The 141,927-nt window shown below is 47.3% G+C and overlaps 5 protein-coding genes across 9 annotated transcripts in view; 1 reads left to right on the forward strand and 4 right to left on the reverse strand.

Annotated features, from left to right (window-relative positions):
• Positions 1–1,142: 1,142 nt before the first annotated feature.
• Positions 1,143–28,680, reverse strand: Kcnj4 (potassium inwardly rectifying channel subfamily J member 4). 3 transcript variants are annotated; one of them, XM_052748351.1, is made up of 2 exons: positions 28,085–28,680; positions 1,143–3,250 (listed from the first exon to the last, which is right to left on the reverse strand). In XM_052748351.1, the coding sequence occupies exon 2, from the start codon at positions 3,209–3,211 to the stop codon at positions 1,877–1,879; it is 1,335 nt and encodes a 444-aa protein (XP_052604311.1). In that variant the 5' UTR covers positions 3,212–3,250; positions 28,085–28,680; the 3' UTR covers positions 1,143–1,876. The 3 variants fall into 3 exon arrangements, with proteins under 3 accessions (XP_052604311.1, XP_052604310.1, XP_052604312.1); XM_052748350.1 differs by lacking the exon at positions 28,085–28,680 and adding an exon at positions 22,580–22,692; XM_052748352.1 differs by lacking the exon at positions 28,085–28,680 and adding an exon at positions 21,756–21,856.
• Positions 28,681–33,363: 4,683 nt separating this feature from the next.
• On the forward strand, positions 33,364–43,975 carry Kdelr3 (KDEL endoplasmic reticulum protein retention receptor 3). Its single transcript, XM_052748355.1, has 5 exons — positions 33,364–33,576; positions 37,673–37,773; positions 41,501–41,659; positions 42,484–42,736; positions 43,391–43,975. The coding sequence occupies exons 1-5, from the start codon at positions 33,486–33,488 to the stop codon at positions 43,429–43,431; spliced, it is 645 nt and encodes a 214-aa protein (XP_052604315.1). The 5' UTR covers positions 33,364–33,485; the 3' UTR covers positions 43,432–43,975.
• Ddx17 (DEAD-box helicase 17) lies at positions 43,972–66,666 on the reverse strand. 2 transcript variants are annotated; one of them, XM_052748354.1, is made up of 13 exons: positions 66,273–66,666; positions 62,602–62,752; positions 60,500–60,599; positions 59,010–59,143; positions 58,384–58,449; positions 56,061–56,202; positions 55,560–55,720; positions 55,297–55,469; positions 54,044–54,154; positions 53,385–53,446; positions 52,531–52,590; positions 48,177–48,413; positions 43,972–47,019 (listed from the first exon to the last, which is right to left on the reverse strand). In XM_052748354.1, the coding sequence occupies exons 1-13, from the start codon at positions 66,320–66,322 to the stop codon at positions 46,505–46,507; spliced, it is 1,962 nt and encodes a 653-aa protein (XP_052604314.1). In that variant the 5' UTR covers positions 66,323–66,666; the 3' UTR covers positions 43,972–46,504. The 2 variants fall into 2 exon arrangements, with proteins under 2 accessions (XP_052604314.1, XP_052604313.1); XM_052748353.1 differs by having other exon boundaries at positions 48,171–48,413.
• Positions 66,667–80,347: 13,681 nt separating this feature from the next.
• On the reverse strand, positions 80,348–122,459 carry Dmc1 (DNA meiotic recombinase 1). 2 transcript variants are annotated; one of them, XM_052747475.1, is made up of 13 exons: positions 122,372–122,459; positions 121,710–121,754; positions 120,020–120,166; positions 117,627–117,709; positions 110,889–110,941; positions 109,370–109,411; positions 107,139–107,211; positions 102,741–102,832; positions 101,998–102,071; positions 101,762–101,876; positions 100,935–100,995; positions 85,754–85,870; positions 80,348–80,593 (listed from the first exon to the last, which is right to left on the reverse strand). In XM_052747475.1, the coding sequence occupies exons 1-13, from the start codon at positions 122,420–122,422 to the stop codon at positions 80,524–80,526; spliced, it is 1,023 nt and encodes a 340-aa protein (XP_052603435.1). In that variant the 5' UTR covers positions 122,423–122,459; the 3' UTR covers positions 80,348–80,523. The 2 variants fall into 2 exon arrangements, with proteins under 2 accessions (XP_052603435.1, XP_052603434.1); XM_052747474.1 differs by lacking the exons at positions 102,741–102,832; positions 107,139–107,211.
• A 12,694-nt stretch (positions 122,460–135,153) lies between these two features.
• Fam227a (family with sequence similarity 227 member A) overlaps positions 135,154–141,927 on the reverse strand; it is a 59,444-nt gene continuing 52,670 nt past the window's right edge. Inside the window, exon 18 of the mRNA XM_052748361.1 lies at positions 135,154–138,159. Coding sequence (XP_052604321.1) covers positions 138,087–138,159 — 73 coding nt within the window. The 3' untranslated portion in view covers positions 135,154–138,086. The remainder of the gene's footprint in view (positions 138,160–141,927) is intronic.

The raw sequence follows: 141,927 nt of genomic DNA on the forward strand, positions 1-141,927 counted from the left end.
CCTGTAAACACCACCAAGGAGCCTGATGGAATGAATGCATGTGAGGAGGAAGGGCCTCAAGCCCCAGCTCAGCACCAGACCATCAGCCAACATGCGGCCAAGGCTACCTTAGTTCCTTTCCAGAGTGGACATCCCAGCACAGCTGACTGGGAGCGCAGCTTCCCACAGACCTTGAGGAACAGATGGTCGCCTGAGCGAGGGTGACTCTTCACACAACACAAGCTATGGAGCCCAGAGAGAAGGGAAGGGATTGTCAGAGGTCCCCCAGCAAGGCAGACACCACATCCGGACTAGGAGCAGGCTTTCAGTAGGTTTCTGGAGCGCCCCTCCCACTACAGTGCCCTGCAGGCTCCCTCAGCAGTGTGTAGAGACATGAATGTGTGTACTTATGCATGTGTGCAAATCCCGTGGGCACTTCCTACTTCCCCTGAGTTACGAAGATTTGATTCAGACCTAGCTTCAGTGATGCTCACGCAGGGTCCTTCCATTGCCCGCCAGGTGGCAGAGGTCCCTGTGAGGGTCGGTATCTCAGAAAGGGTACATACCCCTGAGACGGCTCATTCAGTAAAGTCCGAGCATGAGGACCTGAGTTCAATCCCCAGCACCTATGTTTTAAAAAAAAAAGCTGCCACTAGGAAAAGACAGGTAGGTCCTGTGGCTCTCTGGTCAGCTAGCTTACCCTAACCATGAACTCCAGACTAGTAAGAGACCATGTCTCAAAACATAAGGTGGACAGGGCTGGAGAGATGGCTCAGCGGTTAAGGGCACTTGTTGCTTTTGCAGAGGACCCAGGTTTGATTCCCAGCACCTACAGTGGCTCACAACCATCTGTAACTCCAGTCCCAGAGGATCCGATGCTCTCTTCTGGCCTCCACACGCCTCAGGCACTCACATGGTGCAGAGACATACATGCAGAAAAAAAAAAAAAAAAGCCCATGCCTACGAAATGGAAATAAATCATTAAAAAGGATGGATGGCTCCTGAGGACAAAAGATGAGGTTGTCCTTTGGCTTCCACATGGGCACACACATGTGCACACACACACACACACACACACACACACACACACTAATTATTAGAAAGGGGGCCACATACAGATACTCACATGCTTTCTCTCTCTCCCCTCTCTACCAGCCTACGTCTAGTGGACCATATGCTTTATTAAAAATAGTTACAAATGCCATCATTAATCTGAGGACTGGAGGGACTGCAAGGAGGGAGGGTATTCATCCCACCTCTGGGGTCCCCTCTGAAACCAAACCCAACACCATACAGAGCTGGCTTCAAGGGTCTCAAGGGACCAGCCAGCTGGGTAGGGCTGGGGCTGGGCCGGGTAGGTAGGGGTGCACAGAGAGGAACGGTGACTTCTCTGTCCCCCAGGTAGAAATGGGCAGAGGTGGACTTGTGTCTCCATCTCTTCCATTGATAGATATTTACAAAAGAGAGTCAAGAGCACAGACCACAGTCATGCAAAAGAAACACACCCCTTCCCCTCCCCAGACCCACCCTGCCCACCCAGAACCCCCGTGATGCCCACCCGCCCCCAGCAGTCCAGCCGCCTTCCCCAAGGTCCTGAGAGCGGAAGGAGTAGATCCTTGAAGGGTCAGTGGGGAAAGGGTGGAAGGTCCGGGGACCCAGAGCCACCTGTGGGGAGGTGCCAGGGGGCAGGGCTCAGGCCAGCAGGGCTGAGTACCTGGGTCCTTCCCAGTCCTGGGCTCTGCAGTCAACAGGAAAGGATCTCCCAGTCTCTGAAGCCCCACCTTCCTCCAACTCCACGGAGCCAGGTTCAACTCTGTCCTGAGAGCAGGAGGCTGGTCCTGGCACCCCACCCCTGGCAGAGGCCCTTGCAGGAATAGAGGAGGGCAGGGTCTGGAGGTCAGATGGCAGACTCCCTGCGGTAGGAAATATTGTCCAGCGGGAGGGTGGCTTGCATGCGCTCCAGATCCAGATGGCTACCAAACTCAAGCATCCGAATGATGCCTGCCTCCTCTTTGGAACCCGCCTCCAGGCCCAAGCCTGCAGCCACGGCTGCTGCAGCAGCCGCTTCCTCTTCCATTTCCTCTTCCTCCTGGCTCATGAGGGCCAGCTCATTTTCATAGCAGAAGGCACTGGGAGGGGGCGGCGGGGCGGGCAGCACCGTAATCTTGCTCTCCTGCAGCTCACGGGCCGAGCAGCAGGGCGTGCCAGCCACCTCATAGGTCTTGTGGAACCGTGAGTAGTCCACCTTGTAGTGGCTCTTCTCCTCAAAGACCACGGGCTCGAACCGGTGACCCCACAGGATCTCACTGGCCAGGTAGGAGCTGCGGGCCTGCGTGGTCATAGCCGTGGCCTCCACCATGCCCTCCAGGATGACCACAATCTCGAAGTCTTCCGACTCCAACTCCTCCTTGCCCATGCCGTACAGCGGACTGTCCTCATCAATTTCATGCACGATGATGATGGGCGACACCAAGAAGATGCGGTCCAGGCCTATGTCATAGCCCACGTTGAGGTCCCGCTGGTCCAGAGGCAGGTACTCGCCCTCTTGGGTCATGTAGGGCTTGATGAGCTGAGCGCGGACGTGGGCCTCCACGATGTGGCTCTTGCGTAGGTTGCCCACGCGCCACATCAGGCAGAGCTTGCCGTCGCGCACCGAGATGACCGCATGGTGGCTGAAGAGCAGCGTCTGTGCCCTCTTCTTGGGCCGTGCCATCTTGGCCATGATAGTGCCGATCATGAAGGAGTCGATGACACAGCCCACGATGGACTGGACCACCACCGCGATGACGGCCAGCGGGCACTCCTCCGTCACACACCGGAACCCGTAGCCGATGGTCGTCTGGGTCTCCACCGAGAACAGGAAGGCTCCCAAAAAGCCGTTCACATGCATGATGCAGGGTTTGGGGGCCGTCGGGGCTGCCCCGCCATTGCCCCCCGGGCCTCCTGCAGCAGGCACCGAGGGGCTGGCCTCCAGGTCACCGTGGAAGAAGGCAATGCACCAGAAGAGGAGGCCGAAGAAGAGCCAGGAGACGAGGAAGGCCGCGGAAAAGATCATGAGCATGTAGCGCCAGCGCGTGTCCACACAGGTGGTGAAGATGTCCGCCATGTAACGCTGGGACTTGTTGCTCAGGTTGGCGAAGTAGACGTTGCACTGGCCGTTCTTCTTGACAAAGCGGTTGCGGCGTTTCCGCCGGGGCACATGGGCCTGCCCGTTGCGGCTGTGTCCGTGCATGACCTGAGGCCGGCGTGGTCACCTGGGGAGATGCAGGGCCTGTGGAGAACAAGGGACAGGTGAGGTGCTGGCGAGCGAGGGGCTACGGAAGAGACTACCAGACTCTCAGGACCAGAGAAGTCTACACGGGGCCTCAAGACTTTCTTTGAGGATCAGGGGGGTGTGGCAGAGGGTCATTATGGAAAACTAAGTCAAGTTTGTGTCCCTGAGGCTGATCCAACCCCCTGTGGACCAGGGTTTCCCCAAGGAAGAATAGGATCCAGGTCCTAATCCCAGCTGCTCAATGTGGCCCTTCCAGCTTGCCACTGCTCTGGAAGCTTCTACATCTGTGTCTTTTCTTTTTTCTGGTTTTGAAGCAGGGTCTTGACCATGTTGCCTTGGCTTACCTGGAACTCATTATGTAGACCGGGCTGGCCTCAAGCTCAGAGATCTGCCTGCCTCTGCCTCCCAAATGTGGAACCAAACTGGTGTACCACTACACTCACCTTCCACTTATTATTATTATTACCATCATCATCATTATTATTCGTGGGAGGGGGGAACACTTGCCTTGGTGTGTGTCAAAGACAGAGGACAACTTTCAGGAGTCAGCTCCCTTTTTTCCGCCGTGGGTTCCATGGCTCAAACTCAGTCTGTCAGGCTTGTACAGCAAGCTAGGCCATCTTGCCAAGCTCTTTTTATTTTTGGTGGTGCCAGGGTTGGAACCCAGGGCCTTGGGCACATCGAGCAAGCACTCAACCACTAAGCCACACTCCTGTCCTGATGTTCATCTTGACTCTGTGTCCTGCATGCCTGGAGTTTGATACCCATTTGCCTCCCAGCATAGAGCCTCTGCATCGGCCACCTAGAGTTACTGGTTTATTCTAATTCATTACATTTCAGCTCTTCATCTACATTGGTTTTGCAAATGCTCAGAGCTCCCTGTGGCTAACAATTACCATGGGGTGAGTGTCCCCAGACAGTGCCATTGATCCCCAGATTCCTGTCCTATCCCCAGACTTGCTGGGAGCAGAACAGGGGCTGACAGAGTATCCAGTGTGCTGACCAAGACAGAAGAAGGGAGAGCCTGGCACTTCTGTCCCTGTATGGGTACATGCAGCGGGCTGAAAGAGGAAGAGTGGCCTTCTGGGAAGACAGTGGATCCAGGTCAGGAGGCATCACCTTCCAGGAGCTCCGGGATGAAGATTGGGTAGAGATGAGGCAATTACCGCTCTTTCCTCCTACCCACCTCCGACCACTCCGTGTCCTTCCTCCAAGCCTCAGTGTTCTCATCTGCAAACTGAGGACTGAAAGCCCTACCTTACGAGACCCTGGAAGACAAAGCCACCACCCTGCTGCTCCCCACTTGCTGGGCGCCTGTGAGAGGCAGGCGGGCCTGACCGTGGTTGCCAGCTGTTCCAGCAGAGGCTTGTCACGCCCACGTGGTGTGCCCACCAGCTGGACCCACACAGAGGGCACACTCTTTTCTGTGCTCCCTGCCACTGAGGTCTGAGCACAGGTGCTGCTGGTACAGTCTCGGACCCGAGGCCGGCAGGGCCAGGACCCAGCCTGGGTTCCCGATAACATCTTGGCCTAGAATTATATAAGTCTGGAAGCTTCTATTTTCTGTTCTATTCTTCCTGGTCTAATTGTGCATCTGTGGCAATGTTTACACACTTCCCTGGTTCAGGACAACTTGGTTGCCGCAGCAACCGGTGCGCGCCAATGCTATAATTTAGATATCAACAGCCCTTTCCCCTGCCTCTTTCTCCAGAGTCTCCCTCCCCCAGCTACCCTATCCAACCCTGCTTCTCTCCCCCACCCCACCCCAAGGGGCTTCCTCGGTCAAAGTCCCAGACCTGCCATGTGATTTGGTTGGACCTTAGCTTCCTGACCTGGAACATGAGACTTCTGGGGTAGGAGCTGGAATTCAAGACTGGCCCTTCAAAGCATTCAGTAGCCGGGGTTCCCTTGCCACTGAACGGCCCCCAACTCCTTCATCTGCACCAAAGACACAGTTAGGGAACACAGGGAGCCATGACCATTGTTTTATAGCTGAGGCCAAGGAGGCCCAGACATGGAAAGGAGCCACTGAGGGTCTCAGAATGATGCAGGCGGGACTGCCCTGACCAGGTTGTTCACACCCTCCCTGATATTTGGAAAGACAGACCTTCGGCTCTTTGTCCCTTCTCTCTGGAGGACTGAAGCCAGGAAAAAACGGGTACTAACCCCACCATGACAGGCTCTGAAGCATAACCTGAACCTCTGCAAGAGAGGCAGAGGATAAGAAGTTCCATTTTGATGAATGAATGCCATTAGGTGTCCAAGGAGGGCCTGCCTCCCACGGTACCAAAGACAGGACCCTCTGACTCTGCTGGTAGGACCTGAAGCATAGCCTGAACCTCTGCAAGAGAGGCGGAGGATAAGAAGTGCCATTTTAGCCAGGCGGTGGTGGTGCACGCCTTTAATCCCAGCACTCGGGAGGCAGAGGCAGGTGGATCTCTGTGAGTTTGAGGCCAGCCTGGGCTACCAAGTGAGTTCCAGGAAAGGCGCAAAGCTACACAGAGAAACCTTATCTCGAAAAACCAAAAAAAAAAAAAAAAAAAAAAAAAAAAAATGGTGCCATTTTGATGAATGAATGCCACTAGGTGTCCAAGGAGGGCCTGCCTCCCACGGTACTGAGGACAGGACCCTCTGACTCTGCTGGTAGGACCAGCCCACTTATGCTTTGGAGATGGTTCACTGTGGGGTCCCTTCTCACAAGGGGGTCTGGGGTGAGTAGTTCAGGGAGTTCCCTCCCTTAGCACTGCCAGGGGCTCTGATTAAGGGTGAAGATGAGGGAAGATGCTCATCCCAGTGCTCAGGAAAGCTGGCTCCCCAGATATGTCCCCTTGGGTACAGCAAGGAGTAGCTGTGTGAGGTCAGTCCAGCCTCCTGCTCCAACAGGCAGCTGCTGTGGCCGCCACGGGCCCATTCAGTAGAGATGTGAAGCTCACCTGACCGTGTGTGGGCTGAGTGCACATCTCTCCAGTGAACAGTGTCAGCTGGGCATTTGTCCATGGGACGGCTACATGGGCATGGCCAAGATCTTTCTCTGACCACATGGGGTTTCTGGGGGAAAGAGAGAGGCTGGAGGGAAAGCTCAAAAGAGAAGGGACACAGATGACAGGAGGGGACACAGAGCACGGGTCAGCATCTTCCTCCTTTGAGTAGAATTTACTTTTAAAAAAGGAGAGCCCTGCTTGTCCAAGCAGAGGATTACCCCAGCCTGTACTCTCCTGGAAGGCCGGGGACCAGTCTCCGTCCTGTCCATCACGTGGACTAAAGGATGCTGGCTGTATGAATGAAGGAGGCTGGACCCTTCTGCAACACCTTGTGGAGGGACCCCAGGCAAATCCTTCCCTTTCTCTGCTTTGTATCATTCCCCAAGCCTGGGGCCACCAGTCCTCCAGCTTGTCTTGGGCTTTTTGAGGTCATGGAACTTGAAGAAAACAGTAGAAGCAGGGGAAGGGTTTCCCACAGCCCCCAAGAGCAGGCTGCCAGTCCAGCAACCTGAGCATGGGAGACAGAGTTTCTGCCCTTACTCCGATTGAATCCTGCGGTTGTGTCTAGTGGCAAAGGTTCCTTTAGGAACCCCAGGGGCTGGAAGGACAACCATTCCTAGCCATTCACCCACACACACATCCTGACTACCCGTGACAGAAAGAGTGACCAGGTGCTGTGGGGTTACCTCCCTGGCAACCTCCCTTTGGCCCTGCAAGCCCCAATAGCAGATGGGCAGAGGACAGTGGAAGTCATGCTTGGGGACAGCCATCTTGCCAGGGCTTTTTAGCCTATCATGAATCTTCTAGGTCACTGCTGTCGGTGAGACAACATGGGAGGTGACAGGCTTCACTGGAGGTCTCACACCTCAGTCTCAGGGCCCTGTCTCTGAAGCGTTTGAGAGACAGAACGCTCTGGAAGTGCAGACTCCACATCAGGCGTGGCCTGCCTGTCTCACCGGGGTAAGGCTGTGTCTTTGTTCAGCTAACATATATTTATTAAGCAGCTACTGAAACACAAGGGGGTTCTGGCTGCTGTTCCCCATCTGGGGAACCGTAGGCTGCGGAGCTGGGGAGATGAGCCTGGGGGTTGCACAGCAGGAGCGACAAGGTAGGACTCCCACTTCAATCTGGCACCTCTGGGTCCCCAGCTCACCTTTGGCCCTGCTCACCCTGGCCCCTGGCTTCTTCTGGCCTCTTTTATCTGTTGTGATGCTCCGCTCAGCCTGCTTCCTCTGGGATCAAGGCCTTTGGTTCTCAAGTCCCCTCCCCCTCCCTCACCGCCCTGCCTCACTAACCTTCAGGCTGCCCCACCTCCTCTGTGCCCTTTCACCCTTGCTGTCTCCTCCCCATTTAGCTTCAGATCAACTATGAAAATGACTTGTTGGCTGCATCCTCGTGCTGGAGATGGCAAGACCTGGGCTCGAAGACGTCCGCTCTCCTCTCCCTACCTGCACACGGTCATAGTACCGACTTCAGCAGGCCAGCGTTAGGATGATTTTGAGAACCACTCCACTGGGGACACACCTGATGGTGGGAAGGGCCCTCAGGGTGCTGCAGGCAAGACTCCAAGGGTGGCAGGTGAGTGGTGACAAAGAGCAGTGCCTCGGGGACACCGAACAAGAGCTGGGCGAGAACTTCTGTCTTGACTGTACCACAGAGGTGTTCTGGCCAGGCTCACCCACTGCTGCCTGTAAAGTGGGGACCCTTCACAGCTCCCTGGCAAGAGGGGCACATGCAGGCTGTATAAGACAATGAAGAGAAGGAACTCCTTGCTGTTAGTCCCCTGAGCCTCAGGCAGGCAGTGGGAGTGAGGTCCTGCCTCCAGAAAAAAATGGGGAATTCACATCAGCAACTCCTATCCCAACCCTTGAGATTTCTGGGTTTTTTGTTGTTGTTTGTTTGTTTTTCGAGACAGGGTTTCTCTGTGCAGTTTTGGTGCCTGTCCTGGATCTCACTCTGTACACAGGCTGGCCTCGAACTCACAGAGATCCACCTGGCTCTGCCTCCCGAGTGCTGGGATTAAAGGCATGCGCCACCACCGCCCGGCCCCTTGAGATTTCAAGACCGACCTGTACTCCAGCTCTGAGGCTCCCAGGCTAAGTGGGGAGGCCTTTCCAGTCCAACACATGGGCCTCTGCAGCGGGAGAGGGACTCAGGCTCCAGGCAGCTGAGTGCATGCCTCAGGAAGGCATGGAAGAACAAAACTTCAGTCTCAGCAGTCTGGAGGCAGAGGCAGGTAGATCTCTAGGAGTTTAAAGCCAGCCTGGATTATATATCGAGTTCCAAGCCAGCCAGGGGTATACAGGGAGACTCTGTCTCAAAAGAAAAAAATGTGGGGTGGGGGGCCGAAAGGCATGACCCTGTGCAGGCTCCTACCCTGTACCTCTGACCCTGGATGATCTGATTCCTTCATCTCCATCTTTCCCTCCCAACAATAACACCCCAAAATCTTTATTCTATGTGGACACACTGCACGGGAGGCAGAAGACAACCCTGAATGTCATCCTCAGAAATACCGTCCACCTTCTCTGTACAGGGTCCCTTATTGGGCCTGCGGCTCAACAGATAGGCTGGGCAAGCTGTCCAGTGAGCCCCGAGAATCCTGTCTCTACTTCCCCAGCACCGAGGTTACGCACATGTGCCACCACGTCCAGCGAATGTGAGAAATCACGAATACCCACTACACCCAGCACGTTACGTGAGTTCTGGGGATCAAACGCAAGGTCTCACACTTGCCAGGCAAGCACCTAACTGACTGAATTTTCTCCAGTCCCTCCAGATCACCTTCTAGGTGACTTCAGGCCAGATACTTCCTGGTGCTTCACCTCTCTGTTCTCCGCATGCCTCATCGGCAGGTAAAGCTTATTATGGATCTCACTGCCTAGGATTGCCAAGAGAATAACCAGGATTGCACTCAGCCCATACCCGCACAGGGTAAGTGACACCTGTGAGTGTGTGTCACTCGGAGACGGAACACCCCTGCTCAGGGATCCAAGGAGGAATCTCAGATAGAGAATCCAGGACCCACCCACAACATCTCACACGGCCTGTCATCCACTGCCCTGAGAGCAAGTGGGTGAGAGCAGGGGCCCCAGAATCAAACCACACAGTCTGGACTCTGCCAGGTAAGCTCCAGAAGGATCACTCACAGCTCAGCCTCAGCATCTCCACCGACAGAAGGAGCACAGCAACACATCTGTAGGTGCAGGGTGGCCTTGATGTCACCAAAACGCATAGCACACAGTGCAAAGCCATGCTGCCTTCCTCCAGACCCTGGAATCCCTCTGCACACCACCCCCCCCCCCCAGCCAGCACTATCATGTTGCAGGATCTGCACTGAGCATTTAGCAGGCGTTCACTCTGAGCAGGAGTCATTCTGAGTGCTTTTTGCCGATCGATTCCTCTCAGCCTCATGGTGACCTCAGAAAAGGCCCCGTCATCCTTCCTGATTTAGAAGTCGAAAAACCAAGACACAGAAGGTTTTCAAGCAGCCTGGAGTCTGAGGCCAACCTGGGCTACATAGAGATAGACATTCCAGCTTGGACTCAAGCATCCCTAAAGTGTCCCCGGTCACACCCACCTGTGAGGTCTAGGATCCTGACAATATGCTTTAGGCTGGCCTCCAGGTATGGTGCGGGGGTGGGGGGTGGGGGGGTAGGGTGAGGAGAGCAGAGAAGCAAGAAATGTGGAACTGGAGAGAAGGAAGGGGCCTGGGAACACTCTGGATAAAGCCCAGAGGGTTTGGTAGTGGGTAGCCAGGTAACGGAGTAGGTGACCGTGGGCCCTGCAGATGGAGCTGTCCATCGGTCTTCAGCTGCTGGGCTCCAGAACTCCTGGATGACCACGTAGAGCATGTGGCCAGGTGTGAATGGACAGAGGCGAGAGAGGGTCTAGGACTCACCCACAGCCTCACAGCAGGGAGCTCAGGCCGGGTGACTCCCGGACCCACTCAGTCCACTGAGCTCATCTCCCCAAGGCTGGAAAGAGAGAAGAGGCTGGACGGTGACCTTGAAGAGCCCACATTGACCTTGTCCCTGTCACCCACCTGGGTAGGTTTGAAGGCTCTTGTTTATTACCCACCCATACCACCACTGCCTTGTCCCTGGATCTCAGCAAAAAGACCCCATAGTTGGGGTGGGGGAGGGGAGGCCCAGGGATCCCTAGAGCTTTGAAGAGTGGATGTTGCTGTCCCCTCTCAGGGCACAGGCTGCCCCAGCAGGCACCACCTACAGAAGAGGCACCAGCCTAACACATGACTGCAATCTCAGCACGTGGGAGGTAAATGCAGAAGGATCAAGAGTTCAATGTCATCCTGGGCTCTATAGTGAATTCCGGGCCAGGCTGGGCTATGTGAAACTCCACCCCAAAACAGTGAAAATAACAACTGGGAGTGGTGGTGTATGTCTTCAATGCCAGCACTTGGGAGGCAGAGGCAGGCAGATCTCTAGGAGTTCAAGGCCAGCCTGGTCTACATAAAGCATTCCAGGCTAGCCAAGGCTACACAGTGAGACCCTGTCTGAGAGAGAGAGAGAGAGAGAGAGAGAGAGAGAGAGAGAGAGAGAGAGAGAGAGAGAGAGAGAGAGAGAGAGAGAGAGAGAAACAAGAAATGATACAAGAGGCGGGGTGGGATTCAGAGCTAGGCTGGTGCCCCTCCCCACCTCCTCCTTCCCTCTGGGTGGTTCTGCCCAGCCAGAGGGCACTGGGGCACTGATGACAGAACCTTCTCACAGCTGGGGACCATCACACAGTCACACACACACACTCGAGAGTGAGGCAGGCGGCCTTCCTTGTTGAAGTGCACTTGGAAGCATCCAGCTGCCCATCCATGAGAGAGGCACCACGCAGCAGTCATGCCACGGAAGCCAAGGAGACAGCCCCTTTTGGGAGCCTTGTGGGTCTGTAAGATGTATTTTTAAGTGGGGGGGGGGGGAGGCAGCAGCAATGATCGGTGAGTAGAGCCGCTGCCTCGTGTGAAAAGGGAGAGGAGTTTATAGCTACACATATTTGCTTCTCTCCTCTGTTTGGATGGAGACCCAGGAAACTGGTGGCACTGGCTGCTTCTCGGGATGGGAAGCAGGTGGCTGGGGATGGAGGAGGGTGGGGGAATACTCACTGTTTTTTTTTTTTTTCATTTGTCTTTTAATTTTAGAAGCATACGGGTGTATCACCTATGGAAAATACCCGTGAGTTTTAAAATTAGCATTGGACGTATGTGTGTTGGTCAGAGGGGTCCACGGCACCCATAAGGTCCTCAACAAATAGTATGACCCCGGACAGCCCTAAGAGCACATCCCCCAGGGGCTGTGGGGTCTTGGGGGACACACCTTAATTTCCCTAAGTCTCCTTTACAAAATGGGGGGAAGAATAACACCCACTGTGCAGGCATGCTGCAGAGATAACCAGCGCAAGGGGTGTGGACTGTGACGTGCAGAGGGCAGAGACTGTAAACTGTAAGATGCAGCCGTCCTGTGGTATCCGTGAGTGTGTGCCTGTGCGTGGGCACGCACTCTCCTAAGTCCTGCGAGGGCCTGTGGCCCGGGGAGGCCGGAGGCTGACTTCAGGGCTCTTCAGCCACCCTCTACTTTCTTTCTTGACAGTCTCTCACTGAACCCGGAGCTCGACATTTTGACTGTACTGGCTGGCCAGCAGGTCCCAAGATCTGCGTGTTTCTGCCCCCCCCGCCCCCCTCCATACACACAGTGCTGGGGTTACAAGCACACGCCACACTCCGCATTTTACACAGGGTCTGGGGATCTGAACTCAGGGCTTCCTGTTTTCATTGCAAGCGCTTTACCTCAACAAGCCATCTCCCCAGCCCATAAAAGCCCTTCTTACAGGGCGCGACATGTGCCTCCCATTCTCCCCTCTGCCGCCGAGGGCTCCTCTGAGGGAGCCAGTGATTAGTCCCCCATCTTGCTCCTGAATCCTTTAGGCCTGAGAGCCCCTCTCAGGCTGCCCTGCCTCCTCCCACTTCTATAAGCCACATACCCTGGGGGCACAGGTTCAGCCACCAATCACCGCCAGCAGCCAGCAGCCTCCCTCCATCACTGACCCCCCTCCTCAGCTCCTCTGCAGTCCCCCCCCCCCCCCCGCCCGTGATCTCATCTAGTCCTGAGCCTTAAAATACCAGCAGCCACATCTCCCTCAGAGCAGACTCGCTCTGAGTGTCTGCTAGATGGCTAAGAGGTGCCCATTGCCTCCCGCCTTCTACTCAGTCTGTGAGCCCTCCCAGGCTGGTTCAGGCCTAAGCCCTGGCCCTCCCTCACCCCCAGAACCTAAGGGCAGGGGGAGAACATGTTCAGGGAACACTCCGGTCAGGCACCAGCCATGCTCTGGTCCTCATTCCAAGCTGTGGTGGTCCTGTTCTTATCTCACAGAGAGCTGAGGGGCAGGCCCATGGGACTGGATGCTGGATGCTCTGTTCCATGTCCTGCCTAGCCACAGCCTCCTCCTGGCCTCCCCGGCTATAGTTTTGGGGTACCCCACATTCCCCAGGCCGAACTCTGGGCCCACAAAAGGTTCTGCTCTCACACAGATCTTGCCCCCTTAATTCTTTATCCCAACCCTCGCCACACAGCCACACGGCCTTTCTCCCCATCCTTCCAACATGTCAAGTTGCCCTGCCTGGGGGCCTTCACACTGGTCTCTGCCCTTCTCAGTGACATTCTGTGGCTCTTTATCTCCCAGCCCCCTCCCATGGGAGTTTTGATTTAGAGACGTTAGGCTCCAACGTGTCCTGTGCTTTCCCGATGTCCTCCTCTTCCTCACGGCCCTTATGGACCCTATGTCACTAGTCCACCATGCTGGGCATCCTTGACCATGCACCGGGTCCTGGAGCCTGGCATGCAGTAAACCTTCACACACAACCGACAAGGGGCAAGGACATGAGGTCTGTGCAGTTTGTCATAATTCCCGCGAAGGGCCCGAGCAGGGCGATGTCACAGAATGTGACAGGCTATTTTTGATGCTGTAATGAGGGAGCAGAGGTGGCCCCGAGCACAGACCAGGAGGGACCTTCTGTGCCGCTGCACCACAGGACACGGCACAGTAGCCGTAAGCAGAGGAGACAGGGGACAGGACAGCTCGAGTCTCAAGTGTCTGCTCCACCTCTACAGAGCCCAGTCCTGGATGTCCTGGGGAGAAGCGGGGTAACGGGTATCCTGGGTGAAGCTTGGGGAACGATGGCTTGGGAGGTGGAGCAGGGCTTAGGGGAGAGGGCACAGCAGACAGACAGGCCTCAGAGGGTGAGGGACCGTGGTCACATCCAACACTGTTTGGCAACAGCCAAGGAACTGTGGCTAAAAGAACATCTACCTGTTGGCTGAGTGCTGAGTGCTCACTCATAGATTCTCACCACCTCCCACCAGCTCCAGCCAGCCCATTCATTCATTCACTCATTCATTCATTCACTCGCCATCTAACGGTATCCTGAGCTGGCTCAGCACCTGCCTTTCTGCCTGGCATGTCTGTAGTTATGCTCTGGAGGGTGCACTGTGAGTAGTGATATTTCGAGTATCCACTACGTGCTGTGGGAGAAGCAATGAGTTCTGAGCTGGCCGCGGTGGCACATGTCTTGAGTCCTAGCCCTCAGGAGGCAGAGGCAGGGCAGATCCCTGCGATTTCAGGACAGCCAGAGCTATATAGTGAAACCATGTTTTTTTTTTTTTAAAAAAAAAAAAAAAAAAAAAAAAGCCCATGAGCTCTGAGGGCCTACTTAGCTCAGATCTTGTGAAGTATCTTGTTCTAGGACAGGACTCAAAGAATCTGCATAGTCAGGAGCTAAAGAAAGGGTCCCTGAGCCCCTGAGCCGGGCCTGGTGGCACACACTTTTAATCTCAGCACTCAGGAGGCAGGCAGATCTTTGTGAGTTGAGGCCAGCCTGGTCTACAGGTTCCAGGATAGCCAAGGCTACACAGAGAGACCCTGTCTCAAAAAACCTGGGAAAAAAAAAAAGAAAGAAAAAAAGAAAGGGTCCCTGGAAAGATATACGAGTTCTAGAATGCAGGGGCAGCTGGGCAAGACAGAGCTTGGAATATGGCTCAGGCAGGGCTAAAGCCCTGGTGACAGGGGACTGGGGACCCAGGCTGGGTGGGCGGCCATGCACAGGAGAGGAAGATGCTCCAAGGCAGAGCAGTAGCTTCCTAGAGGTCTTGGCACTTGGTCCCCAGGAGCCGAAGGGCCTGGGAGAAAAGGAAGCCATGTATCCATAAAGCTTCGGGATCTCTACCCAGAGGACTGACTTTTCAGCTCCAAACAAGACCCAGAGTAAAGCAACATGCTGGGTATACTGTATTATTAATAAGCACACAAGTGCATGCTTGTACACGCACGCACACATACACACACACACACACACACACACACACACACACACACACACACACACCCCAGTGGTACCCTAAAAAGCTACCCACCCTCACACATGCCTTGTGTTTTAGTGTTCTACAGGCCAGGCCCGGCCTGTGACTTGGTTATTAATCTCACTCTGCCGGCCCAGAACTCACCACCTAGCCCATGCTGGCCCTAACCCTGCAGCAATCCTTCCGCCTCACCCCATCAAAAGGGCTGGGGTGACAAGCTTGAACCACCACCACACCCAGGTCTTCCCTTCTGTGACGTTCAAAAGCCCTGCTCTGAAAGGTGATGAGCCAGCACCTCTCAGAGCCAAGTCTGGTGGTCTGGGCCTGTCGTCACAGCTGCTGGAGAGGCCAAGGCAGAAAGAAGACAAATTCAAGGTCAGCCCACTGCAGAGTTCAAGGTCAGTCTAGACAACTTAGTGATGCCCTGTCTCAAAACAGGAAGGAAAAGGAAAGGGGGGGGGGGAGTGGGGAGGGGGGCTAGGGAGGCAGACAGCATGCTTGAGGCCTCGGGTTCAATCCCTAGACTACCCAAGCAAGCAAGCAGGAACATTACAGGGGATGCCGTGCGCCTCAGGAAGGCCAAGTGAAAATCTGAGACAACGGCTGTTTGTGGTTCCCATCCTTCAGGTCCCGCAAGATGTTCCCTTGGGTTCTGAGTCCCTTCAACGGCTCTGTTCTGGGGACTCTCTGTGTTGTCTCTCAGCAGGTACCACTCAGCGGTTGTTCATAAACCTCCCGGGACAGGCAGCCCGCTTGACTGTGAGGAGTGATGCTCAGCTGGCTGAACGGTTCATCTAAGGACTTGGGGACCCAGGGCAGCCCTGAGACGGGACCCTGGTCTGTCTGCCCTGGCTCTACCGTCTACTCTCCTGTTCAGTCACTGACTGGTGTCTGGGGGATGGCCCTGGTGCCCATCTAGGACTTCTCCAAGGTCAGGTGGCTTTGGAATCTGCAGCTGCATGGCTTGGCGCCCACTCAGTGTCTCATCCCCACTGCAGCAGGTTTGGGGACAGGAAGAGAGAGCTGGGGTGCAAGGGCCAGGGCTCAGCAGGCATGAAGGGACAGACACCAAGTGACTGGAGACAAGGTTCCTGAAAGCCATGGCTTCTGTCTGTGCCTCGCTGACCCCCATCCTGTCTGCACCCAGACCAATGACATCTCCACACAGGCAGAGTTACACTGTGGAGTGGGAAGAGGCCAGGTGAGGAAGCCTGGTGCCGACGCTGATACCTCCTTCAGACGGCATGACCCCCAGCCCCACAGGACACCTGGTCCCTCTTCCCTCCCCTCCCATCCCTGTTCCAGCAACAGAGAAGGCCACAGGAAAAGCTAAGCACACCTCACTGACCCATGTCCCCTCCAGTGGCCCTGGCTTCTCAGAGCTCAGAGGGCCTCCCAGAGTGACAGTGGTCTAGTGAAGGTCACCAAAGGTTGTAAGTGGCTGAGCCTTCCTCCTACCACGTCTTCCCTTGTCCAACATCCATGGACTTGCCCAGGAGAGGAGCATGGAGAGATACGGGTACCTGACGGAATGGGGAAGGGTGTCAGGGACCCTGGAGGCCCTCAGGAGCAGAGCAGAACCGGCCTCACCTCCGCCACTTTCACTAGGCAAATGCTTGTCGGTTGCAAGCGAAGCTGTGTGGTCTCTGGGCCCTTTGTCTCGGGTGAGTTGCTCTAGGCAGGGAAGGTATAGGAGACAGGCCTAGCGCTGAGGTGAAATTTCTCTTCAGCCCCGTCCCATCCTTTCAACCGGCATCCCCACAGCCTCGCTCATCTCTGCCCAGCTGGGGGCCCCCCAGACCCCCAGGCATCTCCAGCCCATGCTCTCAGGGGTAGGTCGCCATGACGACACCACCTCTCACAGCGTGGCTCTTAGTGGGGTGGGAAATACAGAAGTTCACTTTTCCTGGTAGCCTGTAAGGGCCTGACAGTGTCTCCCAGGGGCACCTCCCCTCACCTCACCCTTTCTGCTGAGGCCATGGGCTGGCTAAGGAGTGGCCGGAGTGGTCAGATACCAACAGAGAAGAGACAAGGAACTGGTGGGGAGAGGCACAATGAGGAGGAGCAGGGCCAGGTTGGAGGCAGGAGACCAACTAAGGGAAGGACTGGGGCTGGCACATATGCTGATTCCAAGGACATACTTGTGGGGCCTGGGACAAATCCTATTACCATGCTTCCATTTTCTCGCCTGAAAACGGGGTGCTGTGCTCATGGGACATTGGGGAGCACTGTGGGACGGCATAGAAAGTCCAGCACCTTCTGCTCACCCCCTCAAGACAACCTATAAGGGCTGGAGATGTAGCTCCGTGGGTAGAGCGACTGTCGAGCGCACACGAAACAGCCCCGAACACTGTCTGAGCCAGGCACGGGGGCTCACACCTGTAATCTGAGCACTCAGGAAGTGGAGGCAGGGGATCCGAAGTCTGAGGTCTCTCTGCCACATACAATCTCTGTGTCACCAAACAACAGAACCATCCTTCCAGGCAGGGCTCTGGTGTGCACCTGCTGCACGCAGGTGGGAGGCGGCTGTGAGGAGGCTGTGGGGAGGGACCTGCAGGGGCAGCAACCTAACCCCACAGCCCACCCCCCCATTTCCCCGGCTTGTGTATCCTGAAACAGAACCGCGGGCCTCAGAATCAGCCAAAACTCACATATCCCGTCCCACAGGTTTTCCAGCAGCCAGGCTCTCTAAGGCAGCCTCGATTTCCCCTTCTGCGAATGAGAAGTAACCATGCCCTGTGTCTCACAGGTTCACCCAGGAACCAGAGGGCAGTCTGTGGGGACAGATCTTGCATTGGCCTTGGGGAGTAGGAGGTCAGGATGCAGAGCCGGCCTGAGTGTGAGCCCCCCTGCCCCCATGCCTCACCCCACCCACCCACCACCCCTGAGCGGAGCAAGCGCGCGCGGGCACGCAGCCTGCAGGAGCGCGTGCCCGCGCCCGCGCCCGAGCGCGTGTGTGACTCAGGCTCTATTCATAGCCGGGCTCTGCCAGCTGCGGGTGTCACAGGCAGAGGGGCCTCGGCCCATGTTATTATTACAATTACCATGTGAATTAAAAGTTTGAGCAGCGATCAGCCCACGTCGCCAGGGAAGAGGGAGCAGGAGAAAAATAAAGATGAAAAAGAGAAGAAGGGCTGAGCCCCGAGAGCCCCCCCCACGCACCCCAAGGAAGACTGAGTCCGCCTGAGGAGGCTTAAAGGTTATGCCAGCCCCCAGGGTTCCTGCCTGCCCCTTCCAGGGCCCAGGGTCCCCGAGTGGAGGGAGGAGCCTTTAGAGATGACACAGCCTAGTGGCAGCTACTGGGCGGGGGTGGGGGTGGGGCATAGAGATTTTTTTTTTATTCTTCCCAGAACTTTGTCACCTCATTGGTCGGGCCAAGCTCAGAGAGGGCGATTGACTGACCTAAGGTCACACAGAGAACCACAAGCAGGTTACTGACTCCATCCAGACAGGTCTCTGACTCCGCATCCTCAAACCTCATCAGGCCATGGTGCTGATGCAGGAGATCTAGGGGCAAGGCAGGAGGACTAGAAACAGGACCTGCCATGCATGCCTGCTCTCTCTGCTCCGTGGAATGAAAGAACCTGACTCTTCTCCCGGAAGTACTAGCCCGGAGCCACCAACATCTCAGGATTCTGAATCTACATCCACACATCATGTCACCATCCACCCAAGGAGTCCCAGGCTAGAGAACAGGATGCCTAGCTGAACGCTGACACTCTGGTCAACCTTGGGCCAGCTCAGTCTTCCCATCTATGAAATGAGCTCTCCCCAGTGGTTCATGACTGCGTCTGTCTCTAGAATGGAGCCCCCAGAGGATCCCTGAGGGGGTGTTGGGCTGTGGGGGCGACTAGACCATCTCCTGCCAAACCCCAGCCCAGGGGAGGAATATTTTCCACTCTTTCTGGGGAAGCCCCAGTGACGGCCCCCGGGGAACCAGATCCATCTAAACTCAAACCCAGTCCCTCCATACTTCCTCGCTGTGTGACCTTAGGCAGGTAGCACAGCCCCTCTGGGCTGCCGCTTCTCCATCTGTAATACAGGGACAGTACATCATTAATGGAGGGGATTAGGTAAGAATTTGCTGAAGCTCCTAGCCTCATACCTGGTCAGGCAGTATATCCCCCAGTTAGACAGCAGAGCGATATACATGGCCTCCTGGCCATCTTTGGGAATATCATACATACGAGGATCCCCGAGGTGGGGATGTCATTCATAGTCACGCATGAGGTGAAAGTCACCGGGCAGGAAGCCTCTGCCTGATTAGGAGCAGGGTGCTCACTCTCTTGCCAAACCTCGGGTACCCCCATCTTTCTCAGCCTCCAGAGGATAACAGGCCGTTTGGCTGACTCGGGACAACCCGGCTAGCTCAGTCCTTGTCACTAAACCCATCTTCCCATCTATAAAAATGAGTTCCTCCCCAGAGAATCCCTGAGGGGGTGTTATGTTGTTGGAGGCGACTAGATAAATTATCTCCTGCCTAAAACTCAGCCAGGGAGAGGAATATTCTAGAAAGCAATATTCTAGAATGCACCATAACCTTTTAGTTTATCCCTACGTCCAGCTAGTCCCTCACAGGGACAACCTAAGGTTCGTTTTCAAAGGAGTTAGTTCTAAAGGAATCCCTTAAGTAGACCAAGTAGGGCATAGGAGCAAAGTCCTTGATGGTGGAGATGGGTAGGGAAGTAGGAGAGGGAGAGGAGGGGCCAAAGCCAGAGCTAGGCCCCCCCGGGGGGGTGGGGGGGCGGGGGGGGTGGGGGGCAGGCAGGGGGGGGGGTGCTCCTGATCTGCCTGGCTCTTGTCTGCCTGCTTCCGAGAGTGGGCTGAGAATCAGGAGCCGGAGCCCCTAGGCTATTCCTAGGCCATCAGTGTGGCCCTGGGACCTCAGTTTTCACTTCTGTGTAAAATGACAGCATCAGACCAATGATATAAGCACCAAGTCTCAGCATGCATGAAACCATCTTCCCATGCCACCTGGCCCCATGGTGGTTAGGTTGGCCTGCTCCCCACTTCTGGCCATCATGTGGAAGGCCACAGGACTCCTACACATCTGTGGCTTTGGAGCCAGGGGGCTGCTTTCTTTCCTGTACCACAACTCATGTCCAGGGTCCAGGTGGGGTCACTTTGAACATTCCGCCATTCCCATTTCACAGGTGAGGAGACGGAGGCACAAGGAGCGGAGCTGCTGTTCAAGGTCACAGGATCCCTCCTGGGGCCCTGGGAATGCCCAAGTGGCAGAGGGCACCTCCTCCCAGGGGAATCGCCAATACTACAAGTGGCCAACATTCGCTATACAGACGCGGACTCTGTACCGAGGAATCTGTCCAAGGTCACACAGCCAGGCCATGGCACACCAGGTCCTGAGAACTCTCAGGCCTCACCTAGCCAGAGGGACAACAGGGCCTGACTTCCTGCCCGAGCCACGGGACCTCCCCAAGACTGGAGTCCTGGTCCCACCTCTAGGCTCTGCATGCCCCCCCCCACAACCCCTCCCCACCGCCTCAGATCCCCCTACACCTAAGTTTAGGGTAAGAAGAGCAAACGAAGAGACAGGGCAAGAAAGTTGGAGTCTGGCTGCTGCCCTTCCCCTCCCAGCCTGGACCGCTCCTTGGTCCTCCCCTCCCTCCTCCAGTGCAGGGGGATCAGGCGCTGATGTAATGCTTTCGTCCTCGTGCCAATCTCAGAAGAGAGACGACAGATTGCGTGAGCCAAATTTGGCATCCTAGGGGGAGAGGCATGAAAAGTGGAGATGTGGAGGAGAAGAGGAGCCTGGGGAGGTACCACAGAAGCCCCCCTGCCCAGCAGACCCCCCCGGGGGCCTCCTCTTCCTCTGCTTACACCCCCTTTCTTCCCTAGCCTGCCCTGGCACGCGTCCCGTCCCCCCCCCCCCGCAGGCCAGCCAGCCTAACCCACCAGGGACCCTCCAAGTCTGGGTGCTGCCAGCCCACCCTCCCCCACCCCGACACACTGCTCCAGCTCCATTCCCACCGCTAGTTTCCTGGTTACCATGTTGCTGGTTGTCATGTCGCTTACATGTCCTCGTGACTCAGTGGTCCCCGCAGAGGGGGCCCCCACCTCCTCACACCCCCCTTAGCACTCGCCCCCGCCTCCCCCAGATCCACATTAAGAACCAGCCCGCCCTGTGTAAGCCCACACAGTTCCTCCTCCCCCTCCCTCTCATCCTAAGCCCCGAATCTTCCCACAGCATCCTAGAGTGACTTTGTCCTCTGATCCACAAATGCTTGAGAACCTGCATGCCTTGGCTTTCTTTGCAAGCTCTTCTCAGGGCCCTGACACTGTGTGCAAGCCACTGACATCTCAACCAAGTCAGTGCTACACTCCCATTTTCCGCTTGTACAAACTGAGATCAGAGAAGAAAAGCCAACTGCCCAAGGTCACCCCAGCAGAAGCCCACGGACATTTCTGTCTGGCCAGTCACCTCTATGCTTTTTCCCCTCCCCAGGGAATTGTTTCCTCAAAGGTGACACAGGGATCATTAGGCACATCTCCCAAGTCCCCCCTCTAATGCCTAGACACCTCCATTATTATCAGTCTGTATTTCGAGCCATATTCTTGCCCCTCGGTAGCGACTCATTTCCCCTCAAAGTAAATCGAGTCCTTACTCCCATCTGCCCAGTCCTTTCTCCAGCCCACCAGGACTCTGCTCACAGAGCTCAGGGCCCTCCATTGGAGGTCAGTGGGGCAGGTCTGGTGTCCCCATTCCACAGATGTGTTGGCAGAGGCTCGGGGAGCATCACTTGCCCAGGATGCTGGTTTCTCAGCTAGCTGGGCTCATTTCTGAAGCCTGGACCAAGTGCTGTATGAGGCATGATGCCCAGCACGGAAAACTCCAGAAAGAGACCCTTCTTCCAAGGGGGGAATAGAGCTGGATGTTCTAGATTCAGCCCTCCACTCTCCAGCCCCACGGCCAAGCAGCTGTTACCCTTACCACACTGCATGCAATCGCTTGCTCCCCCCCACCCCCATTTGCTCCTCATCAGAAGCTAAGTCAAGCCTATGCAGGGCTCTTGGGTCCCCACAAGTCCTGGAAGATGCAGGACTGGATGGGGGTGGGGGATGGAGTGGATATCGCATCCCTGGGTCCAGCCCCTCTCTGTCCAAGGCCAGACACTCCCTCTTATCCCCACCTCCTCAACCTACCACTTGGCGCTCTCCTGCTCTGGAGGCCCTGTCTGTCAGTGAAGCCCAGCCATCCTGCTTCCTGATGCCTAGAGGGCACTGCTGTCTGCTTCTCTGGGCTACCTCTCTCTGCCCCGAAGTCTGGGTTCCCCTGCATAGTTTGTGTGTGTGTGTGGAGGGGTGGTAATAGGCTGACCCTGGTTAAGGAACATTCTGCAGGTGGTGGGGGAAGTTCTCTCCTCTTGGAGCTCAAGGCTCACTCTTTGCTGTGTTTTCCCTCTGCAGAAGGGGGGGGGGGGGGAAGCATTTCTTCCTCTCTCTACAGCCTCAGTTTCCACCACTATAAACCCTGAAATGCTTCATCTACTGAACCCCTCTCACCTACCCTACGGTTATCTGGCACATGGCAGGTACTCAACACAGCTGAAGGGGGATTTTTGTCATACTCAGAACCATTCACAGAGACTGCAGGTGGGAGGTGGGAAGTAGAGACACCCCCTTCCCATCTTGCTGCAAGTCACCTGCCTTGAAGCTCCTGGCATGGAGGTGGGCGGGGGCAGAGAAGGGCCATCGCCAGGGCAGGAGGTCAAAAATCTCTTCCATCCATCCCCTTTCTTTTGCCAGCCGCAACCCATAGGCGACGCTCAAATGGCCAAATGGACAGAGCACGCCAACTCGGGGAAGTCACAGGACTACACAGGGACCTTTCAGGACCGGGGTCAGAGAGATGAGCGCAGGGTGGGTATGGCCAGAGCGGCAGGACAAACAGACACTCCCTCGGCTAGACAGACATTGCGACGGACTCACGGACTGACAGCGCTCGCGATGGGCGAGCCGGAGCTTACCCCGGGGCGCAAGGTCCGAGGAGGGTCTGGGCGGCGAGTGGCCGCTACATCCCCCGGCGGAGTCCGGCGGGCGGCGTCCGGGGGCGCGGGGCTCGGGGCGCGGGCGCCGCCTGCCCGCGATGTCGCCGCTGACCCGGGCGGCCGCCGTGGGTCTCGGGGTCTCCGCGCCGTCCCGCGCCTCTTCCTGCGCAACTTTCAGCGTTGTCCCGCGCCAAGAGCTGGGCGCTGCCCCGGCGGCAGCATCGTGGAGCCCGGGCTCAGGTTGTGGGGTCCCTGGGCCCAGGGCGCCCCACCGCCCGCTGTTACCCACAGCCCCGCGACACTCCCGCTGTTCGGCTCTGGGGTCGCCGGGCTCTGCGGCCACCTCGCGCCTGCTGCACGGTCCCCGCCGCGGCGTCTCGCTCCCGCTTCTCCTCCTCCCGCGGGGTTCTGGACCTCGTCGCTGCGCCCCGGCCCCTGCCCCGGCCCCGGCTCGCCCCGCGCCGCTTCCTCAGCCGGCTGTGTCCTTCTCTGTCGCCGTCCCTCCCACTCCCGCCGCCGCCCCCTCCGTCTGGGACCCGGTCCCCGCCGCGTCCCCGGCTCGCCCGGGAGCCCCAGCTCCCGCCGCCCGCGGCGCGCCGAGAACTCCCAACTCGCAGCACGCGCCCCGCTTCGGAGACTTTCGCCCCTCCTCACACGTGACCCGCGCCCCGCTGCGGAGGCCGCGCGCCCCGGCTTCCAGCCCCAGGCGGACCCCGCCCTGGCCCTCCGGGTGCGCCCAGCCCACGCGGGCAGGCCACTCGCTCCCGGGACCCGCGACTCGGGCAGGGGTCTTGCGGGGGCTGCGCCGTCCCGTTCTCGCCCGGATCCTGCCCGGGTTTTCCTCCTCGCTCTGCCGCGCTCCTCCCGGAATCCGTTCCGAGGATCCGCTCCCGGGTTTGCGAGGCCCCCGGGGGCAGGTGGGGAGGGTTCTCCGAGCCCAGGCGAGGGTAGGTGGGAACCGGTCCAGTTGGGGTCCAGTTGGCCCTGACCCCTCTCCTGGGAGGTCTGTATTTCCTCCCGAAGCGCTAGCAACTAAGGGCCCTAAGCACCCCCACTTGAGGAGATCGAGGTCGCTCTTGGAGGGATCCTAATAGTCACTTAGTAAGGCTCCGGTTCGCAGAGACTGAGGACCCACAGAGGCCCCTAAGTTCGCGAAAGGTCATCCAGTGGGGTGGAAGTCAAACAAACCCTCGTTCCTGTTTTCTTCTTCATCTTACTGAGTTGTCTTTTCTTTTTTTTTTTTTTAATGTGAATGTGTTTGTGTGCCTGTGTGTGTGTGTGCACCACGTGTGTGCAGGTGCCCTTGTGAGTGTATGTGCGCCACGCGAGTGCAAATGCCTGTGCATGTGTGTATGTGCACCACACGAGTGCAGGTGCCTGTGTGAGTGTGTGTGTGTGTGTGCACCATGTGTGTGCCGGTGCCTGTGTGTGTGTGTGTGTGTGTGTGAGTGTATGTGCACCATGTGAGTGCAGGTGCCTCTGTGTGTGTGTGTGTGTGTGTGTGTGAGTGTATGTGCACCATGTGAGTGCAGGTGCCTCTGTGTGTGTGTGTGTGTGTGTGTGTGTGTGTGTGTGTGTGTGTGTGTGTAGGCAGGGGCCCGTGTGACTGTATGCGCACCACATGTGTGTGTGCAGGTGCCTGTGACTGTCAGGAGAGATTGTCCGCTCCCCTGGAACTAGAATTACAGGCAGTTGTGGGCTGGCATTTGGGTGCTGGGAACCCAACTTGGGTGCTCGGCTAGAGGAGCAAACCTGTGTGGAGCCATCTCTCCAGCCCTTATCAAGCCCAGGTCTGGGTCCCACACTCTGGAAGCACCTCCCAGTCTCTGGGGAGCCAGTCACCCACTTTCCTGAGCATTTACCACCTTGATGTGGCCCTCTGAGGAAGCACGAGAGGAAAGTGCTTCTCTGTGGCCGCAGGAGTCTAGAACCCTTGCAGGCAGATAACCATTTGAACCTGCTGGAGTCTGGTCCTGGAGGACTAGGTCCAGATTAGAGAGGAAGACCTGAAGGGGGGGGGGACACGCTTGTGGAGAACTGCCTGAGTCTCCAATCTCTTTGTCCTCCTACACCAAGCAGACACCCCAGGACAAGACACAGGCCACACAACCGTCTTTCCGTGGGCTCTCCCTGTCTCAACTCCCCAGTATGGTACGCTGTCGGCTCCCGCACACCACATATTCACACATGTCCTCCGATTCCCACGGATTCCAGAACGTACCAGATGCCTTCACACCTCTCTCTGCCTGCATGCTGTGTCCCCCCCTGCCTGAAATGCCCCTGGTCTTCTCTGCCTTCAGAGCCTTTCTGCTGTTCTCCAAGCCCAGCCTCAGCACCGCTCCCCAAGACACAAGTAAGCCAGGACCCATTCATTCAATCAGCCAGCACTGGGGACCCACCGATTACCAGCCCCTGGGGTAGGCACAAGCAGGGTTCTAATTGAATAAGCTTGGAAATCAGACCAACCTGGCTTTGAAAGCACTTAGAAACCATAATGACCTTGAGTGAGATTCTGTTTAACCTGTCCACAAACTGTGAGCGCTAACAGGCCCTGTGCGCAGGCTGTTGAAGGTGGGTGGGTGCCGGCAGCAGGTGCCCATGCTGTCCCCTGGGTGCCATCCTCAGCACGGTGGACCTTCACTGTGCACAGTGTCTGTTCTATTTGCCATTCTCTCTCCTTACCCTGCTGTGCCCTCGGGCAGATAGCCAGGACTAATGTTCTCTGGCATGTGTGTGTGTTTATGCATAGACGCCCGCCTTCCAGCAAAATAAGTGTTCACTTAGCAGCTGACAGATGTCTGGGATCTACTGCACCCCTGTGTGGACTGAAAGTGGCAGGATGCGGGGACAACTGGTAACCTGCAGCCTCCTCCCCTGGTGGCTGGCTGCCCCGGGGAGGGCTGAGCGCAGGAGAAAGAGAGAGCAGAAAGGAGAGGTAGACAGAATCAGGGATCTCTAGACCCCACCACAGCTTCTCTTGCGGGCTATGTGTCCCTCACCAGGTCACTAGGCAACGAAAGTCTGAGGGAGGGACTGGGGTCCCCTGGATGGGTTTGGACTGCACTATGGGGCAACTGCTGAGTCCCTGGAAAGCTGCAGGGCTAGGCCTGGGGAGTAAGAGATAGGGCAGCTCCAAGCCAGGAGGGGTCCAGGGACCCCAGGAGACACAGTCCTCTTTTCACCATCAAGTAAACACCCAAGTGCCCCTGGGCAGGTAGTCTCTTTGCTCTGGGTCTCCCTGTATTAAGTGGGAAGAATAAGACAATTCCCCACTGTAAGCAGTTGTTCTGAGAATGGATGAATGCTTCAGGAAGACCTAGCCACAGGCCATGTCATGGTCCAGGAGTTTACGCCTCATTTGATATAATATGCCAATATGTGTGTATATGCATATGTGTGTAAGTGTGTGTAAGGGGTCTTGGAGAAAGAAAGGAAAAATGGTTTGGGTGTTAGGACCTGTGTGTCCCTTGATAAGTTGTTTATCTTTTCTGGACCAACTTCAGAGGCCTCATCTGTAATGGGACAGTCTTCTGTAGCCCTGAAAGGCAATGGACTTGTCTTCATCCAATACAGAAGCATGATAGGGTAGCCTTGACGGGGTGGGCGGGATGGGGCAGTCCGAGACTCCACAGACTCATCCCATCAGCCCAGCACTGTTCCAGGTCCTTATAAGCACTGCCTCAATCTCTACACGAACTCTATACTTCAGGTACCGTTCCAGTGGGGAGACTGAGGCCCAGCATTGTGTTGAACGCATAGCTTCAGCACCAGGGACACCTGTCTGGAAGAACAAGTGTTATGCCGAAGTGTGTCCGTCTGTTCATTGTGCCACAGCCCCCATTTGACCCCCACAACTCTGTGAAGCAGAGGTTTGGACTCTCGATTCCGGGTGCAGAGACAGACTGAGGTACAGAGAGGAAGTGGCTTGCCTTGGCTCAGTGGGAATTAACAAATGCAGATGCCAGGCCTGGACCTGGATTTGGCACCTGCCTAGGTCCTAAGGAAGGATCATTCCAGGTTGGCAGAGGGCTCACTAACCCACCCACTCTGGGAGCCTGCTCAGGCCTCCTAGGTCCCACAGTGGCCTCAAGAGCCTGTGCATAGAGCTGGGAAGGGTGAAGGGTGGAGGGGGAGGGGCTGACAGGTGGGGACAGTTGGGGTTTGGGGTGCACTCAGAAATATCAGTATTACTGATTCCAGAGGTGGTTTTTTGTTTTGTTTTTGGCTTAGAAAGTTTCTGAGAATCCAGCCACCCTATTCCACAGATGAGGCAAACTGAGGCCACCAGCTGTTTAGATGAGACATCAGATCAAGACAGAGTTGGCCTGCCTCAAAGCTCCACAGTCCTGTCAGCTCCAAGAGAAGAGGTCCGGAGTGAGGAAAGGGCTGTTGGGGGGCCAGCATGCCAGCATGCCAGTCCTTGGGATGGAAGACTGGAGGGGTCTCTCCCACCCTCAATCCCCATCCTCACCCACCGCCCAGCACTCAGTCACCAGGGTGGAATATTTTAGCACCTATAGAAAAACCGCCACAGACGGCAGTGGCAGCTGTTGCTAAGGAGATGCTCCCAAAATAGCCCCCCTCCGCCAACCTTTCCTGCTGCTGCTCCTGCTGTGGGGAGGGGAGGAGGCCAGGCAGTGAGGGGTGTCACATGAGCCCTGGCCCCAGGCTCACCCATCCAACCTAGCCTCTGTGTGGCAACTGTGGCCACAGACCTGAGCAGCCACAGGTCTGTGGAGGGAGCAGGAGGTGGCCGTTGCCTGCCCAGTGGCCCCACCACAGTCCTTAGCTGGGGAAGAAGGTCACCAGGTGAGCAGAGAAGGGAGGGAGAAGCCTCTACTCCCAAGACCCTCAGCACACCCCCACACCACTCCCATACACACAACACCTAAGATCCCAGCAGCTACACACATTCACTCGAGCACACCATGAGCACAGCCCACACAAGCCTATCTAGATAGGCATCCGCACCAGAAAGACACACGTAGATGCCCGGTAAACACATATGCCAGGAATGAACAACACATACCACATGACACTCCACACAGCCATAAATACACACATTCACATATACAGACTCACACACATCCATCCAAAGTGCACATACACGAAGGCCTGCCATGCCAGATACACAGACACACACCCATGTATATATCCCCCCAACACACACGTGCACACGGGCATGCACGCGTGTGTGCACACACAGGACACACAGGCTCACAGATACATCCATCCAAACATGTGCCCAGCACGTGGCTCTCAAAGGGTATTAGGGTACCAAATGGGCTCTGTCCAGGGGGCAGGTCCTGGGCTTCAGACAACCTCAATGAGTAAGAGCTTGATCTGTTCAGTCACAGTGGAGGGGGACAGGTGGGTGAGTAGGTGGAAGGCCATACCTCCAGGAACCCCTCTACATCTGGGACACACAGTGTCTTAGGTCTAAGGAGAACTGCCCTGAGGAAAAAAAGGTAAGGGTGGACTCACCTGCAGGCTTGAAACCTCTAGGCATGGAAGGTTCTGAGACCCAACTTCAGGGTGCAGCTGGCTGTCACAGAGACTGCCCTTGGGGCTGGAGTGACAGACGGGACCAGAACAGACACGGAGATGGCCCTTGGTATGTGCAAGGCACTTTGCAGTTCGACACCTTCTTTTAAACTTGGTGACTATTTCACACACTTGGTGAGAGCTTCTCTGAGACATTGGTGGCAATGTCCCATCTCCTAGACCTGGAGAGGAGTGGGGACTTCAAGACCACACAGCAGGTTACTAACTGGGCTGGTCTCCAACCGAGGAGATGCTCGTGGTTCTGCACAGTTCTCGGTCGGGATGCGGGCCACCAAGAGTAGGTCCCGGCTTTGCCCACTTCACCCAGTGACACTGGGGTGCAGCCCAGCCCTCGGTCTCCCCACCTGGAAAGCAGGGAAGGAATCCCCAGGCGGCAGCTGGTGACCACACTGAGGCCGGGGTGAGTGGGAGTGGCGTTTGCCGGATGCCCTCGGGGACGCCAGCGCAAGGACGAAAGGCTGCGTCGCTCCCCTCCTCTCTTGGCCAGCCGCGATCTCTCTCCAGCCTCGCTCCGTGGCTCGGCTCCAGAAATCCAGGCTCCGGGTCTTGGCTCGCGCCTCGTCACTCGGGAGACGCGGGGAGCGGCTTTGCGGTTGCCGTGGGAACCCCGCCCGGGCCAGGCCCAGCTCACGACTCGCCGCACCAGGCTGGAGCAGCCGGGCCGACCACGGCGTTTGGGGGTCTCAGAAAACCACACCCGTCCCTAGAGTAACGCTCCCAGCGTAGCGCACACACCTCAGAAGCACAGCTCCGTGAAGTGCGTAAACCCATGTCACCCCCGCACGGTCAATTCCGAGCACTTCCAGCGGCAAAAATCTAACGCGCCAGGAAGGCGCTGTGTAGCGGGAATTGCCCTCTGAAGCGGCACGGGTTCCGTGTTTCCTCTCAGGTCCGCTTTTCGGGCCCTCTTTGGGCCTCAGTTTCCTGCAAAGGGGGATCGAGGAACTGGCGCGTGATCTTTACCTGTTCTATGCAAGGCGCTTTAGACACTTTGCTAACTTTGTTTGGCCCTGTGACCATCCCCCAAGTCAGTTTAAAACAAAACAAAACAGACAAACAAAAAACCAAAAAAAACCCCACACAGGTTATGGATGTGAGAGAGTCAATAGTTTAAAATGGGTAGCTCCCCGGCTGATGAAGCCCAAGACTCATCTGATGAAGCCTAGGCTCATCTGCCTAGCCTGAAGTTCATCTGTTTCAAGCTCCGTTTGCTGACATCCTTTTAAGTGCGGGGCAGACAGGACGCATTGAAACAGTGGGCCACAGCCTATCTTCTTGTCCTTAGACAAGGTCTCTACTTCCTGGAGCCCTCTCTCCAGGTTTTGTTCTTGAGGCAAATTCCAACTCAAAGCTCACTTGCCCTGACACTTTCCTTAATTACAACCCTGCTCAAAACTTCCTCTAAGGAGGCTTCTTACTCCATCCCCTGGGTCTTGCCCTGTTTGTGAAGAGTCCCTTCCTCCACGCTGGGCACCCAAAGAAATCCTGCAGGCTGCATTGACTTTTTTTTTTCAGTCCTCAGGGTGCCGGGCACACAGCTGGTCTTCAATAAATACACTTGGCACTAAAAGTGGAAGGGAGGTTTCACAACCTTGGCTGTCTGATCTGTAAAATGCCACCAGCTCTGAACCTGCCAGGGAGTGAACTTTTGGGACACTCGAGGCCAGGTTTCAGGGAGAGAACCCTGGCTGGCTGTTTGAGGCCATGCCCCAGGGGCCTGGGAAAGCTTAGTGATGAAGTAAGCCCATAGAATAGTCTCCCTGCTTTCTGGGACTCTGCTGGGGAGTCAGCCCACACTCGGCAGGGCATTCCACACAATGGTGAAATCTAACAAGCAATGCAGTCAGTAGGGGGGATAAAGAAAACATTATTGTGGGACTATGCCTGTGGATCATTTTTTCTATAGTTGAGTGATCCTCATTCTCTCTCCCACAACTTGACTTTGAACACACAAGGTTCTTTGGTAATGAGAAGGAACACTCTTCACCCTTTGAGCTGAGGGAAATTTCCCTCTTGGCTTCACCTCAGCAAGCATATTTTGGGGAGGGGGGTGGAAATTGAGGCATGGAGGGTAAGGCACTCTTTCCCACTCACCAGGGACGGTGCCAGGGACTGATGGGGAACGATGATGGTGCAGGAGGCTGGAGGCAGGGGATAGGCTGGGGAGTCCTGGGGGAAAGGATGCTGATGCAGGCTGCGGGCACAAACAACTCGGACCACCCATTTCCCCATCTGTGAAAGGCAGACTTAGCATTCATTTTGCAGGAGCCTCAGGAAGACGACCCATTTAACAGACAGGCGAGCTGAGGCCCAGAGAAGAGGCATGCAAAGGCTCACGGCCGCAGTGGCAGGCCCAGGACAAGGCCTGCAGCTTCCCAACCTTTCCCATTTGGCACCACAGTGGCCACTTCTCAGGCCTGCTGGCCTTGGCCAGTCTCCCCTGCCAAGGTCTCCAGGGAGGAATTACAGGAAGCTGAAGACACAGCCCCATCCCAGCCCCCAGGCCCCACAGACAGCTGGGTTGCTTCCCAAGAGGACAGATGTGTTGCACACGCTTCTCTCTGGCTTGAGCAGGACGTGGGCGCTGGAAGGAGGTGCCAGCAGGTTGGGTAGCCTCACCTGAGGGATTTAAATAGCCACCGCCTTCTCTGGGCATCGACTTAGGGAAGGCATCTAGGCAGGGTTGGGTGAAAGCAGGGGACAGAGAGGGCTGAGGACCATTTATCTTCCCAGAGGGCCACGGCCACGCCATGCATCTCACTTCACTGACCTCAGGCCCCATTGCCTGCCCCACAGGCTCAAAGGCTGAACAGGGAGAAGCTGCCCAGCACACCTGATGGGGCCTAGCACCCAATGGGTATGCAACCCTCCCACAGATACGCAAGCCTGTGGCTTTCATTGTGGGAAAGCTTCCTATCAGGTGGGAGTCCTTGCTACACAGGGTCCCACCCCCTCACTCTCTGCTCTGGACTGGGAACCCCCCCCACACCCCATCCTATCTACTAGCAGGACAGTGCAGTCAGATTGGGGCTGGGCCTCGGGCTAACACGGTGTGTGTGTGTGTGTGTGTGTGTGTGTGTGTGTGTGTGTTAATCAGAAACGATTTCACAGCCAGGCAGTGGTGGCACACACCTTTAGTTCCAGCACTCAAGAGGCAGAGGCAGGTGGATCTCTGAGTTTGAGGCCAGCCTGGTCTACAGAGTGAGTTCCAGGATAGACATGACTACACAGAGAAACCCTGTCTTGAAAAAAGAAAAGCAAACAAACCAAGAAAAAAGAAAGAATGATTTCACCTCTCTGGACCCAGGATTCTGGGTATAGTGTGAGAATGGCAATGCCTAGCTGGACACATTGTTCAGATGCTGTTCTCCAGCTTTGTTTTGCACATGTCTCATCTTGCGGTCTTTCTCAGCTAGTGTGTGTGTGTGTGTGTGTGTGTGTGTGTGTGTGTGTCGTATTAGAAGACTCTCAAACCAGAAGAGCTGCCTGGAAGAGGTTTGGACCGAGGCCCCTGGAAAGGACAGTCTCCAACCTGTGGAGCTGCCTGCAGGCTGTGCAGTGTGCTTGAGGTTCCCAGCTTTGTGAGCTGTCACCCATGCTGGGGTGAGCCTTGGTGATGCAGCTGTCTCTGAGTCATTTCTGCTCCTGTAACTAACCCCAATAAAACTCACCGGTTCACCAACTGGACTTTGGTGATATCCATATTTTGGTCTGTGATAGGCTCCCTATCTGGGGTGAGTAGAGGAGTGTGTTTCATCTCCCCAGGAAAAGTTTTGTCACACAACAGTGTGTGTGTGTGTGTGTGTGTGTGTGTGTGTGTGTGTGTGTGACATTTAGCCCAGTCATTATACGATCTTAACTCCTGATCTTGCCTTCATCTTCCAAATGCAGGGATTATAGGTACACACCACCAACACCCAGTTCTGTTTTGTTTTGTTTTATTTACATTGTGAACACACACCATAGCACGTGGGTTCTGGGGACTGAGCTCAGGTTGTCAAGCTGGTCATCACGTGACTTTACTGGCTGATCCATCCCACCAGGGATTGAACCTAGGTTTTTGTGTGTTCTAGGCAAGCACCCTACCAACTGAGCCACAAGCCTGGCCCTACTGTGGTGTGTGTGTGTGTGTGTGTGTGTGTGTGTGTGTGTGTGTGTGTGTGTGTGTGTGTTTTCTTACCTGCAGATTCACAGGAAGCCATTCCAGGGTCCTACATGCTGCACTGCCTCAGACCACAGTCCATGATACTCCCTGGGGGCACATGCCAAGCCTCCCAGGACTGTTTTGTGCTGGGAGTGGTGGTGAAGGGCACTGGGGAGGGGGGAGATGGAAAGAGCTGGTGAATGTGGTAGTGGCAGATCTTCATCCTGCCAAAGCCTCTCTTGCAAGCAGTGGGAGCTGGAAGAGGAGAGATGAAGCGCTCCAGTGAACGGGAGGGGTGCTGGGATCAAGGAGAGGGCAGTAGGACCCTTGATTCCATGTCTACAGGTTCAGAGACCTGTGCCCTGCTCAAGAACCCACACAGTGGGAGGCCTCAAGCCCACTGAAGGTTCTTCCCACTCTACCCTGCCCGCCTCTCTGCCATTTGGAGTTTTTCCTGGTCAGCAAAATGTTTTCCAGCGTCTTCTCACATGAAGAAGAGGGGAACAGAAATGAAGGCGTGGGATCCAGCCACACACTTAGCTTCGTTCACGCTCTCAGCAGCAGCTCCGTTGTAAGGAGGTCAATACTAAGGCCCAGAGAGGGGAGTCCGGGTCAGCCTGTCTCCACACCCAAAGCCATCGACAAGGTTAGCCCAGAGCTATCCAGATCAACAGGTGAGAGGCTCAGGGCTAGTTGCAGCCCGGCTTCCCAGGAGTTCCAACCCAGGAGGTTGACAGCCGCAGAGAGAGCCTGCTTCCACCTCCCAGGCCCCAGCAGAGCTTTGGCCGTGGGACTCAGCTTTTAGCCAAGTGCCAGGCTGTGACGGTGCTTTCTGGGGATCAGGGGGACCCCTGGGTGCGTATGCACGCCCGGAGAGGGGCGTAGGCCAGCAGCGGCCGTGCGACCTGCCCCGCCCGTCGGCGTGGGGACGTGGGAAGCGCCGCTTCCTGGCTCCTCGCCCGCGCCCGCCCGGCCGCCCCGCCACGTCACCGCGCGGCCAAGGGTGCGCGCGGCGGGAGTGCGCGCGGCGGGAGCGCGCGCGCGGGGGCGCGGCAGCGGCCTGGGGCACCGCGCGGCGCGGGGACGGGGACGTGGCAGCGGCGGCGCTCGCTCGGCGCTCCAGAAAGTTCCCTGGAAGTTCCGCGCGACGCGGCGCGGGAAGCGGCGGGCGGGACCATGAATGTGTTCCGAATCCTCGGGGACCTGAGCCACCTCCTGGCCATGTTCTTGCTCCTGGGGAAGATCTGGAGGTCCAAGAGCTGCGCCGGTGAGCGGCGCCCGGGCGGGGCGGGACGGGACCAGGGTGGGGACTCGGGCTCAGAGGGAACCGCGCGCGCTTCCAAAGACTTCAGTGAAGTTGTTCGACACCCGAGGATCCGGGAGATTCTGCCGGAGCCTGGCTTCCGCCTCCACGGATACTGCTACCGCACCTCCCTCGCCCTATCCTCCACTCCAAGCTGGCGGTGCCACTGCTACTGGGCGAGGACTTGGGGGGGGCGGCCACCCTCCCCCTCACTAGGAGGGAAGAGTGCGTATTTAGAAGACCCCCAGTCTTAGGGTCTTTCCCTCCACTCTCCCGCCTTCTACTCCCCAGGGAGAGTCTTCCTTTTCCTGCGTGCTAGTGACCCCAGCCTGGCCCAGGGGGCTGGAGCTGGCCCTGTGGGAAGATGGGAGATATTGGAGGGGCTCCGTGTGGCCAGAGGTCTGGCTGCCTTGCTGCCTTGCTATGGTTGGGAGAAGTTTCCAGGTTGGATTGATGATTGCAGTCCCCCGTGGTGCAATGGACACTGTCTTTCAGCCATCTTTTGTCCCTTGTGTCCCTGCCTGTGTTAGGCATTCAGATGGGGGCTTTGGGGTAAACTCAGACTCCACCAGGGCTGAGGAAGCAGAGAACAACTGAGGGCTACGTGGAGGAAGAGGATGGGCAGTGTGTGTGCCCAGAAACAGGATACAGAGTTGAGAACACCGGTGCAGACACATAAAAGCCGCAGAGCATAGGGCATATCCTGGGAAGGACACACAGGAGGGAGAGGAATCCAGAAGGTAGGGTGGTCCAGAGGTGCTCAGGATCCAGGACTAAGGAAGCCATGGACGATTCAGAAGATGTAGATGGAAGATGTAGAGACAGAGGACGAGGCACAGCAGGTCTCTCCTGCATCAAGAGATGGAGGTTGAGATGTCTGTCACCTGGGAGACTGGATAGGAGAGGGACTGGGCTGAGTAAGGTTGGATCCGGTGGCTCTGCAGTGAACTGGAAGTTACAGGGGCCTGGAGCCTCCTGAGAGACTGTCACTCACAGTCTGGCTCAGGGCACCTGGAGGCTGGAGGCCCAAGACGGAAGTCACCTGGACCTGTGCCCGTGCTTCAGGGAGCGTCATGGGCAGGATGGGTGGGGGCTGCTGTTTTGGTAGAGACAGGTAGAGCCGTAGAAGGGGAGGCAAAGCTGCAGGATGCTACCGGAGCCAGGAGAGGGATGGCGGCCGGTGATTTTAGCTGCTCTTGAGACCAGGGGTAAGGTCAGTTGACCTTGGCTGCAGAGACATGGGCACTGTGAAGGGGAATGGTTAGACTGACAAAGGCAAGGCAGGGAAGAAGGAAACAGAGGTACCTGGCCCTTGGCACCACCGCCATGACCACCAGCAGTGGCCAGAGGAGTGCAAAGGGTTACCTGTTGCTTCAGGGTCCCAGCAGGGAAGGTGCAGGTGAGGCGGGCACACGGGGGAGGTGGGAGTGGAATCAAGACGAGAGAGCTTTCACTGTTTGTTTTGATCATTTATTCTGGTGCCGGAGATGGAACCCGGAACCTTGTATGTGCCAAGCAAGTGCCCTGCCGTTAGGACACACCCAATCCTTATTTGTTTGTTTGTTTGTTTGGTGGTGGTGGTGGTGGGTTTTCGATACAGGGTTTTTCTGCATTAACAGCCCTGGCTGTCCTGGATCTCGCTCCATAGACCACGCTGGCCTCAAACTCACAGAGATCCTCCTGCCTCTGCCTCCCGAGTGCTGGGATTAATGATGTGCACCACCATGCCTGACTATTTATTTATTTATTTAGAGACAAAGCTCCTTGTGTCTTAAGTCCTCTGTCTCTGCATTCTGAGTGAGGGAGTTATGTGCTGCACCGCTGCACAGAGGTCTAGCCCTTGTTCTTGTCTTCTTTTGAGAACCTTTATGGCCACTAGGTGTGACATCAACCTTAGTAGACGCTGAATGAAAGCTCGAGGGAACTCTCTGGACTCTGAAACTTTCATCTAAAAGTCCCTAGTAGGCCGGGCGGCGGTGGTGCACACCTTTAATCCCAGCCCTCAGGAGGCAGAGGCAGGAGGATCTCTGTGAGTTTGAGGCCAGCCTGGTCTACAGAGCGAGTTCCAGGACAGCGCTGGTTGTGATGGCACTAGCCTGTAATCCCAGCACTCAGGAAGTGGTGGCAGAGAATTAGGAACTCAGGGCCAACTCTGTCTACACAGAGAGTTTGAGGCCAGCCTGGGCTATGTGAGATACTGTCTCAAAATACTAAAGATTGGGCAGGTGAGATGGCCTGGTGGGTTAAGGGACATGTCAAGTTTGAGCATCTGAGTTTGATCCACGTGGTGCAAGGAGGGAGCCATCCCATGAAAGCTGTCCTCTGATCTCCATACATGGCATGTGTGCACACACAAACACTACAAACATATACTAAGTAAATAAATAACCTTTGGGAGGCTTAGGTAGGAGAATTGGAAGTTCAAGGCCATTCTGAGCTATATAACAAGACTCTAACTCAAATAAAGAAAGAATAGACCAAGGAGGCCAAGAAACACCATGGGCCAGGGCTGGAAAGATGGATCAGTGGTTAGAGCACTGATTGCTCTTGCGGAGGACCTGGATTCAATTCCTAGCACCTACATCATGGCTTATAACTGTAACTCCAGTTCCAGGTACTTACAAGGGTACCAGGTACACTTGTGTTACACACACACACACACACACACACACACACACACACACACACACATACACTTTTTGTTTATATTTTGAAACATGTTATCACTATGTGGTTGTAGCTGGACTGGAACTCACAGAGATCCACCCAACTTGGCCTCCTGAGTGCTGGGATTGAAGGTGTGCATCACCACACCTAGCTAAAAGAAATAGTATTTTATTACATTTATGTATCCCTTTTCTGTGTATGTGTGAGTACCTGAGTCTGTTTGCTTGCCTTGATGGTGGGGGCCAGAGGAGGACGTCAGTTCTCTGGAGACTGGAGTTACAGGCAGGTGTGAGCCACTTTGTGGGGGCTGGGAACCAAACCCCAGTCTTCTACAAGAGCAGTAAGTGCTCTTAACTACTGAGCCGTCTCTCAAAGTAAATAAATCCTTTTTAAAAAGAAAGACAGACAGGCAGACCTTGGAGCTGGGCAGGTGGTGGTACACACCTATACCCCAGCACTGAAAAGGTAGAGGAAGGGAGAGTTGCTAAAAGCTTGAGGCCAGCCCTTTTTATTATTATTATTATTATTATTATTATTATTATTAATTAATTAATTTTGAGACATGGTTTCACTGTATAGCCCTGGCTGGCCTTGAACTCAAAAGGCCTGCCACTGCCTCCCGAGTGTTGGGATTAAAGGCTAGCACCACCATGCCCGGCAAGCCAGCCTATTCTTTATAGCAAGCTCCATGCCAGTCAGGACTGCACAGAAAGACCCTGTCTCAAAAGAGAGAAAGAAAAAAGAGACAGCGTGGAGAACAAGGCACCACTGGGTCATGCACTCAGGCGCATACAGTGAGCAATGGCCCGAGGTCTGTGCACTCAGGCTTGGTTGCTTGTGCATGCTCTATTTGGTGTTTATTGTTTACTAATTGCACTGTTGGGACGGAACCCAGGACCTTGTACATGCTTGGCAAGTCACTGAGTTGCACCCCTGATTTTTGTATTATAATGAGTAAAAATAGGCATAATTGTAAGTCGGGAAAGGGCTTTTTACATTTGTGCCTTTTGGGATACAGAGTGCTGCTGGCCCGCGTCTTCATCTGCCTGCCTGTCTCCCCGGTGAATCAGCACCTGGAGTCAGTGCCTTGTTCTCCCAGGATGGAGCTCTGGGGTTGCCACTGGAGCTCCGGGGGTGGCACACAGAACAGCCTCAACACCCCCACCCGGGGCGACTCACACTACCCCCGCATCCTCCACAGAGAAGCACCAAGGTGGCGCACGCAGGGTGACTGGGAACGTAGCGTTCAGATCTTTATTTGGTGACAGATCAACAGCTCCACGAGAGGCAGAAGAACTCCAGTGACTTGGAGCGGGGCGGGGACAGGCGTACCTGGCGCCTGTGTGGCCACCTGAAGACTGTGTTCTCAGGGTCCCTTGTTCACCCCACACAGGCATCTCTGGGAAGAGCCAGGTTCTTTTTGCTCTGGTCTTCACCACCAGGTACCTGGACCTCGTCTCCAATTTCATCTCCATCTACAACACAGTCATGAAGGTGAGAGCGTGGGGTGGGGGTGGGGGGTGGGGTGGAGGTGGGGTGGGGACTGGGGGGGTGCTGCCGTCTTGGGAAGTTTCAGGCCAGGGGTGGAGCTCTCACACCTGCCTTGCTGCCCAGGGCCTTTCAGGTACGGGCCTCTGTACGTTTGGTTCCCTCAGGGCCAAGGTGGTACCTGTACTTAGCTCAGAGGGGTGGCTATGAAATTCGTCAAGGTCACATACTTAAATGTGAAGCAGGTATCATGATGCACTCCTGAAATCTCAGCCCTGGGAGAACAGGGAAGCAGGAGGAGTGCTGCAAGTTCAAGGCCAGCCTGGTCGACATACTTGGTTCCAGGGCTACACAATGAGACAAGTGTCTCAAAAGAACACCCGACACTGCACACACACACACACACACACACACACACACACACACACACACACACACACAAATGTAAATACTAGCACTCTACCATGGACTGAACATTTCCTAAAAATTAGCCGTAACACGGAATGGTTTAACAAACAATTCAGACATTTGTTTATTGGACCCTGGACATTTGGTGAACTTGGTTTGGCTTACAGCAAGTGTGTTCTGCCTCTGCTGTCCAGGCACTTGGAGACGTGCAAGACTCATGGATCCTGCGGGGAACACCGTAAACAAATGAGAACATTGGTTGTGGAGGGGGCTGAGCAAAGTATTAACATCCGACTTTTTAAAAAGTTTTGAAGGGGTCATCTGATAGAGGATCACTGCATAGCTACCTCAGGGATCGTGGGCAGGTGCTGAGGAGTTAACCGAGGTGTTTGTGACAAGCGACAGACCTGAGATCAGTGGACGAGTACCAAACAAAACGCATAGCCAGGGCACAGGGCCCTCGAGGCAGGAACAGGCTGGCCTCTTGAGAGAAGCCGTGTGAGGCTGAGGCAGTGGGAACCCTGTGGGATGGCTGTAGGGAGAGAGGCCAGGGGGCACTGGGCAGAGTGCCAGGTGGCTTAGGTTAGCCACAGGGAGCAAAGGCTTCGATGGTGCTATGGTTTGGAGGTGTAGACTGGTTTTCTCAGTTCCACCGCCATGCCTCATCTCTGTGCTGTGGTTGGGTGCTTTTGGGGTGAAGATTCTCATCAACCTTCCTGGCTTTGAGGCAGGTACATCAGAGATAAGAACAGATTGCTAGTCAGCAAAGTGGGGTACAGCTGCTCAGATGTTAACAGCGTGAGTGACTTTAGCAAAGGCACATTCCTATTACCTAACATCTGGATGTGAGTAGTCCAGGGCAGGCTTGGCAGGTCCATGGATTCCTAGGCTCCTTGTAACTCTTTGCTCGACAGCCTTGGGGTGGCCAGGACTCGTGGGCATGTAAACTATACAGTTGTCGGCCAGAGCCCCACACTTACTTGATGCCTCTGCCGTTGCCATCTTGAAATTCCTAGTTATAAACAAAGGGCCTCACATTTTCACTTGGCAGTGGGCCTGGTAAGTTGTGTGGCTAGTCATGAGCATATCTGTTCTCCATTACAAAGTGTGTGTGTGTCTCCTAAGGCAGAAGGGTATTGGTGGCCCAGTAAGGTACCTACCAGCTAGATAAGCTTTTTGCTTGTTTGTTTGTTTAATAAGATGGGGTCATACTATGTGGGCTTGGGGGTCCTGGAACTCACAGAAACCCACCTGCCTCTGCCTCCTGCATGCTGCAATCACAGGAGTATGTCACTGTACCTGGCTTGTTTTAGTTTTTAATGGTTTACTTGTATTTTCTGTGTATGAGTGTTTGCCTGTATGTATGTGCACCACATGTATGCAATGCCCACAGAGGCCAGAAGGTGGTGTTGGATTCCCTGAAACTGGAGTTAAAGCCCATTGTGAGCTAGCTGCCATATGGGTGCTGGGAACCAAACTTGGGTTCTCTGCAAGAGCAGGAAGCACTCACCACCTCTCTCCAGCCTCCTGGTTTGTTTGTTTTTGTTTTTTAGTTTGTTTTTTTTTAGTTTTTTGAGACAGGGTTTCTCTGTGTAGCTTTGGAGCCTGTCCTGGAACTCACTCTGTAGCCCAGGCTGGCCTCGAACTTAGAGATCCCCCTGCCTCTGCCTCCCAAGTGCTGGGATTAAAGGCACGCGCCACCACCGCCCAGTTCAGCCTCCTCTTGGTTTGGAAACAGGATCTTACCACATAGTAAAGGCTGGCCTTGAACTTGAAATCATCCTGCCTCAGCTTCCCATATGCTGGGATTATGGAGAAAGCTCTTTTTGTTGTTGGTAGTGTTTTTGGTTTTGTTTGTTTGTTTGTTTGTTTTTGAGACAGGTTCTCTCTACATAGCCTTGGCTGTCCTGGAACTCACTATGTAGACTAGGCTGGCCTTGAACTCACAGAGATCTCCTCTGAGTACTGGGATGAAAGGTGTGCGCCGCCATCACCCATCTGGAGAAAGCTCTTTTTAGATAGTTTATCCAAAATCTCAAGTGGCACACACACACACACCTCTTTAAAAAAAAACCCAAACAAATAGGTATGGTGGTGCACACCTTTAACCCCAGAACTGGGGGAGGCGGGGAGAGGCAGGCCGATTTCTATGAGTTCAAGACCAGCCTGGTCTACAGAGCAAGTTCCAGGACAGCCAGGGCTACACAGAGAAACCCTGTCTCGAAACAAACAAACAAACAAGCAAAACCCCACAACAAATAAACAAAAGACCCAAAGACTTTCTGAAAATTCTCCCCCGTGATTCCTGCCTACTCTGGAAATGTAGTTTTGGTTGAGTGCATTATATCTGAAGTCCCAGTTCTACCTGCTCATGTGTGGAATGGGAGTGTCTTATCTGTATCTTACAGGGTAACTGTGAAGATTCCAAGAGATGATATGGTGCACCAAAGGGAATTAATTCTCTGTCTCAGAGAGATTCTTTGCGAGTCAAGTAGCTCATTCCTAGCAGGGGAGGGGTGGGGGCTGGAGATGTTGTCACCTGTGAAGCATTTGAATGGTGTGAATCTGGGGTCTTAACATCACCCCCCTACTTAGACTCCTCACCCGCTTAGTTCATTCCTCTGCAGACCCAGCCTTGTGTAGCAGGATGAGGTGTCTAGTCTGGAATGGAATGGAAAGGTGGTCGTCACTTCCTGCATTCCCTCCCTCGCTAATCTGTGCTGAGTAAGGAGCTGGGGGATTCAGAGGAGGGTCCTGCCCATGTGTCCTCTTGTAGGGGAGACAGACTCATATGTCTTCCCAGGGCATGTGACCCCCACACTACAGATTGTGACAGCATGTCATTCTAGTGACGTTTAAGTGATTGAGTTCCCTATGCCAGTGTAGTCTAGTGCCAGCTAAGCAGCATTAGTGCCACCTGGGAAGTTGTTAGAAATGCAAATTCCAAGGCTGTCCAGACCTGCAAAAGAGAAGATCCTGAGGATACACTAGAGAAGCCAGTGACCTCCAGCCCACAAGACTAGGGGCCCCAGGAACATATCACATGCGTGCGCACACATGTTGGGGGACAATAACATGTTGCTCCTCAGGGTTACAGATATCACAGCTTAACATGAGCATTAAGAAACGATTTCAAGCTGGGCGGTGGTGGCACACACTTTTAATCCCAGCACTCAGGAGGTAGAGGCAGGCGGATCTCTGTGAGTTCGAGGTCAGCCTGGGCTACAGAGTAAGTTCCAGGACAGGCTCCAAAGCTACACAGAGAAACCCTGTCTTGAAAAAACCACCCAACCAACAAGACTTCATGCCGCCCACGCCTCCCTAGGTGGTCTTCCTTCTCTGCGCCTATGCCACTGTGTACATGATCTATTGGAAATTCCGGAAAACGTTTGACAGCGAGAATGACACATTCCGGCTGGAGTTCCTCCTGGTCCCGGTGATTGGCCTTTCCTTTCTGGTCAACTACAGTTACGCACCAACGGAGGTGAGTCTGATCCCAAGGCAGGGGTGCCTCCCAGCACCCTCTTCAGCCTGCCTACTGCAAGCCCATTTCTTACCATTCACAGCGGTAAGGGGCACATCTGTTCAGTCATGAGGTTCCAGTTAAGCAGGTGGTGACCCTGCTTGTTTTCCAGTTAAGCAGGTGGTGACCCTGCTTGTTAGGACCCTGTGTCCCCAAGAGCAGTCCAGGCCACTATTAACTCATCAGGGTTGAGCTTCAAGAGTGTCTGGAGGTTGCCGGGCGGTGGTGGCGCACGCCTTTAATCCCAGCACTCGGGAGGCAGAGCCAGGCGGATCTCTGTGAGTTCGAGGCCAGCCTGGTCTCCAAAGCGAGTTCCAGGAAAGGCGCAAAGCTACACAGAGAAACCCTGTCTCGAAAAACCAAAAAAAAAAAAAAAAAAAGTGTCTGGAGGTCCTCTGCTGGCACTCATGGCCCCTGACATGCTGTGGCTTAAACTATGTCGTTTATAAACTGTGCTGTGGACATGTTTGCACTGTTAAAAACAAGCAGGCATTCATTCCATCCCTGAGTTTGTATTTCCATAGACAGCGATGGAAAAGCACAGCTACTCAAGTTCAGGGCTGGGGACACTATGGGGAAAGAGTGCTTGTCCAGCACGCATCTGACCCTTGGCTTCTGTCCCCAACACCAGAAAGCCACAAACAAGTTCTTAAAGGGGTGTGTCACCCCAGCCCTTCCTTGGGTTACTGTTACACTAGGAGCCCAACAACTGTTCTCTCAATGTTCACTACACACGGGTCCTCCCAAGCAATGGACCCTCCCAGCCTTCTCTGCTCTTCTGACAGGTCCTCTGGACTTTCTCCATCTATTTGGAGTCGGTGGCCATCCTGCCACAGCTCTTCATGATCAGCAAGACTGGAGAGGCTGAGACCATCACCACTCACTACCTGTTCTTCCTGGGGCTGTATCGGGCACTCTATCTAGCCAACTGGATCTGGCGGTACCAGACAGAGAATTTTTATGATCAGATCTCAGTGGTGTCTGGAGTAGTACAAACCATCTTTTACTGTGACTTCTTCTACTTGTATGTGACCAAAGGTAGGCACTGTCCTAAGTCATTACATACTCTGTGGTACTCCAGCTGGTCTGAGGCAGGGTCAAGGCTCATCCCTTCTGGAGCTTATTTGGATGGGGGAGGCACAAACCAATGGGAATCCTACTTGTGTACAGACAAGAGAACTGGAAGAGGACTTTTGACAGACCTGGTTGAGAAAATCATCTAGGATCCAAAACGGGCTTTAGAAAGTCGTAAACCTTGAAATGCAAACCAACTAAGTTCGCACGAGGTCTCACGGGTTTGTTAGTACATCACCAAGAACTCACTTCAGCCAACCCGTTAGTTGCCATGCAGGCAGAGTAGTCAGGGCAGCTAAGCACAGTGTGAAGAGATCAAGATAGTCTATGGGAATGGACCAGAGATGAACTGACGCCAACTAAGTCGACAACTATGTAGGGAAGGAGCACCAGTAACCAAAACTGGGGCAGAGGGACATGGAGGCCATGGTTAACCTGAAATAAAACTTCCAGCAACCTCCTCTTGTCAGATGACAACTTTGAAGGGACAACAGTTGTGGATTGTGCCTTTAATCTTAGCACTAGGGAGTCAGGTCAGTCAAACTCTCAAACAGGAGGGGGGGGGGGTTGATAACAATTCTTAGTATATTCTGTAACTTCACCTTCCCTTTGTTCTAGTCCTCAAAGGAAAGAAGCTAAGCCTACCAATGCCAGTTTGAAGAGATGGGCCACACTGTAAGGCACCCAGAGCAAATCATTTGGATTGTTCTCCTTGGTGACTTAAATGGCTGGTGTGAATTTGAGCAAAGCACTGGCAGACCTTCCTCTTACCATCAACAGCAGGACTACTTATATACCATCAATACCTGGTCCAACTGCCCAAGTGTGAGCCCTTACAATGGGCAAGTGAAAATAAGGAGCTCCAAGATACTTCCTCCTTGAATGTCCTTGCTCCTTTGACTACAGTGGAGGGCTCATGCCACGGAACTTGAAGACCCTGGATGTGTGTCATCACACAACCCACTTCCACACTGCATCTTAGACTCATCCCAGTTGCCAGCCTAGGTGGACACCAATGTCATCTCACTGTGTGACTCATTCCTGTGCCAAGACCCATCACCAACCCCACTTTCCCCTCCCAGTTTGAGGTGCTAACTAGGATAATTAGTCATTCAACTCCCAATATTTGTTGTTTGGAGCAAAATGTTAAGATTACCCTCAACTCTTAGTAAGGTTTGAATGTAATAAAAATTCACACCTTTATTGTCAATTGTTTTTATTTATACCTACAAAAGAAAACAAGATGGTATCAAAAGGACAATTTACACACTAAGAATAGTAGTAACAGCTCTTAGCATCCTGTGCCGTAACATCACACCTACAATTCAAGTCTCCATGACAGGAATGTGTGGAGAGATCAGCAAAAGGCATTAGCAGAGCACTGATCCCAAGCAAAAGCCACCAACCTTTTAGATGAGAAGTCTGCACAATGAATTGTTTGGGAGGGGTAGGGGAGCAGCCCACAGCTTAATACTGAAGCCCTTTCCCTACGTGAGTTAACCACCAGGGCAATAAACCCAGCTCAAGGGTTTGCCTACGCCTGTCCTGAGAACTCCAAAGGACAGACAAGGAGGCAGAAGTCATTTGCACTAAATAGGAAAACTGCTAGTTTTCTGCTGTACCCAGGCCAAAAGAGCTCATGAAATATGAAACCAGGTGTTAATTTCACCTGGAGTATGCTTCTGGTGGGGAGGAGAGGTGCTACTGCTTCATCCCCAGAGGCGTTAACAGAAGAGGCGTTTTGAAGAGCCACAGTACCACAGGATAGCCCATGGTATAATGCTTAATAAATAAATCTGAATTTGGTTGTAGAAAGAGTTCTCTGTAACGGCTGGTCAGTGTCCTTGGTTAGACACTGCTTCCTTTTAGCAGGGTGAGAGACAGACACACACTTTGGTTCCAAAGCACAGAGGAGGGTTGCCACACATCTGTGCCCACCATTCTCCCTTAGCTTAACATTCTGTGAGATAGGAAGGAAAACAAAAGGATGCCAAGCGTTCACATGCGTATAGCCAACATATGCTGACAACCTACCTGTTATGTCGCACACTGAATCCTACTTTCAGAGCCCTCAAAACCACCCCTTTTCTCTTCCTGAAGGAAACCTCAAGGGTATCGTTAAGACTGTTAGAAAGCAGCAGGGCACTCTTGAGGGTACAGCCAAGGAATGCAGTGGGGCCTCCTCCCTTTTTTTTTTTTTTTTTTTTTTTTTTTTGGTTTTTCGAGACAGGGTTTCTCTGTGTAGCTTTGCGCCTTTCCTGGATCTCGCTCTGTAGACCAGGCTGGCCTCGAACTCACAGAGATCCGCCTGGCTCTGCCTCCCAAGTGCTGGGATTAAAGGCGTGCGCCACCACCGCCCGGCCGGGGCCTCCTCCCTTTAACTGTACTGGGAATGAACAGCACAGGTAACAGTAAACAAAGCGCCCACCCACCACTGTGATCTACTATAGGCACTGGGGCCATCTACTGTCCTATCCTCTTAGGTGACACAAGAGCAGAATATTCTTTCAGATGCATCTGTTGCTCTTGGAAGTTTCAGTAAGAAAACATTGAACAAATGGACGAGGAGACAAACGCACCCACCTTCGCACTGGAGAGTAAGGTGGAGTGGGCTCTAGTCCTCCAGAGTGCCTCCTAAAGCACTACCTACCTTGGAAAAGCTGAGTGCAAAGGGACGCCGAGGATGAGTGCCTCCATCTGCTAAGAGTACCACAGAACAGGCTGTGGAGACTAACTCTTCAGCAGTCCTGCTCAGGAGAGCCTGGCTGAGGGTAGAGCAGCCCGTGAGTCATTCTTACTTTTAAAAATACCGAGTTTAAGAGGAAGATCTGCCCATTTGGATTCCATCATTTCTAAAGGTGTTCTCTACATCGTAGACTCAGCTGCTCAGGAAGTTTCTGCTAAGCACTGATGCTTACGGCTCATGATGGCTATCTGGCTAGAAAACTGACTTTCAAATGTTCCCTGTTATATGGGGGGGAAAAAAACCAGGCAGCCTCTACCCAGATGCCAGTCTACCCAGCAAAAACAATGTCTTGTACTTTTTAAACTTAAAAAAGATTGCTTGAACTCAGAAATGTAATTTCTAACTCAACACTAACCTGGTTAATATTTTAATAACTGCAGGAGAAGTCAAAACCAATTAGGAATTTTTTAACTGTCAAATGCACGTCATAAGCCATCAGCCAAAATGACTGGTTGTCTTAAATTTCAGCAGGCCTGAGTAATCTAACTTCAGTAACTTAAAACCCACCATGGACAGACAATGCGCATGGAAGTCCCTCTTGGCTTCTCCCAGGAAGGAGAACAGTCTGAAGCAGATGCCACCATCTTCTGCGGGACCATCCATCCTTCCCTACCCTCCTTCCCAATAAACAGGCTCCGACAAAAATGCCTAATACCTTTAAGATGAAAAATAGCTCAATATCCTCAACATGCATTAATTCGGGGCAAGAAATTAATCTTTCCCAGTCAGTTTTATATATATATAGTTATATATATATATATATATGTATTTTTTCCCTTACAAAATCTGTTATTACAGACTGGATCTTTTGGGTGGGCAGAAGAAACCTGGCAGTGAATTTTAACTAATCTGCATTAAAAAAAGATAAACCACAATGGTTGGAAAAAGAAAAAATAAAAATGCAAAGGGCTAGAAGGGTAAAAGAATAGACAGTATTCCTTTAGATGGAATTAATCTGCACGAGTCACTCCACCAAGCAGCTTCATTTACGAGAAGGAGGAGGGGGGGGGGGGGGGGGGAGGGGGAGGAGGGTACTGATAAGCAGTCTGCCCCATGTAGCCTATCATATTGGTGGCTCCTGGAGGCTGTGCAAACTGCTGGGACATCAGTGGCTGTGGCTGCTGCCCAGAGCGGCCTATACCACTGAACTGCTGGCTGGAGCTCTGGGAGCTCCTCCCGCTTGAGGTGGTGCCACTAGCCCCGTAGGTGCCAGCAGCATACTCCTGGGCTGTGTAGCCACTGGTGCCGTAAGCAGCTGCTGCCCCATAGGTGCCTTGAGCATAGGTGTATTGGCCTGCTTGGGCCCCAAAGGCGGAATTCGGGCTTCCATAGCCACTGCCGTTAGCATAACTGGCCCGATCGGTCTCACTGCGATCCCGGTAGCTTGTAGAATCTCTCCGGCCACCGTCCTTCACCCCCCGAAGCCTCCGGTCACACTCATCCTGATACATCAGATTGGGGTTGTTGGCTGAAGAAGTAGTCCGGTATCGAGAGCGACCTCCTGGTGGGAAGATAGAGGGATCTTTAATGCTAGTATGTGATCCAAACAAACTGAACATAAAGGGGAACAGAACTATTCAACAAGTCTAGTCTCTAAGTTAATGTTTCACTCAACTTGGTGCCTTTTAGACTCTTCTTGAGTTAACAGAAACAATCTTTTTTTTGTTTTTCCAAGACAGGGTTTCTCTGTGTAACCCCGGCTGTCCTCGAACTCAAAAGATCCGCCTGCCTCTGCCTTCTAAGTGCTGGGATTAAAGGCGTGTGCCACCAGGAACAGGCTTTATGAGAAAGGGTTTCTGTGTAGCCCTGGCTGTCCTGAAACTCACAATGTAGACCAGGCTGGCCTTGAACTTGAGATCTGCCTGCCTCTTCCACTTGAGTGGTGGGATTAAAGATGGGCACCACCACTGCCAGACCACAAAAACAATCTGGCCAGGAGAACAGAGCTGAGTGTACCTCACAACTGTACACCAGCTATATGCCTCAGCTTACTATGTTATGAAATGAAAAATTACCAAATTCTCCACATGCAAAATTGAAACCCTAATAAAATTAAGAAGTTTAAAGGTATCAAGAAGCAACAAGAGTTTAGCTTTACATGTATTTGTTAAGAGGTTCTAGGAAGCTCAATCTGTCCCTAAAAGAGTCACAGCCGGCCTTACCTCCAGGTGTCAAGAATTCTAGGCAGCTGGATATAGTGACAAACACTTGATCCTAGCAGTTGGGGGGAAAAGGGGCAGAGGCAGAAGTAGCTCCGTGAGTTTGAGGTCAGCCTGATCTACAGAGAAAGTTATAGGACAGCCAGGGCTGTTACAAAGTAACCTCTTGAGTTACCCCCCACTCCCCAAAAATTTACAGGAATGTACTACTAGTTTAATTTTGAATATGCATGTGACCCAAAATTTAAATAATGGGTCTTAGATTCTCACATACCAGGCTACAATAGTAATAGCAGCATAATGACAAAATGTGCTTCCTGACTGACAATGTCACACAAAAAAACCACTAAGTATTCTCTGACTTCCAAGCAAGAGCCTTCACAGATCAAAATGGAAAAAAAAAAAAAAAAAAAAAAAAAAAAAAACCAACAAAAAACCAGGCACAATTAGTATTAGGGGTCCTTGGTAGTACCTGGAAAATTCCAGGACTTACCCTTACCCCCTCCGCCGCCACCGCCTCTGTGGTCCACCAGCTGCATCAATTTCGGATTGATAGCCTGATTGGCCTCTTCCAACACTTTGATCAGCTCTCTAGCCTGCTTTAGGTTCCCCGGGGTAAAGAAGGTATAGGCAGTGCCCTTGTTGGTGCTCCGGGCCGTTCGGCCAATACGGTGAACATAATCCTCTGAGCTGTTTGGATAGTCGTAGTTGATCACAAACTTGACATCTTCCACATCTTCCAAGTCAATGGTGAGCCGTTGTAAGTTGATGTGGCAGAGAAAGAGAAGGTCAAGGACAATGCCAAGAGGTGGGGAGCACGAATGCAGATGACAGCAAGAGGAGAGAAGACCAAGTTAGTAACCACTCTGAGCAGGTACAAAAGAGACTCATCCCAACAGAGTAAAAGAGGATCAGTGACTCTCAGGACATAACCGGGCACTGCGCCTGGATTTGCTATAATCCCAGGGAGTCCCATTTAATCCCCAAACTCCTGCCTCTTCTGTGACTGTATAACAACAGGAGCTACACTAGACCAGAGTTCAGACGGACACACTCTAGTGCCACCCACCCCTTTCAAAACTGGGATGGAGAAGGAATCAGTAACCACCAGTAAAGTGCAGGGCCAAATCACTTCTACTCTGTTGGGAGAAGCCTGGCACAGACTACCAACAACAACCAACTTACCTTCAGACCAGTCACAGAGCAACCTGGAAAGGCACTCCAGCTACTCACTACATTCTCAGACTATATATACAGTTAGGATTTTTTCGCTCGTGTAGTTAAAAAGCAAACCAAAGCCAAAGTACACACCTCTTTTGCTTTGCTTGAACACCCACATTATCTTTCCCTTTGCAGTCACAAGAACACATTACACTAAAATTTCACTGTACTACCAAGCCCAGCTTCTCAAGTGAGGTTTTTTTCCACTCAACTCAAGGTTATTGCAAACTTAGTACTTGTATCATCAATGATCAGATTGTCTACGTGACCTGGAGATTCAATAGCCAAAGAATGTGGGGAAAACCATGAAACCTTGAGACACACATTCAATATTCTGTACACGGCTAGGAAATGGGCTGGGTAACCCCCTAAAACTTAAAATTATGTAAATGTTAGTGTAATGCTTTCAGCTAAATGTAGTTTTTTAACCTACTTAACAAACAAATTTAATAACAGAATCCTAATTTTTTGTGGAAAAAAATCTGCATTTTACAAAGAATATTCCGAAAATATCCTAGATAAAACACAGATTTCTGTGATAGAAATAATTAAAAAACATTCTCTGTTTGTTACCAGACCGATGCACACTCCCTCCTCCTTTGGGAAACCGCTGCAGCCGATCCCGTCTCTTTGTCTTTTATATTTGGCGGCCTCCTTTCGAAAACTCCGCCTTCTGACACGGGACCACTGGAGCGCGGGGAGCATGCATCAAGGGTCCGTGGCAGTGAGAAGTCCCCACACACGCTCGCTCTGTGAACTGGCTTAGATGCTTCTCTGTAGCCCCATTTGGTTGCCAAGCGCCGGAGAACCTGGGTTCAGGTAAAAATTTCAGGTCCTCCAACGCCTCCCCAAGGTAATTGGGGTGATTGTAGAAAAATTAAAAAAAAAAGTTACATCCAAAGGGTCAGACGCATCTATTGCCCAGACTGGATTAATTTCAGGGGAAAGGGGAGATGATTAAAAAACAAAAATTCAGCTGTTGTTAGGGGCATGTGAAGTAGGGGCATTATGTCTGTTTCTTATTACAATAAAGGCTCCTCAGTCTTTACTGACCCCTAAAGTCCTGAATCACACCAGAAAGACGAGAAGGCACTTATCACAGGGGGCAGCTTGAGTCTCCGGCTTGGGTCGTTGATGCCACAAAGAAAAAATATTATAGGGCAAGGATGGAAGAGTGGGGGTGGGCTGGGGTGGGGGTTAACTCCGTAAGCACATCTTCAGAGCTTGGATAATGGCCCCCGTCACTCCCACTGAGTGACCATGGGCAACAGACCATGCTGAATGACTGCGCTGGATGCACAGGAGTGTGCTTTCCAAGCAGCAAGCACTGGGCAGGCTCCAGATGCTAAAGCTGGGAGTACTTCTGGAGAGGCTCGATAAAGGGTGGACACGGTGCAAGGTCTTCATACTAGAAAGGTGTCCTGGGTACACAAAGCTCACTGAGGCCACCTGAGAGCAAGCACAGAGTCTGGTTTGTTTTCCCCAGGCCAGGCTGCCCTGAGGCTACTGGTGCACCGCCACAATATTATCTTGCTGTCTATAGAAGATGCTGTAGCAGGGTAAGAAATGCAAAGTGCCATGTTTCGGCCAATGGCTAGGAGAGCCTCGGCCGTGGCCTGAAACGCCAATCACTAACTGGGAGGGAGAATCTAAGACTAGCCAGCAGGCTCATCTAGAGCGGCTTCGGGCCAATGGAGACTGCCTCAGCCATGCACTGAGTGATCTGCAGCTGATATCAAAGCTTCTGCTAAAAAACAAAACAAAATCAATTCAATACTTTTAGTTCAACAGTCTGTAGTTTAAAACAAAAAAGAAAAAGAAAAAAAAGCGAAATAAAAAATATCCCAGTGGAAAGGGAACAGTGGTCGCCTGCAGATGACTATCATGAAACTATGGGAGGCCAAGAACTTACCTGAAGGGATCATTTAAGAGACCATCGCTCCACAGAAGTGAAAAAAGGCCTGGTGACTCAGCTGAAAATCGCACCCCTGTCTATGAGGTAGAAGCCTTCACTTTCCAGGATCTTGTAGGACCATGGTCAGAATTCTGCCATTGTGGTGGGTTTTCTCCCTCCTTTTGATTTTTACAAGGCAGCAAACAAAGGGGCCCAAAATAAGCACTGATGTTGAGTAACAAGAAACAGACTCAGGTACCTTCCCTCTCCCCTCACCGGAATGAGGGAGGGTGGGATGAAGAGTCTAAGTTATTCTAATGGCAGCCAATTGATTTTGTTAAAATATGCAAGGGGACATAGAACAAAGATTTTAATTGTCTAGGCAAGATGCACAAAGAAGCTACCAGCACATAGCAAGCCTGTTTAAAAAACCACCATCACTGAAAGCGCTTCTATAAACTGCTTTCAGGCTTCTGCCTCCTTTCCCAACAGGCCCAAGTTCTAACGGCACCGACCCAGACATGACCTCAGAGGGAAGCGAAACCCCCCCCCACGGCTGCAGGTCACTCACTACCTCTGAAGGAGTTGAAGGGATAAAAAAGCTCCATCACTGCTGCAGTCAATACTTGTTATGCATTCTATGTTCAATTGCACAGGGAAACTTGGTACTTCTCACCTTCCTCAACAGGAATTAAACACACCAATAATGGATTCCTCACGATAGACATGACCCCCACTTCTCGAAAACAAGATCTTGCTATATAACCTAGGTTGGCCTCAAACTATTGATTCTCCTGCCTAAGGCTTCCAAGTGCTGGAATTTACAGGCATATACTACCATGCCCAGCTGTGAGAATCTTTTTGTGGAGACAGTGTCTCCCAATGTAGCCCTAGCTGCTCTATAGCTCACTATGCACACCAGGCTGGCCTCCAACTAAAGAAACCACTTGCCTCTGTCTCCCAAACACTGGGATCAAAGGCATGCATTACTATACCCAGCTGAAAAAAATCTTTATGAATGTAAACATTTTGGGTCAGACTTGTTCAGTTCAAAACAATAAGCCAAAGTATCACAGGCTATTTGTATGTATCTTAAATCGTGGGTTCAAACTCCCAAAGAACATCTTCAGATTAAGTTCTTAAACAGACAACACATCAATGGCCAAATGATGGGTAAGAGGCAAGAACTGCCCATCATTTTACTCAAGTAACACCAGGCAATGCATATTCAATAGAATGACATTACAGTACAGAGTAATCAAACCCTTTTTAGTAAATATTCATGGGAAGTGGCCTCCACGTTTGCATCTATAATAGACAGACTGGCATAAGGGAAAAACTAAAGAAACCAGCTTTTGCTAAGCTAGGTTTAATTAGGCTCCTTCTATCCAGCCAGAAAACTGAACAAAACCAAAAAGAAATGAAGCTGTAAAGGAATGTCTCCTCTCCCTATAACTTGAACAGTCATGCCTAGGCCTTACTGCAGAACAAAGCCTGTTTGTCAGGAGCCAACGAGACTTTGAAAATAACAGGGAGTTGGGTTGGATGATGGCAGAAAACCCAAAATAAAAAATTAAAAACCCACAAAGGCTAAAAAAAAAAATTCCAAGGGGGAAATCACACTTATATTCTCTTTTGACTAAACTCATATACATACAACTCTAAATTTGACATGACAAAAACATTTTAAAACCAAAAGATACACAAACTATCAACAGAGACACCTATCTATACAAACCTAGCCCACGGGAGGCTACGTCTGTGGCAATGAGGATAGGAGCCTTTCCAGATCGAAACTCTGCAGAATTAGAAAGAGAAAAGGTGCCAAGTTAGGAACCTGAGGCCATAAAGAACATCCACAGAAGACATGACCTGAAGAAAAAGCATTCCCCTCACCCACCCAAGATACGTGCCTTTCATAACGTTGGCTTTGTATACCTATCTACAGCTCACAGCACACTCATTTTAATTAAGAAAAAGAAAAGTGTTTTAAGTATGTTCAAACTGTGTGTCTGTGTATGTTGAGTGTAGGTGCTCAGAGGCCAGAGGCAATCGAATCCCTTTGTAGGGAAATTACAGGTGGTTTTGAGCCACTCAACACAGGTGGCAGGATCCGTCCGCCAAGAGCAGTGTGTGCTCTTCAGGCTGGGCCATCTCTCCAGTCCTTTTCATTTGAAAAGTTTTATTTTTATTTATATTATTACAAACTTTAAAGAACTCTGGAGATGTACTCAAAATGCCCAGGGTTCGGTTAACTTTCATCTCCAAATGAAATTGAGTACAACACTTCTTTCTGCAAACAAACCTTTCTGGGAATACAATCAGGCCATGTTTGCAGTCCTGTCTACGACCACTCGTTTTTGTGTAGAAATCACTGAACCCACTGTTTGGTGTACAAAGCCCCAATAATCTATTATCTGGTTCATTATAAATGGGGAAGGGGGAGAGGCAGGATAGGTATCAAAAAAACTGTATTGTGCTAGGCCCAGCAACACCTAGGAGGCAGAGGCAGGTGGATTTCTGAGTTCAAGGCCAGCCTGATCTACATAGTGAGATCCTATCTCAAAAGAAAATGCTTAGTCTTATTCTTACCATTAAGTACCCAATCTCTTTCTGGTTGACTCTTGTCTCCATGGATACACATAGCTGGCCAACTATCAGAAGAATATTATATATTAGAAATGTTTACAAAAGTATTAGTACATAATTTTGATCAAGTTCTTTAAGCTACATAATAAAAGACTGCTCTCGTTTCACACAATTATACATCAGGCTAAAATAGCATACACACATGTACCAGCCTTAGCACAGTAGTGGTTCTCAACCTTCCTAATGCAGCGACCCTTTAATACAGTTCCTGTGGTGACCCCCATCGATAAAATTATTTTGTTGCTACTTCATTAACTGTAATTTTGGTACCGTTATGAATTATAATGTAAATATCTGATATGCGGGGCTGGAGAGATGGCGGAGCGGTTAAAAGCACTGACTGTTCTTTCCAGGGGTCCCGAGTTTGGTTCCCAGCAACCACATGGAGGCTCACAACCATCCGTAATGAGATCTGGGGCCCTCTTCGGGCCTGCAGCATACACGTAGGGAGAACACTATATACATAATAAATTTCAAACATATCTGCTATGCAGGATATCTGATGTCTGACCACTGTGAAAGGGTTACCCGGCCCCTCCAACCCTGTCATGCCCTACAGGTTGAGATCTGCTGGTATAAAGCTATCAAGGTGCTGCACTCACCCATCTCTGCGCATCCTTCGAGTGAGGTCATCACAGCGTCTCTTTGTCTCCACAAATATTATAGTCTTATTTTCCTTTTCCGCCATGATTTCCTCCATCAGTTGGATCAATCTGAAAAGAAGACCAACAACGCAGTCTCACACAGTAAAGTTCTTCCATCAACCACACAGATGCTATTAACTCCCAGAGCTTAAGAGTGTGGTGGCACATGCCTACAATCCCAGTATCCCTCAGGAGGCTGAAGCAGGATGAAGAACTCAAGGGTCAACCTCAACTACACAAGAATATTTTCTTCCAAAAAGGAAAAAAAAAAAAAAAAAAAAAAACCTAACTTTTTTGGTTTTTGTTTTGCAGGAGACATAGTTCCTCTGTATAGCTCTGTCCTGAAACTCACTCTGTAGACCAGGCTGGTCTCAAACTGCCTCCTGAGTGCTGGGATTAAAAGCACCTGCCATCACACCCAGCCTGTTGAGAAATACTTTAATAAGCACATACATCTGTATTTTTAAGAAATAATAATTCAGGGGCTGAAGATTAAGTCTTTGCTCTTATGGAAGGGACTGAATCTAGCTCTGGGCATCCACTATGAGTGACTCACAACCACTTATAATTCCAGCACCAGGGGATCTGGACTATTTTCTTGTCTTTATGAGCACAGTGCATGAACACAAACTAACTCTGGCTGTTATACTATTTCCCTGCATGCATGATGCCCTGGATTCAATCCCCAGCAACACCTAAACGAAGTGTGGAGGCATATGCCTTAAATCTAGCACACGCGGGAGGCAGGAACTAAGTCATCTTCTCTACACCTCAAGCTCCACGCCTGCCAAGGATCCATGAATAAAACTCAATTCCCACCAATTCCCTCTAGCTTCCAGCAGGTCTGATGCACTGACATTCTACCTATCTGAAAAATGACAAATGGAACCATGAGAAGCAAATCTTAAACCTGCCTTAAAATTATACAGCTGCCATTAAACAAGAGCCTGGATCCAAACCCAACAACCCAAGACCATTGCATTTAACTTCAATGCTCCAATGAATGACACCCAAAGAATGTTTCAACCTCAAAAACATCCTGGCCTTTTCAGCTATGTTATAGTATACCTTGTAATTCAGCATTGTGAAGGCTAAGGAAGGAGGGATCAGGAGTTTGAGGGCAACCTTAGGATATCTAGTACAGCCCTGCCTCAGAAATAAACCAAACTTAATATTTTATCAAAACAGGATAACGAAGTCTCCTTTCATACTTGTGATCTTTTTCACTTTCCATACAGACATCCACAATCTGCAAGATGTTGTGGTTGGCACTCAACTCCAGATTGCCCACATTGATCTGGGTGTAATCACGCAGGAAGTCCTCTGCAAGCTGCCTTACTTCCTTTGGCCAAGTTGCACTCCACATCAGTGTCTGCCGGTCAGGCTATCAGGAAATGAAGGTTTCCTTTAGATTAAGGAACTCTACACAGTCAAATAGGTATGAATAGAACAAAGAAGTGTCAGCTTTACGAACCCGGATTTGGTCAACAATTTTACGGATCTGCGGCTCGAAGCCCATATCAAGCATTCTGTCAGCCTCATCCAACACAAGGTAAGTGCATCGGCGAAGGTTTGTCTTTCCCGATTCCAGGAAATCTATCAGGCGCCCGGGAGTGGCTATGCAGATCTCAACGCCTGGAAAGCAAAATTAAATCAAAGATCTAGCCCATGAAGCAGCTTTGGATATAAAGTATCCAGACCTCAGTACACAGAAACCAGGAGGCACCAGCCCTGGTGGCTGTATTCAATGTTACAGCAGTTGCTAAACTTAAATAGTATCTGGAAAGCATGATGTAAAGAGAACTTCACAAAGAGGAGGTTAAGCTCTAGCCACAAGCTTGCCCCCAACAAAATAGCTAATAGAACTGCATCCCAAAAATTTCTACACTATTAAAAATACTGAATTTTCTCACAAGAACCCGTTTTGTTCAATTTCATTTACAGAAATTAGCAAGCATGAAAAAGTTTTTCTTACCTCTTTCCAAGTCTCGAATTTGAGGACCTTTAGGAGCACCTCCATAAATGCATGTGCTCTTCAACCTAGAACACTTTCCATAATCATCAGCCACCTGCTGCACCTGCTGAGCAAGTTCTCTCGTAGGGGCCAGCACTAGACACTGAAACCAGGGGAGGGGAAGCAAGGGAACGTGAGAAAGCCACCCCAAGTTTAACAAAAACACCCAAACAACCCTAAGAACCAACAGGAAGTCTAAATTTCCTCTTATTGTCTAATTAGCACATCTCAAGTTATTTGAGCAATGGAGCACATTGGCTTATGAGAAAATATAACTTACCATTTAGAAATGGAAATGATACCAACATCCTCTCCACTTGGGTTAATCTGATGCATTATGATTAGGTGAAGTATAAATGACCCCCTAAGGTTGTACTATGTACTTCAAATAAATACATGAATGAATGAATGAATGAATGAATGAATAAAGGGTCTTATATAGATTCTCCGGCCCTTAACTATGTAGCTGAAGATGACCTTTAAAGTTCTTTCTGATCCTGTTTCTATCTACTAGTGCTAGGATTGGAGACATGCACTATCACACCCAGTTTTGTATGACCAACATTTAACCTCACAAGTTGAACAATTGGCTTAAAAAATATCCACGTTGGCCAGGTGGTGGTGGCACACGCCTTTAATCCCAGCACTTGGGAGGCAGAGGCAGCCAGATCTCTGTGAGTTCGAGGCCAGCCTGGTCTACAGAACAAGTTCCACGACAGGCTCCAAAGCTACACAGAGAAACCCTGACACACACACACACAAAAAAAGCAAAACAAAATAACCATGTGTCAGGTGGTGGTAGCACACATCTTTAATCCCAGCACTCAGGAGACAGAGGCAGGCAGATCTCTGTGAGTGAGATTGAGGCCAGCCTGGTCCACAAAGCAAGTTCGGGGACAGCCAGAACTGTTAAAGAGAAACCCTGTTTGGGGGGGGGGGGGGGAGTGGAATCCAAACAACAAACCATAAATATCAGCAGCAAATACAGATAAAAGTTAAAAGTTGAGCTTGGAGAGATGGCTCACTGGTTAAGAACACTGGCTGCTCTCCCATAGGACCCTGGTTCAATTCCCAGCACCCACATGACAGCTCACAACTGTCTGTAATTCAAGTTCTGGAGGATCCAACACCCTAACTCACAGACATACATGCAGGCAAAACACCAATGCACATAAATTTAAAAAAAAAAATTATAGCTGGGCGGTGGTGGCGCACGCCTTTAATCCCAGCACTCGGGAGGCAGAGGCAGGTGGATCTCTGTGAGTTCGAGGCCAGCCTGGTCTACAGAGCAAGATCCAGGAAAAGGCGCAAAGCTACACAGAGAAACCCTGTCTCAAAAAACAAAAAAACAAACAAAAAAAAATATTTAAAAAGTAGGGGAGGCTGGAGACATGGCTCAGCAGTTAGGAGCACTGTCAGGTAAGATGTTTGTATGGGGGGGATGATGGTGGTGCACATCTTTAATCCCAGCACAGGAGGCTGAGGAAAGATGATCCAAGCCAGCCAAGTCTACGTAAAAAATAAAAAGGCTTGCCCCCAAGTTTGACAACCTAATCCTGAGACCCACATGGTGGGTAGAATTGACCCTAACAAGTTGACCCCTGAATTTATCCCCTACAGAAAAATAACCAAAAGTAATAAAAATGAGTAATTCAGAATTGTGTTTAAGAGCTGTTGATATAGCCCAGGGGTTGAATACTTACCTAGCATACATCGGGCCCTAAATTCAGCCCCCCAGTACTAAAAAAACAAACCCTAAAACAAAGACTTGTACTTGAATTTGTTGCAAAGACTGGTTCAAAGACTAGGTTCAGGGAGGTAAGCTCAGTGGTGGGATATATGCCTACCACACACAAAGGCACCAGTTAAATACCCAGAACCACAAACAGAAAAGAGGAAGAATGCCTCAAATTCAGTCATTTCATATTGGTGTAACTTTGGTTAAGTCATTTAATTCCAAATAAGACAGGCCAGTACCACTTCTACATATGGAGGAAAAGGTTAAGAATTAAATTAGGGAAGGAACTGGAATGATGAAGAGCAGTAGCCCCCTTTCCAGAGGACTTGGGTTCAATTCCTAACAACCACGTTGTAGGTAACAACTGTAACTCCAGTTCCAGGGGATTAAATACCCTCTTCTGGCCTCCATGGCAACACACATGCAGACACATATGCAGGCAAAATACCCATAAACATTTTTTAAAAAGAATTAAATTGGGTTTTACACACAGTGCCTAAAACTATCATTTGAAGTAGTTATTCTTAAAAATTACCAAACACTTACAATTGGGCCATCTCCTCTTTCCAAGTATGGCTGGTGGTTTATATGAACAATTGCAGGCAGCAAATACTGAGGAGGAATGAGAATGAACAATGTTATACAAACCCAAGCCATTATCTTAACGGGTTCCAATTTAAATCAGTAATAAACAAAGCCCTAGTAGAAAGTGAGGAAAAACAGAACACATTACCACACTCAAGTACAATGAAAACACATAGCTGAAATACCACACATATTTTTTAGCCTTGAGACAGTGTCTCATTATATGACTCACTATATAGACCAAACTGGCCTCCAACACAGAGGTCCACCCGCCTGCCTTGGCCTCCCTAGTGCTGGGATTAAAGGTGTGCCCCACCATTCCAGGCTTGCACATAGTATTTTTTAATTTAAGTTTAAGAACTGAGAAAATGCCAGCTGGGCATGGTGACACATAACTTTAATCCCAGTACTTGGGAGGCAGCAGATGCAGGCGGTTCTCTGGTTGGAGGCCACCCGGGTCTAAAGAGCAAAGTTCTAGAACAACAGAGATACACAGAGAAACCCAGTCTCAGGACAGGGGTGGGGGAAATCTAAGACAACTAAGATAACAAAGTAAGTTATTACAATGTTAAAGACTCGGTACCTACCGCCAATGTCTTTCCAGAGCCAGTCTGTGCAATGCCAACCATATCGCGGCCACTAAGAGCCAAAGGAAATCCCTGGCACTGAATGGGAGTTGGTTCTGTAAAATGCTGATCCATCAGCACATCCATTACATACTCTGAAAGAAAAGGAAATGCATTACTACTTTTATTAGGCAAACTAAAGGCACACATGAGGTCTTAAGAAGTAGCAGTTACTGAAGACAACACTTACTTAGATTTATCAAGAACTTTAAACCCAATCTCTCCACTTCACTACCACCTTTGAGAACTACTATCCTAACACACCTAACAGCACAGGCCCATGAGTCATTTACTGCTCCCAAAGTTTATACTATATCCTAGAAGCAATATTCTGCTGCCTTGTAAAACACAGGGGCAAAATACCAGAAGTTTTGGCATTAGAAACAATGCAGAAGCTGGGTGGTGGTGGTGCACACCTTTAATCCCAGCACTCGGGAGGCAGAGGCAGGTGAATCTCTGTTGAGTTCGAGTTCAGCCTGGTCTACAGAGTGAGTTCCAGGACAGCCAGGAAATCCTGTCTCGAAAAACCAAAAAAACCAAAGCTGAGAAAATGCTCAGCTGCTAAGAGTGCTTGCTGTTCTTATAGAGGGCTCAAGTTTGGTTTCCAATACCCATCTCAGGATCACAAATGTCTGCAATTCCAACTTTAGGAAATCTGATGTCCTCTTTTGACCTCCTAGGAATCTCACCCCACACAAATAATCTTTAAAAAAACAAAAACAGTAGCCAGGCGGTGGTGGCGCACACCTTTAATCTCAGCACTGGGGAGGCAGAGGCAGGTGGATCTCTGAGTTGGAGGCCAGCTTGGTCTATAGAGCTAGTTTCAGGACAGCCAGGGCTACACAGAGAAACCCTGTCTCAAAAAACAAAACAAAAATAGTATTATTAATACTAGTAGCCTTCATGCTTCTAAAAAAATTGAAATTCACATAAAATTAGTATTTAAAGCCAGGTGGAAGTGGTGCCCGCCTTTAATTCCAGCACTTGGGAGACAGGGCCAGTCTGATGTACATAGTGAGACTATGTCATGAAAAAGAAAATAAATTTTTTGAACTTTCTTATTTTGTGTGTGCAAGCATGATATACCAGAGTGAGTTTGTGGAGGTCAGATGAGAGCCTAGTGAAGTGGGTTTTCTCCTTTCACACTGATATGGGTTCCACAGTTGAACTTAGGTACCAACTGAGCCATCTGACACTAAATTACTATCCCCCTCCTTTCTCTGTGTAGTCCTGGCTATCCTGGAACTCACTCTGTAGACCAGGCTAATCTCAAACTCAGAGATCTGCCTGCTTCTGCCTGCCAGGTGCTAAGGATTAAAGGCATGAGCCATTATTGCCTGGCTACTATCTTTTCTTTCTGAAAGGTTTATATTCGTCTTTTTAACAAAATTCTGAGCCTTTCCAAACCTTTAAGCAACCTACCACTGAATGTAGGACTAAAGAACACTTACGTGGAAAGTTAGCATGATGGAAGGCAAAGACAGGTTTTGGACAAACATCCCCCCCTCTCACAGTAATCTCTTTCTTTCGACGGAGCTCATCAACTTCATACTACAGGGTGGAAAAGGAAGACAATAAAAGTTCTTCTCAATTTCAGTTTTACTACCACAATGGTAAATACTAACACTTTTTACATGAAGTCACGTTTCTGATGCACTTGACTAAAGAGCTCCAGTTTCCACAGGCTTTTGAACAACCTCTCAAAAGTAAGTCCTAGCCAGGCAAGGTGCTTTGTAATCCCAATGGAGCAGGTAGAAGGATCAGCCCAAGTTCAAAGCTAACCTTATTTACAAAACACTTCCAGAGTAGTCAGGGTTACTGAGTGAGACAGTCTACTACAAACAGTTAACTTCTACCTAAAGCTACAACGAGGAAGAGAATGGGTACAACTTGGGCCCAAATGCTCTTTCCATGACAGAGTTTTTCTGGACAAGCAATCATTTCTGAGTAAAATACACTATCAAGTGGTTAAAAGCACACGAATACACAATGTTAATTTATTTTAAAAACTAATTTTATGGGGCTGGAGAGATGGCTCAGAGGTTAAGAACACTGGATGCTCTTCCAGAGGTCCTGAGTTCAATTCCCAGCAACCACATGGTGGCTCACAACCTTCTGTAATGAGATGTGGTGCCCTCTTCTGGTGTGCAGACAAACATGCAGACAGAACACTGTATACATAATAAATAAATAAATAAATCTTTAAAAAAAAAAAAAAAAAAAAACTAATTTTATGAGGGTGTATCTCCATAGTAGAGTTTAAGCTTTCCATGCATATGGTGCTAGGTTTGAACCCAGCACTGCTAAAAGAAAATTAGCTCAATGGTTGAGAAGAACTTGCCTTCTTGGACAAAACTCAGGGTTTGATCAAAGAGAGAATATCATAAATCAGATGTGCCTGCCCATGCCTATAACCCTGGCATCCAGAGGTGAAGTAGCCAGATAGCAGGTTAAAGGCCAGCCCAGAATTACATAATGAGACCATGCCACAAACAGAATAGTTTTATCACATAAAAATTAAACAAAACAAATGACAAAGGCAAGCCAGGCGTGGTGGTGTACTTCTTTAAGCCCAGCACTCAGATGCAGGTGGATCTCTTGAGTCTGAGGCCAGTTTGGCTACATAGCAGGTTCCAGGTTGGCTACGGCTACAAATCAAGACCTTATCTCGAAAACTTAAAAAAGACTTAAAAAACATTAAAACGGGATAAAGAAATGGCTCAGTGGTTAAGAGCACTGGCTGCTCTTCCAGAGGTTCTGAGTTCAATTCCCAGTTACCGACATGGGACTCCTAACCATCTATAATGTGATATGATGCTCTCTTCTGGCCTGCATGAAGACATTATTCATATACCTAAATAAATAAATAAATCTTAAAACAAACAAACCAAAACAAAAAACATTAAAACAGCCGGACGGTGGTGGCGTAGCGAACACCTTTAATCCCAGCACTCTCGAGGCAGAGCCAGGTGGATCTCTGAAATTGAGGCCAGCCTGATTTCAGAGCGAGTTCCAGGACAGGCTCCAAAGCTACACAGAGAAACCCTGTCTTGAAAAACTAAAAAGGGAAAGGAAAATAAAAAATAAAACAAACTGGGTGGTGGTGACAACCACCTTTAATCCCATGGTTTAGGGAGGCAGAGGCAGGTGGATCTCTGAGCTCGGGGCCAGTCTAGTCTACAGAGTGAGTTCCAGGACAGCCAGGGCTACACAGAGAAACCCTGTCTCGAAGAAACAGCACAACACATGGCCAGGCATAGTGGGTAAAATGCCTTTAATCCCAGCACTTGGGAGGCAGAGGCAGATAGATCCGTGAAGTTAAGGCTAGCCTGGTCTATAAAAGCAAGTTCTAGCTTTTATAGGCACACAGCTAGGGCTGTCACAGAGAAATCCTGGGGGGGGGGGGGGGGGGACGATGGACGGACGACTACCCAAAACCCAAAACAAAATACCCTACAACACATTAAAAAGATATGACCTAATATAAAATAAAATATAAAACACTCGGATTAACCCATTTAAACACTCTCATTCACCCCCCACCCCCTCTTACCGGAGTCAATCTTGCTACTTCTGGATGTTCCACATAAAAATTCTTCTCAAACTTGGGGAGTTCACTCAAATCCCACTTCTTTTTACGTAAACGCTCCCCAGGATTACCAAACTTCTTCGGGGGAAGGCCACTACCACCTCTTGTTCCAAACCTAGAGACACCAGAAAATGTTGATGCATTAGTATCCATCTCATGTGACAGGAAAGCATAGGAAATGACGGCTTCCGGAAAGTCCTTTAGAAAGACCATTCATCTTATCATCTCAAGAGATTCTGGAACAAACAAAGCTTGAATTCTAATTATTCTTTTTTTTTTTTGGGGGGGGGTTCGAGACAGGGTTTCTCTGTGTAGCTTTGGAGCCTATCCTAGAACTTGCTTTGTAGACCAGGCTGGCCTTGAATTCAGAGATCTTCCTGGCTCTGCCTCCCCAGTGCTTGGATTAAAGGCATGCGCCACCAACACCCAGCTTGAATTCTAATTCTGAAACTTACTATGTAATCTGGGAGCACACTTTACTTCTCTGTACCCTAGTTTTCTATGCAGAGAAGAGCATTACCACTAGCTCTATCCATCTGGCAAAACTACTGGCTACCAACTACATACCCAGTGTGGTTTAAGTGGTACCAGAGATTCTGCATGGACTAAAACCTAAACAGGTCCCTGCCCTTGTAACGAAGAAGATACTCTTTTAACCTGCAAGAGCAAGATTGTGGACTCGAGGAAAACGTACATACTTTAAGCAAGCCCCTCAAATCTACAACATCTTCTTGGCCAACTTCCCCCCGACTTGCTGGGGCAAGTACTTCTCAGCTAATCTGCAAACTACTGGGACATCAGGAACTAGTGTTCTATTCAAAAGAACCAAAATAAAGAGTTGTAGGTGCTGGAGGGATGGCTTAGAGGTTAAGAGCACTGACTGCTCTTCCAGAGGTCCTGAGTTCTATTCCCAGCAACCACATGGTGGCTCACAACCATCTATCATGAGATCTGATGCCCTCTTCTGGTGTGCAGGTATACATACAGACAGAACACTGTACACATAATAAATATTTTTTTTTTAAAAGTTGTAATCCTTTCCTCTCTAGCCTTCATCTTTATATATTTTACTTTACATCTCCTTTTTCTTTCCCTAATAGTATTATTCTTGTTTTGAGGCAGAACCTCATTTACCTTGTAGCCGCATGGCCCCAGAAACTCACAACAATCCTCCTGCCTCAGTCTCCTGATGGTAATACCAGGCTCAAATAATACTGAATTACAAGAAGAAACCATCAGTATGTAGGTTAAGGGTTTTTTTGTTTAATAATATTCACAGCTATATATGGTACTGAACAGGTGTAATCTTAGCACTTGAAAAGGTGGTGGGTGGCAAGAAAAGAGTTCAAGGTCAATCTAGACTATGAGATCCCGTATCAAAACAAAACTCCCTTCAGATAGATTTAAAATTAAGTCTTGTTTTTTATATGTCTTTTACAACAAACAGGTAAGCCAAACAAGAATAGATATGGCCATTTGCTAAACTCAAAATGTATGAAATTAGAAGCTAATTATTACTGGAACAATCCAAATATCACCTTTATTTGCCTTAGTCTACGTCAAAGTACAGAGTTTTATTTGCTACTCAAATGGGGTATTTTTATTTTTATTTTGGTTTTTCGAGACAGGGTTTCTCTGTGTAGCTTTGCGCCTTTCCTGGAACTAACTCTGTAGCCCAGGCTGGCCTTGAACTCACAGAGATCCAGCTGCCTCTGCCTCCAGAGTGCTGGGATTAAAGGCGTACGTCACCACCGCCCGGCTTCAAATGGGGTATTTTAAAAACTCATTTCCTATTCCTTGTAAAAGACTACACAATCAGAGACAACTCAATAGTAGCTACTTTGAAGAATTTCAAGACTGGCCAGTTAGGGGAGAAGTGGGACAAACCCTACAGCCTCAAATCCCCTTCTGTTGAGCCTGGTGTGGTGGTCACACTTGCTATCCCAGAGCGTGGGACACTGAAATATGATGCATTCTAGGTCAACTGGGGCAGACTAAGCCACCCAGACAAGATTTATGGCAAGAAATTTTACTGGGATTTATTGGATATCTATCTTCAGTAGGCAGAATTGGGGTAATTTTATTAATACCACTGCTGAACCAACACAACAGAAAACTATATACAGCCAAGTACACCCATTCAGTTTTAAAAGGCCCCAGACTTTTCAGCTCAATGTCTTCTGAGGTGGCCACTCCACCCCACTTGCAAATCAGTCAACTAACAAAATTCTGAAACACTCTTCAAGAAATATAAAGCCAGGTCTTTTCAGTCTTGCAAAAATGGCCCAAACCCAATTTTGAAGAGATTCTTAGCCTAACTCGGTTTTAGTTCCATTGGTCTTGCTGTAGTCCATCACTTTGACTCTTTTTGCCTGTTTTGTTTTTGGAGACAGAGTTTCTTTGTATAGCTTTGGCTGTCCTGGAATTGCTCTGTAGACCAGGCTGGCCTTGAACTCACAGAGAGCCACCTGCTTCTGCCTCCCGAGTGCTGGGATTAAAGACACATGCCATCATGGCCCGGCTAACATTGCTTGAATCTTAAAGTAATGATCCAGGAAAAAAAAAATACATCTTCTAAAATTAAGATTACTTTACAAGGCTATTTTAATTCTTTTTTTTTTTTCTACAACTAACCCCATCTAGTACTTTGAAAACCATTCCCTTGCTTTGACACAAGATCTACAGTAGCCCAGGCTGGCCTTGCTCACCAAGCTCCTGCCTCAGCATCTAGTGCTGGACCACTGGCATGTGACACCTCAAGAGGTTCTCTTGGTTTCGATAGCTTTGTTCCTTTTAAAGACTTCTCCCCCCTACTTCGAGGTAGGGTCTCACTATGTAAACCTGGCTGTCCTGGAATTCATAATGTAGACCTGGCTGGCCTTGAACTCAGCGATCTATCTACCTGTGCACCACCACAAAAAGCCAAGACTTTATTGTATCCAAATAAAAAGCACCCCTAGTTTATCTAGATGTGAACTGTTTCCTGCATCTAGGCGTCAGGAGCAATGTTGGCATAAAGCTTTTTGGTATGGATTTCAGGGCACACATTCAAGGATTTTTCTAGCAACATAATACGAAACTTCCTGCGTTAATTAATTTTTCAAAAAAATGTAAAAACAAAATTTCCTAGCTTAGGCCTTAAAAGTTAATTCTGCAGTGTAACTGGATCTTTAAAAGGCAATAAACATAAAACGTCACCTGCCCTTCTAGTTCTCCCAACTTCGATCTTTTAAAAGCAACTCCAGCACTTCTCATTCCAACGGGTTTCTAATTAGCAAGAATATGACCGCAAGGGGAGTAAAATCTGGTTTAGAATCAGAAAAGGCCTTTTCGACGCCAGTCCCTCGGAAGGGATGGCTGGAGACCTAACGGAAAGGAAATCGTCATCTCGAGATCGCTTTTCCTAGACTTGAGCATCCGGGGTTCCTCCCGGACAGACGCTGCGGCTTGCGGGGACCAAATGGTCAGCGAGGCGAGCCAAGGGAGGCGACAAGGCTGGCCTGCCACCTCCGAGCCACCACGGCGGTCCGCAGAGGCGCCCGCCCGAGCCCGAGGCCGGCGCCCGGCCGCCATTGTACGTCGCGAGCCGCGGGCTACCCCGCCCCCCCCCCCTCCCGCCTGCTCCTTCCCCTTACCCTCCACGGTCCCGGTCCCGATCCCGGTCCCCAAAGCCGCCTCCGCGCATGGTCCCAAACGGATAAAGATCTGGGAGCGGGGCACGGATGACCGAGCTAGGAAGGGCCTGCGGCTCCGGTCTAGAGACGACCGATGGCGGCGGCGCCTCCGCTGTTGGGGCGGCGGCAGGCGCGGCGCTCTCTCGCTCCGACGCGCTGTCTCCCGTCGCAGACGCCACCGTCGCCGCCTCTCTCGTCGGAGACGGGAGCAAAACACAGAGAATCGGGGTTGTTAGGACAGCTGGGGAGGTCTGGTCACGCTCAAACCGGGCGGTGCCACGGTCTAGGCGTCTCCTTCCCTTCCCAGCGCCTGCACAAAATGGCGGCGGCCGCTGAGACGGCTCCAACTTAACGCTACGCACGGCCGAGACGCTACGTAAACAGCGTCTGGAGGAGCCCGAGGGCTCGGCGCGGTGCTACAGACATTCTAGGAAGAGCTTTACGTCAGTGACGCAGGGGGGGGGGCGCCCTTTGGCGGTCCACCTAAATAAGGCAGTGTACGCAACGGGCGTACCGTCCTCGCGCCGCCAGCTCCAGGACGTGGGCTGGGGGTGGGGCGAGCCTCCGCGGGGGCGACGCAACATGGTTTGCGTGGTCGGCCGGCCCGCTGCGGCGAGGATGCGCCGTCTTCGTAGCGCATTCTGTTTAGAGAATCGACCTTTTTTTTTTTTCCCAGCATTCCGAGCTCAAGCGGCGCTGGGAGGCTGGCCTCGTGCAGACACAATAGCCGCCCTCCATGTTGTTTGGGTCCGGCGGAGCGGGGTTGGGTCTGTAGGTACTAGAACCCGGAGGGTCTTGAGGCCCCTCTGGAGTGGCCTTGGCCCCTCTTCCCGCCGCCCCGGGTACGCCAAGCTGGCTACGCCCCACCCCTACCCGCCCGGCGCCATCTTCTTGCGTTGCTTTTTGCCGCGCTGGCGCCGCAGCCATGTTGGATGCGTCGTGCCGCTCGCTTTAGGGGGGCGGCGGCCCGGCGGGGTTCATAGACACCCCGGTGTTTCCCCTCAGTGCACGCTAACGTGCGTTTCCCGAACAGGCTGTTGTCACCGTTGCTGCTGGGCACAGTGGACGCGCTCGCACACAGGCCGCACCTTCCCGGAGCTCGTCCTGAGTTGGGGCGCCCATGGCCTTAGCCAAACCCCTAGACCGGGCGTCTCTCCGGGGCCTGCGGCTGCGGAAACGGGCTTTCGGGGACGGGGGTCTGCAGACCCAGAGCGGGGAAGGCAGGCAAGCTAGGCCGCGGGCGCCTCCCAAGCCCCAGATCACTTTGCTTGCTTGGCCGTACTTCCTGCACGGAACTGTGAAGCTGCTGCGTCCCCTGAGACCTCCAGTCTTTACTTCTGCAGATGCAGAGACAGGAGGCCGTCAGGCTGGAGGCCGCCTCGTCTCCTGAGTGTTGTTGGAAAACCAGGAAAGTAAAAGGGCTTCTTCCCTGGTCACTTGGGCCATAGACGGCCGAGGAGAGCCAGGCATCGTGCTGGCTGCCGGGACACTTGGGGAACCAGCACATTCCTTTGCTCGGAGTTTGTTCTCTAGGGAGGCTTGTCAGATGACAAATGTTTATGTTAAGACAGTCGCTAACTTGGGAAAGAAAATGGAGGAGGGCTGCGGGGGTGGAGGCCGTAGAAAAGCAGGAAAGTGCTTGCTGATCGTGACTGAAGCCCTGGATTCAGTATCTAGCACCCTCAGGGGGGAAAAAAAAATACATGCCAGGAGGGAAGCCAGGAGGTGGTGGCTACGCCACCCCAGCACAGGGAGAGGCAAGTGGCCCTCGGGTCTACAAAGCAAGTCCCAGGACAGCCAGGGCTGGGCTGCACAGCAAGTCCCAGGACAGCCAGGGCTGGGCTGCACAGCGAGTTCCAGGACAGCCAGGGCTGGGCTGCACAGCGAAACCCTGTCTCAAAAAAACAAAAAAGAAAAAGAAAAGGGGGAAAAGGGATAGAGATGACGTGAGGAAATGGAATGACACTGGGTGTTCCCAGAAGGCATCCCCCATCTATCAGAAGACATTTGAGCTGAGGTCTGAAGTAAGGAACCTTGCTGCCAGAGAGGTCAAATAGGCAAACCCCGTGTCCAAAAGTGGCTAGAGTAAGGAGAAAGGACCGGTGAGAGCCGTACGTGAAGGACCTGGAGGCCACTTAAAGAGCTTGGTTTCTTTAAAGTAGAACTCTCTGGTTTAAAGTAGTGACATGAAGGACTCCTTTAACTGCAGTACAGAGAATACATTGAGAGGCAGCTAGTGCAGAGACATTAAACTAGTGAAGGCCCTGTGTAGTGGAGCACTCCTTCGATCCCAGCCCTGGGGAGGCAGATCTGAGTTCAAGACCGATCTGGTCTACATAAAGAGCCAGCGCTGAAGGGACCCTAGCCCACTGGAGCATGTGGCTCTGGCGGGCCTTGTACATCTGCCCCGTTCCCTCTGCCTTTCTAGAAACCATTAGCCGGGTGAAGGTGGCGCATGCCTTTGATCCCAGCACTCGGGAGGCAGAGGCAGGTGGATCTCTGAGTTTGAGGCCAACCTGGACTACAGAGCGAGATCCAGGACAGGCACCAAAACTACACAGAGAGACCCTGTCTCAAAAAACCAAAGTAAATTAAAATAAAAATCGTTAGACTGCATTCCTAAAGCTAGCCACCAAGGTCTAGTCCCTTATTTGGCCACTTAACTCCTCCTGAGGCTGACTACCAAGGTCCGGCAATCAAGTTTCCTCAGACAAATGTGCTTATATGTGCTACTCCCATATAGACACATATCCATAATTAAAAATATATTTTTTGCTAGGGGGTGAGGTGGTGGTGGTGGTGGTGGTGGCACACGCCTTTAATCCCAGCACTTGGGAGGTGGGAGCAGGCAGATCTCTGAGTTTGCGGCCAGCCTGGTCTACAGAGCAAGTTCCAGGACAGCCAGGGCTACAGAGAAAACTTGTTAGTTAAGCAGCCGTGCTTGTGGTTGGCCATCGCTGCGGCAGCCATGCCAACGAAAGAGAGCGCTGGATGCTTCGGTGGCCAAAGAATCATGAGCCATGGTTACCTTTCTAGAGCTTTATTAGCAGGGAGAGGGAGAGAGAGAGACTGGGCAGAGGGGAGAGAATATGGAAGGAGACACCGTCGCAGGCTGGTGATATAATAAGGACATAATCCTTATACCTGTCTCAGAAGAAAATACTTAAAACATTTTAAAAGATGGTTCAACTTTATGTTTTAGTTTTAAACCGTACTGTGCGTGGAGCCAGGTATGGTGGTGCACACCTTTAGTCCAACCACTCAGGAAGCAGAGAAAGGTGGATTTCTGAGTTCGAGGCCAGTCTGATCTACAGAGATAGTTTCAGGACAGCCAGGACTACACAGAGAAACTGTCTCGAAAAACAAAACAAAATTACTGTGTGTGTGTGTGTGTTTGTGCACGTGAAAGCAGTGCCTGCAGAGGTCAGAAGAGGACCAGATCCCCTGGAGCTGGAGTTAGAGTTGTGAGTTGCCTGCAGTGGGTGCTGGGAACTGAACTTTAGCCTTCTGGAAGAACAGCTGTTATTCACTAAGCACTGTTTACCATGCGAGAAAAGCCATGAGGTACAACAAGAACCACTAACCGTAGATGTAACCATCTTTATTAAATAAGAAACACGGAACCAATGCAAAGATGAAAGCCCAAGAGGTCAGAGCTAAGCTAAAAACCTTACCCTTCACTGCTGCTGCTGTCCTCTTCAGTCAAGAGACCTACTTCCTGTCTGTTTGTCTTCTTATAGACTTTCTGTTCTGCCTTCTCATTGGTTGTAAACCCAACCACATGACCTCCTGGTCACTGCCTGTCTGTACAGACCTCCAGGTCTTCTATGGTTGGTATTGAGATTAAAGGCGTGTGTCTCCAATGCTGGCTGTATCCTTGAACACACAGAGATCCGCCTAGCTCTGCCTCCCAAGTGCTGGGATTAAAGGCGTGCACCACCACCGCCCAGCTTCTGCTATGGCTTGCTGCTGTGGGATGGTCTGTATGTCAAATGTGTTGCTGATTAGTCAATGAATAAATCACTGATTGGCAGTGGCCAGGCAGGAAGTATAGGCGGGACTAACAGAGAGGAAAATTGAGAGAACAGGAAGGCTAAGGCAGAGAGACACTGCCAGCCGCCACGATGAGAAACAGCATGTGAAGATGCCGGTAAGCCACGAGCCACGTGGCAAGGTATAGATTAATGGAAATGGATTAATTTAAGTTGTAAGAACAGTTAGCAAGAAGCCTGCCACGGCCATATAGTTTGTAACCAATATAAGTCTCTGTGCTTACTTGGTCGGGTTTGAGCGGCTGTGGGACTGGCAGGTGAGAGAGATTTGTCCTGACTGTGGGCCAGGCAGAAAAACTCCATCTACAGCTTGCTATTAGCTCTGACCCCAGGCAACTTTATTTATTAACATACAAATAAAATCCCATTTCAGTACAAATAAAATATTACAATAAAAGTTTATTAAGGGAAGGGAACAGAAGGGGTGTGCACAGACCTATGGGGAAGACCGTGCAGGAAGAGGAGACTGGAGAGATAGCTCAGAGGTTAAGAGCACTGGCTGGCTGTTCTTCCAGAGGTCCTAAGTTCAATTCCCAGCAACCATATGGTGGCTTCTCCCCCACGATGCTCAATACCACTCCCACAGGGTATTTAAGCTGCATCCCAGAAAGCAGACATGTGGTTTTCTGGTCTCTCCTGTCTCCTCTCTGGGGGGCTGGAGAATTACCCGGGAACACTTTACCCATTAAACTGGGGCTTTTTCTTTCTTTCTTTCTTTCTTTCTTTCTTTCTTTCTTTCTTTCTTTCTTTCTTTCTTTTTTTTTTGGTTTCTTGAGACAGGGTTTCTCTGTGTAGTTTTGGAGTCTGTCCTGGATCTGGCTCTGTAGACCAGGCTGTCCTCAAACTCACAGAGATCTGCTTAGCTCTGCCTCCCGAGTGCAGGAATTAAAGGCATGTGCTACCACCACCCGGCAAACTGGAGCTTTTTCTAATTTGGTTTAATTTGTACTAATTTGGATTGTCGGTGGAGAGGCCTACCAGGGTGCAAAAACCTTTTAACAATACCCACTCTAAACCAATGAGTTATCTGTCCAGTGCTAAAGTTTGTTTTTTGTAAACATAGAATTCCACTAGATAAAGAGATCAGAGACCAAGGACTTTTCTTTAGAGACAAACCAAGCTCTTGGAATTAGTGACTAAGTATGTTTAGCTTAATCTACCTCCTCAACCCACCCCTCGTTGAATATCTAGGAAATGACAGTTGTGTGCTCACACTGTTCAAGGCATGTACCAAGAGTTTTCACTGTTTTAGTTCCTCTGCTAATCCAATAAAATAATAGGAATCTCTTACAGAGACGCTGGGAAAGCCAGTGGAATATCACTCAAGGTAGTGTCTCATGTATAATATTCAACAACTGTTAGCTGCCCTTGAGAGACCACTGGAGCACTATGATGGGCTTCTCCCGACCCCAGCCTCCACTAGGCCTGAGTTACAGTTAACGTTCAGTTTCTCTTTAGGTCTCAGTTTCTGTTTCTGATAAAGCAGGTGCGGGAGATATTGCACACCAGGCATGATTCAGCACTTACAGCCCTAGCCAATCAGAAACATATTAATGTGGCTGCTGCTCACTTGGCCAATCATGTTTAGGACGACCTGATCCCCTCCTGGTTGTCTATAAAAGGAACCTGAGCTTCTCTGCGGGTCATCGCCATTTTGTTGTGTGGCTTGACCCCTGCATGCAGGAATTCTTCTCTCGAGAAATAAACACTCTTGCTTTTGCATACATGAGTGATGGTCTTCTGTGGGGGTGATCTACAAGCGAATCCTAACACCATAATCTCTCCACTTAACGGATGAGAAGGCTGAGGTCCAGAAGGTTACTTAGCTGGTCCAGAATCACACATTTAGTACATAGAATTGTAAGGTGTTGTCTTAGTTAAGGTTTCTATTGCTTCAATAAAACACCATGGCCAGAAAGCAAGCTGGGTAGGAAAGGGTTTATTCAGCTTACACTTCCACATTGCTGTTTATCACCAAACAAAGTCAGAGCAGGAACTCAAAACAGGGCAGGAACCTGGAGGCAGGAGCTGATGCAGAGAGACCTTGGAGGAATGCTGCTTACAGGCTTACTCAGCCTTTTTTGTTTTTGTTTTTCCGAGACAGGGTTTCTCTAGCTTTGGAGCCTGTCCTGGAACTCACTCTGTAGACCAGGCTGGCTTTGAACTCACAGAGAGCCACCTCTCTCTGCCTCCTCTCTTATAGAATGCAGAACCACTAACCCAGGGGTGGCACCACCCACAATGGGCTGAGCCCTCCCGCACTGATCACTAATTGATGCCTTACAGCTGGATCTCTTGGAGGCATTTCTTCAACTGAGGCTCCTTCCTCTCTGATGACTGTAGCTTGTGTCAAGTTGACCCCAAACCAGCCAGTACTGGTGTTCAGCAGCAGCCCTGGCCTCTGCACTGCAGATGCCTGTGGCTCTCCCAAGTGATGACACAATCTAGACACTGCCCATTGTCTCTAAGGGGACACCATGTCAATCTAGAAGCAAAGCTCAGGAAACAAGTCCATCTCAGTGGGATCACAGGTTGGTTTCAATCATATTTTCTCATTTGTTTTTTCTCCTTTGGGGGGCCCACCACCCAGCTCCCAAATAAATTCACACACAGAAGCTTATTATTACTTATGAATATCAGGCCTTTGCTTGGCTTAGTTTCTAGCCAGCTTTTCTTAAATTATCCCATATACCTTTTGCCTCTGGGCTTTTCCCATTCTGTTCTGTAAATCTTATTCTGTGGCTTGCTGTGTAGCTGGTTGGCTGGCCTAAAGCAAGAAATTCACAGAGTCTGCTTAAAGGGCAAAGAGATTTATTAAGAAAGGAAAACTCACAAACAGAACAGAGGAATTGTTGCAGGGTCCTGGAAGAGGTAAGGCACAGTTCACTGTTTTTCTGAGACTATCCCAGCATCCAAGTCCCAAGAGGGAGACAGTGGCTACCTGATAACAGTAGCCAGAGAGGCCACACCCCAGGGGCATGTACTTGAAGGTCATAGGCAGGTAGAACAGTTACCTGCGTCTCAGGGTCCCCTGATGTTTTCCCCTTCTATGACTCCTCTTCTTTTTTCCTCCCACATTTCACCTTCTATTTATCCTCTCTCTGCCTGCCAGCCCTGCTTATCTCTCTCTCCTGTCTCGCTATTGGCTGTTCAGCTCTTTATTAGACCATCAGGTGTTTTAGACAGGCACAGTAACACAGCTTTACAGAGTTGAACAAATGCAACATAAACAAAAGTAACACACCTGAGAATAATATTCTGCAACACTTGTTTACCTCTGCAAACTCTCCCTGCTTTGGCTGTTACCCATTTTTTGTTTTATTATAACAGCAAAATCCATATACAGATGAATTTCAACCACTAGGAGACATGTTCTTTTTGATCAGATTTGAAAGGGATGTTTTACTGTTGAGCTATTTTTGCTGTGAGCTGAGTATATTCTGTGTGAACATTCTATCTGATTTCTATAACTCTGCAGTTTTATCACTGATAAATTCACCTAAGTGTGAAACACAGTGGTTCTCTTTTCTGTCTTTGAGACTTCTGTGGGTTTTCTAAAAAGCTGGCTCATTACCTGAGGGTTGAGAATATGGATATGCTTAAGTCGACAGTGACCTGAAGCAGATGCCATTAAATGGTAGTAGATGAAGGACAAATGCACAGACAGCTACTGGGAATCTTAGAGCTTGAGCTATCATACAGACTCCCTCACAACACGGGTATGACATTAGCACCACCCCAACTGACAACGACAGAACTTTCCTTCACTGCGGGCTTCATCATGGATAATGTTAAGTGACAGGTGCAGGGACACTCAGAAAAGCAAGCAAGTCCAAGTAGTTGGAGCATCTTTGTGTGAATACAAATTCCATCAGCATTGGCAAGATTGAAGCAGGAGGGTAGAGAGCTCCAGGCTAGCTAGCATGGGATCCATTGTAAAAAATCACACACACACACACACACACACACACACACACACACACACACACACGAGCACAGCTGAGGATATAGCTCAATGGCAGTGCTTATCTAGCATGTGCTAAGTCTCCACAGAAGAATTTAAATAATGAAAGGGGGAAAAAGCCAGTTCCATGTTCTCAGCAAGATGGAAGGCAGGCAAGGCTCTAAGGAGTGTTATTGTATGTGTATGGGCTTCCTCTGCTCCCTATAAATAATTTACGGCCCAGTGCTTGGACTTCAAATATACATGAACTTATGTGGTACTCTACTTAATTTCAGTATGACAGACATCTCTGGTCCAAAGATATTAACTGGAAAACTCCAGAGATAAACTGTAAGTTTTACTGGTTTATTTTATGTTATGTGTCTGAGGGTTTTGCCTGCATGTACGTATGTGTGCTACAGTGTCAAGTGCCTGGGAAGGCCAGAAGAGGACGTCAGATCACTAGTTGTGCTTGGCTATTGGTGTGAGCAACTTCTCAAGACAGAAGTTCTGGAAGATAAACGCTCCATTCCTGCAAAGGGCCCAGCTAGTTAGTACAAAGAGCCACACTCCCAGGACTTTTGTTTTGGTGTTTTTGTTTTGTTTTTTCAAGACAGGGTTTCTCTGTGTAGCTTTGGTGCTTTTCCTGGAACTTGCTTTGTAGCCCAGGCTGGCCTCAAACTCACGAAAATCTACTTGCCTCTACCTCCCGAGTTCTGGGATTAAAGGTGTGCGCCACCACCGCCCGGCTCACTCCCAGGACTTTAGGCCCTCCTGTATAGGCCACACCATCTCCTGGGTCACTGGGAGGCCAGCAGAGGTTTGGTAAGTATGTGCTTACTCTCTTGGACCCCTGCTCTGGCAGAAAGTAGACTGTTAGATCACTGAGAGATGACATCACTGCAGAGCGAGGTCCCAGCCTCTCCACCATCCCTATCAAGTCCTTCAGTACAGGACGCTGCCTTAGACCCTCCAGCCAGCCCATGTAGCTGCGGTAGCAGCTGTTTTCTTCCAACAGAAGGCCCTCCTATCTTTTTCCAGACACTGTAGAATGGGCTGATGAAAGCGCTACAGCCATCTTTTGACCAGGACTGGAGATTTGAGAGAATAAAACGAGGGCAGAAAGGATGGAGGGATAATGAGAAAGACTTAGGCCCTTGACCTGAAACTGGTTGATTTCTGGGTTTCTTATGCAAGATGATGCACTTCCTCATTTAAAAAAAATAATAAATGCTTTAAAAGCCTCACAGTTGTGCTGCATGCCTTTAATCCCAGCACTCGGGAGGTATCTCTGTGAGTTCAAGGCTAGCCTGGTCACAAGCTGAGTTCCAGGGCAGCCAGAGCTATTACACCGAGAAACCCTGTCTCAGAGAAAAACAAACACCACCAATAACCATTCTCTGGGCCAGCAAGAGGACTTAAGTGGATAAAGGTGCTTGCCCCTACATTTTGACTGACAATCATAGTTCATCCCAGGATGGAGCATGGCAGAAACACAGAATCAACCCAGAAAAGTCCTCAGATTTACACACTCACACACAAATGTCATAGAAAAAAATAACACAAGTCTCTTTCTTCCTTAGTAACAGGACACACTACTGTGTGTCAGCTGGGCCCCCTGCTGTCCAGGACAAAAGGCAGTCTCGTCTGACCTTCTTTGTGGATAAATATGGTTAATGAGATGTAAGGGCCAGGCTGTGTGGGAGGACTGCTTCCTAGGAGCTGACTCAGCTTAAAGAACCTTTCTCCTGCCCCCACCCTCCTCCATCTTTCCTCACCTAACTCCCAGTCTTGTCTTTGGCAGAGTGCTAGGATGGTCAGAACAGAAGCCTGGCCTGGGATGAGGAACTCACAGTGTCTCTGGCTGCCTAACAGAGTTTCTCTGTGTAACAGCTCTGGCTGTCCTGACTCCTCTGTTGACTGGGATTAAAGGCGTGTGCCACCACTACTCGGTTATTTTTTTATTTTTTATTTTTTTAGTCTTGTTATGTAGACTATGCTAGCATGGAATTTGTGATCCTGCCTCAGCTTCCCAAATGATGGGATTACAGGTTTGTGCTTCCATGCCTGGCTCTGCTTCTTTTCTGTGAGAAATACATCTGAATTTTGTATAAAACAATATCATTGGGGGGTTTTCTCTTCTATTCAGCCAAGTAAAACCCCAACTAATAGACTAACAGTAGTCTCTTCAACAACTTCGTTTAATGTACTGCTGCTGCAGCAGAGGCTATGGGGACTAAATCTTGAGACCCCACCTGAAAATGTTAGGCAAGCCCTGCTGACTGACCCTCTTCGAGTACCCAGAAGCAACACTCAGGGAGTCACCCTGCCCGGGCCTTGGTTGGGGCTCAAGATGGCAAGCACTAGGCTCCAACTCCTGCTAACTGAAGCACAGGGGACCTTGTCAGTAGGACACAAAGGGTCACTGGGTTGGCAGGAGCCTGGAGCACCAGCTTGGGAACGGATGCAGTTTGGACACGCTGCAGTCGGGAGGCAGAGACCTCCAGCCTCGCAGCAGGAACAGCCTGCTCTGGCCATCGGCAGCTGCTGACCTCCTGTCATTGTATCTGGGCCCTTCTACCTCATGCTCTCCCCTTTAGGAGTGCCACTCAGTATCCTCCTCCCACAACAGACTACGTGAGCTAAGGAGAAGTGACCTGCTTTATTTTGTGACAGGGTACCCCTGTGTAGCCTTGGCTAGCCTGGAATTTGCTAGATAGACTAGGCTGGCCTCCAACTCACAGAGATCAGCCTGCCTCTGCCTCTGAGATTAAAGGCATGCACTGCCACATCCGGCTGGAGACAATAAATTTTCTTGCTTGACACCTCCTCTGGCTTCAGTGTGTGGTACTTTGGTTTGTTTATTATTTTCTTTTTCAATGTACTGAGAATCAAACCCAGTACTTTTGAGGTGGGTGCCCTTCACTGAGCTATATACTCCAGCCAGTCTGTGGTACATTGACAGGGCAGCCTTAGCAAATCATCCAATGACCTTTTCAGGTGGAAGAGCTGAGCTTCAGCACACTTCTCCATTCCTTCATGACAGCTGCATTCCTCCCTCCCTGGGTAGAGAACATTGTCAACAGTCACCCATGGCTGTCCCTCCTTCATCAACTCTGACATCTTGTCTTGAAGGGCCTTGAGCCCAGTAGGCAAGTGCTCTACCACTGAGCTACACCCCGGCCTGGCCTCATGTCACCGTCTCAGATCAATCCAACTGCCTCATGTCTCCCCCATGCCAGTGTTAGTCCAGGGCCTGTTCTCTGTTTCTCCCAGACGAATGTTCCAGCTGCTTCTCCATACCAGCCCTCAATCAGAGCATGCCTGAAATCAGTCCTCTTTGTAACTACAAAGGCTATTTATTCTTGTGCCTACCTTGAGTCTACCAAATACCAGTGGTGGCGGAGGCCTCAAGCTTCTTGCTACAGCAAGCTCTGAATACGTAGCTGAAGAGGTAGCATCGCAAATGGTCTTCACTTCATAGGATGGATGATGGTGGCAGAAAAGTGTGATTTCTTGGGGTTGGGGATTTAGCTCAGTGGTAGAGCACTTGCCTAGCAAGCGCAAGGCCCTGGGTTCGGTTCTCAGCTTAAAAAGAAAGAAAAAGAAAAATGTGATTTCTCATTGGATATCCTGTTCTGGTAGAAGAGCACCTCAGTGCTCCACATAGGGACAGCATGTAGGAGAAGAACAGTAGCCCAGAGGCAGAAGAACAGATGAGGTGGCAGGTTCATGTGCTGAAAACACATTTGAGATCTGGGCGCCACTGGTGGCAGAAGTCAGCTCTTGCACCAGCTTTTCAGTTTCCTGAGCCGATAAATTTCTTGACATGCACATGCTAGTTTGAGATTCTGTGGCTTGCAACCAGGAGTGCTGATTGACCATTTTTCCCCCTGTGTTTCCCCCACTGCTCCCTACCCTCTAAAACAGGGGCCAGACCTCCTTCTACACTCTGGAAGGAAAATGACAGAGTCCAGTTGCTTTGGTCACAGGTGACAGAGTGAATCCTGGCTAGAACAGCTCAAAGTGTGCCTGTTGTTGGCCTTAACACCTACACAGTTTGCCATGTTCTCCTAAAGTTGACCCCAGATTTCAGTTTCTTTTCTATGTCCTCAGGCCCAGCTACTGTTCTTTCAAGACAGTCAGCTAGAAAGGAACCTGGTCCGGACAGCATGCTCTACTGAAACAAGGCCTCCTCCCAGAATGGCAGGCCTTTGTTGAGCCCTGGTGTCCGACTCCACCGCCCATTGCTGAACTAGAAAAAAATTTTTTAAAGTTTTTTGTTGTTGTTGTTGTTGTTTTATTTAGGTTTTTTATAAAGGTGTGTGCTGCCACCAACACCACCTGGCAGAAAGATTTTTTAAATGCCAAAATATAATGCACAGGAAGTTTTTTTTTTTTTTTTTTTTTTTTTTTTTGGTTTTTTTTGAGACAGGGTTTCTCTGTGTAGCTTTGCGCCTCTCCTGGAACTCACTTGGTAGCCCAGGCTGGCCTCGAACTCACAGAGATCCGCCTGGCTCTGCCTCCCAAGTGCTGGGATTAAAGGCGTGCGCCACCACCGCCCGGCAGGAAGTTTTTTTAATGTATCTAGTAACAAATCCCTTTCCTAGAACAAAACAATGCTTCAATACTTACATAGTAAAATAATTCATTTAAACAATTTTACAGACTCGAGAAAATCTGCTCCTAGATGCTTTTGCTCCTGCTCTATCAGAGGAGCTGCTCCCATGCTTTTGCAGGAGTAAAGGACAGAGGGCTCTGCCTCCTAGGCCCCCCAAGCTGAGTGTTTTCTGCTGCCAGCTGGGCTCCTCTCCGTCCCAGGGAGCCCTCAGGTCTTTGTGGTCTGTGCTTGACCTTTCCTTCCCCACATTAGACTGCATTCTAAGAGTCAATTCAAGGTCTCACCATTTGCTCTCTTGTTTTCCTGAGTATTATTCCCTCCCCCAGTGTGCTGCTCCTTGAGGCAGGAGCCACACCTTGTTTATTAACATGTAGCATCTGAGACTAGCCAGCAAATGATTGAATGGAGAATCAAAAACCTTTTGTAGCAAATACTTAACTTTTTGGATTTTCATGTAAGTTAATACAATATAAAATATCATCTGTAGGCCAGGTAGTGGTGCGACACGACTTTAATCCCAGCACTGGGAGGCAGAGGCAGGAGGATCTCTGTGAGTTCGAGCCCAGCCTGGTCTACAGAGCAAGATCCAGGACAGCCACCAAAACTACACAGAGAAAAAAATCAACCAAAAAAAAAAAAAAAAGATCATCTGTAATGGTTATATATTAGTATTTTAATTTCTAAATATTTCATCTTTTGAAAACTAGATTTTATTTCTGACAATCACACACACACACACACACACACACACACACACACACACACAAAACCAGTGTTCTTTCACAAATTCTGATGGCTCTGTTCTAGATTTTACATTTAAATTAGCTCTAAAATTTTAAAACACTTTGAATTTTCTACCCAAAATATACAAACATGCTTTTTTGGATTCAATGTCATATAGCCCAGGCTAGTCTTGAATTCACTGTGTAGCTAAAGCTGCCTAGGTCTCCTGAATATTGAGATTACAAGTATGCACCACCACGCCCAATTATAATGCATTTTTAAAAAGTCATTTCAACTTGACAAGTCAAATGACTTAAAAGTTGGCTTACTGTTTCTCTTCTGTTGCTGTAAAGATGAATGTGCGGGCTGCCAGTGTGAATACAAACAGTTCCTTGGTGTACTTTAAACATTCCCCCTTACACATCTCCCTCTTGGGGAACAGCATCCAGTTACATAGGTCATTGGTACTATATCCCAGAAAATGTTGGTCTGAGGGAAGTCTGAGGGAGTGGGACATGTCTGAGCTCCTTGGCTTTCTGTATGCTCAATGGCTCACTTTGAAAGACAGAAGGAAGGGCACTGAGTACCCCTTTCCCATACCTGACAGGCACATGTATGCATATGTGTCTATCAAGTAATTCAAGAATATGTATGCATATTTCTGAATCAACACGCAGTGTATATATAGTTGGTTACATATCAGGCTGGAACTTTTAAGATAAATATAAGCTTTAAATCTCTTTTTTGACTTTCCTTTAATAACACATGGAAAAAAGCAAACAAGCTCTTATTTCAAGATGTAAAATCAAGACTGCTTTTCCATTTCTCCAGCTCCTAATAAGCACCAAGAAGCAATCTGTACCAATTCTCCACCTACTCCTTGGCATCCCCGATTCCTCCAGCAGTTATTGCGAAGGTGGCTTCATTTTCAGGCATCTCAGGGCTACAGAATACAAGGGAACAGAAGTTTATAAAAAGCTCTGTTTCTATAAATACTGTGCACATGTCACAGTCGTCACGTTCCCATCAGTCTGAGTCTCCAGAGACACTGCAGTGCTGCCACAGCTAAATGTGGACTACAGAACTTACCTAGCAGTGTTATCAACCCTCGCAAACATTTGTTAAACAACTCTATATAAAGTTTTGAATGTCAAGAAAAATTAGCCCCAAACTTGGAAACAGGCAAATCGGGATAAACTGGGTGTTCCTCCAGGGTAGTTTGAGGCCTGCGGTGCAGATCCTGTGTGGCTTGTCTGACTCTTTAGGGGTATACCTTTCTACAGGCTCTGCTAACACAGTGGGGGGTTGTAAAAGGCTTTGAAATAAACTAGGAAAGTCCTGAGCACCTGCAATGGAACGATGGTTGTCTAGCACATCCTTCAGTTACCTAGTTCTGTAAGGGCTCTATGCATTCTGAGTTGTCATTAACTGCAAGTAGTGCAATTCTACCTGTTCATAGAAATGCAAATTGTGAAAGTGGAATACCATTGACTACTGAACTATAGATATTGACCCATTTTTGATCAATTTGATTCATTTCTGCATTCCCTATTTGACTAACACATGTGTGGTACTTTGAGTTTTCTTTTGATTTAGTTATAAGACTTTAAGGTCTTTGACATGGGCTAGTGAGAAGGCTCAGCAGTAGAGGCACTTACTAATAAGTCTAAGGACCTGAGTTTGATCCCTAGGGCTCACACAGTGGGACAGTTGACTCCTGCAAGGCCTCTAACCCTGACATGCATACTGTGGCATATGCATGTCCAAGCACTTGTATGCTTGTGTGCATGTGCTTGCACACACACACTCAAATGCACTAAATCAATGTGTTATGGAGAAAGAAAAATAGAGCTGAGTAAGGGAGATTAGGTGTGTGGGCACTGGGTGATCAGTTGTTAAACAGGTAACTTTTTTCTTTTCATTTGTATGTAGTGCTGGAAAACTACTGGTGGGAGGAAAAAAAAACTAGTGCTGGAAACAGACCTCAGAGTCTTGAATGTGCTAGACAAGTCTCTCACCTAGCTATGCCCTTAGTCCTTTTGTTGTTTTTTATCTATCTATCTATCTATCTATCTATCTATCTATCTATCTATCTATCTATCTATTTATTTATGAGACAGGGTCTCTCTATGCACTCCTGGCTGTCCTGGTACTCTATGTAACTCAGGCTGGCCTTCTACCTCTGCCTCTTGAGTGCTGGGATTAATTACTTTTTTTTTTTAAAAGAGATGATCTCATTATGTAGCTTAGGCTGGCATTGAACTCCTCATCCTTTTGCCTCCCCTTTACCCAGCTGGAAAGGTAACAGTTTTGCGTGTGTGTGTGTGTGTGTGTGTGTGTGTGTGTGTGTGTGTGTGTGTGTGTGCTTGCTTGCTAGCTATATATATGATATGTAGAAACTAGAGGTTGACATTAGGCATCTGTCTCCACCTCACTTCTTTTAATTTATTTATCTTTATTTTATGTGCATTGGTGTTTTGCCATGGGTGTTGGGTCCCCTGGAACTGGAGTTACAGACTGTTGTGAGCTGCCATGTGGGTGCTGGGAATTACACTCAGGTCCTTTGAAGAGCAGTCAGTGCTATAACCATTGAGCCATCTCTCCAGCCCCTCCACCTCATTTTTTAAGACAGGGTCTTTCCTAAATCTAGAGCACTCTATTTCAGCTACACTTGCTCAGCAAGCCCCCAGAATCCTCTTGTTCCTCCAGTGCTGAGATTACAGATACATACCACCACACCCAGCTCTTAGGTGAGTACTACTGAGGCTTCTCCAAACTTAGGTCCTCATGATTGTGTAGCAAGCACTTTACACACTGAATTATCTCCCCATCCTGGAGAAGGTAACATTTGATCAAAGACTTGAAGTAGATGAGAGAGATGATTAGGCAAAGGGCTATGTGGGAGGGTTTTTCCAGGCAGAGGAAACAAATGGGAAAAGACTCTAAGGTAGCAGCATGCCTGACAGTGCCTTCACTGGAGGATCACAAGTTTAAGACCAGCTGGGCTACAGAACAAGATCTTGCTTTAAAAAAGAGGGAGGGGGATGGGTGGGTAAGATCAGTTGGTAGAGTTCTTGCCTCATATTGCTTGAAGCCCTGGCTTCAGTCCCCAGCATTTCGTGAAAGCAGGTGTGGTGGTTCATGTCTGTAATTTCAGCACGCAGGAAGAGAAGGGAGGAAGGTCAGAAGCTCAAGGTCATCTTTGGCTATATAGAGTTTGAGGACAGCCTGAGCTATATGAAACCCTGTCTCAAAAACAAAAATGTGTGAGGTGGAAGCACAGGGGCAAGGGGAGGATCAAGGAATGAGTGTAGGGTCATTCATGGGACTGGAGAGCTGGCTCAGAGGGTCAGGGCACTTGCTGCTTACAGAGGAGCCGGTTCAGTTCCCAGCACCATGAACACCCACCCACATAGCAGCTCACAACGGACTATAACTCCAGTTTCTAGAACTCTGATGCCCTCTTTTGGTCTCCATCAGAACCAGGGACGCACATGCACATACATACATTCAGGCAATCATACACCTACAATAAAAATAAAAAATTAAAAAGCTGTTCATGGAGTGCTGTGTAAATGGCTATAGAAACTTGGGCTTGGTTCTAAGTTATGGGAAGCCTGGTGGGCCCTTTGTCAAGGCAGCAAGTGCTCCCAACTGCTGAGCTACCTCTTCGACCCCTGGTTTTGATAGCTTAAGCTCTGATCTAGTTCCGCTGTTTTGATATAAGATGTACATTTGTTTGTTTGTTTACAACAGGGTCACACTCTCTGGCCCAAGCTTACCTACCTGGAATTCACTATGTAGCCTGGGCTGGCCGAACAATTGCAGTAATCCTCCTGTCTCAGCTGAGATTACAATTATGAGCCACCACACCTGACTTGAACCTAGTCTATGGAAACTTGACATTACTAGCCTTGCTGACAACTTACTGTTCTGATTCCTTACTGAATTTGCAAGGCTGAAACAACCTCCTAGGCCAGTAAGAATGGCTGGAGCTGTTTACCTTAAAGATCTGTAGGAGGACTAAATGAGACATGCAAATGACTGAACAGGTAGCTTAAGTTCATCCGTTAATTCAATGAATAGTCATTGAGTGTCTACCCGTGTCAAGTCCCAGCTCATTGCTGGGAGATTAGTGAACTATAGTTAGTCCCTGTTGTGAGGGAGATGTAGAGCAAACAGTCAGTAAGAATGAACAAAGTGTTTGGATGTTAGCTGGGTGTGGTATGCAGACCTTTATCCCAGCACTAGGGAGGCAGAGTCAGGTGGATCTCTATGAGTTTGAGGCCAGCCTGGTCCACAAAGCCAGCTCCAGGCCAACTAAGGAATACATAGTGAGCTTCTCTTAAAAAACCCACAAGGTGGTGGGTATTTGGGTGGGGCTAGAGACATGGCTTAGTGGTTAAGAACACTCTTCCAGAGGACAGGGGTTGGATTCCCAGCCCCCACATGGTGGCTGACAACTGTCCATCTGATTCAAGCCCCAGGGGATCCAATGACCTCTTCTGGTCTCTGAGGGCACTAGACACACATGAGACACACAGACATACATGCAGGCAAAATACCCATACACATAAAAAAATATTTTATTTTATAAAAAAAAAGTGTTTGGGTTTTTGGCATAGCACTCTAGCCAAGAAATAGACAAAGAAGTTCCAGTAATGAGACAGGATCATCTATTGTAATTCAACAAAGAACATTTGTAGCCAATTTCTAGAAATGACTGAAGTTATTTATATAGGATGCCTTCTACAGGAACAGAAGAGAAGAAGCATCTTGCAGATGTGGGAACTAATCTTAACTCAACACCAAGACATTCTACCTGCTGTGGTCCACACTGAATCCAGACTAAAGCTCATCTCTCTTTGGGAACTACTCTTCCCTCCCTAGAAGAGTTACCACAAGTCTTTGCTTTGTTGTTTGGGGTTGACTAATATTAGTCACAGATACTGTATTACCTGTTATGTCTCAGACAAGCAAATAGTGTGTAACTGTCTAGATGGGATGACACATTATACAGTTCATTACACATGGAAGGGATGTAAGTGCCACGAGAACAGAGCCTTGTCTTTTCTCTCTCTGAGGTATATGCTTCTGCATGTAAGTATGCACAGCTGTCTGTGCACGTGTGGAAGCCAGAGGAGGATGTTGAATGTTCTCCTTTATTGCCTTCTATCTTATTTTTGAGACAGTCTCTCACTGAACCTGACGTTCGATATTTCAGCTAAGCTGGCTAGCCGGTGAGCTTCTGAAATCCACTTGTTGTTGCCCTCTACCTGCAGCTGCCCCACTGCCCAATGCTGGGGTTACAGGCTCTGCCTGGCTTCAGAGTGATGGGGATTTGAACTCAGGCCCTACTGCTTTCACATTAAGTGTCCTTCCCCACTGAGCTATCTCCCTTCCCTAGACTTACCATTTTATTTTGTTTACTGCTTTATCCCAAGAACCCAGCATTGCTGATAGGCAGTAAGTTTTCCTGTAAATTTGTTACATTTATAATTCTTTTTTTGTTGTTGTTGTTTTGTTTTGTTTTGAGACTGGGTCTCTCTATGTAGCTGTCCTGGAGTTCATAGCAACCTGCCTGCCTCAGCCTCTTAAGTGCTGGGATTGGAGGTGTGTGCCACCATGCCCTATAATGCCTGGATATTTATAATTCTTAGTCAAGCAAGAGAAGTCCCAAGCCCTTCATATGTTTAGAAATTAGCTGAAGTTGGACTATAGAAGCATTTCAGGATGTTAGATAAAATCTAGTATTCCTCAGGAACTTGTGAAATGGGGTTTCCATCCCCAAAAGGAATCTCTGCCCCCCCACTCTCCTACTTATAATCACTAGAACCTAACATCTTAGTCTTCAACTGAAGTAAATGTGACATCATTGCTTGTTTCACTATATGCTCTGAATGTCAGAGACTGATAAACGTGACTATAGACTAGATCCCTAGTACATAGTGCACAGGTGGTACTTCCTGATCAGTGACATAATATTTAAGAAGGAAACTCAGAACAAATAGTATCTGCCAGGAAGTAAGTATAGTCTCTTAGGGGTAGCAATTCTATTTAAAAGCACATGCACAGGATCTGAAGAAGAATAAAAAATATATACCTGTCATAAATCTTGGCAATCCTCAGTTCTCCTCTTCCCTTTCGCAAGCTTATTCTTGTTGTTGAAGCATGAGCCAGAATGTGTCCGCCAATGGGTTTTTTGGGATCTGCCTGGAAGCTGAATCAACAAAACATTTCTTCAGGTTTCATTTGGATTTGCAATGGTATTTGCAAAGAAGAGGCAGTCTCTATGAGTGAAATGGCAGGGATTCTTTTGTGTGTGTGTGTGTGTGTGTGTGTGTGTGTGTGTGTGTGTGTGTGTGTGTGTGTGTAAGGATTTCAGAGGTCAACCTTAGGTCTGCCTTAGGAGCCATCTACCTTATATTTGAGACAGGCTCTCTCTGGAACCTGGTGGGTTTGCTGATTAGGCTATACTGGCTGTCCAGTGAGCCTGAGATTGGCCTGTCTCCACCTTCCAGCACTGAGATTACAAATCTTCGTCACTATGACCGGCTTTTATGTGGGCCTTGGGGATTAAATTAAGGTCCTCACGTTTGCATAGCAGATACTTTACACCTGAGCTATCTCCCTAATCTGTATCCTAAAACAGAGAGGGAGCTACTATCTCATTGCCATCCAGTTTAGACTTCTGAGGGTCCCTGATAAACAGTTCTTTTTTGGTGTTTCTATTTTTGTTTTTTTGAGATTAGGTTTTGTAGCTGAGATTAGTCTCTAACTCATAATCCTCCTGCCTTAGTCACTTCAATAATATGACTACTGCTCTGCACTACCATACCAGCTTTTAGTTCATGTTCTGTTTGAATTTTTAAAGATAAATTACTAAAAATAAAATCAATTACTATTGAGGTCTGGGCTAGAACAGTTGCCTAGAATGTTTGAGGCCTTGGGTTTAAGCCCTAGCACTCAAAAAAACCTTTAAGTATTGAGAAAGCACAAAAAAGGGCTAGGGATATAGGGATATAGGTAGAGTGCTTGCCTGGTATGCCCAAGGTCCTGGGTTCAACCCTCTGAGAGAGAGAGAGAGAGACAGAGACAGACAGAGACAGAGACACAGAGAGACAGAGACAGAGAGAATTAAACATTCATTTATCTTAGTATAATGGTTGAGGTTAAAAATTCTCCTTATATAGTTGAATGGTCATGGCACACACCTTTAATCCCAGCACTTGGGAGGCAGAGGCAGGGAGATCTCTGCGAATTAGAGGCCAGCCTGGTCTACAGAGTGGGATCCAAGATACTACACAGAGAAACCCTGTCTCAAACAAACAAACAAACAAATAAATAAAATACTGGACTTGCTTATTCATTAGCTCATTTATCAAAAAGTTATTTTAAAATTTTTTTGGGGGGGGTGGTTTTCAAGATGGGGTTTCTCATCTGTAAACACACAAAAAAGTAAGCTCTTAACTATGTCTAGTCATAGTGATTCAAAAATCATATTATGACAGAAAAGAAGTTAAAAATACTATTGATATTCATCTTGAGAGATACTTGGGGACTAGCATTTCCATTACTAAGAAGTGGAAATTTCTTTAAAAAAAAGGAAATTTAATTATTTTATAATTATATGTATATGGGTATGTGTACATGGGTGTAGTTGTCCATGTAGGCAAGAGGCATCAGAGTCCCTGGAGCTGGAGTTACATGTAGTTGTGAGCCACATGAAGTGTGTGCTGGGATCTTAAGCCAGATCCTCTGCAAAAGCAGTATGTGTTTTAGCCCCCCATATTTCTATTCCTGAAAGTTTCTTAATAACCCTAATGGCAGTGCTTCAAAAAGATCCTAGTCACAAAAGAACTCAACAAAGTACCACCAAATTGAATTCAAAGCATTGAAAGGAGTATATGTCTTGATCATGTAAAATTGACTCCTGGAGTGCAATGATGGTTCAATAAAGCAATCAACAATACATTATATTAATAGGATGAAGGAAAAACTAAATATGATTATCAACTGGTTAAAAAAACAACAGATTCAATAGTCGCCAGCAAAGGAAAGTATACCTAAACAGATATTTGATTAGAATAAACCATGACACAGCAGAATTGCTTAACTCTGGGCGAACATAGTTTCAAGTCAATGAAAATCGTGCTTGTTCCATGACAGTGTTCAGGGTTTTGGGTTCTCTAAGCCTGAGTCGTGGTGTACTGGGGATGTGGCTGACTGGTGTAAGAGTAAACATGTAGCCTACAGGTTGGTAAGAAAGAAACTCTCTGAAGATAAAACTGCTAAGACTACATAGTTCTAGGGCTAGACTAGAGCGGCCTATCTAGGATGGTATGAAATTGCTTAAGATTCAGTAGTAGATGCCAGGCGGTGGTGAACGCCTTTAATCCCAGCACTCGGGAGACAGAAGCAGGCAGATCTCTGAGTTCAAGGCCAGCCAGGTCTACAGAGCAAGTTCCAGGACAGCCAGGGCTACACAGAGAAACCCTGTTTTGAAAAACAGAAACAAATAAACAAAAAGATTCATTAGTAGGTCATAGGAACAAGAACATGTTCTTTAGCTAATTAATCTATTTATTTATTTATTGTGTTTATATGTGTATACCACAGGCAGTTGTGAGCTGATGTGGGTGCCAAGAATGGAACCCAGGTCTCCTAGAAGAGCAGGAAGTACTTCTAACTGCTGAGCTATCTTTCCAGCTCCACAAGGACAGTTTTGGGTGAAACTCTATGAAGAAAGCAGTGGCCAGAGGCTGGCTGCTCTATCAGGAAGCTGAAGCGATAACATAGGGAGGCAAAAAAAAAAAAAAAAAAAAAAAAAAAGCCATCACAGTTGGATGACCTAGCTCTATAGTGTTTGAGATCAATGCGACATTTTAAAAAATTAATTAATTTTTATATGTACATTGGGTTTTGCCTGCATGTATGTCTGTGTGAGGTGCCATATCACCTGGAACTGGAGTTACAGACAGTTGTCAACTGTCATGTGGTGCTGGGAATTGAACCTAGGTTCTTTGAAAGAGCAGCCAGAGTGGCCAGTGCTCTTAACTGTCGAGCTATCTCTCCAGCCCCAATGTCACATTTTTTAGAAGAGTACCTCTGAACTTTCTAGGTCACATGACCGGTGGATGGTACTTCATGGTCTCACAGGAATCCTATGCTGTACAGAGATGGTTCAGAAGGGCTGATGGCATTCTTAACTGAGCTATGAGCACTGAACCTACAACAGTGATTTATGCTTCTTTCTAGACTATATTTATCCGGGTGGTGTGTCCTGGGCAGGCCTGTAACCTCTGCAAAGAGCGGGTGGAGACGAGACAGGAGGCTTGCTGGCTTCCATCCTAACTAAGTAAAAGAAGCCCAGGTCCAGGGAGAGACACTGCCTCAAAGAAATATGCAGAGAGTGATAGAGGACACCCTCTACTGGCCTCTGCACATTCACAAGCACGTACACACGCACACACGTACATACACTCACAAAGATACACACAAATAAAAAAAGTTTTGTTTTTTTTAAAGACAGGATTTCTCTATGTGGCTCTAGCTGTCCTGGAACTTACTCTGTAGATCAGGTTGGCCTCAAACTCAGAGATCTGCCTGCCTTTGCCTCCCAAGTGCTAGGATTAAAGGTGTGCACCACTACCACCCAGCTAACTTTTCTTCTTTTAAAGATTTGTTTTGCCGGGCGGTGGTGGCGCATGCCTTTAATCCCAGCACTTGGGAGGCAGAGCCAGGCGGATCTCTGTGAGTTCGAGGCCAGCCTGGGCTACCAAGTGAGTTCCAGGAGAGGCGCAAAGCTACACAGAGAAACCCTGTCTCGAAAAAACAAAACAAAACAAAACAAAACAAAAAAAAAAGATTTGTTTTAGTGTGTATGTGTGTGAGCTCATATTGTAAACTGTAAATTGTTTAAATTATTTACTATAGTAATGGAAACCTAACATAACTACTTACAAACTTAACTAGAGTTGTACTCATTTTCTCCTCCTTCATTCAAATTTCTTTTTTCTTGTTCAAGCAGGTCCTCTCATGCCTCTATGCCTTCGCACATAATTTTACCTCTGAAATGAAAGCCCCTTTCCTTACTGGGTTTACTCAAGCAGTTCTCACTCATACCTCAGGTGCCTCCTATTAGGACCCTGCAGCTCTGTTGTCTCCTGCCATGGTGTATATTTTTTTATTAAAGCATTCTGGCCTGGGGTGTAGCTCAAGGACAGAGCACGTGCCCAGGATGTACAAAGCACCCCTAGCATCACCAAGGGAAGGAGAAAGAATCTTCACTGTTATTTGAAACAGTCCCTATTCATCTAATGTCTAGACAAGTGTGTGTCACATGAAGGAAGGCCTTTCATGAACACTGAGAAGATACTTGGGTTCTCCCTGGTCTAGGTCTTCCTGGATACAGGCTTGTAACATCTCTTCAAAGAAACTATACATTACATGCTCAACTATGTTCATAGCAGCACTATTTGTAATAGCCAGAACCTGGAAACAACCTAGATGCCCATCAACTGAAGAATGGATTAAGAAAATGTGGTACATATGCACAATGGAGTACTACTCAGCAGAGAAAAACAATGACAGCATGAAATTTGCAGGCAAATGGATGGAACTAGAAAATATCATCCTGGGTGAGGTAACCCAGACTCAGAAGGACAAACATGATGGTATGTACTCACTCATAAGTGGATTCTAGATATAAAGCAAAGGACAATCAGACTGCAACCCACAGCTCCAGGGAGGCTACATAGCAGGGGGGACCCTAGGATGACTGTGGCATATAATAAGTTTTGGCTTTACTCAATTACTGGGCAAGCCTCAACGAAACATTTCACTATCACTATTAGGATAAGAATTTATACTGTATGAAGCTGATAATAGATAAATAAATAAATAAATAAATAAATAAATAAATAAGAAAAAAAAGAGAAAGAAACTATACATTAAGGACCGTTTGAAAGAGTTTCTAACAGAGAGACAAATATAAAGCTGGGCATAGTGGCACACACCTTTAATCCCATCACTCTAGAGTTCAAAGCCAGCCTGCCCTACATAGGGAGTTCCAGGCTAGCCAGGGTTAAATAGTGAAACCCTGTCTCAAAGATAAAATAAAATTTAAAAAGAAAGGCAAATATAAAAGAGACAGTTTTCCAGCTCCCAGCTGAAGTAATCCCCCTGCTGGCTGTTCTGGAAACCTGTCCACAAGCAACACAGTGGAGTTTCTAGGTAAATAGCCAAGATTTTCTTCTTAGCAAATTACTGTTTGCTGTTACTGATGTGATCCCCTGCACACCAGGGAGAAGAAGTGCTATTGCCTGTCCTTGATGACTTCAGATGAGCTATATGGAGAAATTTCTACAGGTGTTTCAAAAGGGCTGTGAAAACATATAAGAATGATATTATAGCTATAAAAAAGTTATCAAAATGATTCAAACGTTGAGACTGTATTTAATCAAAATAGATTACGAAATAACACCAGCTTTAACTTTGAATTTCAAGCCAATTTAAATTTTGTTTGCCTTGTCAACAATTCTATGCACATTGTATATGGAATTTGTAGCCCTTAACATTTTTTATGAAGGTCACCAACACTTTGACAATTTATTTATTTATTTATTTATTTATTTATTTATTTATTTATTTATTTATTTATTTATTTATTTTTTGCTTTTTTGAGACAGGGTTTCTCTGTGTAGCTTTGCGCCTTTCCTGGAACTCACTTGGTAGCCCAGGCTGGCCTCGAACTCACAGAGATCCGCCTGGCTCTGCCTCCCGAGTGCTGGGATTAAAGGCGTGCGCCACCACCGCCTGGCCACTTTGACAATTTAATAAAAGATACAGAATCCCATCCATCAAAAGGAACACATATACACACATATATAAAATCTTTATGTAAGTTTAGGAGTGCCATTGAACCTCCCTTCTGACATACACAAATATGAATAATAATAACCAAGATTTACTGATTCTTCACTGTATCGAAGACATTAAGTCATCTATACTTCACTTTGCTTGGATTTCATATTTATTAATAATTTGGATTAAAAATTGGATTCTGCTAGAGGTCTATGTATAGGGAGATTACACTCACTGGTCATATGAACTTCAAATGTATTTACATTTCTCTTATCAGACTAGTTTTCTGTCTTTTTGTGGAGTCTTGAGCTAGCTTTATTTAAGTTTCCCTTGAAAGAAGAATTTTCTGACCCAATCACATTTCCGCTTAAAGGATGAACCCTGAACAGTGGTCATTTCACCAGATTAATAAGTGTATCCCTGCAAAGTCTCCGGGGTGGCAACATGCTAGTTTTCCCTCTGGAAGATACAGCCCTGATGTGTTGTGTGGTTTATGAACTTTAGAATTAGACTTGAGTTCAAAGTCTGGTTTGTCAGCTCTGTGACCTCAGGAAAACTGTTGAACCATTCTGTTTCTGACTCTTCATGGGAAATAATAATGGTACCAACTGGTAGGACAATTTTAAGAATAAGATGAAATAATTCAGGTAAAGTGTTAGCCTAGTGACTACAGCTATTATTTATCTGCTTTCCTAATCTTGACTCAAACATTTACTACCTATTTACCCAGTTTCTTTCATAGCAAAATGGGGGGTAGGGTGGACTCCTGACCTTTTAGGACTGTTGTGAGGACTCAAGATCCTAATAATAACTTATTGGGAGCCACTGTGTACTAGGAAACCATGGCTGATCATTGATACATATTAGCTCTACCCAGACAGCAAACTTATCACATAAGATATCATCATTAAACGACAGTTATTATTTAATTAAACAGTTCAATTTAAACAATCATTTTTCAATGAAACATAATCCAAGAAATTTTTCTTAGTATCTGTATTTCCTGACTCCTGCAGCAGTCACAGTCTTGAGGTGACGTACAAGAAGGTGGCATAGCACCCCGCATTCTTCCAGAGGGCTTTAATTTACATCTATTTCTGACCAAGCTAACAGCATCAGAAAGCCTCCCACATCCCTCCTATAGCCTTTTACATTTTCTTCTCTTCTCTTTTCCTTTTTTCTTGGGAGAATGAGGGAGCAGGTGGGGGTAGATACTAGGAATAAGGAGGAACTAAAGGAGATTTTCCCACTTTGGTTGAACAGGACATAGCATTTTCTATCATTCTGATTCCAACTCCAAATTAGCAGAGGTCATGAAGAACAGTTCTGAGATGAAATGGGATAGGATGGGAGAAAACAGTATGACTAAGAAGCATCAACTTCTTTTCTTTCTTGTAGTTTTGTTGTGGTGGTGGTGGTGGTGGTAGTGGTTATGAGGACTGATCCCAGAACTTTGTGCATGCTAGGTGTGCTGACTATTTTTATGTTAACTTGGCACAAGCTAAAGCCATCTGAGAAGAGGGGACCTCAATCAAGAAAATGCCTCCATAAAATCTGGCTGTAGAAAAGTCTGTAGGGCATTTTCTTAATTAGTAATTGATGGGAAAAGGTTCATCCCATTGTGGGCTGGTGGTCCTGGGTTCTATATGAAAGCAGGCTGGGCAAGCCATGGGGAGCAATCCAGTAAGCAGCTCTCCTCCATGGCTTCTGCATCAGCTCCTGCCTCCAGGTTCCTGAGATGAGGTACTGTCCTGACTTCCTTCAATGATGGAGCATGATGTGGAAGTGTAAGAGATATGAACCCTTTTCTCCCCAATTTGCATTGGCCATGGTGTTTCTTCACAGCAATAGAAACCCCTACTAAGACACTAGGCAAACACTCTACCACTAAACTACAATCTCCCTGCCCAAGGAGAATCAACTTCAAAGTCAAAGATGTATAGGGCTCAAATCTTGACTTCCTTAGTTTTAGTTGTATGATTGGGCAAACAGTAAATACTTTGAGCTGCCTACTTTTAAGAAGTAGGAATATGCATAAAACCATCTTAAATTCTGGTCAGAGTGTAGATCCAGGGGAATGGGCTAGGGCAAGCCAGAGGGACAACAGGACTCTTGGTGCTTTTGATATATCTGCACGGTTGAGGTGAAAATCTGAGAAGGGTCCATTGAGGAGATAAAGGCTCAATGAAACAGAATGAGGAGGAGGCTTTAACATAAGGAGAACGTGGGAAGAAAAGAGTACAGCCAAAGAGAACTTTTAAGAGACGAGTTAGTTTATTAAAAAGACTATGGTCATGCATGATGGGGCATATTAATCCCAATACTCAGGAGGCCAAGGCAGGCAGACCTCTGAGTTTGAGGCTGGCCAGGGCTACATAGAGAGACCCTGTCTCAACATTTGCCCCCCACCCCCTGGCCAAAAAAAAAAGGGGGGTATGTTTAAGAAGTTTTGTTAGCCAGGCAGTGGTGGCGCACGCCTTTAGTCCCAGCATTCAGGAGGCAGAGGCAGGTGGAACTCGCGGAGTTTGAGGCGAGCCTGGTCTACATAGCAAATTCAAGACAGTCATGGCTTTCTCAAAAAGAAGAAAGAAAAAGAAAGTAGAAAGGAGAAGGAGAAGGAAGTAGTTGTTGCTGTTGTTATTAAATAATATATCCATCCTTTTTGTCTGCTCCCAAAATAGGCACACACAAAAATTAAAAGTCCCTCCCCCATCTTTTGAAATTGGAATTCTTGTTTGGTGGGGTAGAGTGGGGAGAGGCACAACCACATATTGAGACTGGCTTCACAGAAAACACAGGAAGGTGGAAGAAGGTTGAGTTACATCAGGGTCACATGAGAATTACATAAGATTATGCAGAATGGATGGGGTTCAAATAATCTAAACACTTTGCAATAAAATTACTATGCTAGTGACCCTAAACATATTACTTCTTTTTTTGGTTTATTTTTTATTTATTGTTATTTTTTTATTTTTATTTGCATTGGTATTGGTATTTTGCCTGCATGTATATTTGTGTGAGGGTGTTAGATCTTGGAGTTACAGACAGCTGTGAGCTGCCATGTGGGAGCTGGGACTTGAACCCAGGACCTCTAGAAAAACAGTCAGAGCTCCTAACCACTGGGCCATCTCTCCAGCCCTTTTTTTGGTTTTCGAGACAGGGTTTCTCTGTGTAGTTTTTGGTGCCTGTCCTGGATCTCGCTCTGTAGACTAGGCTGGTCTCGAACTCACAGAGATCTGCCGGGCTCTGGGATTAAAGGTGTGCACCACCACCACCACCACCACCACCACCACCACCACCACCACCGCCCAGCCAAACATATTACTTCTTATTTAAGCTGACAATGTAAGTCATAGGTTGGCATGCTTAATGAATAAGTTATACATTCACAAGCCTGCAAATGTTCTGGATGGCTTTTTGTTTAAGAAACACGGACACAACAGAAGTACATGGTGAGATCATGGTCTCTCTTGATGCTTATTTGCCCTTGTGTGCAGCTTCTCAGGCCCATTCTCTGACTCGCTATCTCTAAAACCTGTCGACTAGATCGTTGCAGCCCTAACGTCTGGATCTGTAGCCTCATCTAGGAGCTGCTGCTCTGCTGTATCATACAGCCGCTCCTCGCCTCTATAATTTTGTTCTTTTTTAATACGATGTGCCATCAAGTATAATGCATAGGATACAAGCCTCAATTATTGTCAGTGTACTTGGGGATTCATACCAATTATAGTGATATTTCTCTGACAGGCTCCAGGCGAGCTGCAGCTTGGAGTTCCTCAACACCAAGAAACAAAGATATTTTATTTATGGGAGGGTTTCCAATAGCATTTGAAATCCTTTAGTTTAAAACTGTCCCTTTTTTTTTTTTCATTTAGATGCAGTAATTTTGTGCTTTACACGAAGACATGTATTTAATCTGTACTGTTATAATTTAATATACTTCAGAGCATACTAATTATAGTGAGCCTTGATTCCTTACAGCTTGGCTAGGTGGAAGAGATGTTTCACAGCAGACTTACCCAGCAGAAATACTAGGCTTTGTTACCTTCTCTGGCTCCCTGCTTAGTTCTCTTCATTACAAATCTCTCCATTCTGCCTCTCTCCAGTTTCTTCCTTCATTGTGTTCCAGGAGTAAATTCAAGACGGTTTTACTCTTTTTGAAACTTTTTACAAATACAAGAAAAAAGAACCTCTATCTGGCCTAATTTCCACTGATTTCTTTTACCTTGTAACTCTAGAGTGACAGTTTTGGCCTCCTCAGTGTTCCCTCCCAACACCTGAAGAAAGAACAGTGCTCTTGAACTTGTACTGTTTTATCTGAATGCAACCCACTTCCTCCCTCTGAGCCAATGAGTCATTTTCTCTTTTTAAAGAAAGCTTTAAAAATCTTCCATTTCTCTGTAGTTTAAAATTAATCTCTTTGTGAAGTACTTCATGTCCTGTGTACAAAAGACACTCCATAGAGAAAAGATTGCTTTAAACACTCAAGGACTACACAACTGATGATGTGATGTGGGACATACCAAGACTTTAAAATGCTAAGTTAAATAGCAAAATAGATATCGTTTATCTTTCTTCTTTATGGAAACAACGGCTTTTGTCTCTTTTGTTTGCTAATTAATTCTAGAATCTTGTAACCTAGTAGATTTTCAATAAATATTTGAACTAATGAATGGTTGGTTTTCTCCTCAATCTTTTATTTGTTTTATGGAAGGGAGAGAAATTGAACCCAAGGCTTCCCACATGCTAAGCACACATCCTACCACTAAGTTACACTTGCAGTTCCCTCAGTATTTTAGCTTTCTTTTTGCTATTTACACAGCTGATATTTTCCACATTAGTTTTTTTCCTGTAACTAAGTAGAAAATACTCATAAGAGGTATTGAAAAGAAAGAGATAAATCAAAATGCAAAAGGTGCAGCAGTTTGCTAAGGTAAGCTTTTAAATGCCTAAAGAGGGCTGGAGAGACAGCGCAGTGGTGAAGAGCACTGGTTGTTCTTGCAGAGGATCCAGATTTAGTTCCCAGTGCCCACATGGTGGCTCATAACCACCTGTAACTCTAGTTCCAGGGCATTTGGTGCCTTCTTTTGGCCCTAGGGTACCAAGTATACATGTGTTGCAAATACATGCAGGCACTCAAACATATGAAGCAAATAAAAATGAATGAATAAACAATTTTTTTTTTTTTTTGGTTTTTTGAGACAGGGTTTCTCTGTGTAGCTTTGCGCCTCTCCTGGGACTCACTTGGTAGCCCAGGCTGGCCTCGAACTCACAGAGATCCGCCTGGCTCTGCCTGCCAAGTGCTGGGATTAAAGGCGTGCGCCACCACCGCCTGGCCGAATAAACAAATTTTAAATGCCTGAAGAGAAGCACATTCATTTCAGCACAACTTAGAGAATTTGCAATAATGTATAAAGTATCTGTTAGTATCTATGCCTATGTCTCATTTTATATGCACCTAATAGAAGCATTGCCTTGGTTTAAAGTAAAATCACCTTCTTTTGCAACATTGGAGCAATGATTAATTTAGACAAGATTTATTGACAGGTGCTAAAATAAATGGTGAAAGCTTATTGCAAAACATGATATAACATGATCTGAGTATCACCCACAAATTACTGAATTTCCAAGAGGTGTTTTTTGTCTTTTCTAATGAAGAACCCTCACAAACACCATCTACTTTTGTCTAATTGGCTGGGTTTTTGGGTTTTTTTTTTTTTTGTTTGTTTTTTCAGACAGGGTCTATGTAGACAGAGCTAGCTGACCTTCTACTTGGCTCCTCCTCCTGAGTGCTAAAATTAAAAGTGTGCATCACCACAACTGACTCAAGAATACTATCTTAATGACACAGTCAAACTTAACATCTTGGGTTTTGGTGTGGTTGTTTTATCTTTGGGAAAGGATTTCATTATGTAGTTTTGCCTTGCCTGAAACTTGCTATGTAGACCAGACTGGCCTCAAGCTCACAGATGTTCCTACTTCTGCCTCTTGAGTGCTGGGATTAAAAGTGTGTACCACCATGCCTGGACAAATTTAACATCTTTTTTTTTTTTTTTTTTTTGGTTTTTCGAGACAGGGTTTCTCTGTGTAGCTTTGCGCCTTTTCCTGGAACTCGCTTTGGAGACCAGGCTGGCCTCGAACTCACAGAGATCCGCCTGGCTCTGCCTCCCGAGTGCTGGGAAATTTAACATCTTAATAATGGAGCAAACTGCCATGTTGTGCCTTCTAACATAATATACTGAAAAAGTTCTAATACCACTTAGATATTTTTCCCGTCAAAAGCATTTACATTTAAAATAATGAGAAAAAACATTCAGGGTCAGCTAGATGGCTCAGCAGATAAAGGTACATGCCACAAAGCCTGACAGAGTTTAATACCCAGAATTCACATGGGGAAAGAGGAAGTTGACTTCTGCAAGTTGTGTGTGTGTGTGTGTGTGTGTGTGTGTGTGTGTGTGTGTATACACATAAACAAAACATTTTTTTAAAAAAAATTTTAATCAACTTCAAATTGAGGGATACTGAAAATAGTTGGCCTGCTGTTCAAAAATGTTATTGTCTTAAGAGGCTGGAGAGATGGCCTAGCAGCTAAGAACACATACTGCTCTTGAAGAGGACCTGAGTTCTGTTCCCGGCACCCATGTTGAGAGGCTCATAAACTGATCCAACATCCTCTTCTGGACTCCATAAGCACCTGCACTCACATATGTACATACTCACACACATATGCACATGATTAAAAACAAATAAATTGCTGGGTGGTGGTGGTATACATCTTTAATCCCAGCACTTGGAAGGCAGAGGCAGGCAGATCTGTGCGAGTTCAAGGCCAGCCTGGTCTACAAAGTGAGTTCCAGGACAGCCAAAGCTGTGATGCAGAGAAATCCTGTCTTAAAAAACCAAAACCAAACAAACACAAAACCTAAAAAATAAAATAAAAATAAATATTAAAAAAATTTAAATCAAATGTCAGTGTCATAAAATCTGACAAGGTTGAGGAGCTATTTTGATTAAAGGAGACTAAAGAGACTCAGTAAGTACATGTAATACATGCACTCAGCTGAGGACCATGAACCCAAAACAACCTCTTTACAACAATTATAAAGAATACTGTTGGCTGGGCGGTGGTGGTGCACGCCTTTAATCCCAGCACTTAGGAGGCAAAGTAAGGTGGATCTTTGTGAGTTCGAGGCCAGTCTGGTCTACAGAGTGAGTTCCAGGACAGCCAGGACTGTTTCACAGAGAAACCTTGTCTCGAAAAAAACCAAAAACCAAAAAAAAACCAAAACCAAAAACAAAACAAAACAAAAAAAAAAACCCACTGTCAGAACAACTGGAGAAACTTGGATATTAGATAGCATCATTGTTGATGTTAAACAGCATCTGTTAATTGTCCTGTGCTTATGAAGGAGAATGTCTTGCTTTTAGAAGACATATGCAGAAGTCTTAAGTGGTGAACTGTCAGTGTCTACAAATAACACTCAATAATCAGAAAAAGAGACAATTCTCAAATGGTTCATACACAAAAAATAGACTAATACGTCAATATACGTCAGTGCATATATATAGGGACATACATGACTGTATGTAGATAGACAAAAAAGATTTCACAGATGTGGATACCAGCATGATGTGCATGATGTACATGAGAGAGGTGGGGGGGGGGACAAGAGGAAGGAAGGCAGGGAGAGAGAAGGAGAGAGTGTGTGTGTTGCAAGGATATAATACCCATTGGGGAACCTAAGAGAATGGTGTGTGTGCACTCATTGTGGTAATCTGCAAATTTTCTCTGGTTAAAAAGTTTTCTGAGTAAAAAAATAGGAAAGCTTTTAAAAGTCATTATGAACTCAGGGTTATTCAGCTGCTTCTTCAGTCAAACATTTTGGATGGTTATAGCAAACCTTCCTTTGAATTTTATGCTTTCACAATCTCATTTTAGCTCTTTGCTTTGCTATTCCTTGCCATCTTTCAGAGAGCCATTGTACTCTTATATGTGGGCAAATACTTCAGTAAATTCTGAATATGCATTGTAAGACTGACATTGTTTCTATGAGCAGCAGACTTCTCTTGTGGTTTTTTTTTTTTTAAGATGTCTCTTATATGTCTAATCAAAAGCCTAATTTTTGTTTTTAGTACAGCAGCCTTTCAATGTTTCTGGAATGTAAGCTTTATCTGCCTAAGATCATTTTCTTTTTTAAGATTTTTTTATGTGTACAAATGTTCTGCTTGAATGTATGCATGTATGTGTACCACGTGCATACCTGGTGCCTGCAGAGGTCAGAAGGTGTTGGACCCCCTGGGACTGGCATTAGGGATAATTGTGAGTCAACCGCGTAGGTGCTGGGACTCAAACCTAGGTCTTCTGCAAGAGCAACAAGTGTTCTAAAGTGATGAACCATCTCTCAAGCCCCTAAGATCTTTTTCTTATTGTCCTTCAATACCCCTTTGTCTTAGGTCAAGTCAGGGCACCTAGTACGGATGACAATTGTTAAAATACTGCTTTATTCTATAGAGAATACAGAAAAAATAGGTTCTGAATAACAAATAAATGCTATGTGCAGTTAGTTATGAAGTAACAGTGTACAGGGTAATGAAGTAATCTGAATACACCGTGCCCTCCTGAGTGAGGTAACCCAGAATCAGAAGGACAAACATGGTATGTACTCACTCATAAGTGGATAAAGGACAATCAGACTGCAACCCACAGATCCAGGGAGGCTACATAGCAGGGGGGACCCTAGGATGACTGTGGCTTACAGTAAGTTTTGGTTTTACCCAATCACTGGGCAAGCTTTAGTGAAACATTTCACTATTAGGATAAGAATCTGTACCCTATCAAGCTGATGAAAGAATATGCTGGCTGTACTTTCAGGAGGGGAGGCTAAAATCTTTTTAGATCATGGATTAGCCTATAGGAAAATGTTGGCCGTAAATCAAACAGTGAAGGGGAAGATGAATAGGAATATCACAATTTAAGTAAAACATAGCTCTCTGAACAGATGAAGATAAGTTTCTTCTGTATCCCAGAATCTAATCAACGTTTATATGGATAATTCAGCTATTATTTGGCTTAAAAGGGCTTATTGGGAAATGTTATCATTTTTACTATTTTTTACAGAGAAAATATTTTACTGTTTAAAATAACCCTGGACTTCTAAATTATAACCTGTTTTTATGTTAAAAAAAAATGCACCATGCCCATATCAAGGCTGATTATTATTGTAGTTGTTTTGAGATGAGGCTTCACAACATAGCCCAATTTGATTTTGAGTTCACCATCCTCCTGCCTTCATCTCCCAAGTGTGAGGGTTACACGCATGTGATATCACACCCAGATAAGGTTGATTATTTTAAGTGATTTTATTCTATACTCTAACCTTTGGATAGTAATCTCTGTGAAATACAATATAAGGGCTTACGTCATAGTTGCTCCTGGATCTGCAGTCATTTGATTGGTCACAAAAACAGCAACATTATATTCTGCATCAAAAAATAAAGAAACTAAGAGAAGGGCAATAAAAATACAAAGTTCATTGTTTAGATTTCAGTTTAGGCTGGATGGTGGTGGTACACACCTTTAATTCCAGCACTCAGGAGGCAGAGGCAGGTGGATCTCTGTGAGTTCCAGGCCAGCCTGGTCTACAGAGTGAGTTCCAGGATAGCCAGGTCTACATAGAGAAACCCTGTGTTGAAAAACAAAAAGCAGATTTCAGTTTAGGAATCTTGCACCATGAGTTCATTTTATAAACAAGCTCTTGTTCCTAGCTGTCCTGGAACTCGCTTTGTAGGCTAGCCTCGAACTCAGAGATCCATCTGCCTCTGCCTCCCCAGTGCTTCTAGTAAAGACATGTGTGACCACTGCCCAGTTTAAAATCAACCTCAAATGGAATTTTGTTTTGTTTTTTTCAAGACAAGGTTTCTCTGTGTAGCCTGGACCTCACTATGTAGATTAGACTGGCCTCAAACTTAGAGATCTTCCTGCTTCTGTCTGCAAAGTGCTAGGATTAAAGACAAGTGCCACCATGCCCATGCCCATCTTCCTATTTTTCATTAATAATAAAAAATACTTAAAGTTATCATTAATGTTATATCAGAATCAATTTTAGTTTAAATAATCATCTAAACTATGAAAGTAATTAAAAATTTTATGCTTCTGACATCCTTCTCAGCTTCTCTTCAAAATACACTCTAGCAAACATAGTCAACAGATGATACGTGACACTGCCATTTTATTTTAAACATCTACCTTCTGAGATTTTTTGGAGTCGTGACAACATCTGGGCCAATTTTTGCTGCCGTTCAGCCAATTCCCCACGGCCACTGAAATCCACTCGAAAAAGTGCCATTATTGAGTCAATGATCTGCGCAAGAGTAACATAAAACCAAACATGAATTTTAAAATAGAAGGAAGATGCCTATTTAAACAGAATAGAAAAATGCGGTAAATAGCTCTGTCAGTGAACAGTATTTAAAAGCTTGTACCAATAGTTTGAAAATGCCAGCTTCTTCGTGAAACTTGGCTGCAACATAATCAAGTAGCTCCATCTGATGTTCACCTGATGGGAAACACAGAAAATGTTACAAAAGCCAGAAGCAGAGGCTAAGCTCATGCATGTGTTTTTGGGAGACAGGCAGATAGAGTTCTTCTTTCTTTCCAACTATACTTTACTAAGTAAAGACTGCATATTCTGCTTGAGCATATGTGGCAAATGGTTCCTTAGCAAAAAGAATGTTGCTCTAGCTGGGCAGTGGTGACAAACACCTTTAATCCCAGCACTTGTGAGGCAGAGGCAGGTGGATCTCTGTGAGTCCAAGGTCAGCCTGATCTACAGAAACAGTTCCAGGACAACCGGGGCTGTTACACAGAGAAACCTTGTCTAGAAAAACAAAACAAACAAACAAAAAAACAAAACAAAAGAATGTTGCTCTGGGTGGCTTTAGTTCACTGGTAAAACACATGCCTAGAGTATGTGAAAGCTGAGGTCAAGCCCAGCACCACAGGGGAAAATACCTGACTGTTACTTTACATTTCAGAGACAACAAATAACGAATTTGAAGACATTTGAGTACCTTGAGGACTCAACAGATGATAACATTTATGGACTAATTTGCAGAAAATTTAAAACAAGGAAAATGAGTGAAAATATTGTATTATCAAATGGTAAATTAGTGTTGTCAGCCTTCCCATAACTCAAGTTTAAAATGCAACTGTACAGGGCTCTTACTAGTATAGGCACGAGCATAGAGTACATTGTCCAGTACTGCATCGTGGTCTACGTTGAAGCGATCAGCGATGTCACGAAGGCGATCTGGACGGCTGGAGTGTGCCAAGATTAAGGATCCAATAAACCAATTCCAAAGAAAGTCTAGATAGCTATAAAAGGTAACCCTGTGACGAGTAAAGCAGCTGAGACATAGCAGTGTGTCCAGAGGCATTCAGATGCCAGTGATGACTTAAGGACTGCCAGAGCCTCCTTTCTCTAAGAGCTTCAAAACACCTTAGGGGACAGTGAGAGGTCACAGAGAATGGGAAAGCAGAAATGAAATATCAAGTTTTAAAATAAGTTTAGAAGCTAGTTGTGATGTCCTCATTTTATAAGGACACCGACAAAGAGTTTTAGCAAATAACTTAGGATTATACAGAACAGTTAAAGAGAAAAACTAGAAACTAAGGTTTGTGAGTCTCTTTTGTTCATAGCTCTATAAAAATAGGCATATTCTAGAACACTAATGTCACTGAGTTATAATTCGTCACTTCAAATTCTTCATTGGTTCAAAATGCAATAGTTTAACATTCCACTAATAATGTGTGGCAAAAAATTATAAATTTGATGACATGAAGTAAAGGGTCAAAAATAACCTCAAGGGTCTAAAAGGAACTTGATTTGATTACACAGGTTTTGTTTTTGTCTTTTATACACCCTCTAAAGAAGTTTGTAGCTTTCTGAAATTAGTAAATTCCTGTATACCCACAAAGATACCATGGAAGATGCTAATAATCACTAACCGGTAAACTACAGAGAGTAATCAACACTTTATTCTCTGGTCTGCAGTGACTCTAACAGTGTTGCAAGTGAAATGAAGAAACAAAAAATGAATGTCTCTAGTTTCATTTCCCTTTTGTTTGCATTGTTTATAAAACATCAACTATTGCCAGGTGGTGGTGCATGCCTTTAACCCTAGCACTTAGGAGGCACAGGCAGACAGATCTCTGTAAATTCAAGGCCAGCCTGGTCTACAGAGTGAGATCCAGGACAGCCAAGGTTACATAGAGAAACCCTGTATCAAAAAATCATAAATAGGGCTAGAGAGATGGCTCAGCGGTTAAGAGCACTGACTGCTCTTCCAGAGGTCCTGAGTTCAATTCCCAGCAACCACATGGTGGCTCACAGCCATCTGTAATGAGATCTGGTGCCCTCTTCTGGCATGTAGGCAGAACACTGTATATATAATAAATAAATCTTTAAAAAAAAATCATAAATAAATAGATAGATAGACAGACAGACAGACAAAATAAAATTAAGCTGGGTGGTGATGGCGCACACTTTTAATCCTAGCACTTGGGAGGCAGAAGCAGGTGGATTTCTGAGTTCAAGGAACAGTCTGCTCTACATACTGAGTTTCAGGACAGCCAGAGCTACACAGAGAAACCCTGTCTCGAAAAACAAAAACAAGTCGGGCGGTGGTGGCACACGCCTTTAATTTAATCCCAGCACTCGGGAGGCAGAGGCAGGCGGATCTCTGTGAGTTCGAGGCCAGCCTGGTCTACAGAGCTAGTCTAGGACAGGCTCCAAAGCTACAGAGAAAGCCTGTATGGAAAAACCAAAAAAAAAACAAACAAAAAAAAAACAAAAAAAAAAAAAAAAACAAAAACAAACAAAAGAGTTGAGTTTACACTGAGGGGAAATATAAATCAATCTATAAGTATTTACTGATTACCACATGGAACTGACCCATTATCAGTGCAAAGCATTGTAGAAAACAAAGAGTTGCTGTGGGATGGTCTGTATGTCAAGTGTGTTGCTGATTGGTCAATAAATAAAACACTGATTGGCCATTGGCTAGGCAGGAAGTGTAGGCGGGACAAGGAGGAGAATAAAGCTGGTAAGTGGAAGGCTGAGTCAGAGACACTGCCAGCCGCCACGATGAGAAACAGCATGTGAAGATGCCGGTAAGCCACGAGCCACGTGGCAAGGTATAGATTAATGGAAATGGATTAAATTAAGCGGTAAGAACAGTTAGCAAGAAGCCTGCCACGGCCATACAGTTTGTAACCAATATAAGTCTCTGTGTTTACTTGGTTGGGTCTGAGGGGCTGTGGGACTGGCAGGTGAGAGAGATTTATCCTGACTGTGGGCCAGGCAGGAAAACTCTAGCTACAAAGAGTAATAAGAATCTATGTTCTAGGTAAGTTTAAAACTTACAAAGACAAAATACAAATGTAAGAAGAAAAATATCAAAGACAGTAGTATAGGTTGAGAGACCCCAAGAGAGTAACATGAGAGATTTTCCTCCTGAATTTCCCTTTGCTCTTAACTATTTTCTTCCTGTCTTGATAAAATCCAGACTGCTAATCTGCAAGAGCCATTCCTCCCTTTTTGAGGAGCACCCTTAGCCAATTCTCTCTGAAACTCGATGAACTCCAGCTGAGCCCTTCTTGCTGCAGCTCTAAACATTCCACCCTCCTTTCCCAAGTTAGAAGGTTCCTTCAGAGACTTTTCATGCCCAGATTCCTCAGCAATCTGCAAATAGTTTTTGGCTTATTTTTCTTCCACAGGAGTATTTTTGATAATAAATTTTACAATAGCTCAGGAAGTACAAAATTTTCTGAATTGGATAATTACCGAAAATCAGAAAGAGCAGGCCTTGGTATCTATGAGAGGCTTAACAATTTGTATCATTCAGTAAGACAATGACATGGGGATAGAGAAAGCAAATCTCTTGTAAGATGGAAAGCAACATATGAATTTCTCTATGACCAGCCAAGCCAACAGTCAAAAGAGAGAGCAAAGCAAAAGGCATTTCAGACATGCCAGGTCTAGGTTTACCACCTTGGTCACCTTCCTGAAAGCAGTGCTTAAGGTGTTTCAGCAAAACAAAAGCAAGATGCTCTGTGGATGTAAGAGGCCTTGATGACAACACAAAAGCCTTCATAGCCTAAAGAAAGTTAATGTAATGTTTTTCAATTTCTAACATGTTTAGCAAAACAAAGCATGTTTCTCAGGATGGGATTAGACATTCTCATCTCTTTGCCTCTAATTGTGACAATGCTGAGAAAGAAGCCTGGTGAAGCAGGCTGGGCTTCAGCGTGAACAGCTTTAATGAAGCTGTGCAGATCTGACATCTTCTGAACCTGGCACTTCCTCAATCACTGTGTAAATCACCCCAGACTCCACTGCAAATGTTCCCTGAAACTAATTCCCAACTCTAGCAATCCTTCTCATCTGCTCTTTTCTTCACACTTCAAATTTGCTTGCCTTCCACAACCAGACTTCCTCCTACTTTCTGATTGTACATTCTTCATTTTAGTCCTCTTCATAAATACAAGCACACAACAAAGTTGTAAGTTATCTCTACCCTCTCTTTAGTTAATTCATCCACATCTCTGACTCCACCCTTTCCTCAGCATTTCCCACTGTCATCTGTACATCCTCCTGCCCCTCATGTTCAACACACTACCAAGCAACAACAATTGTCCTCAGCACCATTCTGTTCTCTGCCTAGATGAGACTCAAGGTGGCCTCTCAAGCCACTCTCCTTTGTCTGCAGTTTCCCTTGCTAATGCTTCCTGTCCTCTTCTTTTCTTTTCTTTTTCTTCATTTGTTTGCTTGTTTTTTGAGACAGGGTTTCTCTTTGTAACAGCCCTAACTGCCCTGGAACTTACTATGTACCAGTTTGGCCTCAAACTCACAGAGTTCCACCTGTCTCCGCCTCGAGTGCTGGGATTAAAGGCATGCGCCACCATGCCCAGCTTTTTATTTTTTTGGTTTTTCGAGACATGGTTTCTCTGTTGTAGTTTTGGTGCCTGTCCTGGATCTTGCTCTGTAGCCCAGGCTGGCCTCAAACTCATAGAGATCAGCCTGGTTCTTCCTCCTGAGCCCTGGTATTAAAGGCATGCGCCACCGCCACCCAGCTGCCCAGCCTCTTTTTGTTTTTATTGCTTCCCATCTAGATAATATCCCTATTTTCTTAGATTTTTGAAAAAATATCTAATTGATTTCAAAGTCCTTCATGTCTTTGACCCAAATCACCTTTCTGGCTGTGTATTCTGGAATACTTTTATATCAATTAAACTGCCATACCGTCTGTGATACAAACAGCTCTGACCCTTTCCTTCTGTATATTTAAGTTCTTCAAGTCTTTCCCTCTACTTGAGGCAACATCTTTGGATAGAAGCTTTAGGAATGACTACGACACAATTTCATCTCCTCGTGTACTTGTTGTGTAGAGAAGTCATCAAGTAATCAGTGATGTGAGCACCTGTCAGCACAGCTGTCCCCTGGGCTTCTGTCACTATTGTTGGTTACTAGGGTCACTACAAAAACCATACAGCAAGACACACTCTCTTTTGTAGTAATTGCTCTCCCACACTGCCTCAGGACTTGTTTAAATAAAAGGGTTACAAAGTATTTTCTGTGTCAATGAAGATAATTTTTCCTCCTGAGTAGCCACCTGCTCCTGGAAGTTGCGCTGTCACTAGGGAACAATTAAAAATGAATATTAACAGGAATGAATAAACTTTGCAGAAATAAACACAGATTAGCCTTAAGTTTACACTGGTTGCAACTCTAGTAAACTTAGTAAAGAACAGTGACCCTCTGGCTTCTAAAAAGATTGCTGCATTTCCACTTCAGTAACCAGTACTCTGCCAGGATAATAATAATTTAGCTGAGAATTTTAACATCTCTCACAATAGGAAATATTTGCAAAGCCAATTCTCCCAAGTAAACAGAATTAGAATTTAAATGTTACTAATTTTATTTTCATAATAATCACATTTTTTTTTTTTTTTTGCGCCTTTCCTGGACCTCGCTCTGTAGACCAGGCTGGCCTTGAACTCACAAAGATCCACCTGCCTCTGCCTCCTAAGTGCTGGGATTAAAGGCATGTGCCACCACCACCCGGCCACAAATATAATTTATGCTAAATAATTTATTTAGTAACCTTTATATGTATGTGTGTACTGTAGGCATGTGTAGCTGTTTCTGTGTGTGTGCACATGTATGTCCACCTTTTATAATTCAGCATCTCTTACTGAATATGGAACTTACTGATTGTGCTAGACTGGTAGGCAGCAAGGCCCAGGAATCTTCCTGTCTTAGTCTCCTCAGCACTGTGATTAGAGGTGTGTGCTGCAGTGCCCAGCTTCTTACAGAAGTGCTATGGATGCAAACTTTGGCCCTCATAATTATGTGGCAAGCACTTTTCTCGACCGAGCCATTTCCCCACAGCCCAAGCGTTTATTTTTTTAAAAAAAGATAGGTTCTTATGTATCCCAGATTGGCATCCAACTTACTATATAGCCAGGATGACCTTGAACTCTGATCCATCTCTCCAGAGCTAAGATTATAGGCTTGAGCAGGTTTATACAGGGCTGGGGATTGAACTTAGGGCTTCATGTATGCTGGACACGATTCTGTCAACCAAGCTCCATTCCCAGCTCCTATGTATTGCACTGCAGTAGTTAACATAAAGAACTACTTCATACTAGGCATACATATACACTATTTCATTTACTTTTCAAAACTCCCCCAAGATTTGGCACTATATAATTATTTCAGTTTTACTATGAGGACAATTAAAGGGGTAAAGCAACTTGCCCACAGTCATACAGCTATCAGTGATAGAACCAAGACATTTTGATTCTAGAATACTGGCCCCCTTTTCACTTTTTTCTTGTGTGTATTTGTGTGTTGTGTTATCTTGTGTGTATACATGTTCACATGTGTTAGGGTGCACATCAGAACCCCCTATTAACTTCTTTTCTATGTTCCTTTTATTTAAGTAAAAGAAATGCAAATCGAATCTTTGTTAATAAGGAATTTCTTGTTTATTTTGTTTTAGAAAAAAATTATACACTTACTCTTTTTAAAACTTATATTTGCCAGGTGTGGTGGTGCATACCTTTAATCCCAGCACTCAAGGGGCAGAGACAGGCAGATCCCTGTGAGTTCAAGGCCAGCCTGGTTTACACAGTAAGTTTCAGTCCAGCCAGAATTATATAGTGAGCCTTGTCACAAAACAAATAAACACCCAAAATTTTATCTATTTATTTATTTATTTATTTATTTATTTATTTTAGGGGCACATGATGCAATGGCATGTTTGTGGAGGTCAGGGGACAACTGTGGGAGTCAGCTCTCTCCTACCACCATGTGGGTTCTAGAGATCAAACTCAGTGTCTCAGGTTTGCAGGCAAGTGCCTTTATTACCCACTGAGCCATCTTGCTGGGCCCCAAATTTAATTTTATGCTTCTCTTTGAACAGAATACACCCCACAGGCAGTAAAGTATTCTAGTCTTCAATAAATTTTGTCATTGCTGTTTTTAAAAAGTCAGGAAAGATGGATAGGAAGAATTTGATACACTGGGTGCGTCTCCTGCCAATTCACCACAAACCACTTACCTTCTCTGTACTTCCATTCAGGTGTTCATAGTGCAGCATGACAACGCACCTCAAACACACACATTCCAAAACTATCTGTGTAACAATGGACTGTCTACTTAACCTCTTGAGTTTTGTTTCCTCGAACATTTGGTCCACTGCATAAGATCATGGAAAATGCCATAGAGGTCTAGTAAGTGAATGTTCTGACTATCGATGTTATGTTGTTGATGTTAAAATGTGTTCTTACCACAGAGGGTATGAGACAGCTGAGTTTTTCCAGTACGAAATTCTGTGAAATTTAGAAAAAGGGACTTTTAGAAAAGTACAGTTACTATTTATATATTTTCACTAAACAAACAAAACTAACACTGCATTTGGGCTAGAAGTGTCACTTAGTGGTCTAAAGAAACTTGTCTAAGGCCAGGCGGTGGTGGCGCACGCCTTTTTTTTTTTTTTTGGTTTTTCGAGACAGCGCCCGGCTGGTGGCGCACGCCTTTAATCCCAGCACTCGGGAGGCAGAGGCAGGCGAATCTCTGTGAGTTCAAGGCCAGCCTGGGCTCCCAAGTGAGTCCCAGGAAAGGCGCAAAGCTATACAGAGAAACTCTGTCTCTAAAAAACCAAAAAAAAAAAAAAAAAAAAAAAAAAAAAAAAAAAAAAAAAAGAAACTAAAATGCCCAAGGTCCCAAATTCTATCTCCAGTATTCCCCTCCACAGAAGACCTCACTGCTTTCCAATTGTCAAATCTCACTCTTAAAGGTCCTCCTATCACAAAAGGATGCTGCATGTATGAATACCAAAAGTGGGAGAGAAAACAAATTCATCCCCTCAACATAAGTACTGTTTAGGTTAAAGTTAATTAAAAGCAAATTTTCCATAGCACTATTCACACAAATGAAAGTTTAAGACCTGACCACAGAAAGGACAGCCAGGCTCTTTCACTGTGCTGAGATCTCAAGGAAAAGCTGATGGGATCTTGAATGGTGACATCCCTAGTTGCCAGCAGAAGCAAATGTTCTCCACAGAAAAACTTCTCTAATCACTTAGATCCACTGAACTCTCAGTTTAAATTTTTAAAAAGCTCATATATAATATATAAGAAAAGAAATTGCTAAGTTTGAGTCAATAGAAATAATAAAAATTAGATTTACTTCTTCAAGTCAACAGAAACAGTAACAACAAAAGACTTAGTTCTCTAAGACTGTAAATATTGGCTTGTCAGATTCAGCATGTAAAACAGGAATACATGGATTATTTGTAAAAATATAGCACATAGGCCAGGTACAGTGGTGCAGGCCTTTAATATTAGCACTTGGGAGGCAAAGGCAGGTAGTTCTTTGTGAGTTCCAAGCCAGTCAGGGCCACACAATAAGACCCTGAATTCACACACACACACACACACACACACACACACACACACACACACACCATACTATATATACTATAAACTGAGAATAAATTTATTCTCTATATTCATGGAATATGCATTGCCTAAACAAAAGATCAACCTTATTATTAAGGCACCTTTTGAGGGAATAAGAAAAAATTCAATTTCTTTATATAGTAACCAGAGATAAGAGGAAGAAAAATGTCAGTAAGAAATATGCTAATGTTAATATATATTTTCATTTTAGCTTGGAATAATCCTGTATTATAATAATTGACATTTCATCAAAAGTTCCCAAACAGGAACTTATTTATTATTTAATTATATATTTATTCATATATAAACATGTTATTTCATATAAAATTATTAAGGTTTTACCTACCTCCAAAAGCTTCTGTTATTGCCATACTTTCAATGCCACCTCCTAGTAATTTACTGGAAACAGACATAAAGTTTTGGTGACAGAATATAAATACAAATATCAAGAAAGGAAAAAAAATATCAAGAAAGGAGATGAGCTAGGTGTGGTGGCACACACTTTTAATCCCAGCACTTGGGAGGCAGAGGCAGGGGGATCTCTGTGAGTTTGAGGCCAGTCTGGGCTATAGAGTGAGTTCCAGGACAGGCACCAAAACTGCAGAGAAACCCTGTCTCGAGAAACAAAAAAAAAAAAAAAAAAAAAATTCATAGTTGAAAGAAATGACACTCACTGTTTAGATCACAGGTTCTATAGTAGATGAGCAGGAAGATGAACAAAGTAATTTATAAGCCCTGTTCTTCTGAGTATCAATAGTAAATGAGTCCCTAAGGCTTTATGTCCATTATTCTTTTGAATTAGAATTAAAAGATCTGTTAAGCTGGGTGGTGGTGGTGCACGCCTTTAATCCTAGCACTGGGGAGGTCAAGGCAGGAGGATCTCTATGAGTTTGAGACCAGCCTGGTCTACAGCGCTAATTTGAGGACAGCCAGGATTACACAGAGAAACCCTGTCTCAAAAAACAAAAAAAAAAAAAAGTGTTTATTTTGTGGTGCTAGGGATTGAACCAGGTCTTGCACATGCTAAGAAAGCCTGAACTACACACATGCAATGGTCTTGTTACTAATCAAGTTTCTCAAACTGTGCACAGATAATGTTTCTAAAAGTTAACTGAATGTTCAATTTTTTTTTTCTTCAGGCATGTCTCTCTATGTAAACCAGGCTGGCCTGGAACTCACTCTTTAGACCAGGCTGGCTTCAAATTCACAGAGATTCACCTGCCTCTGCCTCCTAAGTGCTGGGGTTAAAGGCGTGCACCACCATGCCCAGCTTTAATTTTTTTAAACATTTTAAAGCATCTTTTAATGATTTATTTATTTTTATTTTATGTCCATTAGTGTTTTACTTGCATATATGTCTGTATGAAGGTGTCAGATCCCCTGGAACTGGAGTTACAGACAGTTGTGAGCTGCCATGTGGGTGCTGGGAAATGAACCCAGGTCCTCTAAGAGAGCAATCAGTGCTCTCAACCACTGAGCCATGTCACCAGCCCCCCAGTTTTAATTTTTAATATGTTCAGAAGTGTATGAAAGACAGACATTAAGAGAATCCAGTGATTGTCATTGTTGGTTTAATCTCACCTAAAACCAAATTTTAGGCAGACCCTGTCAGAAAAGAAAATGTTCAAAGATAGTATGCTGTTTTTTTTTTTTTTTTTTTTTTTGTTTTGTTTTGTTTTTTTTTTTTGTTATCTTGAAACAAGCTGAGACATATCAGGAAAGAGGAAATCTTAATAGAGAAAATGTGTCCATCAGATTGGCCTGTATGCAAGTCTGGAGGGCATTTTCTTGATTAATGACTGATGTGGGAGGGCCTAGCCCACTATAGGCAGTGTCATTCCTGGGCAGATCATCCTGGGTGTAACAAGAAAGAAAGCTGAGCAAGCCACGGGAACAAAGCAGTAAGAAGCATTCCTCCATAGCCTGTACTTCAGTTCCTGCCTCCAGGCTCAGGCCTTGAGTTCCTGCCCTAATTTATGTCACTGATGGAGTGTGACCTAGTGGAGTGTGGTGCACACCTTTAATCCTAGCACAGGGGAGGCAGAGTCAGGAGGATCTCTGTGAGTTCAATGCCAGCCTGGTCTACATAGTGAGTTCCAGGACAGGCAGAGCTACAGAGAGATCCTATTTCAAAAAGCCAAAGAGAAAGGAGTGGGGATTGCTGTAAGAAGAAATAAACTCTTTCCTCCCCAAGTTACTTTTGGTCATGGTGTCTTATGATATCAATAGAAACCCTAACTAAGACAAATAGTATATACAATGTTAGCACTTAGAGGAAAACTGCCAGGTTTTGACAGCATATGTTTAATTGGTAACACAATGTTTTAGTGAATTTAATGTTCTCAATATGAGAAGATCTAAAGAAGTTATGATCTCATCCAATCACTAAATGCAGTAAGTATGTGTTACTGTGCTGAGACCTGGTAGGAGCACTTAAAAAGCCTTTGTAGTTTCTATTAGCTTGTCTTTGGGGATGCAATCACAAATCAGACAAAGCCTTAAGAGAACAGATTTATATTTGTTTAAGTAAGACAGCAATTTAAATGCAAATTGAAGCATTTTGGAAGTTATCCACAAATTTAATGAGGGCTGTGCTGACTTCAATTAAGAAAAGAAAAGGGTTGGAGAGATGGCTCAGTGGTTAAGAACACTTGCTGCTCTGGCAGAAGGCTGAGTTTGATTCCTAGCACCCACATGGTGGCTTACAACCATCTGTAATTCCAGTTCCAGGGGATACAATACCTTTTCTGGACGTCATGGGCTAAATACTTATACACATAAAACAATATAAGAAAAAGTTAGACACTGGCATGTATAATCTGAGGACATTGACTACAAAAGCATCCCACGAGGAGTGAAAGCCCTTGGAAAGGTGACTATTAAAGAATTTGCATGCTACGGGGTAGCAGTGGTGCACACCATTAATCCCAGCACTCAGGAGGCAGAGCCAGGTGGATCTCTGTGAGTTCGAGGCCAGCCTGGTCTACAGAGCAAGATCCAGGACAGGCACCAAAACTACACAGAGAAACCCTGTCTCGAAAAACAAAACAACAAAACAACAACAAAAAAAAGAATTTGAATGCTATTCTTCATCTTGAGAAGAGTCAACCTGAAAATATATAGTTTTGGAAAATATTAGTCAAAATTTCTGGTATTTATGCAACGTTGAGAAGCTAAAAAAGTAACCCTAAAACTTACCTGTGAAAGCAGCCCAAATTATTTGAGATAATAAAATGATTTCCTTTGTAAAACTCAGGAACATTTAGAATTATGGCGCCCAACGTGGGGCAAGAGTTTCCACCTAAAACCTGAGAAAAGATTCTAAAACGGAGCTAAAAACAGCTTCCTAATTGTCTCTCTCAAATGAGCGGCAGCTGCCGGTTTGAGCTACTGGCAGGTTCCTGGCCTGTGTGCTCGACCTGCCTATGGCGGAAATGAGGCCTCTGCAAGTGGCACATTAAGCTGCATGGTGGATTTAGCCTTTGCTAGTACAAAACAAAAAAAGAGGTTTCTGGGCTACACGCTGCTTGGATAAAAGCATAGACCCACAATAGCTCCCAGAGCTGGTGGTGAACTTACCACCGCCATGTTGGGAAGCTGAGGTGGGCAGAGCCAGCAGCCACAGCTGCTGCAGTTTAAAGCAATAGATTCACAATAAGACAGATTCAGATGTAATAGTTTACAATGTGTATAAAATATACGTAGGCTTGAAAGAGACAAAAAAGGTGATATATACAGTTATATAAACAAATACATAGTTTTAAAAAATAAAGTCTTTAAAGAGACAATAAAATTAATATAGAAAATAAGCCATGTAAAGATGAATATTACACAGAGAATCTGGATTGTGTTGTCTTTGGGATTTTTAACTGCAGAAAAACATTTGATTGTAAAAGCTGTTGAGTTATGCCAAAATATATGTTTTTTTTTTGGTTTTTCGAGACAGGGTTCCTCTGTGTAGCTTTGCGCCTCTCCTGGAACTCACTTGGTAGCCCAGGCTGGCCTCGAACTCACAGAGATCCGCCTGGCTCTGCCTCCCGAGTGCTGGGATTAAAGGCGTGCGCCACCACCGCCCGGCTACCAAAATATATTTTAAAGGTACCTTGACTTCAAAATTTGGATATAAGGATATGTTGCTTTGGAAAGGAGACTCTGCTTTTGTTCCTACAGAAAGCCAGAGGCTATGGATTTGTTCCAGATTAAGATACATCAGGTTTGACCAGCCAAGACCCCCTGAAAGGTCTCTGATGACACCATGGCCCAGATGATCCAACATCCAAAATGGTTTGAAGGCAACTGGCTCAGACAATATAGCCTCATGGACTATTCCATAATTCTAAAATTTTCTTTGTGTCCCCATAAGATACAGCACCCCCCTCCAGCAGGAAGTAGTAAGAAAAGCTATGCCCAATTCCCAAATTATATGTAATTTTACTTTAAACCTTCCTTTTTGAAAAAAAAAAGGGGGAAGTGCTGTGGGATGTTCTGTATGGCAAATGTGTTGCTAATTAGTCAATAAATAAAACACTGATTGGCCATTGGCTAGGCAGGAAGTGTAGGCGGGACAAGGAGGAGAATAAAGCTGGGAAGTGGAAGGCTGAGTCAGAGAGACACTGCCAGCCACCATGATGACAAACAGCATGTGAAGATGCCGGTAAGCCACAAGCCATGTGGCAAGGTATAGATTAATGGAAATGGATTAATTTAAGCTGTAAGAACAGTTAGCAAGAAGCCTGCCACGGCCATACAGTTTGTAACCAATATAAGTCTCTGTGTTTACTTGGTTGGGTCTGAGCGGCTGTGGGACTGGCAGGTGATAGAGATTTGTCCTGACTGTGGGCCAGGCAGGAAAACTCTAGCTACAGAATTAGGTGCAGAAGAGTAATATTTTAAATCTAAAAAAGATTTAAACAGATACAAATCAAATCTACACATTACTATTTAGTGTTTGAGAACTTTCAAAGTATGAGAGACTTTGGCTTTCTGATAATAGAATAGCTCCAGGAGAGTTGCATTAGATCTGTGGTTTGAAGTTGATAACTAAGTTATGAGCAGCAGCTGAACATTTATGAATGCCTAAGTCTTACTGCACTTGTAAGATTATTAGACTTTAAAGATATGTTGTACCTTTGAGGAAAGATCTTGCTTTCTTGGGGGCACTGAGGATTGAATACTGCTAAGTGAGCACTTGATCACTGGGCCACATCTAGCCTAGTTAGTAATTAGACAAACAGCCAGCTATGGTGGTGCATGGTCTGTAATCTCAGCATTTGGGAGGCTGAAGTAGAAAGATGACAAGTTCAAGTCATCCTGGGTAACACATAAGACCCTAGACAAACACACACACACACACACACACACACACACACACACACACACACACACACACACACACACCCCAAGTCATCCATGAGATAGTTAGAAAATTGAGCTCTCTGGGAAGATAACTAATGACAAAGGAATTAATAGTTTTAGGTATAGTAGTGGTGATATGATGGTATTAAAAATGAGAGTCCTGGGGCTGGGGAGATGGCTCAGAGGTTAAGAACACTGGCTGCTCTTCCAAAGGTCCTGAGTTCAGTTCCCAGCAACCACATGGTGGCTCACAACCATCTATCATGAGATCTGGTGCCCTCTTCTGGCCTGCAGGGATACACGCAGACAGAGCACTGTATACATAATTAATAAATAAATCTTTAAAAAAAAAAAATGAGAGTCCTGGGCTGGGCAGTGGTGGCACACGCCTTTAATCCCAGGACTTGGGAGGCAGAGTCAGAAGGATCTCTGAGTTCCAGGCCATCCTGGTCTACAGAGTGAGTTCCAGGACAAGCCAGGGCTACACAGTGAAACCCTGTCTCAAAAAGCCGAGAGAGAGAGAGAGAGAGAGAGAGAGAGAGAGAGAGAGAGAGAGAGAGAGAGAGAGAGAGACAGAGACAGAGAGAAAGAGAGAGAGTGTGTTGTCCTGGGCTGTGCACTTAGCTTAGCATTCATTTATTCATTTGGGTCTAATAAGTAGCTTAGACTTCATAGTCTTCAGCCTTTGGTCCTAAATCTGCCCCTCCTGCAAGTCCCTTCTTTGTGATCTATATTTTTCTGATCTTTAGACCTAAAACCTAGGTGTTATCCTTGGTAACCCCATTATACCCTAATTATACTTCATTAGCATACCCTGCCTGTTCTACTATTAAAAAATAAACCACATAGCTTCTTTCATAAATATACTACAATTATAGGTTCTTGCAGGAAGAAAAGATAAATAAGTCAGGGAGAAAAAAAATCTATAAATCAACTTTGTTGTTGCTGTTTTTTTTTTTTTTTTTTTTTTAGACAGGATTTCTCTGTGTAGCCCTAGCTGTTCTGGAACTCATTCTGTAGACCAGGCTGTCTTTGAACTCACAGACATCCACCTGCCTCTGCCTCCCCAGTGCTAGGATAAAAGACATGTGCCACCACCACCTGGCTAAATTAACTAATATAAAAAAAAATAATAAAGTCGGGCTCAGTGGCCCTGGCTGCTTGGAAGCAGGAAGGTCACTTGAGTGCCTATATTTAACATCATCCTGGATAATCTAATGAGAGTCCAAAAAAAAAAGATAGATGAAATATTTGGGGGAAAACTCATTATAATCAATTTGGGAAGAAATGGCAATACATGTCAGAAATCATAAGAGTAAATGAAAAGTGATTCTAGAACCACCCTTACTGAGGAATAAGCCCTAGTAGATTGTTTCTTCCAAAATATTCACTCTATAACAACTGATTTTTAAGTAAACACAAAGTGGGAAATGAAATTTTCTTCAACGAAGATGGAAAGGAATGGAATGTAAGCTGGTATTTCAAGTCATAGATAAATAAAGGCTAAATTAGAAACAACTTATGAGCATGAATTCCTTGGAAGAAATGTAATCTGTTCCTACAAGCAGCCTGGAATTTGCCTCACATTCATCTTGGAACAAACACTACAAATGCCTTCAAAGGAGGAAACTACTTCTACTCACGATAGTGGAAATCATGATGAGATAGAGGAAAAGAAAAATGGACTCCATAGACTTTACTTAGTGGTAATAAAAACTGAGATACGCACTCAAATTCCTGACTCCCCGTGGTGATATGGAAAACCATCTTCCTCTTTTCGCTGTACTCAAATGCAGTTAGGAATCCTGGTTCCTAAAGAAAGACAATGGAGAGGTTAAAAAACAGTGTGAGATGATTGGAATGCCAGCTGCCTCCCAGAACTACATGCTCAGCTATCAAGCTCATCATTTGTGTATGCTCTTTTTTAAAAAATGTATCAGAACATGGACAAAAACTAGGCTTGGGGCTAGAGAAATGACTCAGTTTAAGAGCTCTTGTTTCTCTTGTAAAGGATCTGGGTTCAGTTCCCAGTACTCACATGGCAGCTTACAACTGCCTATAACTCTACCTCCAAGGGGATCTGACACCATCACACAGACATGTATGCAGACAAAATACCAATGCACATAAAATAAAAATAAATAAATCATTAAAAAAAACCAAGGTGGAGAGTAATAGAGGAAGACATAGGATGCCTCTGCATGCACAAGCACAGGCACATGTACCCACATATAACACATGTACATATACCTCACATGCACATGAGATTTAGGGGCTGGAGAGATAATTCAGTCAGTAAACTTTTACTTTGCAAGCACAAGGACCTAAATTCAGTACCCTGAACTCATGTAAAGAAAACAGGAAGTAGTGCACTTGTAATCTCAGCATGAAAGGAGACAGACAAAGTGGATTCTTGGAGCTCACTGGCCAGTCAGCCTAGCCAACTTCATGAGTTCTAGGATAGTGACAGAAACCTCTCCACCCCCGAAAAAAAAAGTAAATGATGCCTCAGGAATGATATCTGAGGTTTCGACACCTGCACACACATACAAAATAAATGAGATTTAGCTTCTAAAAATAAGAAGACTATGGGGTATGGTAAAATGACTCATTGGGTAAAAATGCTAGCTTTGAATTTGACCTTAGTTCAATCCCAAAACCCAATTAAAGGTCAAAGGAGAGCCAACTCCACAAAGTTGTTCTCTGACTTCCACATGTGTGCCATAAGTGCAAGTCTCTCCCCTGTACATAACACACACACACAAAAAAAAAATTTAAAGATGTGTAGGAGCAGCTAGGACAGTGGTAGCACATGCCTTTAATCTTAGCACTCGGGAGGCAGAGGCAGGTAGATTTCTGCGAATTTGAGGGTTTGAGGCCAGCCTGGTCTACAGAGTGAGTTCCAGGACAGCCAGAGCTGCACAGTGAAACTCTGTCTCAAAAAACAAACAAATAAAAAATATGTGTAGGAGCTAAAAAGTAGTAGTTTGCCAAAATCTGGGTACTACTGTAGGGCTTCTTAGACACTCTGGCAGTTGCGGAAGTGACCTCTGGATATACTGCTTTAGTAGGTCCAGAACAGAGCAATTGGACCAGGAACACACTGGTCACCTGGGACCTGTCCAAGTTGAAGATCACAATACTATTTGTATTACCTGCCTACTTTGACTGCCACTTCTGGTCATGAGACTCCCCCATACAGGGAGAAATAGAAAGTGTTGGGCTTCTGTAGACAGGGATACTTGGTGACTACTTTTTCATATATTCCTATTTCTAGACTAAAAACAGGGTTCCTCTGATGATCCCCAAAACTCTACAGGAGAGTTTAGGTCTAAGGTTATATGCCTTTCCCTGACAGCCTGACTGCTTGCAGTCCATAGTGCCATTGGAAGGTTATGAACTCATTTGCCTCAGTGAACATATTCACGGCTGTATCTATTTTAGCTGCACACACATAGACCCAGCTGATGCTAGTCTTTTTCTAATCCAGGGTTGTCTTCCCAATTGGCCTACACCAGGAAAAAGTAAATTCTTTAATACTGAGCTTCAGAGCAGCTATAGGCATATATGAGAAGACAAGACCAAACTAAGGAGGGGACAGACAAAAACAAACAAATGGCAGAGGAACTGTATGTGTGTTAGGGGTGCATGCCATGGTGTATATTTCTACCATGTGGGTTCTAAGAATAGAATTCAGGGGGCTGGAGAGATGGCTCAGAGGTTAAGAGCACTGACTTCTCTTCCAAAGGACCCAGGTTCAATTCCCAGCACCCATATGGCAGCTCACAATCGTCTGTAACTCCAGTTCCAGGAGATCCGAAACCCTCACACAAACATACATGCAGGCAAAACACCAACGCACATAAAATAAAAATAAATGTAAAAAAAAAAAAGAATGGAATTCAGGGCCAGACTATATTCTAGGCATATTAATGCTTACCTCAGTCTTCCAGAAACTAATTGCTGTGGCTTTGGGATTGAAGTAATAAGCAGGTCACATGGGGAGAATAATATATTGTGGTCTATCTACAGGAACTTAAAGTTCCTACTGTAGTTACTAATGAGAAAGGCTACAAAGACAACTCTGCTAAACTAAAACAGCAAAGAATAAACTTGGCTTACAATAAGTTTGTTGGCTGCTTCTTTAATCTTGTCCACTTTGGCTTCTGAGAGCCCTTTGACATTGCAGAGGGCTCTTCTGGTCGTCATTTGTATCCCTTTGACGGTACAGATTCCTACAGACTTCAGTTTCTTAATATCGGCCATATTCTGAAATAAAAGAATGGGAGTAGCAGATTGATAAAATGCCAGCCTGAAAGGCTCCTCTACTATGTCATGAGCTTCGTGTCCATCTCCTTCCATCAGGATGCTAATTTTATACAAGCAACCAGGTGGAACCCACCCACTACCTAGCCAAATGTTCTGGAAATACCAGAGTAGAACATACCCAGTAGGTTGCCAAATGTTCTGGCTGTGCCCTGATTTTCCCAAGAATGTTAGTGAGACCATGGCAATGTAGCAAGAAATTAAAAAGAAAAGTCTGTTGGTGGAAAAGCTAACAAATTTATCACACATTCACCCCCTCAGTTCAGCTCCTTCCTTCTACAGAACTTCATAACCAATATGTTCTCTACAGTTTTCAAAGTTTTTTTTTTTTCCCTTCTGCTCCCGAAGAACACAAATAACTACATCACCTAAAGACTGGGATTTTCCCCTGCTTCTATTTCTGAAATCAATGGAAAGAGATTAATATGAAGACTTCAAAAGACAACCTCAGCAAACTTTTAACACCAATGATTGCTGTTGACATTCACATATTTTGATAATCTACATTTCTGCCACCATGATTTACCCTGGTCATTGGACAAATAGAATTTTCTGTAAATAAAGCATTATCTATCTAATGTTAAATCTAGAGAGACAAGAGATGGTGCTGGTTATTTAGAGATGCTCCAAACACTTCCAGCTGAACCAGTGGTTTTTAATCACTGGAAATTCTCAACAGTGTCCAGACATTTTTGGTCGTCACAGGTAGAAGAGTACTACTGGCATTAGATGCATGAGTAGAGGTCAGGTGTGTGAATTCAGTTGGTGATGACTACAGATATATGTGAGTTGTAATTCCATGATTGCCCAGAGTAATACTAGTTGGTTGTTTTTGTGTTTTTTTCCTGTATAATTTCCAAGCATACTATAAATAGACCAAACCAACGTAGTGGTATGTGAAGTTTTATTATTACCTGGCTCTGGAGTGTGTCTCTTTGATATTAGCTTAAGATCAACCAGACTCATTCCAGCTTTGATGAAGTCACTTTTTATCTTCGCCAGTATATCCTTCTAACTCAACTTGTGGGGCTCTGCTTGGGCTTGTGCCATCCAGGGCCACACTTCTGTGAGTGAGTCCCCTTATTTATATTCTGTACAACTCTGGATTTGACTGCTTCTTTGCTTCAATCTCCTGGCTCCTGGGGGTCAGTTCTCATATACTGGGATTAAATTGTTCTGGAACACCAAGCATGTTGCTAAACAACTTAAGACAGAGAGCTCCCCTTCTCCACACGATAAAGAATTATCCAGGGGGTAGCGCACGCCTTTAATCCCAGCACTCGGAGGCAGAGCCAGGCGGATCTCTGTGAGTTCGAGGCCAGCCTGGTCTACAGATCAAGATCCAGGTCAGGCTCCAAAACTACAGAGAAACCTTGTCTCAAAAAAAACCAAAAACAAACAAACAAAAAGAATTATCCAGGGTTGGTAAGGACAAGGCTGAGAAAATGGAACAGACCATTTAATACAGTACTGAAAAATTACTCACAATTCCATGTTTTTGTAACAGGTCAATGTCTTGAAACAAAGATTCCTAAATGAAATGAAACAGAAAGAATGGATTTTAACCTTCATATCTAAATAAATATTTCACATTTTTGGGAGTGACTAATGCTGATTCACAGTCATTCCATAATACTTCAGTTCCACTTTTCTAAACACGGAAGTAGAATCAATCACTTTTTAAAACATGTTACATATTTAGAAAACAAACCAACATGGGTGCTGAGAATCAAACCCTGGTCCTTTGGAAGAGCAAAGGACTACTGAACCACCTCTCCAGTTCCCACCTGACCTATTTTATTTACTACAAATCTTGATATCCTTTTTCAGGACCAGTGTGCATAGGTAGCAGGAAGTGGTTATTAAGCTATTTTCATTTGAGGCTGGAGATGTGACCAGTGGAAGAGCATTTGCCTATCAGAAAGAAGTATTGAGTTGGATCTCTTCTATTGAAAAACAAACAACAAAAACTTTCATACCAGTTGCTAAGTAGCTAAACTTAGCACCCTTTGCCAAAGAAATTGTTACACATTTATGTGTATATCTTATTTCTACTTTTAGTTCCTAAAACCAGTAGCTAAAAGCGAAGAAATCTGATTTTTGTGGAAAGACTGAGCATCAACATAACTTTCAACATTCTAACAATACCTCCTCATCTTGGAATCCCGATTCTTCCTGCACAACTTGATCCTCTTTCATGTTGAAAGGGAAGCAGCAGAAAAATAATCAATTCTGGAAAAATAAGAAATATTATTTAAGAAGTAGTTTTCCTTCTAATTTGCTTTCTATTGTGATAAAAACAAAAGCAACTTGGTGAGTTTACACACCCCAGTCACAGTCTATCACTGAGGGAAACCAAAGGAGGAACTCAAGGCAGGAGCCTGGGGCAGGATCTGAAACACAGGCTGCAGAAGAATGCTGCTTACTAGCTTGTTCTCCATGGCTTCCTCAGTCTGCTTTCTTTTTCGAGACAGGGTTTCTCTGTGTAGCTCTGGCTGTCCTGGAACTCACTTTGTAGACCAGGCTGGCCTTGAACTCAGAGAAATCTGCCTGCCTCTGCCTCCCGAGTGCTGGGACTAAAGGTGTGCGCCAGCACTGCCTAGCTCAGCCTGTTTTCTTATATAACTCAGGACCACCTGCCTAAGTGGTATGCCCACAGTAAGCTAGGCCTTTCCACATCAACCATGAATCAAGAAAATGTTCCACAGACTGGTCTACAGGCCAGTCTGATAATGGCAATTCCTTGGGGGTTCCCTCTTCCCAGAGGACTTTAGCTTATGTCAGGGTGACAAAGAAACCCATCACAGTAGTCATAGTTTGTACAGTAAAAATTCCCTTGCATAGAAGCCTCTGGTATAATTTCAAAATCACCAAAGATTAGGAAGAACAAAAACATTTTGCATGCAAAAATGTGGCTGTTCAATTTTTCTGCTGGGCTTGTGGCATTATTTTCTGAATGTAATCATGCTCATCTTTTTTGTTTGTTTTTTGGAGACAATATCTCATGTAGTCCAGGCTGGCCTTAAGCTGTAGCTGAAGATGACCTTGAACTGCTGATCTTTTCTCCACCTCCCAAGTACTAGGATTAGTCATGTGCCACGGCACATAGCATAACTTTTTTTTTAAAATCACTTTCTAATTTCCTATTATGCAGTCATTACAATGAAAATAGCTTTATTGTTCTTTTGAATGTTAGACTTGTTAATTGCAGGCTTATGTTTAACAACACTCTAAGAACCTTGTATCCTTCTTTGCATCTTTCCTAGTCATGTCAAATTTACTGTAACCTTAGGAAAAGGATTTTATTTTTCTCATACCTGATAAATAACTTCTCAGTTGTTGGTTGTGAATTGCTACACAGGTAAATGCAGCTTTGCTTCATAAAACTATATATTCCACAGTACTTACTAGTTTCATAATTTTATAAAAATATAGTAAATACCTGTCTGAGTTAGGGCTTTTATTTCTGCTATGAAACACCATGACCAAAAATGAAGTTGGGAAGGAAACGGATTTGGCTTACACTTCCACATTATAGTTCATCACTGAAGGAAGTCAGGACAGGAACTCAAACAGGGCAGGAACCTGGAGGCAGGAACTGATGCAGAGGCCATGGAGGAGTGCTGCTTACTGACTTGCTCACCATGGCTTGCTCAGCCTGCTTTCTTTTTGTTTGTTTGTTTTGGTTTTTCGAGACAGGGTTTCTCTGTGTCTTCCTGGATCTCGCTCTGTAGACCAGGCTGGCCTCGAACTCACAGAGATCTGCCTGGCTCTGCCTCCCAACAGCCTGCTTTCTTATAGAACCCAGGACCACCAGCTCAGGGATGGTACCACCCATAATGGGCTGGACCCTCCACCATCAATCACAAAGAAAATGCCCTAGAACTGGATCTTGCAGGAGCATTTTCTCAGTTGAGGTTCCCTCCCTTCAGCTGACTCTAGCTGATGTCAAGTTGACATAAAACTAGCCAGAACAACACCCAATGACAAGTCAGGTTTGTTTTTTTAAAACCCAGGAAGCTACAGACATGATGGTGTGTACATTACAATAAAATGAATAACCTTGTTCTTGGTCTATTTTGTTTCCCCATTTAATACCAAATTCAGGTGTTGAGGCCCAGCACAAAGGAAACAAACTACTAAGGCAGCAAAGCGGGGGTGGGTACAAAAGAGGATACTATTTGAGGGGGCTCTTCTGGAATATGGTTCCTTTTTTTCAATTGTGTGGGAGGGTTTTACTTGTAGCCTTGGCTGTCCTGGAAATCCACATGTAGAACAGGCTGGCTTCGAATTTGCAGTGAATTTCCTGCCTCTGCCTCCTGTGTGTGTCTAAGTGTTTCACACAGCCCGTCCAAGCAGGCTTGGAACTCATGACTCTCCTCTCCCACCTCCCTAGCTCTGGGACTACAGACTGTGCACCACCATGCCGGGCACTCAGCTATGTGTATGATTTGCCCAGATTTCAGACTATCCTTTTGGAGGAAAGTAAACCTACCAGCAGGGCGCCTAGCCTAGGTTTCAGGGAGAGGCAGGGGGAGGGGTTTCAGGGGACTGGGGGCGGGGGCGGCAGGGGGAGGGGTTTCAGGGAGAGGCAGGGGGAGGGGTTTCAGGGGACTGGGGGCGGCAGGGGGAGGGGTTTCAGGGGACGGGGGCGGCAGGGGGAGGGGTTTCAGGGGACTGGGGGGGCGGCAGGGGGAGGGGTTTCAGGGGACGGGGGCGGCAGGGGGAGGGGTTTCAGGGGACTGGGGGGGCGGCAGGGGGAGGGGTTTCAGGGGACTGGGGGCGGCAGGGGGAGGGGTTTCAGGGGACTGGGGGCGGCAGGGGGAGGGGTTTCAGGGGCTGGGGGGGCGGCAGGGGGAGGGGTTTCAGGGGACTGGGGGCGGCAGGGGGAGGGGTTTCAGGGGACGGGGGCGGGGGCGGCAGGGGGAGGGGTTTCAGGGGACTGGGGGCGGCAGGGGGAGGGGTTTCAGGGGACTTCGGGGGGCGGCAGGGGGAGGCGAAGGTGGTGGGAAGCCCACGGTCTCTCAGCAGGCGGTTCAGTCAGCGCCCCTGAGCCCGCATTTCCAGGCCCTACTTCCCTCCTGACGTGGGGGCCTTCAAGCCTCAGGTCGGACTGACAGGAGGCAGGGAATGTCTCGCAATGACTACGTGCCTCAGGGCCGGGGTGGAAGGCGACCGTCACCAGGCCAAGTCCAACAGCGACCCACAATTACCACAGAGAGGGCACCGAGAGGAAGCGCTTCCTCAGCGCTTCGAGTTTTCCTCAGATTTTCCCGCGCTGCTTCCTCTTTTCGCCTCTCACCCCCACTCGAACCCGCGGTCTCCCCAAGATTTTCAAGGCGAATCCCTTACGGTTCCCCCTCGGGTAAGCCTTCCCGTCCGGTCCCGGATTCTAACTCGGGCCCAGAACGCCGAGGCCGACGAGCGGGTCGTCGAATCTCTACGAGTTTGGCGCCGGAGGAGGACCGCGAGGGCACGCCCCCAATGTGGGCGGGGCGCAGGCTGTGGGCGGGGCGAGGGCGGGGCGAGCGTAGCACAACGCGGGGGGCGGGGCGAGGGCCCCAGTGAGTGGGCGGGGTGGGACCGAACCGGGCCCTCGGGCCTCTGAGATGATGGAAGGAGATGCTCGCTCTGAGCGAAGCGGTTTGGGCGGGAGACGAGAACCCCAGAGTCCCTTGGGCAGAGGGAGGTGCTGAGTCAAGGAGAGAGCCTAGGCGGCTGACCTGGGCGGGAGATGGCCGCCTCCAACTGTGAGGAGGTCGGGCATGGGGGTCCCTTTCCCCCTGCCCGAGGCTGCTTTCACGCCAAGCTTTCCGTACCTGGCTGCGTCCCTCAGACTTCCCATTCCCCTCTCCTCTCCTGACTCAGCATTTGCCGCCCTCTCCTCTGGGATGGAGAGTCATTTTCTTTGTCCTAACGTGATTCTAAATAGTCTACAGAAACCCAACACATTTCAGTTCCGTTTTAAATAGAAACAGCCAGCCATGATGCCTGCAAGGCCATCTCTCCAGACTGCCTCCTTTTCCCCTAAATGGAAACAGACTGTTGAGAATCATGAAACACTTGAAAGACCATCTGCTGAGGTAGCTTGGAAGTGTCTAGGATGACCTAGCAGTACAGGGTGACCTCTACTTTCTTTTGAACCTTTTTGATGGAATAAATACCAAAACGAATGGCATTTTGAAGGACACTCCTCTCCCGTGGATAGTTTAAAGAGCCAGCAAACGCCGTAGCTTTTCAAAATTCTCTTGTTTTCCAGAATCGTTGCCTGTTCGTCTTCTTGAATGGAAATTGTCCATTTGAGAAGGAACCCGATAATGATGGCAGGTTTTCCTTCTGAATCCACTTAAAATGCAGTAACTTTTGAGCAACTTGTTTGAAGACATCAACAGTATACCGGAGAGCTGCAAAGAGGACAGCGAGACGATTTAGGGAAATCTAACATATGTAGTTTGGTGTAGTGACAGCTGGGAGAGAGAAATGTTCATAATATTTGAAGGTTGTGTGCAGTACACTCGAAGAAAGAAACCGAAATGAGCTTGGTAATGACAAATTCATGAAGTGAGGAGAAAGTCTTCTTAGGATAGCATACCGATGGTTCTATGCAACTTCTTAAATGTTTAAAAAGAGCCACAAACAAGAGAGTGAAAAAGTGCACCTTCCAGTTAAATCGGGGGAAAAAAAGTCTTTCATATTTTATAAAAATTCTGAGTATCGTGAAGGAGCAGTTTCAAGTTGGTAAGGAAATGAGTTAAGCGAATAGTGTTGGAATGACTAGGTAACCATCTGGAAGAAAATAAAATTGGAACCACACTTCACACCTTATACCAAAATAAATTCTAGATGGATCAAACTGAAGACTGTAAGAAAAGCACTAGAAGAAAACATGGGCCATTTACAATTTTATAAGAAAAATGGCTTTTAAATGAATCTAACATTTTACTTCATGTGTATGAGTGTTTTGCCTACATGTATGTACACCATGGGAGTGCCTGATGCCAGTGAAGAAGAGGGTGTTGGATCCCCTGAACTGGAGTTACACATGGTTGTGAGCCACTGTGTGGGCACTGAAAACCAAATCTAGGTCCTCTGCAAGAACAGGGCATAGCACAAAATCAGAAGCCATAGCAGACTGATAAGATTATTTTATTTTGTGTGTGTGTGTGTGTGTGTGTGTGTGTGTGTGTGTTCGCGCGTGCGCGCCCGCATGTAAGTACGTGCACCAGTGTGTGCCAGTGTGTATCAGTGCTGTTGAGGCCAGAAGAGAGCATCAGATCCCTTAGAACTAGAGTTACAGGTAGTTGGGAGGTGCTCTTAAGCACTGAGCCACCTCTCTAGCTCCTGATATTTCATAAGAAAGAAATGGCCAGGTGTGGTGGCACACACCTTTCATCCCAGCACACAGGAGGCAGAAGCTGGTGGATCTCTGTGAGTTCAAGGCCAACCTGGTCTACAGAGTGAGATCCAGGACAGCCAAGGCTACAAAGAGAAATCCTGTCTCAAAAAACCCAAGGGGGAGAGAGAGAGACAGAGAGAGAGAGGAAGAAGAAGAAGAAAGAAGAAGAAGAAGAAGAAGAAGAAGAAGAAGAAGAAGAAGAAGAAGAAGAAGAAGAAGAAGAAGAAATGAAATGAAATGAAATGAAATAGGGAAACAGGCAATGGGATTCAGAGCAGGACCTGCGTTTCCAACCACTGCACTGTACTGCCCCTCTGTGGACAATCACCTTATAGCCAAATAGAGGCTCGTGGTTCCAGTCTGGGGATCTTCACAGCAGGTGTCTGTGAATGTATATTCTTGGAGTTTCAAGAGCACAAATTTGAGAAATACTTTGATAAAGAACTAAAGAAAGAAGGTTCATCACACACACACAACCCCAAATAACCGACCAGGCAGATCTTCCCTTAAACATTTAATGCATTTAGATAGTGGGCATTGATTTCCTATTGTGTGCCAGGCACTGCACTAGATACTTGGTGGGAGAGATTCAAGGACAAGGTACCAGTGCTATTGAGGGCCGAGATAAAAGAACGCAGACAGTCGAGATGCTACGGTAGGACGTGACCCTCGTCTGCCTCTCTCTGTTGCATAATCTTCCATGAATAGTTTCATCTTTCTGCAGAATGTGAACCTTGTGACTGAAAAGCGTTTTTAGAAACCAGAAATCGAGTCACTTTGGAGAGCAATTTAGAAATGTGTCTTCTCTGAGGCCATTTGCTCACACACAGAAAGCCATCAAAAACTCTTCTCTTGCCGGGCGGTGGTGGCGCGCGCCTTTAATCCCAGCACTCAGGAGGCAGAGCCAGGCGGATCTCTATGAGTTCGAGGCCAGCCTGGGCTACCAAGTGAGTTCCAGGAAAGGCGCAAAGCTACACAGAGAAACCCTGTCTCGAAAAAACAAAAAAACAAAACAAAAACAAAAAACAAAAAACAAACAAAAAAACTCTTCTCTTACTGTTCCAGGACTGAGAAAGCAAAGGCCCTTTCCTTCCCTTCCTAAGAGAGAGTCAGGGTCCTTCCTGTCCCGGGGAGAGGAGGGGCAGACACAGCTATGCTATCTGAACTCCAGGTCTCATGCTTTGAGGTTCTTTTAGTGGTAGAAACTATGTACAAGTAGCCTTGCAGTGGTGGCGCATGCCTTTAATCCCAGCACTCAGGAGGCAGAGGCAGGTGGGTCTCTGAGTTCGAAGCCAGCCTGGTCTACAGAGTGAGTTCTAGGACAGCCAGGGCTACACAGAGAAACCCTGTCTCAATAAACAAACAAAAAGAAGAAACAACACACAGGTGACCAGTCACCCCTTACTGTCCCCAGTAGGAACTGAGGCATGGTGAGCCAGGGCTGAGATGTTCTAGACCAGTGGTTCTCAACTTCCCTAACCCTGCGATCCTTTAATACATAGTTTCTCATGTTGTGACCCCCAAACCATAAAATTTTTCTTTTTCTTTTTCTTCTTTTTACAAATTCTACTGGTCCCTGAGGCCCCTCCCATCTTGTGACTGCCCTTGCCCCTCTCACTGGTTCCCTTGTGGCTCCTGCCCTCAGCACTTTCTATCAGTTCTCTTCATAAAATTATTTTTATTTATACTCCATAACTAATTTTGCTACTGTTACAAACTGTAAATAGTTTTGAAGCTAGGGGTTTGCCAAAGGGGTCTCGACCCACAGGATGAGAACCACCGCTCTGAAACATTCTGTTCTAGACACACATGTGCATGCACACAACCCCCCCCCCCCCCAGTCAGCCCACATTCCCCCTGGATTAATAATTTGCCTCCCCTGGTGTGTTTTATGTTTTTGTTTGTTTGCTTGTTTTTGAGACAGGGTCTCACTAGGTAGACTTGGCTATCCTAAACTCATGGCGGATCTGCCAGCCTCTGCCTCCTGGATGCTGGTGTTAAGGGCCTCCACCACCATGCTCACTATATTGTACATTCTGGAAAGTGGAACTCTTCACACTCTTTCTAAACCATCCTTGGAAGTTCATTAATACTCCCTAACTCCCCCTTCGGCCTCTGGGTCTGTCTCATTCTCCTGCTTCTCACTGGTGCACAGTACATTTCTCTAGACATCGTCACAGAGGCTGATGGGAACAGGTTTTCTTCTGCCCCTTTATTCACCATATTGTCCCTCAAGGCTGACAAGATTTTACTGAAACACTGGAGTATAAAATGTGCATATGTTAGACTGTTTATTTAATTAATGTTTAGTTGTGAGTGGCGACCACACCTACAATGTTACCAGCACTTGGGAGGAGTAGGTAGGAAGATTAGGAGTTCAAGGACAGCCTCAGATGCATAGCCTGGGCTACAAGAGACCCGCTTTCAATTCCCCTGCCTTCCCCAATTAACATTATCTTATGGGGCTGGAGAGATGGCTCAGCGGTTAAGAGCACTGACTGTTCTTCCAGAGGTCCTGAGTTCAATTCCCAGCAACCATATGGTGGCTCACAACCATCTGTAAAGAGATCTGGTGCCCTCTTCTGGCCTGCAGGCGTACACGCAGGCAGAACATTGTATACATAATTAATAAATAAATCTTTAAAAAAAAAAAAAACATTATCTTATGACACACTTCACATTTCCTTTAAGCTTCCAGTAGTGTCTTACTTATAAATTGGATACATTATTTTTAACATGCACATGTATTGGGGGAGGGGATTCAAGGACAAGTAACACAGCACCAAGAGGACAATCTGCAGGAGTCGGTTCTCTCCTTCCACCATGTGAGTCGCGGGGTTGAACCCAGGTCACCAGGCTGGGCAGCATGTACCTTTACCTGCTGAGCCATCTCACCAGCCTCAAACATTTTCCCAAAACTGAATGCTAGGGATAGTGGTACATGTCTTTAGTCCCAGGACTCAAGCAGGTGGATCTCTTGAGTTTGAGACCAGTCTGGTCTACACAGCAAGCTCCAGGTCAGTCAGAGCTACATAGTGAAACATTGTAATAGGCTTTCTTGTTGAGACCATCAGCCTGCAAATAACAACAGGCAGGTGTATTAACTATAAAAGCTTGGCCATTAGCTTAGGCTTGTCCCATAGCTCTTATAACTTAAATTAACCCATATGTTTTTATTAATCTATATTCTATCATGTGGCTTTTACTGCTCTTCCATTCTGCATGTCAGACTCCTTCTGCATCTTGATGGCGTCTCTTGCGTGCCTTGATTATCTCTTCTCCCTCTCTCCCCTCGGAAATCTTGCCATCTCTCCTGCCTAACTATCGGCTATTTAGCTCTTTATCAAACCAACCGGAAGGCATCCTAGGCAGAGACATCTTTATGTAGAGGCCCAAATTACTCAGGGTCAGAGAATCCGAGCTTGCTTTACCCAGCAGGGCTGCATAAGGGGGTGATTTGACCACGCACATGGTTACCAGGTGTTTGGAAGGGTCTACACTTGGCTGTATCTAGCGGGGGCGGGGTGTGTGTGTGTGTGTGTCTTTTGCCTCACCCCTTGGCATTGTTATAAAAAGCCCCTTTGAATAAAGTTCTGGGCTGTTGGGTATTGACCCAGGTCCTCCCGAAGCTATCCTGTGTTTCTGTCTTTCCTCTCATCGGCTAGGCTTATCATTCTACCTGATATTTTCTTATCCCTCTCTCCTCAAGAGGACCTAGGGTAAAAGTGGAGGCAGGTCCCCCACATCTTTACAGAGTAAACAAATATTCTGCAACAAGACCCTGTCCCAAAAACTAATGTGTATCAGTATCTTTCCTACATGTCTGTGTGTGCACCATGTGTACCTGGTGCATGAGGAGCCAGAAGAGGGAGTCAGACCCCATAGAATTGGCGTTAAGGAGGGCTACAAGTTGTCACGTGGGTACTGGGAACTAAACCTGGGTTCTCTGTAAGAGCAGCAAGTGTTCTCAATGAGATGGTTCAAGATGGCTTCCTATGGTACTACTTAACCCCCAAGTCTCCCAGGATAGCTCTCACTGAGCCAGCTCTCCAGTCCTATCAGTAAACTTGATGGTGTCATTCCAGGACCTGCTGTCACCAGTAGAGTGTCTTTCTCATTTGGGACACTTATTTATATATGCCTTATTCTTTTTAAGACATTTTTTGGGAGGCTGGGCATAGTGGTATGTGCCTTTAATCCCAGCCCTTGGTATGCAGAGGCAGGCAGATTTCTGAGTTTGAGTTCTGAGTCTGAGAGAGAGCAAATTCCAGGACAGCTAGGGCTACACAGAGAAACCCTGTCTGGAAAAACCAAAATTTAAAAAAAAAATTAGAGATTATTTGTATGCATGTGAGTGTTTTCCCTGTATTTCTGTGCACATGTAGTGCACAGAGGCCAGAAGAGGGTGTCAGATCCCCTGGGCTCGAGTTCAGACAGTTATTAGCCACCATGTGGATGTCAGGAATTGAAATGTCCAGGTCCTCTGGAAGAGCAGTCAGCGTTCTTGCTTTGTTTTGTTTTTTCTAGACAGGGTTTCTCTGTATAACAGCTCTGGCTGTCCTGGAACTCACTATGTAGACCAGGTGTTATGATATATTGCACGGGGGACCCTGAGGGTATCCCTCGTGTGCAGGGAAACATGCTGGCATGCTGGGCAGGTGCAGTACTGGGCTGGTGGATGACCCATGCCATGTGGGCATGGCAGCGGGGCAGCGGCAGACAGCCAAATGCACAACCCAGATGCTGCACCTGAGAGGAAATGGCTTATTATAATAGAGAGATGAAGAGAAAGTTAGGAAAGAGGGCAAGAGAGAGAAGGAGAGGAAGAGAGAGGGGGTCAAAGGTGCACACCTTGTGGGAGGAAAAGCGGAAGAGAGAGGAAGGGGAGAGGGTTTTCCTTAAAATGAGGCTTTTACGTCAGGACGCAGGGCAGCGCCAAAGGGTGGGATTTCAAGGGGCAGGTCAGAATATTAACACCAGACTGCCCTCACTGAGATCTACCTACCTCTGCCTCCCGAGTGCTGGGGTTAAAGGCGTTAGCCACCACGGCCAGGTGAGCAGTCAGTGTTCTTAACCTCTGAGCCATCTCTCCAGCCTATGGACTTTATTCTCAATTTCCCGAGCCTTGAGGAACTTCTCATCCCTGTCTGAGCTATCAGAGCGGGGCACCGTCCTGTCTGTGGCTGCTGAAAGCCGCTCTAGTCTCCTGTGAGAGGACTAAGACGCTTGACTGCTGAGCCATCTCTCCTGCCGTTTTTCAGTTTTTTCATTTTGATATTTCTGGGTTTTTTTTGGGGGGGGGGCGTGTTTCAAGACAGGGTTTCTCTGTGTAGCCCTGGCTGTCCTGGAACTCACTCTGTAGACCAAGCTGGCCTTGAACTCAGAGATCTGCCTGCCTCTGCCTCCTGAGTGCTGGGATTAAAGGCGTGCGCCTCCACTGCCTAACTTTTTGTTGTTGCGTTTCAAACAGGCTCTTACTAGGTACCCTGGGCTGGGCTCAGACTTCCAGTTCTCCTGCCTCCCTTTCCTGAGTGCCAGGATTACAGGCTTGCACCACCATACCCAACTATGTTTTCAAATTACTGCCTGTGGTGGTTTGAATAGGAATGGTCCCCACAGGCTTGGTCCTTAGAGCGTGGCACTACTTGATGGGGGCTAGAAGGTGTGGCCTTGTTGGAGGAAGTGTGTCACGGGGTGTGGTTTTGGGGTTTCAAATGCTCTAGCTAGCCCCAGCGGCTCTCTCTTCCTGCTGCCTGTGGATCCTGATGTAGAACTCTCAGCTCCTCCTTCAGCACCGTGTCTGCCTGCATGCCACCTTGCTTCCTGCCATGCTGATAATGGACTAAGCCTCTGAACTGTATGTAAGCCAGCCCCACTTAAATGCTTTCCTGTATAGGAGTTGCCATGGTCACGGTGTCTCTTCACAGCAATAGAACAATGACTAAGACACAGCCCCAAACAAGTGGGGACCCTCTTTTTCAGGCTCCCAAAGATAAATACTTCTTGGACGATGTGATCCAAACCTATGAAAGAGAACTTCTTTTTATCATTTTCTTACTGTTGTGTGATCTCTCACAGGATGAAGTAGAGAGAACCATGTCCCTCTGCTTTAACTCCACTTTTGAGTCAAGCTCCTTGGAGAGTAAGGCACAGGCTGGGGGGAAGCTCAGTGGTAGGGGCTTGACTTAGACTTGAGACCCTGAGACTGATCCCCAGCATCAGCAAACAGGTGAAGAGTAAGATCCACGCAGCCTGCACTGGGCGCTGTACACGCCTGCTGTTTGTACATAGCAGGGGAAGCTCTTAACCTGGGACCTTCTTATTCTCCTTTTGCAGGGGCTCTGCGGTTAAGAGTTAAGGGTTTTTCTAGAGGACCTGCGTTCAGTTCCTGGTACCCACACTAGGTGACTCATAACTGTAGGCGGAGTTTCTTTGTGTCTCGGCAGCCACTCCCAAATAACCACTCAGACCTATTATTAATTATAAATGCTCAGCCGATAACTCAGGCTGGTTTCTAGCTTTTACATTTTAAATTAACCCATTTTTTTTCTTTTTTTCTTTTTTTTTTCGTGCCTTTCCTGGAACTCACTCTGTAGCCCAGGCTGGCCTCGAACTCACAAAGATCCGCCTGGCTCTGCCTCCCGAGTGCTGGGATTAAAGGCGTGCGCCACCACCGCCCGGCTAAATGAACCCATATTTCTTATCTACCCTCTACCACGTGGCTGTCTCTCTGCCTCTCTCCTCAATCTTCAGACTCCGCCCCTCTTCTTTCCAGGAGTCTCTCTGCCCCCAAATCCTGCCTAGCCATCAACCAATCAGCTTTTTGCTTTTTTTTTCCTTCAAGACAGGGTTTCTCTGTGTAGCTTTATGCCTTTCCTGGAACTCGCTTTGGAGACCAGCCTGGCTTTGAACTCACAGAGATCCGCCTGGCTCTGCCTCCCAAGTGCTGGGATTAAAAGCGTGCGCCGCCAACACCCGGCTGACCAATCGGCTTTTTATTAACAATGAGAGGAACACATTTTCACAGTGTACAGAAGGATTATTCCACAGTACACACTGCCTTAAACTCCAGGGAATCTAATGCCCTCTTCTGGCCTGCACACACACACATATAAACAAAAATAAAAACTAAATCTTAAAATTAATAGAAATACAGGGTGGTATGGGAACGCACATGGGGCACCTGATCTCTTCTTGGGGGAGGGGAAACACGGCATTTAGGCTGAACCCGAGTGGTTGGCAGGACAACGGGAGGCCAAACGCTGATGTGGGGCAGCTACGGTGCAGTGGAAGGGACAGCGGCCGGGAAAGCATCTCCTTGGGCTGCAAGCTCTGTCTTCAGACCCGACCTGTGCTCTTGTTCTGCTTCCCTTCCTCTTGTGCCCAGTTTCAAACACGTGCTTACTACTGCAGGGACACATTCCGACAAGCTCTCTGATGTGTGCATTTGCCTCTAAGGACGGCCTATAGTTTTAATGGGGGGAGGGGGAGGCAAAGAAAAAACTCTTCCAAGTTTTAGAAACCAAAACCGAAATAAAAACAATTGATCTTTATTGAAAACATTAACAAAACCAAAACAGACATACTCAATAAGCACCCTGCCACTCGGCCACACCCCTAGGGTTATTTTTGCACTTTCCACCTAGCTTTTAAATGGTCGCGCAGAATTCCATGGAATGTCTGTTATCAACAAGTGTCTCCTCTTATCAGAGATGACAAACATCTCCTGTATGCCTTCTTTTCTGAGTTTTCTTTAGGGTAGATTTCCAGAAGTGTAGCTGGCTTATGGGGCAGGCACAGATAGTTCCAGGGACTTTGAAAAGAATCTTAGGCTCCTGGAAATGTTTGTACCAACTCCCATTACCAGAAAAGAAGTCTTGTTTCACAGCTCTGGGAGGGTCAGTAGTCCCCAGCAGGGATGACACGCTTCAGACAAATAATACAAACCGGTGCAGGATTTAAAGGAATACAGATATCGGGGTGCAGACATATTCCCACTCCTATAGTTTGAACTTCTTCCATGATCATGCCTCCCACCCTCCACCCCCAAACCATGTAGAGGCAGCTGGGCCCAGTGGCTAAGGCGGGAGCCTCACAAGCTCAAGGGTGCCCCAGAAAATTAAGCAAGACCCTGAAACATGAAGGAGTGGTTTACTGGTAAAGTCCCTGCTTAGCACAGGCAGGGTCCACAGCTAGTACTGCAAACAAAAAAATTTAAACAAAAAACATGTAGATAAACTTAGGATATGTGCTAATAGCTAACGTAATATAGATAATAGATGAGCAAGCCCTAAATAATTGTGTGTCACATATATTTTAACATACATGAGTGAATGAATTCTATGGAAATGTTTTAATGTATAGACATATGATATATTTACTATATACATGTAAGTGACACATATGTTTTGGACTTTCTCATTTGTTCACCTTTCCCAAGGTGCAAACCTCCTAACCTTCCCACACAGACATCAGAGGCCTACCTGTGACCATGTACAGCGTCAGCACTCATCAGACACTTCTCAGTTCAGCTCTCTGCTGGATACAGAGATAAAGACAGACATCTGCCCTAAAGAAGCAGAGCCCTGCAGGGAACTGGAGACAGAGAGTGGTCTTCATAGAGTCATATGAAGATCAGGTGGGCCACTGGGACCCAAGCACTGGGAAGACCTTAATGGTGTAACCCTTGCATTGAGCAGGAAGATGGTTGAGGGCTGGCCTGCCTTACAGGGTGGAAGACAGACCCACCCAGGCTTCTTCAGGGAGGGGCAAGTGGTTCTTCTGCAGTGTGAGGCTCAGGAGAGAAAGCAGGTCTCAGGTGCAAAGGGAAGAGACCATGAGGCCACATGTTCATGGAGCAGGCAGTGAGCAGGACAGCATCATGTACAGCCCCTGCTGGAGTTGGGCGCTGCTCCAAGTGCTTTTCGTGGAGTAATGACAAACAGACACAGTGGGGCAGGATCTGTCGTGACTCCCATCTACACGCTGCCCCAGACTCACAGCTGGCTCAAGTCTATGTGCTCTGAATCAGTGTGGGAAACCAGTGGACACCCGCCTGGTGTGTTCATATGAGTCCTTTTAGTGAGAACGTTATCTCAAGCCACAGTCCTAGGCTAGAGGTGGGGGCAGCTCAGTGGTAGACCACTTACCTACCACTGGGGCAGGGTGTCCTGGGTTGCTGTCAGTTTTTATTTCTAATTTTATTTCAGTGGGCAGAATTCCGAAATATCTATGTTTATAATTTATGTTTTGTTTGTTTTGAGACACGGTCTAGTAAAGCTCAGGTTGGTCTTGAACTTGGGATGTGGTGGAGGCTGGCTTTGAACTCCTGATCTTCCCTATCCCACCTCCTGGGTGCTGGGATTACAGGCATCTACCATCATGCCTAGCTAACACATGCATTTGTAAACAACAGCCTGAGGTAGAGTTAACACAAGAGCATACATGCCCTTAAAGCAAATTATGGGTGTGTGAACCTGCAGGCCTCTCACCCCTGTCAGGACAGTGAACACACCCTCCAAGTTTCCCTGGTGCTGTGGAATTCTCCATCCTCCTTCCCCTGCTCTTTCTAGCCACCTCTCCTGGTCTTCAGCAGGCTGTTTGAAACATAAAATTCACCTTCAGTTCTCAATTTGAAGTCAGAACTGTGGGGGGTTGGTTTGTTGTTTATTTGTTTGGTGACTCAGAATAATCAAATGTACTTATCTCTGTAAGTTTGTGAAATAGTTCACATCATGGACTTTTCGTACATTCTGAGCTTCCTGGAGAAGTTTCAGTACTTGTAGGTATCAGCAAATCGGAAAGACTATTCCAGATGCTTAAAAGATTCATCCTTATATTTCTGTTGCTCCACAACCACTTCTGGTACCAAAATCTGTATTAGCCAGGGTTCTTCAGAGTAACAGAACTTATGGAATGAATCTCTCTTTCTTACTAATCCAACAATGGCTAACTATGAATGGAAAGTCCAAGAATCCAGAAAATGCTCAGTCCACGTAGCTGAGTGTCTCAGGTGGTTGGTTTTGGTTTTTTGAGACAGGGTATCTCTGAGTAGCCCTGGCTGTCCTCAAATGCAGAGACCCACCTGTCTCTGCCTTCCGAGTGCTGGGATTAAAGGTGTGTGCCACCACTACCTGGCTCAGCTCCCTCCCTGCTTGCCTGGTTTTTGAAACAAGGTCTTACTATGTTTCATAAGGACGTGTTGAATTGTGTTGTTATCATTAATAAGGGAATGAAAGAAGAAATTACATGTCTGAATGGATGAAGCGAATCACCTTCTCTCAGCCCTAACTTCAGCTCGTGGTAGATGTAACCTTTAATCGTCTTTATCCCGTGGACTGGGGAAGACTCAGCATGCTCCTGGCTGCAGGGGTGCTCTCGTTTGCCATTGCTGATTCCATTTTCTATCCCATTCCACCAAAAGACGCAGGCACCACCTCTGCAGTCCGAGCCTGTGCGTGGGCGAGTTCACTCCATGGAAGACGGTGAGAGTCTAAAGAGCACGTCCTGTGTGGCTTTGGAAACCTTGGTGACGAGCTCACTGTGAAGGAATGAAAAGACATAGACAAATGACATCTTGAATGGCCAAGATGTCAGCAGGCTAGAAGCAAGCACCTGAGGGAAGCAGATCAAAAGGCCAGCAAGTGACAGGTGACGTGGAGGGTCTGAATGTTCTGGGAGAAGGGGAGATGTATACAACCAAGGAAGAATCTGGGGGTGGACAGCAGTAAATACACAAGGGAAAAAATATCAAGAAGACAAGCAAATTAAAATAGACATCTAGGCTTAGCTCTCAGGACAAGCAAAGTGTTCTAGGGAACAACGAGCGAACAGAGTCCTGGCTCGTTGACAAGTGTTGAATGAATCACAATCCTATTAGTGACCAATGAAGTGATGGGATCAGCCCACAGGCTTTGGAAAGATGAGGAAGCAGCCCCAGCAGCCTGATGTTAGATATTCCAGGGAGGAAGAAGGGCAATGGGCTGCTGGGAAACGGGCAAGGGGCACCGAGCAGCGGTGTCTTACAGCCAGCTGTGTACAGCACTCGCTGCTTACATTTCAGGAGCCCTTCTCGGGCAGGGCGCAGTGGCCTACACTGTAATCCAGCACTCCGGAAGGTGAGGCAGCAGGCTCTTCAGTTTGAGACTACTCTGGGGTACATAGTGAGCCCGTCTCAAACAGTAATGTTAACGACGATGATGATGGTACACTTCTGTTCTGTCTACTTGTATTAGGCACTGTGTTCTGGGCATTACAAAGAGCTGACCAGTCATTCTGCACATCAACCCTAAGCCATACACACTGTTATCATTCCCATTTTACAGAGGAAAAGGCTGAGACTCAAGATAAGAACCACATAGGGCCACAGAACCAGGGGGTCCTGAGGGAGCTGATGTTAAAAGTTCAGTGATCGAGACTGCTGTCTCTCTCTATTTAGCACTTAAAAGATGACTATGTCAAGCCTGGCCGTGGTGGTACACGCCTTTCATCCCAGCACTTGGGAGGCAGAGGCAGGCAGATCTCTGAGTTTGAGGCCAGTCTGGTCTCTACAGCGAGTTCCAGCAGTCAGGGCTACACAGAGAAACCCTGTCTCAGAAAATCAAAGAGACAGAGAGATGACTTTGCCTTGCTTCACCTTACTTTAATTAAAATAACAATTAAATTTTCCTTTTCTTAGGATTTATTTATTTTATGTGTATGAGTGTTTTGCGGGCACATATATAGCCAGAAGAGGGCATTAGATCCCCTGGAACTAGAATTACAGATGGTTGTAAGCTGTCCTTTGGGTTCTGAGAATTTAACCCAGGTGCAGGGCCCAGCAAAAAGGAGTCCTTTTGGGTGGAGCCTGGCAGGACTCCCAGCCAGGCATGCTCCAGGCCTTCCTGACTTAAGAGGTGCGGTAAGGACCACAGAAGTAACAGCAATGAAGGCCGATGATTACCGGTTCTCTCTAACATTTCTACAGTTTCCACACCTTGACTTTTTCTGTGGGGTAAACCAAAAGGGAACCTGTTGGCTTGGTTAACCCTTACCTGGGGTCCCTAGGGAGCAGTCAGCTGACGCAGGTGTTTATACCATCCTTTTGTGTGTGTGCACATGTGTATGATATTTGTGGGGTCACATGTGTACCATGGCGCACGTGTGTCCACCAGAGGACGACCTTGGGTGTCCTTGTCTTCTACCTTTTGTTGTTGTTTACAAGATTAGCTAGCCCACAAGCCTGCAGGGTTCTCCTGTCTCCATTTCCACTGCCCTCTCATTGCAGGAATACTGGAATTACCGTCACATTGGGTCCTAGCCATCAGGTCCTCACGCCTGTGCGGCAAGGGCTTTACCCAGTGAGCTATGGCCCAGTCAGTGCATGTGTGTGTGTGTGTGTGTGTGTGTGTGTGTGTGTGTGTGTGTGTACATGCACACGTGTGATCCTTTTATTTTATTTTTGTTTTTGTTTTTCAAGACAGGGTTTCTCTGTGTAGCTTTGCGCCTTTCCTGGAACTCACTTGGTAGCCCAGGCTGGCCTCGAACTCACAGAGATCCGCCTGCCTCTGCCTCCCAAGTACTGAGATTAAAGGCGTGCCTCACCACCACCTGGCTGCGTGTGATCCTTTTTTTTTTTTTTTTTTTTTGGTTTTTCGAGACAGGGTTTCTCTGTGTAGCTTTGCGCCTTTTCCTGGATCTCGCTCTGTAGACCAGGCTGGCCTCGAACTCACAAAGATCCACCTGCCTCTGCCTCCCGAGTGCTGGGATTAAAGGCGTGCGCCACCACCGCCCGGCGCGTGTGATCCTTTTAGAATTCTGATTTCTTTTCCATATATTTCACAGCACACATAGTACACACACACACACACACACACACACACACACACACACACACACACACACACACACGTTTTTTGAGACCTCCAGAACTGTAAGCTAAATAAATCTCTTTTTGTCATGAACATTCACCTTTGGATGTTTCATTACAGCAACAAAAACAACTAATTCACCAGTTAGATACCAAGGTACTTGTTCTTTTAAAATCCTTTTGCTCTGGCTATTCTTCCAGAGGTCCTGAGTTCAAGTCCCAGCAATCACATGGTGGCTCACAACCATCTGTAATGAGATCTGGTGCCCTCTTCTGGCCTGCAGGCATATATGCTGTATACATAATAAATAAATAAAACTTAAAAAAAAAATCCTTTTGCCTCAGCCTCCTAAGTGCTGCGATGATACCCCATGCCACCATTTCCTGCTTGTAAATGGTTTCTTAATTAGTAATATGTTATTAAGGACTAGTTTCTAAAATATTTTTCTGAGCCAACATTGAGACAGTCTGGGGATTCCTGACTGAGAGGTATAGACAGGTACCAAGCACAGACAAGGATTTGTGAGATCCTTTACAAGTCCTGCAGACGTGCACACTAAAACCTGCTATTGGCTTTCTGAAAAGCCAAATCTAATCAGTGATGTCCTTGCCAACCATCTTCCAGCAGTCCCCATAACAGAAAACAAAGGGCTTCATAAAAACCTCCTTGTTTGTCCAGTCTAGAACGACCCCCCCATGTCCTGCCCATACCCTGCCCTGCCCTCCTCTCATGCGCTGCTCCCCACCATCTGAGCTTCTCCCCACCCCTGGTCCTGCCCTTCTCCCATGCGGTGCTCCCCACCATCTGAGCTTCTCCCCTCCTGTGGCCCTGCCCTCCTCCCATGCGGTGCTCCCCACCATCTGAGCTTCTCCCCACCCGTGGCCCTGCCCTCCTCCCATGCGCTGCTCCCCACCATCTGAGCTTCTCCCCACCCGTGGCCCTGCCCTCCTCCCATGCGGTGCTCCCTAACATCTGAGCTCCCCACCCGTGGCCCTGCCCTCCTCCCATGTGGTGCTCCCCACCATCTGAGCTTCTCCCCACCCCTGGTCCTGCCCTCCTCCCATGCGGTGCTCCCCACCATCTGAGCTTCTCCCCACCCCTGGTCCTGCCCTCCTCCCATGCGGTGCTCCCCACCATCTGAGCTTCTCCCCACCCGTGGCCCTGCCCTCCTCCCATGCTGTGCTCCCCACCATCTGAGCTTCTCCCCACCCGTGGCCCTGCCCTCCTCCCATGCGGTGCTCCCCACCATCTGAGTTTCTCCCCACCCGTGGCCCTGCCCTCCTCCCATGCGGTGCTCCCCACCATCTGAGCTTCTCCCCACCCCTGGCCCTGCCCTCCTCCCATGCGGTGCTCCCCACCATCTGAGCTTCTCCCCACCTGTGGCCCTGCCTTCCTCCCATGTGGTGCTCCCCACCATCTGAGCTTCTCCCCACCTGTGGCTCTGCCCTCCTTCCATGCAG

The sequence above is a fragment of the Peromyscus californicus genome, unplaced genomic scaffold (genome assembly GCF_007827085.1).
Source record: "Peromyscus californicus insignis strain IS unplaced genomic scaffold, ASM782708v3 Scaffold_20__1_contigs__length_68692818, whole genome shotgun sequence".
NCBI classification, from domain to species: domain Eukaryota; kingdom Metazoa; phylum Chordata; class Mammalia; order Rodentia; family Cricetidae; genus Peromyscus; species Peromyscus californicus.

Excerpts from the sequence above, each read along its gene's own strand:
- Kcnj4 (XM_052748351.1), bottom strand. The coding sequence starts at position 3,211 with ATGCACGGACACAGCCGCAACGGGCAGGCCCATGTGCCCCGGCGGAAA.
- Kdelr3 (XM_052748355.1), top strand. The coding sequence starts at position 33,486 with ATGAATGTGTTCCGAATCCTCGGGGACCTGAGCCACCTCCTGGCCATG. Across the intron at positions 37,774-41,500 it reads TCTACAACACAGTCATGAAG|GTGGTCTTCCTTCTCTGCGC; the intron begins GTGAGAGCGTGG and ends ACGCCTCCCTAG. Across the intron at positions 42,737-43,390 it reads CTACTTGTATGTGACCAAAG|TCCTCAAAGGAAAGAAGCTA; the intron begins GTAGGCACTGTC and ends CCTTTGTTCTAG.
- Ddx17 (XM_052748353.1), bottom strand. The coding sequence starts at position 66,322 with ATGCGCGGAGGCGGCTTTGGGGACCGGGATCGGGACCGGGACCGTGGA. Across the intron at positions 58,450-59,009 it reads GCTCTGGAAAGACATTGGCG|TATTTGCTGCCTGCAATTGT; the intron begins GTAGGTACCGAG and ends ATTCCTCCTCAG. Across the intron at positions 55,470-55,559 it reads AAATTGTTGACCAAATCCGG|CCTGACCGGCAGACACTGAT; the intron begins GTTCGTAAAGCT and ends ATTTCCTGATAG.
- Dmc1 (XM_052747475.1), bottom strand. The coding sequence starts at position 122,422 with ATGAAAGAGGATCAAGTTGTGCAGGAAGAATCGGGATTCCAAGATGAG. Across the intron at positions 102,072-102,740 it reads CTATGCTCGTGCCTATACTA|GTGAACATCAGATGGAGCTA; the intron begins GTAAGAGCCCTG and ends GTTTCCCATCAG. Across the intron at positions 100,996-101,761 it reads ACTCCAAAAAATCTCAGAAG|AATATAATGTTGCTGTTTTT; the intron begins GTAGATGTTTAA and ends TTTTTGATGCAG.